The sequence below is a fragment of the Antechinus flavipes genome, chromosome 4 (genome assembly GCF_016432865.1).
Source record: "Antechinus flavipes isolate AdamAnt ecotype Samford, QLD, Australia chromosome 4, AdamAnt_v2, whole genome shotgun sequence".
Taxonomy (NCBI): Eukaryota; Metazoa; Chordata; class Mammalia; order Dasyuromorphia; family Dasyuridae; genus Antechinus; species Antechinus flavipes.
In genome coordinates this window covers 258286580-258416736 of record NC_067401.1, presented here as the reverse complement: position 1 = coordinate 258416736, position 130157 = coordinate 258286580, and the positions used below count along the sequence as shown (strand labels likewise).

The window sequence follows — 130157 nt, the reverse complement described above, 5'->3', positions numbered from 1 at the left end:
GAAGGCACAGGACAGCTACAATCAGAAGATATAAACTGAAGGTGTAAATTTCAATTCACAAAAGAGACAGAGAAGGATTATCAGATAGGTAGGAGGTTTTAAAAAAAAAAAGATCATTAGTGATTTTAGAAAGTGTAGTTTCAATGAAGGTGGGAAACCAAATTGTAAAGGGTTAAGAAGAGAGTAAAGAGAGAAAGTGGAGGCAACTATTGTATTGCCTTTTCAAAAAGTTTTGCTACAAAGGCAGGTAGATGACAGTGGATGGAGCACCAGCCCTGAAGTTAGGAGGACCTGAATTCAAATGTGACCTCAAATACTTAGCACTTCCTAGCTGTGGGATCCTGGGCAAGTCACTTAACCCCAATGGCCTCAGCAAAAAAGAAAAGAAAAGTTTTGCTATAAAGAGCAGAAAAGACATTAGAGTAATAGTGAGATGAAAGGATCAAGCACATATTATTATTATTATTATTATTACATTAGAGTCCAAACCCCTCATTTTACAGATGAGTAAATAGAAGCCCCAAAACATGAACTAACTAATTTAAGACTAAATAAAAAGTAAGTGGCAGTTAGGATCAAAATCCAGCTTCTTTAACTCCAAAATCAATATAAATTCTTCTGGATCTGTCTCCAAAAAAGAAAAGCAAACAAATGAATAAAGAGAAAGTAAATCCCACAAAGAAAAATCAAAGAAGTTGGAATTCTTATAGCCAAGGATAACAAAGCTAAGAGATGACTTTGTCTATGAACACATGAATAGCTATTTAAATATCTGACCAACTCTTCTCTGTCCTCACAGGAAGAAAACTGGTTGAAAAGCACTAAAATTGAAACTAGAGGTTTAGCTTAGGGGAAAAAATTGATTCAGGTAGGAAAAGTGATTTATTACTGTGATAGTCTGTAGAATGAGGGAAGCCACTGACAGTCTCTGAAGATCTTTAAAAGAGGACAGACAACTATTAGTTTTTGATGGCTTAGTTGATTCTGACTCACATGCCTTCATCAGTGTCTTCTATTTGGTTTAAAAAAAAAAGCATTTATCAATTATCTATTATGATATTAGTACTGTGATATATGCTAGGTGAGATATAACATTTTGCTAAAATATGGTTCTTGCCCTCATTGAATTCACAATCTGTTAGGGGAATATAACACATTCTTAAACTTTAATGTCAATGGATTTTTGATGTCACTCTTCCAGTGGTACAAATTACAGCCTATTTGTGGCAGTTCTCCTATTGTTGTTCATGTAGAGAGATAATAGAAAGTCTAATCAATACACTGTTTCAAGTCTACATAGGCATACTTCTTGAAGGACATATTGAAATTCATTATAATTTAATTCCACAAACATTTATTGAGATTTTTCTCAAGGAGTTTAATTTCTTTTTTGGGGGCTGGGGGAATAAAACATATACAGATGAAAATATATAAGCAATATATCAAATAAAGAGAAAATAATTTCAGGCTAAGGTAGAATAATTGAGGAGAATTAGCAAATATCTTTTGTAGGAGGCAGTAATTGATGAGAGATTTGAAGGAAACTAATAGTTCCCAGAGCTGGAGATGAAGAGGGGAGTGGAGGTAGATAACTTGTGCAGAGTAAAGGGAATGGGATATAAAACTCCAAATACAAGAAACTGAAGATATGAATTAGCATAGAGGTTTTCTGTATGAACACAGGTAAGAAAGCAGACATGAAAGGTGAAACAAAAGTAGAATCTATAAAACTTGGCAACTGTTTAGATATGGGGGTCATGAGTAAGAACATAACCTGAAAATAACTTTTGAGATTGTGAACTTGGTGATTTTCAGAATGGAGGCCACTAGCAAAAATAAGATAGTTGTGTTCACAGAGAAAGTAACAATGTTGAATAAGACAGAATGAGTGTTTCCAAATATACCATACTAGGTCTGAACAGGCCCTTATTAACTGGAGTAATCAAAAAAGGATTAATGGAAGCAGTATTTAGTTGTACATTAAAGAATAAGTAGGAATTCAGCAGAATTCAACAGGAAGAAATAACAAGAATACCATGCATTCCAGGCATAGACAACATTTTGAGCAAAAGTACAGAAGGGAAGAATTCTAGGCATGTTTGAGGGACAGTTATTTGTGCATATTGGTTTGAATGGAGTACATGGAATGGAACACAATAAGGCCAGAAAGTCAGTCATAAAAGATTGTGTAGGGCTTCGATGCTAGGCTAAGGTAATAAACAGAAAGCTGTTTGTGGACCAAGGAGATCTGATTTCAAATTCTAGCTTTTATCAGCCATATGGTAATGGACAAGTCTCTTAATATCTCTTTGGCCACAGGTTCTTCATTTATAAAATGGGAGTTATACTTGCATGAACAACATTATAGATTTGTTGGAAGGAATGTACTTATATACCTTAAAAGGTCATCTATATGTTAGTTAAAATTAAAATGTCCTTGCTAGGCAATAGGGATTCATTGAAAGATTTTGATCAGAAGAGGGGTATAACTAGATGAAAGCATAATCTGGCAGTGGAGAATAGGTTGGAGGAGGCAAAATAGAAAAAGTCTATTAGGCAGCTATTTTAATAGGTTTTTCTAGTCCTATGATTCAACCCTATTCAATAGATACTGCTTCCCTGGAGGGTTGGAAGGTTGAGAGGTAAACAGTGGATATAATTCCTCTTTTCTCTTCCCTAAAAGGCCTGATAAGATTCTTTCTATTGTTTTGTAATATGATAGATTTCCTCTTATATTAACATGAACACAAGCCAAATGCCATATGTCATGGTGAAACATAATACTTGGTTTTTTTTTTCTTTTTTGAAATTCATTTAAATTATTTATACAGATATTAACCTTTCTATGAGACTTAAGATGCTTTTTTATTTTAAGGTATTTTGCTTGTATGTTCTGATACCAAGAGCAATGAAGTGTTTACTCTTCTTTGAAAGGAACGTTGTACATAATCTTCTTTATTCTCTGTGAAAATATACATTCTCCTTTGTATATTTGTCCTGGACTTTAGGATCTAGGCTTATTACATTTTATCTCTCATAAAAGAAAAGCTATTTTGTGTTATTTGTGATGTTTAATGACAGGTGCCTTTTAGTTTAGGAGCCCAATTTTCTTAACCTTATATTGTCAGAAAGTCACTCTCTTTGAACAAAGTCCTACATACTCTTATTGATTGAAAGGCTAAGGGAAAACTAAGTGTGATCACAAATTACTCTATTCATGTTCTGACATCATAGTGAGATTGATGGCCTTTGTCATGAGTTTCCCCCTTCATTTCCTATATTCTTCATGTCAAAATTTCTCTATATTCTCAATCACCCTTTTTTTTTTTTTCCTGCTCTGGTCTCAAAAAAGAATGTGGCTAACTTCTGCTATTGACTCCATCCCTCCCACAAAGACTTTGCTCCATGGATCATTTTCTTGCATCTACAAACTTTTCCTTTCTAGTGGTTCTTTTGAAAATACCTATAATAATGCTCAGGTCTCCCCTTTTCTAAAAAAACAAAAGAAAAACAAAAAACTTTCCCTTGAACCTTTTCATCCTTTCAAACTATTGTATTTTTTTCTATTATTCATTGCTAAACTTATAAAAAAAATTTTTTATAAGTACTTCATTTCCACCTACTTAGTCCTCTTCAGTCCCCTCCTATCTAGCTTTCAAGCTTAGAGCTCTACTGAAACATCTCTCTCCAAAGCATCACTTTTCAAATCCCATTTTTTTTACATTTGTATTGTTAATTTAATAAACATTAACTATATGAACATTTCTATATATAAAGAACAGTTAAGAGGTTTGCTTACAAAATCATGAAATTGTTTCAGTTTTTAAAAAACATTAAATTTAACAGTAGTAACAAAACTGATTTTATGTTGCTTGTATGTCTTCTCTCGCATTAAAATGAAACCCAAGAATAGGGAGTATATTTTTATCTTTCATTGTAAAACTAAGCATAGTGCATAGCACATAGTAGATGTTTAATACATGTGGGTTGACTTTATATTGTATGTGATGTATATTACAGATCTATCATATATATCTATATAGATTTATCACAAATCATCATAATTTTGTCATTTGTAACTCTATACCAACTCTTAAATCTGACTATTTCTCTACTCACATTGTCATCATTTTAGTTCAGATCTTTATCTCATCTTGTCTAGATTATCAGGTAATACAGTGACTAGAGCACTGAAGCTAGAATCAAGAAGACCTGAGTTCATATTTGGTCTCAGACACTAGCTGTGTGACCCTGGACAAATCATTTAGTCTCAGCTTCTGTAACTCTATGTAAAATGCATGTAAAGGGGGCATTATAACAGCACCAACTTCCTAGGATTACTGTGAATATCAAGTGGAATAATATTTGCAGAGCATTTAGCATAGTGCTAGATACATAGTATAGTAGGCACTGAATAAAAAATTTTCCTTTCTTCCTTTCTTCTGTGGCCTCTTACTTGATCTCCTTGACTTATTTCTTCTTGCACCAATTCATTCCAAAATGAAATTATTTTGAAATCCTTAAGTGTAAATCTGAACATATCACTTCCCCAATCAATAAACCAGCAACTCTCAATTATTTCTAGGAATAAACATAAACTCCTCTTTATGCTTTACACTTTCAAAGTCCTTTATAACTTGCCTCTTGTCTTTCTAGTCTTATTTTACCTTATTCTCCTTACTGAAATCTATGGTCCAGTCAAAGTGGTTTTCTTATTTGTTTCTCAATACGATACTCCATCATTTGTATGACTTTACGCTGATAATTTCCCATGCCTAAAATGCACTTTCTTTTCATCTTTGCCTCAAAGAATCCTTCACTTCCTTCAAGATATAATTCAAGCATCATTACCTTTCTGGTCTTTCCAATGGCCAGGGGCTCACTTTCCTAACTACCTTATATTTACCTACCTATTCACCACTTGATGGAAATCATACACAGAGTTCCAGTTAAGAAAAATGGATGGCATTGTGTTAATTGCATCAAGAGCTAAAATACCATAGAGTCTCTTGAAATAGATCTGAATTCACTCAAAGTAGTTTGACTTCTCCATTAATTCAGGAAAGATTAAATGGATAAACAAATGTCTACCATTCAGATTTCAAAATGCAAATGAATGGCTATCTTACAGAACTTGTTTAGAAAGCTCTCTATATTATTATTATTATGTATATTATGTCTGGGATAGACAATACACATGGACAATGGTGATCCAAATGGAAAATAATTTAAAAAGAGAGAGAGAACAGAGTTATAACTTTCTGGAAGTTGTGAAGCATTGTTATTAATCCTGAGCAAAGATCCAGCTTTTCAGTACAAATATTTTACTGGTACTAATAATGTGTAGTAGCTCTTGGAATATCACTGTCTCCAAAGAACCAAAAGCAAGCATCACGCAGAGAATAATGGAAAAATAAAAGATTATAGTGTAAACAAATTGCAATATACAACTGAGGAACTCATCACACATACACATAGAGACACACATATGTATACGTCTAGATATACATATTGTCTCACTGTGTCATCTCCAGTACAAAATAAGCTCCTTGAGAATGAAGATCATTTCATTTTTTTGTCTTGGTCTCTTTAGCATCTATCACACTCCCTGGCATATAGTATTTGCTTTATAATTATTTGTTGATTGATAGAAATTCTCCTTAGCAGTAAATTAATTAATTAGTAAATAAATTAATTAGTATTAAATTAAATTAGTATTAAAACAAAAACAAATCAATGCTATATCTGAAAATGTACATTTAATTATTTATCTCTAATCAATTATCTTTCAAGAGCTGTGAAGCATGCCTCATTGATTCCCTTTCATTCGTTGCTGGTCACTACAGAGATTAGAATTCTGAAGTCTTTCAAAGTTGTTCTACATTATTGTGGGCATTGTGTAAATTGCTCTACTCCATATTCTACTGATTTTCCTCAGTCCTTAGCTTCTTGACCATTTTGGAGCACCGACACTCTTGGCCACTCTCTTCTTAATGCATTGTTCTGATTCTAACTAAGGTTTCTTTTTATTTTTTACTGTCTCAATATCTTTCTCCTCTGATGGATATTTCTCAGTCTCCTTCAATAGATTTTTATCCTGCCCCCTAAGCACGAATATTCTTTAAAGAAGGAAAAGGGTCTCACACATGCAAAAAACATTTGTGGCAACCCTTTTTATAGTGGCTAGAAAGTGGAAATTGAATGGATGCCCATCAATTGGAGAATGGCTAAATAAATTGTGATATACGAATGTTATGGAATATTATTGTTCTGTAAGAAACAATCAGCAGGATGATTTCAGGGAGGTTTGGAGAGCCTTACATGAACTGATGCTAAGTGAAATAAGCAGAACCAGGAGATCATTATACATGGCAACAGCAAGATTATACAATTATACATCCATCTACTCTGATGAACATGGCTCTCTTCAACAATGACATGTTTCAAAACAGTTCCAATTGTTCAATAAAGAAGAGAATCAGCTACACCCAGAGAGAGAACTATGGGAAATGAGTGTAGACCACAACAGAGCATTTCCATTCTTTCTGTTATTGTTTCCTTGCATTTTTGTTCTTCTCAGGTTTTTTTTTTTTCTTTCTTTCTAGATCCGATTTTCCTTGTGCAGTAAGATAACTGTATAAATATGTATACATATATTGGATTTAACATATACTTTAACATATTTAACATTTAAATTAAATTTAACAATTTAACATATTGGACTACCTGCCATCTAGGGGAGAGGGTGGGAGGAAGGAGGGGAAAAATTGGAACAGAAGGTTTTGCAAGAGTCAAAGTTGAAAAATTACCCATGTATATGTTTTGTAAATAAAAAGCTATGATAATAATAATAAAAATAAAAAGAATCCCTCTTTAACACTTTTCTTCTAGGTGATTGCATTCATTTCCATTGTTGTAATCATCCTCTGCATGCCAATGGTGACTGACATATCTATTATTTAGCCTGAATTTTAACCTGGAGCTATACGCCCTTATTTCCACTGCCTTCTGGACATCTTTATTTGGATGTCCTCCCAGCATCTCATCAGCATGTCCAAAATTCAAATATCTTCTCTCTCTACTCATTCCATTCCTGTTATGGTAACACCATCTTCCTTAGCATATGGGCTCAAAAACTTGGAGTCAAATTTGATTACTCCCTTTCTAAATCCAATAAATTGTCAAGACCTGTTAATTCTACCTTCACAATTTTTTTTCAACACATCAGTTTTCTCCATAGTTTAGACTACCATACTTATCTGTATTTTAAAAACAATCTTTTAACAATTCTTTCTGATTCTGTTATCGCCTATCCCCAATATTTGTTTCACAGAACTACCAATATAATGTTCCTGATACTGACATTTGACCATAGTACTTCACATTCAAAACCTATCGAGGATCTCCATGGTGTACAGAATAAAACATATATGGCATGGTCAGGTATTAAAAACCCTATATAATCTCTTTCCAACCAATCTTTCTAGCTTTATTTTACATTCCTCTATCATACACTCTTATGTTTCACTCAAAATGTACTATTAGATGTCTTCTAAATTTATCATGTCTTATTTCCATGTCTTCCCATAGAGAGTGTCTCCATACTTCTCCTCATTTATATCTTTTGAATCCTTACCTTTCTTCAAATCCTTTTCTATGAGAATATGCCTAAGAGAAAATTGGTAAAGTTCTTTCAAATCCCTTTGTGTCAAAAAGAAGGTTGTAGGGCAAAAGATGGAATTGGATCAAAAATAAAATGTAGCACAAAAAGATGTTGTATGTAGATTATATAGTTAACTGAAGAGAAATACTATATAGCCAGGAAGAGAATTACATATGGTCTCAGAGGTGGCAGTGGTAAAATAGGCCAATTTAGTAGTTATAGGGATGTAAATCAGCCATAGTGGAGTACTAGTAGAAGAATGAAAGAGGAGTTCTGGATCAAACAAAAATTGAAGCCAAGGAACAGCAAGAGATTAAGGTGTGATATAAAAGAATAAAGCTGAACCCTGCTTGTGACTAGTCATATAAGTAGTGTCAACTCAATAGGTCCATAGAAAAGGGGCCAATTTTCTAGTGACTTTGGCTACTCTTCTTTTGAAAGGGCCTTAAAAGTAATACTAATTTATGAGAACCATATATAATTCCCTGAAGAAGGTGGGAATCAAAGAAAAAAAAAAAAGAATCTTCAATTTTTTCCTTTTATGGGTCAAGAGTTCTACAGTCAATCTAGCACTTTGATGACAAGTCACAGATTATATACCAATGTAAAACTTATTCCATAAATACTTTCTTGATAACCCTTAGCTTAAAGTGGTCTTTTCCTCATCAAATTCTTCCACAACAGTTCATCTTAGTTTTTACTTTGTCCACTACATTCTTCTTAGCCTAATTATGTATCTACATTTATGCTTTATATCTATGTAAGATTATAAATTATTTGAGGGGGAGGGAAGGAATACTGTCTTTTTTTTTTTTTTTCACCTCTATCCATAGTGGGTGCTGAATAAAATTTTTTGAATTATTAATTTATGGAATTTAGTTGTTCTAAATAGTGTTAGAGAAGACAAAAGCATGACATCAATGCCTACAGAAATTTGTTATCTTTCACAGCTATAAATTGTACTCCTAGTTCTAACTAAATGTCTTATGCATATAATGTTTTTGATTATAGTTGTACAGTAAGGGGAATAATAATGAGATTGGAATAGAATACCAGGTGAAAGTGTGGGAATGAATCTAGGTAATTCTATCAACATCAAGTAGGAAAAAATTACCAAAAATATATGTGTATAACCTTATTATTTTGTATTTTCCAGCTGCTAAAAATATTCACAACAAATTTATGATACAATTTACTATATTGATAAATGTGAAAATTCATGTAAGTACATTTAAAAATGTAAGATACCATGCCAATTTCTAAGTAATAACTGTTTTAAATACTCAAAATGATTTAAAAAATAACTCTAGAATTCTTAATACTGTTGAGCCTCTTTATGGCTTCTGAGCAACCAGATCAATAAAGTACATACAAATCTGAGGTTAATAATCTGCAAATATCAGGTAATTAGCATCACCTTAATGTCTATTAAATTCCTTTCTTTAGGCAGTAAATAGGTAGGATTTTTGCTTATTGTTGGTACAAGGGTAAAAATGAACTTTGAAATAAACCAATCAACCAAATTCAAATGAATAAGTAAGGTTATATACTGGCACTAATATTGGCTCATCTGCCATATTCTTGGATGCAAGATAGGACATCAATTATTACTTTCTAAAAGTTTGATAATAATTGCTCCATTTCTGAAGGATAATAACTGAAAGAATTTTCTTCCTCATATTTGTCCTTTATAAAAGGGGAGAAAAAATGTATCTTAATGAATTTGTTTTCTTTCACAGAAATCTTGCCTTTCTTGATCAAACACCATGAGTTGGATGTTCCTCAGAGACCTCCTAAGTGGAGTAAATAAATATTCAACTGGAATTGGTCGAATTTGGCTAGCTGTTGTATTCATATTTCGCTTGCTGGTCTACATGGTAGCTGCAGAACATGTTTGGAAAGATGAAGAGAAGGAGTTTCAATGCAACATTAGGCAGCCTGGTTGTGAAAATGTCTGTTTTGACTACTTCTTCCCTATCTCCCAGGTTAGACTTTGGGCACTGCAGCTGATCATGGTCTCTACTCCTTCTCTTCTTGTTGCTTTGCATGTGGCCTACCGTGAGGCCCGAGAAAAAAGGCACAAGAAAAAATTTTATATTAGTCCAGATAGTATGGATGGGGGCCTGTGGTGTACTTATGTCATCAGTCTTGTTTTCAAAACTGGATTTGAAATTGGCTTTTTGGTTTTGTTTTACAAGTTGTATAATGGATTTAGAATACCTCATCTTGTGAAATGTGATGTAAGGCCTTGTCCCAATATTGTGGACTGCTTCATCTCCAAGCCCACTGAGAAGAAAATCTTCCTTTATTTCTTGTTAGTCACATCATGTCTATGCATTGTGTTGAATATTGTTGAACTAGGCTACTTAGTATTTAAGAGTTTTGTGAAATGCTGTCTTCAACGATATGCTCAAAATTTTAAATCCTCAGATTGTAAATGTCATAACTTTGACTATGTTACATGCAATGAGATTGATGTCCCTAATCTGCTCCAGAAACACAATTCTCATTGTTCCAGAAGCATTCCTCAAAAACTTGAAAGAAGTGGTTTGCAAGAGAAGTAAAAAAAAAATTGCAGAATGCTTTTATAAGCAGGATTTAAATTGGCAACCCAGAGTATCTTACATTAGATGCTTTTATTTTGTGACATGAGAAAAAAAGGATATGCAAAGTATATCTTCAATTGTAAATATGGTAATTGGATTGCTGTTTTTGTTTATTCTTATTTATCTGTACATAAGTAATGCTTGATTTTTTTCCCTAAGTAATCTGAAGGAATTGAAGGCAAATGTGATATGTTCTTAGTTTCAAATTTTGGTGTTTTAAGGATAGTTATCATATGTCTTACAATGCTTTATATATTAGTTGGTAATTAAAAATTGTGAAGCATTATTTTCTGCAGGCCTTTTTTTTGGGGGGGAGGTAGGGTTATGTCCTTTCTTCTCTCTTCCCCTAGTGCTATCCCTTTGAGATTACTTCCGATTATGGTGAATACACACATACACACACACACACACACACACACACACACACACACACACAGCCTTTGTGTGTATCTAGTTATTTGTGTCCTCTCTTTTATTAGAATGTGAGCTCTTTCAGAGCAGGAACTTTCCTCTCCGTCCTCCTTCTGTATATGCCTGTAATATCTGGCACATAGTAAATGCTTACTACTTGTTGATGGACATTCTCCCTGGGCTTTAGTTTTCTCCTCCTTTATACGGGGAAGGATGTGAATTGTATTAGATGACCTTTAATACACTCCTAGCTTTAAATCTGAGGACATTAAAAGTATTAGGGTCAAGCCTGTGCAAAAATGGAGAAGGGTGATGAATACTATTTCAATGGTCTTAAGTGAGGGGTGATGATGATTTGAACTAGTGTGGGAGATATAAGGAGACAGAGAGAAGAGATGTTGGAGTAGAAATAACAAGGCCTGGAAATTGATTAGATATAGAGAGAAAGAGAGAGGGGAAGAAGACCCAGGTCCAGTCCTTGAGGGGACAACCACAATAATATAGGAAACTTGAAATTGATGATTCAGCTAAGGAGATCAGGGAAAGTACAAGTGAGACATGTAGGAAGAGAATTAAAAGATAAGAACCAGGAGATAAAAGCCATGGAAACTGAGGGAAGACAGAGTATCTAGATGAGCAGGCTGGCCAACAGTTTCAAGGATGAAAAGAAATCAAGAAAAACATTTTCCTTGGTCTCATCTGTTCTGAGTACAATGAAGCTATTTAGCTTTCTCACTAATCCACAAAAACACAATGTCTTTATCACTCTTATTACTATGCTGATATCACTTACTTAATGCAAGTATTTCATTTGGTTCAAATTTTCTATTTCTTTATGTCTTGTATAACTTATGCAACCATCAAACAGAACTGACACTTAACGGTGTCTTTTAATTACCAAGCAAAAAAGATGTGTGTGTGTGTGTATGAATGTATGTATGTATGTATATGTATATGTATATGTATGTGTATATTTACACTGGGAGCAATTGCCCAAACCCATTTTGGTATTTAGTTCTGCATGTGGCAGGTCCCTGGAACATAAAACATGAAATGATCACTCACTGGTCTTTACATGAGCCATTTCTCAGTGTAATTCTCTTCTTCAATATGCTTCAAGATGATCAGGGTAGCAGCACCTTTCGTTCCCCCAAGTTGGTCCTAGCCATGAAACTTTTATAGCGAGTGTGGCCCTAAAATTAAGACAATACTAAAAGCACTGTATATCCTAAAAGTCATGCAGTGTTAGTGCTCATAAGACCTCAGGTTTGCTTCCTTTGCATTTCCCACCCTAGGTGGAACAAACTGAGGTAGGGGTTATGTTCTGCCTCAAGGACCCTGTATATGAGAACCTCTAGACTTTAACTACATACTAGCCTTGGAGAAATGATAACAGTAACCTAAGTAGACAAATATTCAGAGATTGGAGGAAATAGTTGTGTAGTACTGAAAATCACTGGACTCAGCCTTGGCGTAGCATGGGAGCACATGTTTTTAGCCAGAAAGCCAAGGACAAGAGTACCATATAATCTATGTAGTGAAAATCATCCCCTTTTTTGAAGGGGAATTCATCAGCAATGCCATATTTTTGGAACAGAAGATTTTGCTTATGGTCCCAAGCAGCAAAAGACTAAAATCTGAACATGGGATGCAAGAGACCTGGATTTTTTTTTACTGTTATTGTGTTATTTTGAAAGTTTGATGAGGTCATGGATATATTAGAAACTGAGTATTTATTGTCCATTGGGCAGAGGATTGAATGAATTAGATGACTTCTGAAGCAGTTTCCAGAAGGAACTGACTATGGGTAATAGGCTAAATCATAATTCTAATGGATTTTGTTTTGCCAAATTAGCTATAACCTGATATGCTAATTAATTAATCACCAAATATTTTCAAGGTATCTCCTATGTTGCATGCATTGTGCTAGCCATGGAGATATAAAGATGAAAATGAAAACAATTTCTGCTCTCAAAGAGAAATTCTTTGTTATATGTGAATATTATATTTATTTTTTTAAAATATCATGCAATAAACATGTACCCTATTAGGAAATAGCTTTCAAGAGAAAATGATGTGAGAACACTGAAACTGAAGGCGGGGACCCTAAAACTCTCTCTGAAACTTCAAGGAGATAGTCTCCTTGAATTCTTGCCTCTGTAAAAGACCTGCCTGAGGGAAACAGGATAAGTAGCTTCATTCTTTATCCTGAGAGACCAGCACCACCCTTATTGATAACATTCACTACTGATTACCACTTTCTATTGAGTTGAAAATTAGACTAGGACATCATTTAATCCCAAGATTCTCTATTCTGATTTCTAGCTCAAACTGCTCCCAGCCCCCACCAAGAGCTGTCCATAAAACAAGCTTCCCTCAGCTCAATCTTTTGCAGCTTTTTGCAATCAAAGCAGGAATCATGCCAGGCCAAGGGACCTCCTTTGGCATAGCTTCCTGTGAGGGACTCTCTGCCCACTGAAAGACATTCTCTTTCAGCGATACTACTTTATCTTTCTCACCTGTTTTCCTAACAAGACCTTATTCACCTCTCTGTCAGGATTTCTCTGCTAGAAACCTTTTCTGCTAGAGGATTTCTCTGCTACATCTTTAATAATAAACTTCCTTAATAATAAAATATGAGTTCATAGTTTATGAAGGACCTGCATCGTCAGAAGCGGGTTCTCATAACTCCCTGCCCTGCACTGAACCTCATCATTTGGCTCCCTGACTGGGAATCAAGGGGAGCCAAAACTCATCAGGACTGTGTTCTTAATACTGTTCCATTTGATCCTCTTATAACTTTACCAAAGTATCTTAAAAAAACAAAAAACAAACCCTAAACACATTTACATTTGTTTCAAAAGAGAGTTTTAAAGAATTACTTTTTGAATGAAAAAACCGTGCCCTAGACTGATTCCTGTGCTGGCAGTACCATTCAGTTGGGTTGCTTTAGTACAATTGGTGGTGGTGTTGGGTTTCTCTAAATGATCATCTGAAGCATAAAATTAACAAGTCTTTCTAAGAGATGAATGGATAAGAAATTCAAAGAGCCAATCACCAGGGCTTTACAAAAGCTAAAACAACATGGTGGAAGAAGCAGCCTTATGATAATTAAAACTTAAAATCCAACCTATAGTTCCATTTGATCTTAAGCCAAAGGAATGATAAAACCATTTGGCTAAGTGGAGAGAGTTGTCAGAAGCTTGTATTAAATATCCTTTTTTTAAGGATCCCTTTTGAACATTTTTTAAAATCACAGCTATTGATTTGCTATTTATATGACAAAAATTAATGCACAAAATTGATTCTACTAAATCATAGTAAATAAGCATTTATCAGCATGGGGAAAATGGAAAATTATGGAAAACTATTGAAAAGACTTGTATAGTATAATTTCTGGGGTTTAATCAATTTTTTTTTCTTGCTACAATAATCTGTATCAAGAACCACAGTTTTGTTGACAATTTCAGATCTGATATTTATATTTTAATACCTTTTATGTATAATATCACTTAAGGATTGCACTAATTTCTCACAATTACTCTCATAATTTGCAGGGTTTTTAAGACTGATCAGAGTCATAAAAATTAGTAAGAATGATTAAACTGTTTAGTAACTGAGAAATTATTGCTTTTGAATAGGTATTTTATAATATGGAATACCTGGTAAAAACATCCAAAATATTTCAAAATATGAATTTTTCAACAGTGTAAAATTCTGTCGTAACATATAAATTATTATTTTACTATAACTTGCTAAAATTATACATGAGTTTAGGTATTGTGTAATTAATATGTAAGTCAATGTTATGTTATTTTTTTTATATTTTCTCACCTAAAAGAAATATGACTTGTAAATTGGGATATTTAAGAATTCAACTCATGAAATTCTAAATTGTATTCACAAGATTTTTAGTATTAATCTGTTAACCTTTTCCCACTTAAAAATACTTAATATATAGTAGTTCTCATTCTCTCTCTGCCTTTATCTCATATACACTGAATGAGGCAATAGTTTCTTCTTTAGCTATGGAGATGGAACTTTCAGTATTAAGAAAGATAACTTAACAATGAAACTAGTAATAGAAAAAGAAAAACTTCAACTACAGAAAAAAATTAATACCACATTTCCTAACAGTCTTTATCTTTCTGAATTTCATCAGGTTATCAAATTGTCGCTGGGGAAATGGCAGTAAGTGAATATAGTAAGATTTTGGGATTCCAACTACTAAGTTGACCTGTTCATTGTTAAAAGGATGAAGTTATAGTATATTGCCTAAGGAAAGGTCATCATTAAGTTTCACTCATCAGGAAAGAGGCTAGGGAAAAGTCAAAAGAACCAGAATACTGGCTATATCAACAATGCAATTTCCATAACCTTAAATGTCATTAACTAAATTGATAAACATCAATCTCCTCTGACCAAACAAACAAACCAAAAAACCCCTACTAAATCCCTGAACTATCAAGGTTGCTTTCATCAAATTGGCGTTTGTTTGATTTTTTTTTTTAAACTGTGTAAATACAGTAACTTGAGATTTGCCTTTTTGTGGAAAATTAAAGACAGATCCAAATAAACTAAGCTTTTGGCTAGAACAGATTGTTCCCAATTAAATTAATTTTGTTTAAAGATTAAAAGCTGTATTAAGGAAGAAAAAGGAGATGGAGAACAAAATCAACTCAGTACAGACTGCTGTATAAACATGGTATTTCAAGTGATTTCCACATTGATGGTTAAATCCACAAAAAATTTAATTCATCATGTATAAAGTCAATGAAAGTGTATGCAAAATAACTGGTTGCCTGAAATGTTATTTTTTAATATAGTTAGGTGGATGTTTAAAAGTAGGTAGACTTAGTCTTCCACTATATAGAACCAAAAATATCTTCTTTTGCACCAATGAGGAAAAAAAAAACTTCTTTCCCCTTTCCTCTAATTAATAATGCTTTCAAGGCACGAACTTCATACACACACTCTTTCCAACAATTTTGTAAACTTGTGGCCTTTTAGCTTTGCTAGTAGTGAATCTCAACAGATTGTACGCAACAGCTGACACATCTTACTTGAAAACAGGAATGTATATGAATTAAATTTTCAGAATTGAATTGTACATTGGTTATATTTGAGAAACTTTAGCTCAAAATTAGGCAAACTGTTCATCAAAAACAGAATTAGCTCAGATGACTAATTTTCACTATTAATTCTGAAAACTTATAATAGTAAATCACATATATTTACACACTATAATCAAGTAAAGATAACATACAAAAGGGAGATTAAAAAGGCTAAATGGAAGGGGAGGAGAACAGTAGCTAATAGCAAGCAGATCTCAAAAGGCTCAGCACTGAACCATAACATGAGAAATGCAGCTGGGTGCCTCAATGGATAGATTCCTGGGCGGAGCACTAGGCTTGGTATGAGGAAAACTTGCAACCAAACTCAATCTCAGACACTTACAAGCTGTGTGATCCTGGACAAGTCACTTAATCTATTTGTATTAATCCACTGGAGAAGGAAATGACAAACTCCTTCAGTATTGTTTTAAGAAAGCCCCATGGACGATATTGTGCTATGGTGTAGGTCATGAAGAGTTGGATATGACTGAATATAATATGGGAGATTTGAATTTATCCTTTTTCCTGATAACATGAATCTTACAGATTAAGCAAGTCACAAGGGAAGATAGTGCCTACCAAAGTAAAGAGGAGCTAGGCTCTTTAATAATTCTCATTTAAAAAAAAAAAATCTTTGCAGTGGAGCTTCAACTCAGTAATATAAATCTAGTGGATTTTTTTAGTTCTTAAGAAAGACAGTACTTAAATCTTTCATCCATTTATGAAAATTCCCAAATATTTGAAATTCAATGCTGAAGAAGTAGAAATAAACCACTCTATTGAGCCACTTCCATAAATAATTTGCCCGAATCTGTCTGACATGGGTACTTCTCTACTCTTCCATCCCAGTTCCACATTGCTGCCTAATATCATGAGAAGACTCCATCCTGAACATGAACTTCATACTTAAGTGCATTCTCTACCGATTAACAAACTCTTTATCATGCCCTCTCTATTCCTTCCATTATCACCTGCTTTCTCCATTTTCAGTTATCTGTTCCCTTATTATCATTTCCTTCAATCTAGCATCCACTTTCCCACCAATGTCTTAGCTACTTCCCCCTTCCCACTTCTAATGTGCTCTCAGTAATCTCTGAGATCCAGTTCCCTCCTGATATTATAGCCTCTCTTGGCTAATCTTTCTAACACCAGCTACACTTTCGCTTACATCCCCAGACTGCAGTGTGAAAGTTCAAATACCTGCTGCCATTGTCACTTTCAGGCTCTTTTTCTCCACCACTAATACTCAGTAACCTCTACTCTTTTGAGGTTCACTCACTTCATACTTATTACCCAATCACAACTCCAGAGACTATCAACTTCCAGAACATTCCCCTTCTGTGAGGCAGCTAATGACACAGTGAATAGAGCAGTCAGAAAGACCTGAATTTAAATTTGGTCTGAGCTTGGGATAAGTTACTTACTGTGTTAGCCTCAATATTCTAACTGAGAAATGAGAAAATAGCCCCTCTCCTGATTATTAGTATCAAATGAAATACTTGTAAGGCACTGGAGCACAGTGCCTGGCATTTTCTTTCATTTCTGCTCTGTTCATTGAGTTCAGGCTCAGGCCTTTCAACTTCTACAGCTTCTGCTGCTCAACAAAGTCCCAGTTCCTCAATTTACTCATTTCCTATGCCCTCAAATCAGTGACAAGACATGGTCATATATTTGTGGTCTTGTCACTGCCTTTAAATGTCCCCTTCTATGTTCATGAACTCTCAAATCCTTTTACCTGATCACAGAGTTGTGATTTCACTTCTCCCTCTGCTTTACAACTGTAACTATTATCTGTCCTCACTGTTAACCTTTAATCCTTCCATTCCTCAGGACTTTCTTGGGCTCAACTTCAATTAACTCCACACTGTTCTCTTCTCTCTTGACCTCTGCCCCTTTATTCTATTGCCAATCCTCAACCTTGAATTATTTCTACCTCTTACTGCCTTCTCTTATGTGCTTTTGAATGGAGCTGAAGAAAATCATAAAAGCATGTGGATAATCCTTTTATGATAACTAAATAACCATCTCATTCACCATAGTGACTTTTCCCAAATTATTAAAAATCCTTTCTCATACTTTCTATGGCTCTCTTCTCAGATGAATCCCCTCACTTTTAACTAAAAAAAGAAAAAACTCATCTTCTCATCTTATCTTGTATCGTTCAGGTATCTTTTAGCATTATCTTCTTCATTTGAAAAGGTATTCCTTTTGCCACATCAAGTCCAATTTTTACACCCACAAGTGATCCTGTTCCATTCCATTATCTCCAAACTACTCCCTTATTCCCACTCATTTCAATCTATATCTTCTTTATCTACCAAATGCTTATTGTTCCCCATATTAAAATAAGTCACTTGATCTGTCCATTTCTGCTTAGGAATCGCCCCATAACTCTTGTGTATGTGTGGAGAGGGTTGAGTGGGGGAAAGGGTAATTCCTTGAATAGGCTAGCCACAATGCATCTTTTCAACTCTATTATAATCCATTTTCTGACCTTGTTATTCAACTGAAAGTGCATTCTCCATACTTATTTGTAAATTGTCAAATCAAATGGACTTCATCCTTCTTAACTTTTCTGGATGATCACCTTTTTCTTCTTGATATTATTTTCTTTCTAGGTTTCCAAGATACTCCTTTCTTCCAGTTCACCCTCCTTGCTGGTTGCTTTCTCTATTTCCTTTGCTGAATCTTCATTCAAGTTGTAACTGCTGACTAAGGATATATTTAGGTCCCTTTCTCTTCTTTCTTTACATCATTGTTGATTTCTTCAGCTTCCAAGGATGTCATTATAGTTTCAATGGATGGTTTTCAGATCTACTTGTCTAGTCCTGACAGCTTTCCTAACCTCCTTACTTTTCCAACCACACGGACATCTTGAACTGGATGTCCCATATATATCTTAAAATCAACATGTTCATAAATATGTCTTTTCCCATTCCCAAATATTACCATTTTTTATTTCTGAAGATACCATTATATTCCCAGTCACCCAACCCCGCAACCTATGAGTCATCCTCATCTCCTCTCACCTCTACATATTTTCAATTGCCAAGCCCCGCCAATTTTATTTTCAAAATATCTGACACTGATACCACTCTTATACAGGCCCTCAAAGTAATGTATTGAAATAACTGTCTCTGACTTTCCTGTCTTAAGTTTCTTTCTACCTCAGGCCATCCTCCCACCTAGCTGTCTCAACTAAGATTCCTAAAATACAAGTCTGACTTGCATAACCCATTTCCTATTCAATTAATTCGTGTTTCCCTGTGGCCTCCTGGATCAAATATAAAATTACCTAGCATGGAAAAAGCTTCATTATCTAGCATGGAAAAGGCTTATCTGGCCTTCTTCTATCTTTCCAATATTCTTACACCTTGTTGGCTTCTTTTATCACTCTTCAAGATTATTCCTTTAACTTTCCGTTTCCAGAATTCTTTCCCTCTTCTCTAAGCTCTCTTGCTTTAAGTCTCTAAGCTTTCTTGGCATCAATTCCCAGCTAAAATTCTACCCACTAAGAAGTCTTAATTCTAGTTTTTTCTCTTATCACCAATTTATCCTGGATGTATCTTATCTGTTCTTAGTTGTCTATATTTTATTCCCCCATTACAATGAGTTCCTTCAAAGTATGGGCTATCTTTTGCCTTTTTTGCATCGTTAATGTTTAGCATAGTGTCTGGAACACACTATGTGCTTAATAAATACTTGACTCAATTGACAAATTATATGAAATGGTTTCTTCTTTCTCTCCTGAATATCTATGTTACAGAATACTTAAGACAACATAATTATGTATTGCTACTATTTGAAGGGTTATCATGTAGATTTATTCTGCATGGTTCCAAAGGGCAGAAATTAATACTGGGTCAAATCTATGGGGAGGCAACATGGCAAAGTAGTAAGATGACTGAATTTGGAGAAGTTCAAATTCCAACTCTTTACTACCTATGTGGCTTTACATTATGAGTGTAAAGTCTATATTTGCATTTTCAGAATACAAGACTAGATTCTGTTCAGCTTTCCATCCTGTTTAGGTAAGTAAGCGATCTACCTTACTCAGTAGGATAAGATACAAACTGACTACTATATACCCTATACAAAATGCCACTCTATTCTATGTACTCATTACTGGCTTTTTACATCCTTAAAACAGACCAAAAACTGGACTTCAATTTTCTTGGGGTAATACTTTTGAAACTAAACATGTGTTCAAATTTATTACAAAAAGAACAGACTGGGCCTATGATCTCACTCATTTAGGTAAGTCCAGGTGAGGAAAAAAACCAAATCAAGTTGGTACCTTTGTTGCAATTTATAATCTGAGAGCTGCTTCGGGTACTGAGTTTAACACTGGCCTAGGGTCACAAAGCTAATATTTCAATTGCTGATGTTACTATGTCTTCTTGCCTCTTATGTTATTCTAACAAGCCAGTGCTTTAAAAATGAATTGTGCATATCCCTTGAACTTGTGAAAATCTCTGTAATTAAATAAACTCAGTTCAATTTAGATAAGTGTTATTTTCAATATTATTTTGCCACCTAGTGGCCACATCCCAGTATGCACCACCACACAAAAAAATTATCAAATCAATTCAGCATACAGGTTGGATCCCCCTCCCCCACGCCAAAAAAAACCTGATTCTTCATCAATAAAATCCAATCAATAGAAAACGAAAGAGCTACAATTCTAACAAGAAATCATGAAAGTCCTGAGTTCAGTTCTACTTGGCCCCCTTTTTTTTTTTTTTTTTTTTTTACTTTGATCACTTTTGGCCTTTTTCCTTAATTATGAAAGGGGGAATCAGATTAGATAATCTTAAGGTTCATTCCATTTCTAATATTCCGTATTATATGCTAAGACCATAATGCTTCTCTCCTCTGCTCTGACTTCTCTGGCATCCTTTAAGTTCCAACTAAAATCTCACCTTTTATAGGAAGGCTTCCCTAACCCCTCTTAATTCTAGTGCCTTCCCACTGTTACATAGTTTAAATCTGCATATAGTTTCCTTTATTTAATTGGATGTCATCTCTTCCATTAGACTGTAAACTCCTTGAGGGCAAAGAGTTTTTTTTTGTATTCCTATTGGCTTTCGTATCTCCAGTTATTTTATTTTTTTTTGGGGGGTAGGGACAAAGTAGGTATTTAATGTTTAGTGATTGCAGTTTTAAAAGGAACTTTATTTCCTTTTTGGGGAGGAAGGGGGACAAATCACGTATAAGTCTCATAAAAATATGACTGCAGGCAAAAAAAAAATAAAAATAAAAACTTGGGACTTGGTTTTGTTCCAAATTCAGATTTGGTTTTAGCTTCCCAGGTGTCCTCGTGCAGCTCTTTCCAGGCTTCACTGTGCTCTTTATCTATCTATCTAGTCTACCATTGTTCTAAATATTGTATCAAAGTATGGAAGTATCTTGACTAAGAATTAGAAGAGATTTTAGAAGTCATCAGCTTATTAGCTTTTCATTTTATAAAGAAATGAAGTATAAAGTGGTTAAGTGACCCGGTCATCACACATCTAATAAATAGCAAAGTTGTATTCAAACTACAGAGACAGTTCTCTTTCTACCTCATCATGTTAAAATTCTTAAAATATTTTATCGATAATTTTTATTTGCAAATCACCATTTCTGAAGATTCTTCTGCTCTCTTACCAAATGAGTCACTCTTTATGCTAAAGAAAACAGCAGTTCAGCAAAATCAACTGGCAGATCATTCGGGTCTGATTATAATGCAAATATTTTTTAAACAGTATTTTGGACTTGTTACCTGAATCCAGCAAGCACTCAAGTTGGTACTCTGAATGTACACTGGCCAAGTTATAAACCTGAAAGCAAATATACGTCCAGACTAGGACAAGAAATGTTGACTCTAATCTAGCTTCCTAATCCTTTCCTAGGAATCCAATTCCTCTTCTTTGCCTTCCGGTTACAGTGAATTCCTGAACCATGCAAAACAAAGATTTAAGGATAATTGATGAAGTACTTGCCTTAACCCATTAAGAATAAAAATTAAACAGGATAATACAGTATTCACATCATCACCTCAACAGATAAACAGGATTAGGATCAGGACAGATTTTAATAGATAATATTAACATATCAGTTAAAAAGGGAGGGTGGCAATAATTTGACCTGAAGAACCAGGTAGTTCATGGACTTTACAAATCCTAACAAATTATCTGCTTCCAATAACCCCCCCTTTCTTTCAATGGCAGTGGGTTACGCTGACATTGTACAAGAAAAATACAGAAAAAAACCACATTAACAAAAAACTCCAAAGACCCATAATCACACACACACAGTAGTCTATCAAAACTATACATTTTTTATTTGAAATTCTTACACAACAGCCATTCAAAACACAGTGATGGCTGTTACTGGTGCTTTGCTTCACTTCAGGTTGGGAAGTAGCTTTGTCCTCCCTTACTTTGGGCTTGTCTGTTTTCACTAATGGGAAATTGGGCTCAGGTCACCTGTACTTTTATTTTGTGGGGGCAGTAGGAAGGTACCAGAATTGGCAGTTTTCTCATTTTACTCTGAGAAATTAATCCTATTATTAAAAAACCCACTCTATAATTATACATACTGCTTTGTTGTCTTTGATCCAGAACTGCATATGGGTTTATTTTGCTAATTCAGTATTATTTCACGTTAAGAATTTAGGTCATACGAGGTATATTGCATTTATGCATGCATTTAGTGGCTTCCCACCCTCCCATTCCCATGGTTATACCTGAGATGAAAAATGTAGAAATTTTTTCTACATAGTTTATACTTTTCTGCTGTCAACAATTCATATTACAGAACAGCAGGATATATGAAAATACTGTTAAGAGATATGGTTTTATTTTCCTATTTCACTGGCTTGCCACATGCCTGGTAAGTCATCTGATCAATCAATATCCATCATCTTTGAAACGGATGTAACATCTGTTCAACTAACCTACTTTTCGAGTTCTGTTGTGAGTCTCTATATGTAATGTTATAAATCTGGTCTGGAAAATATAAGTTGCTATAAAAACACAAGGTCAGAGGAGCATTCATTTGCTTGTCATAGACTGTGGAGAGGGAATAAAGAAATAATTCTTAATCATTCCTGTTTCTCATGTTTCCTTCCTACCTTTCTGTGGCTGTGGATGTTGTTAAGATTCCCCAAATCCATTTCCAGTTCTGTGAAGAACCAGGCATTGAGTTGGGTTACAATACCTGCCTGGTGCTTTCTCCCTTAGAATTCGGGTAATAAAATTCTAAGTCTGAAACTTAAAAGTAAAGCAAATCTTAAACATATACATTAAATTACAAGCATTTGTAAACCAATTCCTTCCTGAACTTTCTTCGTAACTAACACATGTAGCCAGCAAATATTACAGCATCCTTGAAGAATTTTTTTGTCCTTTGTAGGACTTTCAGGAATGCTAAGAATGAGTTGGGGAGGAAAAAAATTTTTTTTAAAAAGCAAATCCACTTAGGCTTGTCACTCTTCTTTAATAATAATGGAGTGAAGCCCTTAAAGATTAATGAAGGTTGTCAAGGGCAAAACTGGACAAGGGTATGAAGGTTTACTTAATATCAATTTGTACCTCCCTCCTCCACTCTCTCCCTCACCCCCCCCTTTTTTTTTTTTACAGTGAAAGCATCAGTAAAAATATGTGACTATGTTGTGTTCAGAACTAATCATTACAGAGAAAGTATAAAGAAATTTATACCCTTCTGTGTAGTTTCTAAAGAGCCTTTGTTGTTTCCATATCTATCTTTAAATTAACTGAGAATTCACAAATTCTCAGTGGGTGGGTGGGGTAGAAGTACAATCCACAGAAAGCAAAAAAATCTATATATAGAATTTTAATATTTCATAACCTCTATATTTTCTCCCTAAAAAGTTTTACAAATAATTTCTTTATAGTAAATTCTACAGTACCTACATATTTAAAAATCCTGTCATTCTGAATCCCTCCTTCTCCTGCTTTCTTGATCTTGGTGGTGGTAATTCAAATGTTGTTAAAGGGATTATTAAATCAGAAATTTCTTAGGGTTTTAGCCTAGTAAGACATTAGTAAATAAAAATATAATGTCTTCCCTGACAGAGAGAAAGAACAATCCTTAAAGCAAGTACACAAGTGAGGTAAAACATGCATCTAGAGAAACTGCAATCCTTTAGTTGTTCCTTTTTAAAGATCCTTTCCTATTTTATAATATTACTTATAAATGTCAAAATGTATTCACAATTATTAAATTAAAATTTTTACTGAGTTGATTTTTAAAAGGAAAAAAATTGAAAGGCTTAGGCTACAATGTAAGAGTTGGTAAAAACTAACATAACTCAAAAGACACAATTCAAATCCTAGGAAACTATGAGTTGACCCGACAACTAATGATATAATTTTTAAGTGCTTTTCTCTAATAGATATAATGAGCAATTCAATATGGCACTGAAAGTTAAATGAGAATATTCTGCTTAGAAAAAGTTTGATATTCCGTGCAAAAAACTAGCTCATCAATCACATTTCACTTTTCTCAACTAAATTCTTTTCCTTTTTATATAAACAGTGCTTATTTTTAAAACTGTCCATAAACTGGGAGAGTAAACCTCTATGCAAATGGCATAACTGAAATCTGTTGCTATTTCCCCAATGAGATTGGATATCCTACTCCTCTAATAAAAATATAGGATAATCCAAGTGTTGTTTATTCCAAGTCTATTTTATTCTGTCCCTTATATTTTAAAATAACAAGGTTTAATGCTATGAAAATATTGCTTAAAATTACTAAAACTTATGACAATGCATACTGGTGATGAATGGCATGATTTCCCATTTATATATTTCCAAGATCATTATATTTGGAAAAACTAAGATGTAGTAAAATAACATTTAGAATATGCATGAGGAAATGTCTTTTACTAAGAAACAGATTTTGATCCCCCAATTATATTTTAGAATATTGTCTCATTTTATTACATTTAGTAACTGGCATTAAACTCTTACATGTATGTAGCATATATAGCTTTATAGTTAGTTAACAGCAATTTTAGTCAATTTTCCTAACCTAATTTTATGGCGGGGGGAGGGGGAGAAGAACTTAGGTACCTTAATCGTATAATTTAGGGCCATCACCATGATATATTTATAAAAAATAATTTATTAAGCACTTACTTGCACATGATGCTGTGCTAGGCACTATATAGAGCCATTTAGACAGAATTTCCTGTTGTCAAAGACTTGGCAAACTTCTAAGAAAACTGTATGAAAAAATCCAGTTAACAAAATTTTAATATTAAAATTATTCAAAGCTACCTAAAACTATTGCTAATCTAAAACACACCATGTTTTAATCATTCATAAAAGAAAAATTATGATTTAATAAATAACTTTACCAACATGTAAGAATTTTAATTTGTCACATTTATGCATTCCAGAAATGAACTTAAAGGAGACAAATGAACTGTTCAATATGTCCCAGTTTCATAAAAATAAAACAGTACTTTAAAGATAAAATGTCCTTTAAAAGTTTTAAAAAGAAAACTATTCACTGGTTGATCATGATTGCTCAGAATACTATCTAGTTGATGTTTAATGTGCTTTTTGTTTGTGAATGTTATGATACAAAGAGGATGATACCTTCATATCATCAGAATATCCTAGCTAATGATATGACTATTAAGTTAATCTGTCATAAGACAGTCTAACAGAAATCAATCTTATTTATGACAAAGAGAAGTGCAATTTCAAATAATGGAAACTGGCTTTACAAGAAAATAAAGTTTTTTTTTTTTTAAATCCCAATTGACTTTAGAGCAAAAGTGAAATCAATAAAATATTTTAAAATCATTTTTATCTTGTACCTGTGGGTACAAATTATTTTAAAACAATACCATGAACATAATGCAAAGCTAAGTTAAATGGTAAATGAATACTGTTATTCATTAAAACCAAAAGTTATAATTAATACTGCTTTTGAGGCCTACTCTAAAAGGAGAAAAAAAAACCCAACAAAACCCTGTGAATATGGTAGAAAAATAGACAGATCATAGAATGTAAGAATTTAAATTGTAAAATCACAGCATTCTATTTCTGTTACAGGAAATTTTTTTAAACATTATTTTAAATGTTAAGGACTCTTACATTTTACAGATTCAAGATGGATTTATTTTTATTTTACCTATTTTAAGGTATATAAAAATGTCTGAAAAATATCTTCCCATAGGAGATTATAAATTTTAAAGCTATACACCAATTTGTAAATTCAGAAAATTAAAAAAAACCTTTTATAAGATAACATGTATAAAACAAGAAATGAAATGTGATTTTATTTAAGGCAATACTGGGCTACTTCACAATTTACCACCTCATAAATATATACACTGCTCCACACTACTAAATTTTCTATCACATTCACAATGGATCTTTTAATACCAATTGTTTAAAAATCTCTGATGTAAATTCTTTATTCACATTTCCATTGTATTTAACTCTAACGTCCAAATAGAAGCACTGAGGAAAAAAAAGTGTAGCTTTAAGAAATTGTTAAAAGAATTTGAATTAATTACACATGAATGTCATCCATCCAATAAGATACTGGATGGCAAATTTACAAATATGAGTGTTGTCAATATAATGTGTTTACCCAATGAAATGTGATTTCATCAAATTCCTCTGGTGAATAAATGCTATATGCAAAATAAACTGGATATGGCAGATTTTCTAGCTTTTGTTCAAAAAGTTCTTAATTTAAAACAATCAGACAATTTTAAAAACTTGATCACTTAGTTACAAATTAAAATTCCGAATATAAATGTGTCATTTAATAGTTTAGACTTACAGACTGCTGGTGGCAGCAAATGATTTACAATAATAAATATATACAAAAAAGGTATCTACAAATAAAGAGTACTGTTATACATGAGCAGTGACCTGGTGAAAGATACCAATCACAGACAATTCACAAAGATTTAATTCATGGAAAGGACAGCCTTGTTTTGTTTTGATAGAAATTTGAGGTTTAGCTCAACTATTTACAAAAACTGAAGCAATGATTATGTTCCTCAAGTCCCATAGGGATAAAACCAAAGAATTTTACATGACTAATGTCATGATTTTTTTTTTTTCCAGGTTAATTCACATCAACAACAACGACGACGACGACAACAACAACAAACAACAAAAAAACAACTAAAAAAATTTCACAATTACTAGCATGCTTGATGGCTTCCTATTCAAAATAAAATTATGTATGTTGTATTCAGCACATAGTAGTTATCACTACTGCAATTCTCCATTGTCATTACCCCTACTTATTTCTTTTGTGACTGAAACATCTGTATCATTTGAATGTACTTCAAGTTTTTTCAGACTGACAGTGGGTTTCATTTCCTGAAGCTGCTTTAACACAAGCTCAGTGCAATCTTTAAGAGTCTTGTCTAAAACAATTTTTACATTTTCACTGCACTGAAGTTGTGATGGATTGGCAAACTGGACAAAAGTCTCACTTTCAGAACATGTCCATATGTGATCACCACTTGCCAAAGAAGTCTTGTCAGTGGATTTTTTTGTGTTTGAGTGAGAGCTGCCTTTTTTAGCTCCATTATGGTTTTGATGATCCTTGTCAGCATTTTTCTTTTGCTTCACTGCAGATTCCTCAAGAAACTTGAGAAATGATACTTCAAATCCCATTGGTTTAAATGAACTCCAGTCAAAAGTTGTAGGCTGTTCTTCTGTGGTCTGAATTGCAACTGCTGTTTCTTCTTCTTTATGCATGCTACTTACTTCAACTGCCAAAAGTTCTTCAGATTTTTCAATTTTTTTCTTTTTGTTTTGTGAGACGGTTTTTTCTTTATTTGCTCTCTTTAAATTATTTGACTGTTGTTTTTCAGATTGGCAGGTGGTATTTTCCTGAACCTCATTATTTACACATGAAGCTGAGTTATCTTCTTGGTTCTCTACAGTTGTGCTGTCTTCATTAATCAGTTTCGTAATAAACAATTCTGTTAGTTCATCCATTTCATCTTTTTCAACCTCACTTTGTGGTACTGTTGTTGTACTTGAGTCATTACTGCTCTCTGATATACACGCATCAGATTCTTTCATATCACTTTTTTTATCAACTTCTTGTTCAGAAGAAGTATCTTTTACTTGGGAGGGACAACATTGTTTGAAGACAATGAGAAGATCACGGTGTTGTGAAGTAAATGATTTTGATAACTTGTGGCATTTATAATGTCTAATTATATTGTTCTCACTTGTCACAACTGATGTACATCCTTTTATCATACATGGATATTGTGTGACAAATCTGCTTGTACACTCTGATAAAGCATCATTCCTAGATTTTATAGAATACACATGCTTTCCACGTTTCAAAGAATAAGGTTTATTTTCTTCCACCTGCTCAGTTTTTGAATTTTTATTTTCTGAAATAACATTTTTCTTTCGTTTGCTTTTAGATTTGCTTCCCTCTTTCCCAGACCTGTTATGCTTTACTCCCCGATGTTTAGGTCTTGACTTCTCCTGATTTGCTTTACTTGATATGTTTTCCTGACCAGGTGTAAGTCTTCTTGGCCTAATTAAGTGAGCTTTATGTTTGTCATTATGCTTATTAAAAATATGTCGTAGCAGGTTAGATCTAGTTGCATAAATGCGGTCACAACCTTCACAGTCACATTTGTATATACCATCATCCTCCATTTTTTTGGGTCTGAACTTGATTCCATGGTCCATCTCAAGATGAAGAACATAGTTCAAACATGTAGTAAATAAAGATTTACAATGGGACTGATCACAAGGAAATCTTCCACAATCTACAGAGGAAGGCATACTTCCAATTTCTTCAGCAGTCATCTCATGAAGTTTCATGTAGTGCTGTATCAAACTAGTAATCTCTTGAAAAATTCGAGAGCAGTCACTCACCTGACATCGAAACTCTTTCACAGTGTGTTTAGTTTCAGTTTCTTCACTTTCTTTACAAGCCTCACTTTCTTCTTCAATCTCCACAGGGAATACTGGTAGATCTGATTTATGCACAGCCTGGTAATGAAGAATCAAGTTTTGCTGTATTGTAAAAGCTGCAAAACAACCCTGATGCACACATCTATATGGTCTATAGGGACTGTATCTTGTTGGCACCTCAGGGGACTGTGTTTCTGGTTTCTTGCGCTTTATCTCCTCCTTTTCTTTTTTATGCCTCCTATTTTTTCGTCCTTTTGTTTGTATGTTATTGCAAGATTGTGAGTCACACTGCTCTGGAGCAGCTGCACTTGTTGGCAGAGAAATTTCTGTTTTTTCAGGAATTTTTTTTTCTAGAAGATGTGCTTCTGCAGTCACTGCCACATTATTTATGGCAATTTCTTTCTGTGTCTCAACTTCTATGGGAGGCTGTACTTCACTTTTACTTTCTACTGTTGAAGTTGTTTGTTTTTTTATTTCCACAACTTGTGGGGCTGCTGCTACATTTTCATTTTGAGATTTTTTTCCATAAGGTCTTTTAATTTTTAATTTGACCATTTCTTCTGTTGTGAAGTGATGTACCAATTGACAATGTGCCCGGAGATTGGAATTTCTTGTAAATGTTTTTGGACAGGTAGTTACTACACATTTGAATGGAGCATACTTGAGTTGGTGCTTCTTTATTTCCATAACCATTTCTGCAGTATAGTGATGAATTTTACCATAGTGTTTAAATAAGGCATCCTTTGTCATAGCACTGTAGCTACAGCCTGGGTCTTGGCATACAAAAGGTTTATTAACTTTATCACTAAATTGAATGTTGTTTCCCATTTCAGAAGTTTGCTGAATGACTACAGTATTGGAGGTTGTTTTAACAGGTGTGGAAGTCAAAGCAGCAGATGTATTTACTGGTAGACATGGGGGAACCTTATCAGAAAGAGGAATAGATAGATCATTTTCTAATTTTAATTTCTGTAAGCCTTCCAAAATCTCTAATACTTGAAAATCATCCTTAAGAGGCATTTCAGGTTTAGGAGAGTTGTCATTTGTAGTAGTCACATCTCTGTGCAATGAAAATTGAGACATATCAGGCATTTTAGAATTCTGCATTACATTTACTGAAGAAGAGATCTGAGTGCTATAAGTGATCTGTGAATTTTGTGATGCTCCAATAACATCTTGAATTTCACTTTTAACTTCTAGTATTTGAGAACTCATAGCAGTTTTAATAATTTCAAGAGTCTTTTCAAAGTTCTGTATGACACTGTCTTCAGAAATTTGCAAGTCGGAATTTACTGAGGCAGTGCACGAATTCATAGCCATCATTTGGGAATCTCCATTTTCAGTTTTTATTGTTAAAGGAGTTAATGCAGCATGGTTCTCAAGATTTGTTTTGAAGTTTTCTTTGATACTGGCCATAAACAACTGATTGTCAACGTTATTTAACTTTTGTGTGAGATTTTCCACTAATGCCTGAGGCTGGAGATTATCAGTTGGCATCTGTGCATTTTCTTCAATGCTCTTTGCTAATAGTCCCATTGCTGTTAGATCATTTGTTACTAAGTTTTGAGGACTATTCTCAAGTAATGTTGGAGCAGCTTTCCTCTTTCTCTTAGAAGCACAGTTTCCCTTTTTATTTAAATGACTAGCTCTTGCATTCTGGGGACTACTTATCACTGAAGCACGAGAAGTATTAGTGGTAAAATTTTGTGAAGATCCAACAGAACTGGGAAATGAACCAGAGCATAACCCATTTTCAACTGTCTTCAGTAGTAATTCATCTGGTGGAAATACTGGTAAGTTGTTGCAGTCATCTATAGAAGGAGTTTTAGTGCTTAGTGTCCTGTTTTGGTCTGTTAGCAGAGTATTTGGGTGACAGACAGTCTGCAATAAAGGAGAAACATCAGGATTGGGTATAACTGCTGCATTTACTTGAGTAGTATCAGTGACACAAGTTGCTGGAACCATATGTGAAAGAATCTCTGAATTCTCAAAGGTACTGGTAATGCCAGCAGTCTCCAAGGCTTGTTTAATAATTTCACTTCCTTCCTCATTCACAGTAGTATTAAAATTAGGTACACCAGAACGAGGAAATGTATTTTGTAAAAATGTTGATGATCTATTTTCAGATGTAAGCAGCTGAAGAAATGATGGATCTTTAAAACATGTTTCTGAATTGAAGGTAGGTTGTTGTGGTTGTTGGACATTTATTGCATTTGTAGAGAGTATCATGTTGGCGAGAAGAGAGGGCTGCTGACTGTTACTCTGCAAAGCTTCTTGCGAAATTTCTGATCCTTCTAATGGCTTACAATAGGACCGTTTAGATAAATGTCCACCCAAAGATCTGGGATTAGTAAAAACCCTATAACACCTGCTACAGATAAATTTACCATCTCTAATTATTGCTGGCCATTTAGCCCTTTTATTATGTTTTGGTTTTCTTTCTTTACCATTTGGACCTCGTGCACGATCTTTTTTATTTTTTTCTGGTGCTGCTTGTTGAGGGGTCACAGTGGCATTGAAGCTATTTGTAGTGTTTACTTCTGAAGAAAAAACTCTATTTTGAGCATTTTCTTCCTTTATATAGGCAGAATTAGTATTTCCTTCAATTTGTGAGAAATGATTTGTATTGTTTTCCAGTTGAGAAAAGACTGAATTAGTTCCATTATCTGCTGGTGAAGGAAAAAGAGATATTGAACTACTTTCTGCAGGTAAAGGAAGGAAAGGATCTGAACCACTGTCAATATTCAATGGCAAAACTGTTTTTGCTATATCTTCCAATTGTGATGGCAATGCTGCATTTGACAAATTTTCCATTGGGGAACATAACACAACACCTGGCTCACTTTTAACAAGAGAAGGCATATTTGCATTCATGACACTTTCCATTGAGGGCAACATTGGGTTTGATAAATTTTCTAAATGAGTTGGAAAAAGAGAAGTTGAAACATGTGGCAACTGGGTTGAACAAGCAGGTTTCACACTGGTTTTGTTCTGGGGTGTAAAAACAGTATTGCTGGAACTGTTCACCTGTGACGGCAAAAAATATACACACTTCCCATCATTTGGCATATTTACATTGGTGGATCTCTGTCTTCCTTTGCTTTTACGCTGCATTTTAAAGGCAGCATATTGGTCAGGATGTGCTGTTTTCATGTGTTTCCCAATACTTTGTGAAGAATTGTAAGATCGAGTACATCCTTCAACCTGACAGCAGAATTTCTGAACTGGAACTGGTGGAGGGACAGGTTGGGGAACAGGTGGGGGAACAGATGGGGCAACAGGTGGAGGAAGAGGTGGAGGAACAGGTGGGGGAACAGATGGGGGAACAGGTGGGGGACCAGGTGGAGGACCAGGTGGAGGAACAGGTGGAGTCACTAAAGGGCTACTCAGATTCGGTTGCTGTGGAACAAATGTGATACCTTCTAATGTCTTAAGTGGTAAATTATAAAGATTAGATGTAGTTTTAGCATTTCCTTCAAATTCAAGTTTGGAAATTGGTAAATTGTTTTGAAATACTGCCTGATTTTGCAAGGTAAAGGACATCAGATTGTTAACTTGTCTTTCTAAATTTTGAGGTGCAAGATCACCTATTTTAAGGGTATCTGAAGTTGTTGAAATATTCTGAACATGCTGACCCTGACTCAAGCAATTATTACTCTCTTTTTTTTCCTGCAAACCTGGAAGACAAGAATCATTACAAGCATCTTTAATATTTGTACATAATTGTGTACCCACAGATTTATTAACGTTCATCATACAGCCTGTCGCAGCCAACTTTTCTTGCTTCACAGTATTATCCTGGAGTCCTTGGCTGAGGGATACTTTAATGCTGTGGGTTAATGTAGTTGCTTCATTTGTTGAAAGAAAAGGGATGGTGGGGTTTTCTGAACCATCAGACAGCAGTGTTTCAGCCTGCCCAAACTCAGTGGTAGAAATTTTGGCTTGCTCAGTCACAACTGATTCGGTTTTGTTCTGATCCCAAGCCCTGTTTCCATCTATTGCTAAGTTGTTACTAGTGTTACTTTCTAAAGGAAGCACAGATTTCTCATTTTTTATATTTTCATCTGTATTTTCATTCACTTTTGAAAGCTGAACTGACTCATCAGCTGTATTATTTTGGCTTTCAGGAGGCAGCACTTTTTCAGTATTGTGATCATCCAAATGCTTTTCTAGCTCAGTCTGAGAACGATAAACTTTCCCACAACTTGTGAATTTGCAGGTATAGGTATTATAGTGCTGTGCTTCATGATCATAAAGTAGATAAGCTTCTGAAAATATTCTGCCACACTTAGGAAACATACATTTTGCTCTAAAGACTTGGTGCTCTTTTCTGTGTGTCAAAAGCTCTGCATAACTGTTAAAACCTGCCTTACATTTTATTTGTATACATATATAAGGTTTACTGCCACAGTGCATTTGTAAATGATCATTGAGGTGAGTAACACTCACAAAATGCCTCCGACAATACTGGCAAATAACTTTTTTGCTTTGCATTTCAAGGAAACGTTTAGCTTCTTCATTATCTTTATGAGCCTTGACATGAGCAATTAAATTTTTGAAGTATTTAAAACCCTTCTTACAGAAAGCTACAGGGCAAGTGAATTCATTGACAGGTATTGGCTTTTGAATGGGAATTGCATCAGGTTCATAAGATTTATCTTTGTCATCATTTTCATCATCTGAGCCATCATTGTCATTGAACAGAATAAAATCAGCAGAATAAAGGCTGTTCTTCTTTATGGGTCGCTGCTCTTGTTTGGTTATAGTAACAGTCTTTTGATTCTGATTGGTGGCTGGTACTTTAGGTGGTCTTCCTAATCTCCTCAATGGTTTCATAGCAGCCAATCTCTCTTTACTAGACTGTTTGACATGCAAAGTAACATGAGGAACAAAAGTTTCTTTAGAATTAAAGTTTTTTGCACAGATAGGGCAACTGTAAACCCCATCTTTATAATGCTTCTGTGCATGTCTTACTATTCTATGACCAAGGAATTCTTTGTCACATAGAACACAATACTGCATATAGGCTTGCCAATTTCTAAACCTAGCTGATATAAATCCTCTTTCTCTTAATTTTTTAATTTCCTTCTTCTTTTCTTTCTCATCATGTATGCCTTTAAGAAGGCTTGTAGCTTCATCAAAACAACCAGAAAGTCCATTCATGGAAGTTTCTTTCCTCTCTCCTTGGTAGTCTTCTACCTTTTCATACACTTCACTGTCATTTAGTTCATCTATTGAAGAAACAATAGATGCCTCCTCTCCCATTAAAGCAAGACACTGTCGTTTTAAAGTTTTCCAGTCCCAAAACTCTGGATCAAAGGGCCACTGTGTTTTTAACACAAGTAAAAGCTCACAGCGCAGTGAATTTGGTATTGGAAGATTCTCTTCATCATATTTCTGGTCAGGTTGGTTATACAACATTTCAACAGCATAGTATGCATCCACTGTAGGTTCTAGAAGAAATTCACTCAATTGACAAGCACGCTTGACCTCCAGATCTTCAGGCAACAAGCATGAAATGGTTTTGCAAATAGATATTTTTACTTCAGTGTTTTCAGCAGAATCCAATCGAAGAGCTTTCACACAGAGTTCAATGCAGGTAGCAAGTCCAGCTCCCTCAGTCTATAAAAACAAAGAAATAAATATAAACACTTAATGACTTACATAATAGAAATTTACAAACTAAAAGCTATGTTATAATTACTATATCTGAAACCAGAGATAATGGGGGAGAAGATGGGGAGAAAAGAGAGAACCATCTTTTGCAGAAGTCATGAATTCAAACTCTTAGATTTGGTTTGAGGAAACTGAAGTCAACTTAATCCAAGGGCAAATGGAAAGTAGAAACATTCATAAAAGGAGCAAGTTTTAAAAGCTGGATGGGAGGTAAGATGAGGAAAGAATATATGGGAGAATCATGGAATTAATTATAACAGGGCAAAAAGATATCGGCATACCAACAGGAAAAAAAAAAGCAGACAGTGGGGAAAAAAAGACAGTATGGCACAGAAACAAAAGAAAGATAGAGAAGCTATAAGCAAAGTTTGAAAAAGAAAATGCAGATTTTGGTAGCTGAAGAAATGGAAGACTGGACAGTGAAAATTAGGCTATTTTCCAATCAAGAAGATGTAGGATCTCTGGCTATAAGACAGTTGGGAAAAGATTCTTTGGGACTCATTAGGATCCGGCTAGTACTTTTTTTCTGCATGATTTATGTCCTGACACTTCTCTTTTTTGTCTCTTCTGCTACTTCTATTGTTCCTTACATTTTTCTACATTTAATTATCTCTAAGATATTCTCTACATATATTTTTTAAATAAATTATCTAAGATAACTGAATTCCTTTATTTCAAATTTCCAATCTCCTATTGCATATTTTCCCCTCAACCATACCAGAAGAATGAAAGCTGTTAAAGGAGAGGTATGATTTTTTTTTTTTTTTTTGGTCTTTGTAAAACTTGAACCTATCACATGTTTGGCACAAAGCAGGTATTCAACAAAAATTTGTTGAATTAAATTACATCAAAGTGTTTATTAAGTGCTTATATAAATGATACTATACTAAATGTTGGGTATACAAATCTATACAAATTCTCATCTATTTTCCTATACATTTTTCACACTAGCTCCTTTTGTGATTGTAAATGCAGTCCTTCTCCTACTATCCAAACTAAGATATTGATCATGAAACATGGTTTATGCTACTTCATCCCCTAAATTTCGAAACTATAAAATCATCATAGAAAAGCAAAGACCTGCCCTTCAGGAAGTTACATCCTAACAGAGAAGACAACACATTAAAGAGAGTGGTGGACAGGGAGACATATATTTGGTCCAGAAAATTACAGAATGGAAGAATAGGGAAATTCCTTGCCTCCTCATAAATAGTCCATCAAGGAACAGTAGAAAAGTTGATCTAATAAATGTTTATCTTTGAGGCAATGACAATTCTTGCAAATCTAACTGATCTTTGGGCATTGCTGGACATGTAGGGACTTTTTCCCAACTCTCCTGCTCTGTTGAAAGAATATACATATCCAGTGATATACCAAATGGCTCAGTGGGTAGAACAAAACATTGGACCTCTAGAGTCAGGGAGTCTAGAATTTAAATGTGGTCTCAGAAACTTACTATGTGACCTTAGGTAAATCGACCACACTGTGCCTGTTTCCTCAACTACAAAATAAGGATGATAATAATAGTACCTACCTCACAGGATTGTGGAGATAAATGAGATAACTGTAAAATGATTAGTATAGTGCCTAGCACATAGTAGGTACTATATGACCTCAAATGGGCCTATAATCTTGTTTCAGTAAATTTATCTTGGAATATAGATATGATTGCCTGCCACTGATCTCAGCAGAGTGACAAAATTGTATATATTTACAAAGTTGAATGCTAAATATCCACTATTAGCGCAAAAGCAATTTGACAAAGTTGTTTCTTAAAGATGTCACAAAAATAAGTCTATTTAGAGTTTTTCAAATAAAAAACAAATTAACAATAAAAAACAACAATGTCCAGATGATACGTGATATTGATAAATCATGTAACTGGATTTCTTTCTCAGCTATTTTAATTCTCTTGGACATTTTTTGATCTGTCTGTCTTTTTTCCTTCCTTTTGCTGATCTTAAATGATATTGATACATTTCTTTAGATTCATTATCAGTATCATTGTCCAGTTATACTGTTTTCATTTTTTTTTTTTTTGTAGAAGAAGAAAAGGAAAAGAATGAAAATGAAAGGGCATATAAAATTAAGAGCTGTTTTTATATGTGGATCACTTGTAAATTATGGCTAAGAGAGTATCAGAGTAGAAGGGAACTCAGGTATCACTCTTCCAACAGTTATCATATGAGTGAAGAAATTTAAGGGTCAAGGAAGTTAAATGACTTGAGTGGCTGAATCAGTGCTCTTCCCCTATTTTTACTACATATGCTGCTTCTAAGTTGGGTCTTTTGTAAGCTAGGAATGGATAATAAATTAAGAGAGCATGTTAAATGGTTTAAAAATTAGGTTTACTTTGGTTACTGCACCAACTAAAAGAAAGTATATATTATAAATCTTATGGAGGAAAAATTGGGAATAAGTTAAAGAATAATATAGGATGTTCCACATATTAAAAATCTCTACTTTGTATAATAATGATTTAAAGGAAACAGAAATATTAATTCTCCCTCTCTTAATTTCTTAAAAAGGAATGTAAATGACATTAGAATTGAAAAATGAAGGTCTCTTCTCCTCATTTATGGTGTTTAAGAATAAGAATTATGATTTTTTTTTGGGTGGTGGTGGTGATGGTAGAGAAGTTGAATGGTTTGAGATTGATTTTGTTATTTTCCCCTATCAGGTAAATTACAAACAGCATATACAATTTACAAACATCAATCTTCCTGTAATCTGATCATTGATTCTATGAAATGTCAGCATCTCTAGAAGATAGTTTCCTTATATTGGGGAGGGGGGAATGACAGCAACTGCATTCCTAACTAAAATAGTATTCTACAAAATAATCTAAATTAAGCTGGTTTTATAATAGCCGTACACTGGGTAATCTTTTAAACAAACTTCAAATTATTTAATTACTTTTAGTTAGAAAATTTCCACCCTGAGTATTCTCAAATGAAAAGAACAAGAATAATCTTTCTTATACCTTCTGTTTTATTTTTAAAAGCCCAGGATCATCCAATGAGAAAATAACCAAAATATGGCTTTCATATGATCTTCTTGTTAAAGCATAGTATTTCTCCTTTGTGTTCCCAAGTTTCAAGTGTCAAACAGCCTTATCAGGATGCTTAGAACACAAGAATCAAAGTACCTTAAAAGTATTAACAGGAAAAACAGGTGCCAATAATAAAAAAGTCATCCATTAAATATAATTTATATAATTTTAAAGACAGTTAATTATTCTTACCTCTGAATTAATAACTTTAATCAGGAAGAAAATGTGATAGACAGTCTTGGTTAACAAAGAAAGTTGACGACACCTCTCTAGATACACTTGCACAGATGGTTCTACTCTTTGTTGTAATTTACTCCAAAAAAGAGTCAGCTCCCTAAAAGGAAGTTTAAAAAAACAACAAAACACCAAGATGATGCAAGAATGTAGCAATCAGGAGCCATAATAATTGAGTCTGTGAAATCAAATATAAAATTAGTTTTATCTTTCACTTTCTCTATTTGAATAGCCACTATTTTTTCAAAGATATATCCTTAAGAATTTGTAAACAGCCTGTGTTTAACATTCTTTCAATTCAGACAAAAAGATACTATTTTCTACAAAGAAATATTTGCTATTAAAAAAAAACCCAGTGTATTCATAATCCATATTTCAACTGGCAATATGTTTAAAAATGCTGATAATCACCAATGTTATGTTGTTTCTTACATTTTAAAGTACAAATAGACTACTCCATTAGATCTATTATTATGAGGTACCTTTATTAGAAGAACCAGTAATAATGTAGTACACAAAGAAAAACAGAATAATTTTACATAGAAATATGCCACAAAATGAGAAAATTAAATCTCATTCTAAAAACAAAACTGAACTAGAGTTCTGGTTTTACTTAATTTCATCTTGAATGAAATAGTTACATTTGTCAGAAGCAAATAGATTCTTCTGAAGGTAGGGCTTATACTTATTCTTTTAAACTACTGTCCCATTTTATTCTCTGTAAGAGCAATGACCTACAGTAGGAAAGCCTGCAATAGCTAAATTAAGGTAAATATATCTGTCTTCTGTAACTAGTCAATTGATAAGTGCTTTAGTTCATTCTTTCTCTTTAATTGTTAGTGCAGCTGTCTTTGCAACTCAACTTTTATCTTAGATGAAAGATAATGAAAGCTCTGTATTTGTGCCTGAAACTCTCTGGAAAAGCAAGAGTCCTCAGAAGTCCTTACAGTCCTGACAGTGGTAGAGAGGGGCAGCTATGCCAATGACTGTGCAGAGAAGGTTTATTTAGAGAAAGTCTGAGTAGTCTTGGGTAGGAGTTTGGTTCTGAGTGCTATTTTCTTTCCTGTCTGGGGCTAACTGCTTTATATTTTTTCCCTGCAGGACAAACTTCTGCAATGAATGGTCAATCTCTCTGTTTCCATTTCCTTGCCAGGTATTCTACCCACAATTATATATTATTTCTTGGTATTTTCACAAGAGTCAATTCTAGATTCTTTGCTCATTTTCCTCTAAATCAATTCCCTTAAGGATCCATTAATAGTTTCAATGTGTTAACAGATTAGTCTAAAATCTACATATCTGGTTCTGACTTCTCCTTAGTTCCCTAATTCTAATTTTTCTACTGTTTGCCTTTATTTGGGTATCCCTTTCCACCCGAAACTGAAAATGTTAAACTTAGCAAGTTAAAAACCTCGGTTAATATATTTAGTTCCTAATTAACTCACTGCACTGAATTATATTCTGTTCCTTCTTGGTTGAGAGACTCCTTTCCCTATATTTTCTCCAAATCCTATTCTCTTGTATATCTTAAACCAAAGACGTTAAACATTTGCCTTCCTCAATACTTCCAGGTATGGGAAGAACCACATTAAGATGTAACTGGAAAATATTTAACAAAACAAATAAAAGTCCAATAAAACATAGAATAAAGTTACATCTTAAGACAAGTTAATTTGAGACTGACACCCATTCTGAGTTTGATTTCACTAGCCTTTACACAATGTATTACATTAAGGCTGTCACTTTTGTTTCTGCAACATCTTTTTGATCTGTTCTTTCCAACAAGCACCAGAAGAGCTTGAAATCATCACAAACATACTTTTGGGTGGGAGCTTGAACTAGATTTCTAAAGCCTTTTCCAAATGCTAAGATTCTATAATTCAATTTTAGTTGTTTTATTTGTCACTTTCATATTCCTTCATCTAACTTCTCCATCCCTAATTTATTTTGCACTCCTACGACAATTTTCCTCAAACATCATTTGCATTATGTCATTCTCCCATCTATATGGTATCTCTTTGGATATTGAATTCAAAATCTGGTGTCAAGATCCTTTTTCAAGGTAAACACTATATCATCCATCTTAAAACTTTCCATCCAAAGTACTTTGCTTGTATGATAAATGCAGAAATATGTTTAGAGAAATTGCATGTTTAACATATATTGGATTATTTGCTGTCTAGGGGAAGAGGGAGGTGGGGAGGAAGGAAGAAAAACATGGAACTCAAAGTTTTGCAAGGGGGAATGTTGAAAATTATCTTTGCAAGTATTTTGAAAAATAAAAAGCTATTTTATATGTATGTATGTATATATATAAAAGTACTGTGCTTCAACACCAGCAAATCTTTTCATCTGTTCTAACAAAGGCTTACTTATTTTCCTTCTACTGACCTAGTAGAACCCATTCTCCCACATGTACTGTGTTTTCCTATCTTGTCAGACCATGCTTCCTTCGCAATTCTTAAAAATTTGGATTGAAATAATCCATCAGGGAAGATTATTTACTGGTTATTTGCTGTCTGATATTTAATATGTCTGAGGATTTTTTCCTTCCATTTGTATTGTATACATTTAAATCTACTTTATAAATATTATGAAGATTTTATTATATGCTATATTTTAAAGAAGGAAAACATATCTTCTAATTTTTTTTTCTATAGCAGCAAAGCCTTTAGAGGATGGAGAAAACCTGTTAAGGACCATGCCTAGGTGAAGGGGCAGATCAATTCTTCAAGAGCCTCCACAGCTGTGAATCATAAACTTGCAGGAGTTGCAAAGCAGCCTTTGCAGATGTTCTTTGTAGATTGGGAATGAAATAAACTGGAAGCAAGAGGGAAGAGGAGGGAGGTCAGAGAACATAACTGCCTCTTAGTAGAGAGGTCAGAGAACAGCAACTATCTCTCAGTTTCCTTGTATTATCATCATCATCCTCTCACATGAAGAGATCCATTCTACAGGTCTGGGTTAGACCTCCAGCAGCAACTGGAAGGTGGCTCTTGTATCACAACAAAAACTCAGGATGTAGAGGAAAGACAAGGATTACTGACAGGAAGAGAAAGAGGTCAACAACAAATCTGTGTATCTTTTTGGATGAAAATTCCTTTCCAGAAAACTATAAGCTTTGTGAAGCCAAGAACATCTCCTATTAACCTTTGCATTTACCTCAGCATCCTTGCACAATACTTTGAAATAGATAAGTAATAAATATTTGCTAAGATGAAACAAAATTTAAGCAATTTTAAAATGAAGGGCTTAATAATCAATGCCAAGAAAGCATGTAATAACTTTTAAGTCATCAGTACTGAAAAAAAAAACCCTAAAAACTTTTTTTTTAAAAATTTTATTTAATAATAACTTTGTATTGACAGAATCCATGCCAGGATAATTTTTATACAACATTATCCCTTGCAATCGCTTATGTTTCATTTTTTCCCCTCCCTCCCTCCACCCCCCCCCCAAGATGGCAAGCAGTCCTATATATGTTAAATATGTTGCAGTATATCCTAGATACAATACATATTTGCAGAACCGAACAGTTCTCCCACTGCACAGAAACCCTAAAAACTTAAAAAAAAATTAATATATCTTCTAAATCACTGCTGCTATTCTTTTTTCTTTCTTTCTTTCTTTTTTTTTTAAACTAATGAAATCAGTCTTTAAAAAATAATTAACTCACCAGGCACAATACATATCTCCTTGTTGTAATTGGCGGGATAAAAATGCAGTACATAAAACAAGAGCACTTTTTTCATCTCCATCAGATTCTAAGTTACATATCATTTCTAGAGCATCTTTGCAATCAACTGCTGAGATCTAAAGAAAAAAAATACACATATGATTGATTTTATATTTGGATACATGTTGACCTAATCTACCGTTACAGAATTTCTATTAGAAATGTATTGCTTAGCATCCAAAAGTAAAATTTCAGATGCTACTAATTAGAATTGGTTCTCAAGGGAAAGGGGCATTGAATTTTATTTACTGATCTTGAGGCCAATATTAACAATACTTAATAAAAGTCAATTGTTTTCAAGGCCTTTAAAAGTAAACAAACAACATTCTAATCATATACTTATAAACTCATTAAAACAGGTACATCAAAGTCCTCTAATAGGTAATAATTTGAAAGGAAATATATACATTTAAAAGTTACAATATTTTCTTTGATATGCCAAAGGATTTTAAGTCATTAAGTTCCCAATTATTTATTAGGTGCAAAGTACAGCATCAAAACCTCAATAAATATTTTAATAAGTTGTCTGCTTTTTGATGGAAAGGACAAAGAGTGACTTAAAAACTTTTCTGAGGTTGTGTTGACAGCTTCTCAGAGATCTTCACAGGTATTTACCTACCTCCATTTCAAAATCATAATATTCATGAATACATACCCTGAGGGTTAAGGCATAATAGAAAATCAGATTCAAATTTAAATAATGATGTTGGCAGTTATATAGTTTTTAAAGTTTGCAAATGACTTAATCCACAAATCTTTCTCATCTTGGCCATATTTGGTACTATGGTGGCCACAAACAAAATCAGGTAAGTACATATAATCCTACTTGTAACAAGTTTATGAAGACTGATGACACAGGACCACATAATTATATTATCACAGACAATAAGAGAATTCTAACATATTGCCACTGAGTTTGTGGTCACTGTAAATGATCCGTGGAGAAAATATTTCTCCCCATGGTAGACCCAGAAATTTTAGGTTTCTGAAATAACCGTTCCCCTAGATTCTGTTTCCTCTTATTGTCAGTTAGATCTTTTCTTTTCTAACTTCTGCTACCTCTGGAGAGAAAAAAGCAAGCACAAGAGTGATAGCGATTTATATTTCCTCCTGCCTCCCTAAAAGGGAGCAGTGTTGAATACCTTAGCAATTAAGCCGGTAAAAGAAGAAAACAAGAACTACTACTAGATACTACTCTGGTTCTAGGTGGCTGCAGTAGCTGTAGTGGACAGAGAAGGGATACCAAAGAAAGAGAGAGCTAACTATAGAAGGAAGAAATGAAGGCCTTGTTATAACTGTTAAAGCATTGACTACCCTGCTGTTGTCTTCCCCTACTTCCCCCTGCCCTCCTGTTTATGCTGTAAGGTAGACAAAGATTTTCATATATTCTATAATACATAAGCTAAACATTTCTTTATATCCTTCATCATTTATTAATAGATTTCTCCTATATTAGCAGTTGAAAATAATATGTGAGATCTAAGTAGTTGTACTTAGTATAGAAGTTGAGGCAAGTTCATGAAAAAGACAAATTCAAGATCTGTCTGAATTCTGAAGGGAGAAGTGACTAGTAAACAGATGAGGAAAAGAGCCAGAAGTAGTAATGAACAGGGATAACTAAAACATTAGAAGGGAAAGGCTAGAAGCAGATGAACAAAAATATAATTAGGTAAGGTAAAGAAAAGCAACAATGTACCTATACACAACTATACGAACCTGAAGGTATAAATTAAGGATTTGAGGGATAAGAATTTCATTTTTATATAAGAAATCAGAGCCTCACACAAGATATGGTAGTGACTTAATCAAAGTGAAGGATAGAAAAGAACAATTTTGCATTATTCCTGAAATTCTATAGAAAATATACTATTAAAATCCAACAGCTAAACTACTGTCACCCTGAATTATCACCAAAATGTCCCTGCTGTATAATGACATCTTTTTCATTTTGTTTCTGTCTTTTTTTAAAAATACAGCATGAAAAAGTTTTGATTCTATAGGGAAGCTACAATGCATTAGAATCTAAGAAATAAGGGACACACTGGAATGTCAAACTATGGATATTTTGGTTGAGAGGTCAAAGCAGACTGGGCTACCTCCTCTGTGTGTTCTCTATTAGCCTTTGTACTTAGATTTTGTTTGTCTTTTAGGTGTATACACATATATTAACAAATATAGGCACAGGACAGAGACTGAACACATGGGGCAACTGAGAATGACAAAGTTCTGTAACAAATGTAGCAGAGATAGAAAGTCCTTTACCCACCTCAATAACTCCAAGACTAATCATTAGGTTATCTTTTTTTAAAGGTCTAAGAACTCATAAACTACTGTGTTAATGCTCTTCCCAGTATAAATCTGGTGACTGTTGGATTAAATATTCATTTAGTGCAAAACTAGAGTCTAGCATGTGGTTGGGGTAAGGGCTTCCATTCAGAATGACAATCACAACAAAAACAGTTACAGAATTAGGTCCTATATAATACACCAATGGTAGAATCATGCAAGTCCCAGAATAATGGGCACTGGAAAATCTGGGAATTTTTTTCTTTCCTTCTCACATGGATGACTTTATCCTGGAGGTCATCCCATGGAGTGACCTGTTCCCATTAGGACAACAATTCAGACCATGATTTATCTTTATGGTTAACTAGGATGGGAGGGAGATGGCTAAGTATGCTAGATGGAATACTGTAATATATAGCTAAATTAACAAGGTATATTTTATGAAATGACACAGGCTGGGGAATACACTAAAGCTGAGGGATGATTTGTAATAAAGCTAATCACTTTCATGGCCTTTACAAATTAAGAATTAAGATTATCTCAAACTTCTCTTTGTCCCTGCTGTATTAAGCTGTGTATATAGTTAAAAGACTTAGAGGATACTGTAATTGGTTATTTGTTGGATACTGTGCATTGTAATAGACTTGAAGAAAAAAGGGCATATAATATTTGTGAAGTTAAGAGCACATATAATACTAATTAGGGTACATATTAATAGATGATAAGCATATCAGAAAGATGTCACAAATTTCATAAAGATTTATGTGTTTTTCTACCTCAACATATATATATTTAAGGAATTTTTGAAAAAAGTATATTTGAATTAGGCTTTAAGAGATTGGGATTTAAAAGGCAAAGAGAAAGAGAGGGATATTTCAGGTAAAAGGAAAAAAAAAAAAACACATGATAAGCACTGAACAAATCTTTATTATGTGTCTATACTATAAGCTAAGTACCATGCAAGGAATTGGGGAAGTGAAACAATCCCTACCCTGAAGGAGCTTAAATTCTATCAGAAAATACATTATATGAGGGAAGCTAGATAGGGCAGTAGATAGAGCACCAGCCCAGCAGTCAAGAGGACCTGAGTTCAAATGTGACAACACTTCCTGGCTGTGTGACCCTGGGCAAGTCACTTATCTCCAATGGCCTCAGCAAAAAAAAAAAAAAAAAAAAAAAAAAAAAAGAGCAGCAGAAAAACATGTTATATGCAAAATAGATATAAGGTGATTTTTTTCAAGGCACTGTACCAGCAGCGGAAGAGGAAAGAAGGAAGAGAGTAGAGGGAGAAAGACTGAGATTAAAATTAACTTTTCTGAAGTTAAAGATAAACAGTACTAAATGGTTGCTGGGGAAAGGATTTTAAGAGCTGTCAACTCAAAAAGGTTCACAATTACCTTTCATAAAGGAAGAACTATTAGACAAAAATTCATTTCTAAGAATGAGTAAGAAAGAATGCTATTTAGGAATCTAGAGGTGTTTAAGAAACTTATTCAAACAAATCAAAGTGCAGAATCTGGTCAGAATGGTACAATTCAAATTATTTTTGGATCCTTTAAAAGGCATAAATTGGACCTGTGATTTCAATACTTTAGAGAATTTCAGTAGCAGGAAATTCTGTAATTTAGTCTTAAGAGAGTTGCTTGTGTTACTGAGAAGTTAAATGGTTTGCCTAGGATCACAGAATAAGTCAGAAAGCATCTATTTAAGTGTCTATTATAGACTAGGTACCAGGGATAAGGATAAAAATGAAACAATCCCTACTCCCAAGAAGTTCACATTCTAATGAGAGGGACAAAAACATACATTGATTTATTACAGTATAAATATTAAGTATACACAAAGTAATTAAATACAAGGTGGAACACACTGGCAGTGTGAGGGAATCCAGAAAGCCTTTATGCAGGAGATGGTACCAGAGCAATAACTTCAAAGGAAACAGGGAATCTTTGAGGCATTTCAGGCATGTGGGATAGGATGGGGCATGGAAGTGTCATGTATGCAAAATGGAGAAAAGGCCAGTTTGGTTGAATAACAGAATGCAGCAGGAGGGATGTCTAGTGAGACTGGATAGGATAGGCATAGGAAAAAGTTAAATGGAATGAGTTATATTTTATCCTAGAAGTGACAAGAGGGGGTCACATATAAGGTCAGATATGTACTTAAAGAAAGATGGAATCAATAAGGAAACTGCTGCAATTAACAAAGCAAGTGGTAATAATGGCTTGGTATTTGTGGGAATGGAAAGAAGGGGTCAGATGGAAGAGATGCAGAGATAGAAATGACAAGATTTAGGAATTGATTAAATATACTATACTATAAGCTAAGTACCAGGAAGGGAGAGCAGGGAATCTAGGATAATGCCAAGATTATGAACTTTAAACTTAAGATACAGAAAGAATAGTTGGGCCTTCAATGGAAACACAGAAATTATAAAAGGGAAGAAATTTAAGGAAAAAGCCGTGAATTCAGTTCTGGAAATACTGAATTTAAGATATCTAAAGAACATTCAATTTGGAATAGCCATAAAATTGGAATATCCAATCCAGTAGCAATTTGTGATGTGGAGGCTCAAAATGGCTCAGGGCTGAGAAAGCCAATGAGGTTACCAAGAGAGCGGAGCCTAAGAAAATCTCGGAGAACACCCATAAGTGGGGAAAGTGTGTGATAAGGATGATGAGCTAGAAAAAAAAAGCATTTAAACCAAGTCTTTTTGATTCTGAGACAGGCTTTCTATTCACTATGCCACAAATACTTGTCATTACCATTTAATAACTGCTTTAATATGCTTTCCCTGTTGTTTAAATAATTATTCAAGTATTGGAATCCAAGGAATTCAAGAATTGGAAATTTTTACTTCCCTCAACTTTACCTAAGAATTGGGTACATTATCTGATGACTGAAAAAAAAAATCCACTTCAAACAGAGATCCTAATTATTTTGCAAAATAACTCCCCTCCTCACCCTTAAGCACTTGTCATTGGATTATAGGATTTAAAGCTTGAAAGGAATAGAAATTATTTAGTCCAACCCTTTCATTCTACAGAGGAAAGAGCTGAAGAGAATTAAAATGACTTAAAGTAATTTTTGTACCAATGATAATAATTTACATCAGAGTGATAAAACTCACAAAATATTCAGAATAGGTACAAATAATTATGTTTTTGATTTAAAAAGAAGAAAAATGTCTTTCATGGGAGAAATGACTTTTAAGTTCTACATAATGACTTTGAAAATGTTAAAGAATGGACAGAGATGTAAAAAATTAAATAAATTGCATATTACTTACCTCTTCATTCTCCTCAGTACTAGTAGATTGCTCTGTATATAGCAGACACTTAATAAATGTTTTTGAATTTTAAATTCATGATAAATGGCTTATTGCTGAAGATAACTTTAAAGTCTGACACAAAATGATGATTTTTAACCATTACATATTTTCTATAATTTAACTGCATTTTTTTTTTTTTTTTTTGGCTGAGGCAATTGGGGTTAAGTGACTTGCCCAGGATTACACAGTTAGGAAGTGTTAAGTGTCTGAGTCCACTTTAAAAAAGGACTGGAGCTAAAATTCTATCAGGTCCTCCTGACTTTAGGGCTGGTACTCTAACCACTGTACCACCTAGCTGCCTTTTAACTGCTTCTTTAAGATAACACTACTAGCTAAAATAGCAGGTCAGAGAAATTTACTTAAAGTAGAAAGAACAAAGAGAATTCCATCTATAATTTGACTAATTTGAAGGATAAGAAACAAAAACATTATGATCTTTCTTCCCTTGAATTAACAAGACAGCTAAAAATTCATACTTATAGAATTTTTAGCTATATACTTATAAATTTTATAAGCAATCTCAGTAAAGAAAATATACTTACCTCTTCAATTAACTTGTCATTTGGTGATGCTGTACTGAGACAGACAAGGTAGGTTTGCTTAAAACTGCCCTTTGTACCAAGCTCTGGATGGTCAGAACACAGCTTTGCTAAGGCAGTAGCTTGGGTTAACTGATTTGTTTTGATTAGATGTTTAATTCTCATATCCAACAAGATGGGACCCTCAAAGGCTAAAAATTCATTCACTTCGAAAGATAAAAATAACACATTATTAACAGAAAATTCTAATTCAACAATACTATAATTTGAAATACAAATATTCCCAAGAAATTTAAAAGCCAAAAGGGCAGACAGCACCAAATTTTTTTGTAATTGCTATTGTATTGTTAGGCTGTTTTGTCTCCCCCCCCTCCCAAAAAAAAAAAAAAAAAAAAAAAAAAAAAGTTCCTGACCTGATGAAGCAGCTATATTTTCAAAAACTCAGTAGTAATTTCTGGCCACTAAAGTTACAAAATATCAGAAGAGGCATCATAATAAATTCTGAAATACTTAATTTAACAGCGGTAGAAATAATACTGCTTTAATTGGTAATATTCAAAGTTGTCCAAAAACATACTACTAAGTTCTTTTTATTTGCATAATTATTAACTTCATAGCATTATGGGTTGGAATCTTTGGAGATTCCCAATGGTCAGCCATATAAATGTGGATATGGTATTTCAGAAGCTTTTAACTTACATGGATGAAGCGTTTTTCTTCCTAAGAACTTATTTTATATTTCCTGAAGAGTAGTGTCTATATACCATTAATCTTTGTATATTTTATTTTTCAGTTGACAAACTATTTGAAGTCCCTTTCTAACATTCTGGTTTCACAATAGTGTGTTCCATCATCTACAAAGAGGAACTCTTTCCCTTAATATTTAAAATTTTATATGGTAATAACATGAAAGGTTTTTTTTAATCTAATGACAATATCCCTTAAATCATAGTTTTTCCTATTTGCAAATGGAGTATAATACTTACCTAGTATTAATTTTATTTTTCCCTTTTAGATATTTACTCTTTACTTTTCTTATTATTTTGTTAAGTACTTGTAACACTCTGCTAGAATGATTAGGTTCCAAATGTTTTATTTAATATTTCAAAGCTAAAGTGAATCACAGAAATCTCAGATTTGGAAGGTACCATTGAGGCTCTCTAGTCCAATCTGTGTATAAAAGTACCAGAATGAGAATTCCCTCTACAACATACCCGGCAACACTAGGCAGCTCTCCAATGTCCTTTGGGCAACCTGCAACTTTGATTCTTTAAAGATTGTGGTGTTCCAAGATTTGTCACCTACAGCATATCACCTGGAGAACATTTGTGTTTAAAAAAAAGATGTGGTTTTGTACTTGGGCACACCTTGGGATTGTTGAAAGCATCGTGCAATTTACCAAATGCCAACTATTGTTTTCTTTTATTCAATTCTGAGCCTAACTCATTGGCTTATCTGCAGTGCTCTTCCCAGGTGTATGTAATGTGATAACTTAGAAGACTGACCATTCAATTCTCTCATTTTGATCTGGACAATGGACATTTTTCATGTGTTTGATTTTTCCTGTATGAATTGTTAGTAATCACAAAGAATAAAAGAATCTTCACCTAAGGAAGTATTGTAATGTCTATCAGCTCAACTATATCTTAATAAGAAGTTCTTCTAAAATAAATCTCATTTTACATTTTTTTTGTTTAATTTAGTATTATTATAAATAAATCCCATTGCTCTGGTCTATTCAGATATTTCTGTAACCTAACTCCATGACACAATATGTAAACTATTCTAGCTTTGTGTCAATTTAAAATTTGATAACAATTCCACTGAGGATTTTATTCATAACACTGATAAAAATATTAAGTTGCACAAGTCAAAGTCCCATCTATTAATCACTGATTATCTTGGATCCAAATATTTAAGTAGTTTTTAGTAAACAATGTCAACATATAAAAACAAATTATACAGGTGTCACTTTTTTCCTGATCTTTTTTCTTTTATTTTTTAAAGTTTTTTGACCCTATTTCTCTTCTACATATCAAACTAATTCAAGAAATTAAAACATCAAAACACAGATAAAACAAATGCTAATATATCTGACTTGATCAAAAAATAGGTATACAGGGCAAGATTTTTTTCAAATGTCTGTAAGAAGAAAACTCATTAATTTCGGCACTGTGTTTAGTTTAGTGTCACATGGAAAAAAACTACACGCGATTTTAAATCACATGTAAAATATGCAAGAAAATATGAAATAAAAATATGGCTATTCCGATTATAAACAAGTCAAAAGTATTAAATTAGCTTCTTTGCCTCGGAAAGGCAAACTAGAAAGATACCAAAAACAGGAATTATATCAAAATAATCTTTCAAAGGCTCAAGATGATATTGCTATAAAGAAATAATTTTGAGATATGGCAAACATGTTAATCAAACAGATGGCTTGACTTCCTAAGTCAGAAAAAAAAAAAAAAAGGAAACTAGAATGGGAAAGTGAGCAAAGAGGAATTGTTACAATGAAAAATTAATATCAGAAAAGCAGATTTAAATATAAAGGCAAAATTAAAGTTATTAATGAAAGGTTTTGAAGAAAAGAAGAAAAAGAACCTCAGGGTTATAGGACAAATCTAACTTTCAGAGAAATGGCAAAGTTCATCCTGGCAATAAACTGGCAAAAAATACCATGCAAATGGGTATTTCTAAAGATGAAGCAGTTAAGGAGCTACTAAGCTATTAATTAGCAAGTAATCAGCTCTCAAAAAAGAGAGAGAAAAAGTGATAACCTAATTAGAAATCTAAGTAAAATATAAGAATGTGTGTGATAAAGCTATTAGAACTTAACCTATGCCTCTCTATTCTCTGTTCCATTACTTCCTTGTCCAGGAGTTCTCTCCTTACTTTATGTACTCCATTACTTTTTTCCTTAACTGCTATAAAACAGGACAAATATATTTTATAGTTTTTTCTGTTTTCAACAAGGTTTTGTGCTCCCTGTTCCTATTTTTAAAGTAAGCTGAACTATACTAAATACAAATGTATTATTTAAAGTCCTTTTCTTTTGTGTACATGAAAATGATCTGTTTAATGACATTTGTCAAAGGAAAATAAAAAAAAAATTTAAGTAGTAAATGAATGTATCATGTTTCATGATAAAATATCCTAAAATTAAGGTAAGGAAACTGAATATGTGATATATTATAAAAGAAGGTTCCCTAAAAAATTAAGTTAACTTCTACTTAAGTGAGACCCCTTAGTCTTTTTCTCTGAATCAAATGACAACAGAATATTTAGAATTTTTGTTTTCAGAGTATTTTACAAGCATAAAATAGTTTTGAACTTCACATAAACCTTGTTGAAGTCCTACCAGAATCACCCCCATTTTTCAGATGAAGAAACTGAGGCTGAAAGTTAAGTAATGATGTTTCTAAGCACACAATTACAAAATATTAAATGTGAGGTTTGAGCTTAAAAGTCTCCTAACTCTTAAGTTCAACAGTCTAACTATTATGCTGAGGGAAGAAACTTTTCTGACCCATTAGAACCACAAAGTTTGATTATCATAAAGTGTATCTTATAGCTTTAAAACTATTATTTGAATTAATGGAAAGAAATGTTTTTATTTTAGTCATGTCTAATAATGCATAAAACTTAAATGACACCATTTTAACACTTCAATATGTAAAGGTTTTTTTTTTTTTTTTTAAACACATTTCAAGAAAATCGTTTTTGATCATACTCCTTTTTTACTATAGGGAGTTATGACTTGTTTTGGTTAAATCTGAGGAAAGAAGAATTCAGAGTTTGGGGAATAAGATAGTTGGCTACAAAAGTGATGATAATTAGTATTTACAACTTTTTATATCAGATTCTAATGATATTTGTCCATTGTAGAACAATGAACTTGGAATCAAGAGACCTAGTTTCTAATTCTGGTTTTGAAATGACTACAAGAAAGTAAGCAGATTACTTCTCATTTTTGTGCTCTGTAACCTCAATGTTAAAATGTCTGTTGAATTAAATTAGTTGTGTATGACTTTAGAGAAGTTATCACAAATTAGCTTAGTTTCCTCATTTCTAAAATGGAAATAATAATGCTCATACTAGAAATTTTTATAAGGATTGTTGATAAGCCATATGGGCTTGTTGTAAGAAAAATACTTTAATAACAAACTTTCAAGTGCTGTATAAATGAGAGTTGTTATCATTACAATATTTGATGATCATATGAGGGGTAGAGGGAAGTTAGCTGACAATAATATCTATAAGACCTACTTCATAAAGCTTTTGTGAAGCTCAAAATACAATGTATTATAAAAGTATTTGGAAAAACTTTAAATGCTATATAAATAACAGCTATTATAAAGAAGAGTAACTATGAAACTTAAGAAATACAACAAAAAATACTCAATTCTATATCATGGTCCACAGGCAAAAAGAAGGCAAGAAACAAGGAAAGAGAAGAGAAACCAACATTTGAATGACGATAACTATTGATTCTAATGACAATAACTAATGATTCTTTCAATGTTACCATACAGTTAAAATAATTACAAGGTTCCAAAATATGCTTCTCCACTTATAATCATGTGCCATTTACATATGAAATTTGAAAAATTTAAGAATTAGGAGGAGATAATGCAGTAGGTGTTCTCTGGAGTGATTACTCCAGGAAAAATATTTCCCCAAGTAGGTTGAATGAATACCTGACGTTCCCAAAAAAACACCCTGACTTAACATTTAAGAAAAGCAAATATACACACAAAGTTAAAATACAGAGCAAAAGACAGAGAAATAGAAAGATCTTCAAATTAAGGTAAATTTATAAACTAAATTGCTTTGGTTCAGATTTAGAACTAGAAGGGACTTCACAAATCATATGAGATCATTCGTTTTTCAAACGAAGAAAATAAAACTCTCAGAGGGAGTAAATCACTTGTCCAAAATCACACATATTAAGTGAAAGAACCAGGATTTCAGCCCATGACCTTTAACTACAAGTTAGGGCTCATTCCACTACATCACCCTTATGTCCTATTTCTGACCATTTCTGAATTTGGGAAAATGAAGCAGATTTTATAATGAGACTGCAAAAGGAAGATAACTTTTTCTGTCAGATCAGTGACTGGCTTTTAGGGAATAAGAGTACCCTATTTAGGAGTGTCACAATCAATTATAATTTGTCCTTTGAACCCTGCTCCAATTACCTTTCTTTAAGTGGAAAAAAGTGTTTCTATTTTACTCTTAAACTTCACAAATGTTCTGTTTTTAAAAAGTAAAGGCTTTAGAATTTTGAAGATTTTTTATATCAATTTCATAACTAGTACTTTATTTACCTTTGATAATCAAAAGACACATTTTTTTGTTAACAGAATAGGGCCTGTCATTCAAATATTTGAATATAGCACCAAAATCAACATTTATTATACTGAATCCTAAAAGAAGGGGAAAAAAAATCCCAGCCCTCAGAAAACAAAAACAGAAAAGCCTAAATTCTTCATAGTTCCACTACTCTGAGAGAAATCTAGATACTTTTCCTCCTACCCACCCCCAACCTTTGATAAAAGTCCTACTAAACTCATTAAAATGCAAAATCCTTAAGGACACAAAAATGAAAAGCTGTTTTTTTCTACAATGCTTTATATGGTCTGCATATAAACATGACTATTGTGTGTTCACATTCATATTGTTCTGACAAAACTAATTTCATGCATATAGGGAACTTTCAGGGAAAATTTTATCCAAGATCATCAGTATCTTCTTTGCAATTGTGAGATGGCTAAATCATTCATATTAACAGAGTAGTGCTGTAGTCTACTTCAGCATGATGCCAATCAATTTCCTTGCAAATAGGTTCATTATTAATTAAATCTAGCTGGGACATCTTTAAAGTTAGTAACATTAAAGACGAAGGCAGCGGAGTACAGATTTGAAGTCAGTGGGTCTCTGTACAATTCCTAAGTATGTCATTTACTGCATGTACAACCTTGGTAAAGTCATTTCCCCTCTGAGTCTCAGTTTTCTCATCTGTAAAATAAGAGGATTAGACTGCAAGACTTGTAAAGTTCCTTTCTAACTCTGTATCTACAAAATACTATGATTATAAATTATCCAGAAAATCTAGAAAGGGGCAATGAGTTCTAGCAGTAAGAGTACTGAAATGTAAATTGAGACCTATGTTTTTATTATCTTTATTAATGACATTGTCAAAGTCTGGAGAAATAATTTTCCACTTGGTTTAAGCTTCCCAGTCTGTAAAATGAGCCGTCTATCCCTCAAAATATTCAAGAAAAACTGACCACTGAAACCACTTACTCCTGTAAAAGATGATTTTACCACTGAAAGGTTCTCTGAATGCGCCCTCTCCTAACCTTCTTGACAGATAAGAAAGAGCCTTGAGGATGAATGAGATTAAACACAAATGCTTTGAGAACTTCAAAGGAAAGATTATTTTAAAAGGTCTTTAAAAAATAAAATTATAAAATAAGATTTCACAAAATAGTCTATATTTATTTTTGTATATTAACAGATGTATTTTCTCTTTCTAAAATTTTTACCTTTTTCCTTATCCAATGATTCTTGGGAAAGAATCGCATGTAATACTGGGTTTTTCCACACTCCAGTCTCTTGGGCAAGAGTAGCTAAAAAATGCAATTCACAGCTTCCATTCTCCATCAGCTTTTGATGAGCTACCTATAAACATCAGAAACCACAAGAGTTAGGATTATATTTTTAAAAGCAACACTAAAGCATTTTGAAATAAATAAATAAATAAATATAAATAATAAATATATATATAATTTTATAATTTTAAAATAAAAAACACCTAAGTGGCTTAGTGGATAAAGCACCAGGCCTGAAGTCAGTAAGACTTCAGTTCAAATCTGGACTCAGAAGCTTATTAAGTAAGTTTTGTGACCAAGTAAAATCATTTAATACCTATTTGCTTTAATCCACTAGAGAAGAAAATTACACACTACTCCAAAAATTTGCAAAGAAAACCCCAAAATAGGGTCGTGAAGAGTTGAACCTGACTGAATGATTAAACAACACATCAACTTTTGAAATAGCTTATCAAGTTTTATCTGAAAAAACAAACACAAAACCTTATATTACTGATGCTTAATGCTTTCATTTCTGATTTTAAATAATCAATCCAAAAGAGCAATAAAGCAAATATAAAACTTAATTTCTATATTTACAGAGAGAATTGCTATTATAAAACAAATATAAACATTTGAATACAGTTCATCAAATCAGTATTTCATGGAAGTGATCAGAATTGCCACTCTACAAAACTGACTTTAAATTCATTCTAGATTGTGTGTGTGTTGTATGTATCTCTCCCTCCCTCGTCTCCTTTTCTCTCCCTCTCTTCCTCCTTCCCCCTTTGTAATACACACACACACACACACACACAACCAATATATGTTGATGGCACCAATAGGTATATTTAAAAATTTTTTTCTGTGGGGGTAGTTAGGCAATTGAGGTTAAATGACTTCTTTAGGATAACATAACTGGTATTCATTAAATCTCTGAGACGGGATTTGAACCCAAGTCTTCCTGACTTCAGGGTCAGCATTCCATTCACTGTACCACTTGAATGAATAATATGGTTTTGAATAAAATCCCCAAAGGGAAAAACTAATCTTTTGTATTTTTACTTCAAATTTTATTCTGAAACACACACACACACACAAATGTTTTCAAATGTTGCTCATTTAATTTTACGCACAAATTATAAATTAAATTCTGAAGTATATGTGTACGTCTTTTTTTTTTCTTTTTAAATAAGAAATATAAATAAGTCTGATTAATAACTCTCCATTAAAGATTAAATAAAGTATCTGGAGTTTTAGAAAAATAACAAAACAAATCTCTCTCTCTCTCTCTTTCTCTCTCTCTCTCTCTCTCTCACACACACACACACACACACACACACAAATATTTTTATTATTTCACCCTTGTACAAAAGATAATACTTATGAAGTCAGGAGGACTTGAGGTCAAATGTGGCTGCAGACACTTAACACTTCCTATCTATGTGACCCTGGGCAAGTCACTTGTAATTCCAATTGCTTCATCAAAACAAAAACAAAAAACAAAAAACAAAGGTAATAACAAAATGTGCAAAGTAGCTCAATATTACATTTGCATATAAAAATCTACAAACTGTCTTTTGTTAGTAAGTATATTTGAAAAAACATAATATTCATCACAATCTGAGCTCCATGATGAATAGGAAATGGGGAAAAAACAAATGAATAAATATGTATTTTACTATCAAATACTGTAACATCTTATTTTACTTTAGGCAAAAATAGACTTATAAACAAAATAATTATTTTTCAGGCTAACTAATATTCTTTTACTTCATCACTATTTTTATTTGTCATTCCCTAATAAGGATTATACAATTATAAAAACTGATAAAACTAAAAAGGTATTTTTACAACTCTTCATAGACACACTTTGACAGCTTGTAGGAAGGACTTTGCCCAGCCATTAGAAAAATATGTTATTAATTCAATTAACTAAATTATACAATCAACATATTTTAAAAATCACCTACAATGTACCATGCTCTGTGTTTGGTTCTGAGGAATATATAAGAGAATATAAGCTGTTCTTTTATATTCTTGTTCCTAAATCAAAGCTATCAAATAATACAAAAATTAGAGAAAAGTAAGTGCTGCCTTAACAATATGATGACTGTAAGTGCAATAAGAAAACTAAATGACTTTTAAAAAAAATTTCATAGCTTTTTATTTACAAGTTATATGTATGGGTAATTTTACAACATTGACAATTGCCAAACCTTTTGTTCCAATTTTTCCCCTCCTTCCCTCCACCTCCTCCCCTAGATTGCAGGATGACCAATAGATAAGACTTTCTAGCTTTCTTCAAGCATCAGCTGAAGTATCCCTTCCTATAGACCTATCCTGAAATCTCCATTTCCACTAGTTGCTAATGTTATTTTTTTATCCTTAAAACCACTCTGCATTTTCTCCAAATAGTTTGTATATTTTTTTCAAATATATTTTGGTAACAGGAAACACTTACATAGCTTTTCTGGTACATGTGTACTTTCATCTCCAAAGAATATAGACTTCTTAAGAAGATACTATTTTTTGTTTTGTCTTTAATCCCCACTGTCTAGAGTAGTTTTTGAAAATAATGAACACTTAATACATGCCTGTTGAATGAATTAAATATAATATCATCTTTAGAAAAGTGTAAATTAATTGGCTTAACAAAGCCAAGTTAGTAAACTGGTCATTTCTAAATTCAAACATGGGTAGTTGCCTTCCTTTGAAAAACCCAAGCTGGTTGGACTGTCAAGGAATAGTGCAAGAGCTAATGAGCCTACTGAAATGTATGTGCTTATTTTGCTACCTAATACAAATTGAAATTTTGTATTTTAAAATATGAAGCAAAGCCATTTGGAACATAAATATTACAAATTCTTACCTGCACCAACACTTGAAACTCTTTCCACTGATTATCTGATAATTCAAAGGGCAGACATAATAATAGCTCTACACAGCTTCTGAAAAGCAAAAGGTTGGTAAGGATATACCAATGAGTCAAATAAAATTGAGTGGTTTTTGTATTGACAGATTTAACAAATCTATTTAACATCAAGCTTTCTTAAGATAGCATCTAAAAGATCATGAAAATTTAAATCCATGATTTGATTTCCAGAAAAATATACTTACAGTGCCAATCGTTCCAGCACCAATGCTACATTTTCACACTCAGAGGTAAGATAAGGTCGTGCTTTAGCATAGCTTTGAATAGCCACTGTGTAAACCTCCAACAAAGGTAAAGGATCTTCTGAGGCTTTCCATTTCTCAGCATATTCAAGGAGTGTCTATTCAGAAGAAATAATAAGCAATGCTAAAAACAAAACAAATCTTAAAAGCCAATTCTTAGTTTTATAATTTGTTTCCTAAAAGAGAAATTTCATTCATCATAGAGAAATCTTAGTTTTTAAAAATTCAGGTAATTCACAAAGTCTCAGGAGAAAAAAAGAAAACTAAAAGTTCAACTTGTACCAGAGTTGGAATGTCTTTGATAACATTCCAACTCATAATGACTACTCAATGTCTGTTTGAAGATTTCTATTATGAATCCTCTATCTTCAGAGGCAGCTTATCTCACTACTGGACAGCTGCTGCTAGTTCTGTTATTTTTCTGAGACTAATAGAAGTAGAACTTTCTGAAAAATGCAAGAAATGGGTTCTCCTAAATGATTATCTTTAATTTTGTACTCTAATTAAACAAAAGCCTTATTTTTAGTTCAATCAAAAGTAAATTGTCATCAAGATATGTATGTGAATAACGATGGTTTTACCTTCCTCTCGTTTAAAAAAGATGAAATGATGTCTCAGCTAATTTAAGGGAAGTTTCAAATCATAAGATGCTTAAATAGTTAATGTTTAGCCTAAATGGAATAATTCTAAGATAAATAGCACTTTTGATCTTATAATCTCAAGTTAAGGATATAGATTGGTCTTGTGATTTCATTTGTGCAGAGAATTCTTTCTACCAATGCAAGCCAGTAGCATCTTCTCTGTAACCTAGAGAGAAGTCTTTGAGCATTGAGAATGTAAGTGTCTTACCCAGGGTCACATAGCCAGGAGATATTTAGAGATAGGACCAAAATATAAGTCTTTCCTGGTTTTGAAGCTGGTTCTTCCACTCGATAAATTCAAATATTATTATTGCAAAAGGTAGAAAATGGAATCATCCTAGTGCTCTCCTTGGCCATGCTACTTTAAAATTCTGAGAGATTAATTTATTATTTGTTATCAGATAAATGGAAAAATTTTAAGATTTAGTACAACTGGAAAAGCCCTGTAAGGTCATACAATTAAATCTTATTACACAGATGAGTAAAATAAAGTCCCTAAGGGGTCAAGGGTTACACAGGTAGAAAACAGAAGAACCAGGATCTGAACTTGTCTTCTGTTTATTATGCTCCTAAGTTCAGTTCAAAAAAAAATGAAAGAGATTGTGCAAGGGGGTGGGGGAGGAAGGAGTGGTTAGGGAGGGCAGTCTTGGACTTGGAGTCAGGAAGACCAGGGATCAAATCCTGCTTTTGTAGCTGTGTAACCTTCCCAAATCACTTTCATTCTCAGTTTCAATTTCTTTATCTAATAAAAAAGGTTGGACAAGATATCCTCTGTGGTATCTAAATCTATCATTAATTTGATCTTATGATTAAAATTAAATCTATGATCTTCAGTTACATAACAAGTTTTTATTATATAAAAATGAGTCAAAAATTTTAAACCCTTTATAGGATGATCAAGTCATTTCTTAAAAACTTTCAAGCTTTTTAAACATTCAAACTAACCCTTAAAAAAATTAAGTATAAATGTGTTACAAATCCATAAATAAGTTATATCAGGCCAATAAAAATTTACTATACTTTAAAGAAACTGAACAAATGAAGGAACTGGTAATGGTGGATATAGACTTCCAGATGTAAGTAATTCTCCCACAATTACTATTTTAAGTTTTCATAGTTTATTCTGAATGTATTGGGGCTTTAGATAGATATTCTTACATAGTAATAATAAATATCCCTAAAAGCACTCATAAATATGCTTGGCAGACTACTGGACTCATCATGGTCAGGTCTAAACTGCAGCCTCCCAAGAAAGGTGATGTATTGGTGCTAAATATGAAATTACATTTTCCCTGTCACCTTGTCCTATTATCAGATATGTTGTTCTTGTCTCCTCAATAAAAATAGGCTCACTACATCTAAAGACATCATTTTTGTCGTTGTATCCCTCATACCTACTGGATAATTAATAAATGTCTGCTGAGTGGATGATCATATAGTAATGATGGAGCCAGGTACTAGAAAAACAGTTCTGATATCCAGTCCCATACTTTTACCAGGACATCTTATAAAAAGAACTGTGTAATAGAAGAAATCAAAGAACAAACAGAAAGTAAAAGGTATCTGACAAACATCCTCATGGAAATCCATAATAAATTTACTCTGTATTTGGCTTTTACTAATCAAACCAGAGAATTGAATATATATTCTGTAGCAAGAAAATAGGAATAATATTAGGCTAAATTACACTTTTAATACAAGTAATAGTTAAGTCAATAGAATAAATTTGCATTGATCTATCAATTTTGTCTAAAATTATAGTTTCATTCTATAGAGATTACCAATCAACTATATTTAATTAGATACTTAAGGAAAATATTATTAAGTTTTCATGAAGCCATGGTAAGAAAAATACACATAAAACCTTAACAAGTTTTAGATTGGTTTACAAAGTACAGTTTGGCAATGAGATTGAAAGATTACAGCTAATTGTAGCAGCATTAAGTTATAAGTTTGAATTTTAAAGTGAGAAAAGTACATAAGACTATAAATATCCAAAGTTAGGTATAAAAGTGTAATTAATTTTATTATACTCTATGGCACAGAAAAGCAACAAAAATAAAACCCTTCAAAATAAACTCCACACTGGAAATAAAGGCTGTATTATAGTTATTAACATACAACTTGCCTCAACAAAGGTAAATGAAGATACCAACTCTCAATTTTGATTTAAATCCTCTTTTAAGTATGAATAAAGAACATAAAGTTAGGTAGAATACTCTTTTGTTCTGTCAAATCTAAAATCCCTAAGAGCAGGGACTAATTAATTGTCTTTATACTCCTAGATCCTAACACAGTAACTAGACCATAATATACAAGATCCTTAAGATCTCTGATATAAAACTGGACCCCTGGAGGCTTAATAAATGCTTGTTGAATTGAAATAAATTGTTTATATCTAAACTTTAAAAAAAATTCTCTTCAGTTTTAAGATAGCAGCCTTTTATTACCTAAGAAAACAGGAAAAGACAACTATCAAATTGTGTACTCAATGTTAAAAATGACTACAATGTTAAAAAAGTCATTCCCAAATAGATAAATGGGCAAAAGATAGGAAGAAACAGTCCTCAAAAGAATTATAAGCTGTTAATAATATGAAATAATATTCCAGATTACTAAAAATGAAGAAATTAAAAATCAAAACAACTTTGAGGTTTCATTTCATAGCCAACAAATTGGCAGAGACTTATAAGAACATGAAGTGAACATGAAGTAAGAAAGTCAAGTAACCAGGGCCAGGAAAAGAATACATGCAAAAACATCATTGTGTAAATGAAGGAACCACTACAAATCATATGAAAGTGAATATTGTAAAATTACAAAGAACAAGCATGCCTCCAAAGAATAAGTATAAAAAGACACCTTCTCCAAATCTTTGCTGAGGTTGGAGGGCCACACATTTTGGAAACCATGGAAGTAATTTGCAATCACCCCCCCCCCCCCCAGTATTTTGATAAGTTTTACTGATTGTTTTTTCTCTTTTTTCTTTTAAAAATATTGTTTCTGGGAGAAAGAATGATAAAGAGGGAAATTTGGATAACGTAAAAATAGTACCAAGAGAAAATTTTAATTAACAGTTTTTAAACTAAAAGAAACTGTCAACAGTATCAGATCTTAAAATTATAAAAAAGTAATTATCAAAACTATCTTAAGAAAAAGGAAGGTATATTAGTGAAACAGAGTGGACATACAATATGCAGCAGGAAATGATTATAGTTAATTGTTATCTGTCCTTGTTTGAGCTTGGCTTTTTTAAGCCAAGGTCTTTAACAAATCTCAGTTTGAACATATGGTGATAAGAAACACACACATGTGACAGTAAACAAACAAATGCCATGTGTACATGTGTATATGTGTAAGTTTAAAAAAGGCAATGACATGGCGTTAAACTACGTAGTCTATATAGACAGTGTAAGTTAGAAAAATGAAGGACTACTTGTTATTAAAGCATTTATTGTATAACACATTTAACAGGTGAAAAAATGATAGAAAAGTAGGAATTCAATATATACTGACAACAGCAGGAAAGATAATTTTTTTGTGTGTGCAAAGAATAGCTCTATTCATGAAGACTAGGGCAGAAACTCCTGACAGACTCCTATTATCTGTTCTGCCCTTCTATATAAGTGTCCTTGTAAACAGTATTTAGCCAGTTTGCTGACTAAAACACAAAAGGTAGTTATTGAATGGAAATAAAGGCTTCTTCCACCACTATCTCTTGCATTAAAAGGAGTTAAAAGGGATCTGGACAACTGGTTGGACAACATAGAGCTATTTCCTCAGTATCCCAATCCAAATGCTGTCTTCTGAATAAAAAATTATTATATGGTAAACATTGCTGGGAAAGCTGGAAAGCAGCCTGATAGAAACTGGGCATAGATCAATTTCTTAAATTATTTACCATGATAAAACCAAAATGGATAATTGACCTAGAATTAAAAAGAAATATCACAAGAAAATTAAAAGAACATGGAACATATTACCTATCAGATGTATGGTAAGAGAACAATTTATGAATAAAAAACAGAGGCGTAAGATACAAGTGAAGTGTAAAAATAGATAATTTCTATTACAAAGAATAAAAAAGATTTTGTACAAATAAAACCAATGTAGCCAAGATTAAAAGGAAAATAGAAAAGTGGGGGGGAAATTTAATAGACAGTTTCTCAGAATAAGATCTCATTTCAATTAAAGAACTTTTTCAAATTATGAAAAATATGATTAATTCCCCAATTGATAAATAAATGGTCAAAGGATATGAAGCAGTCATTTTTTTTTTTTGATGAAGAAATCAAAACTATGTATAGTCATTTGAAAAAACGCTCTAAATCACCACTGACTAGAGAAATATAAATTAGAACAATTCAGGTATCATCTAACATCTATTAGATTGGTTAAAATGATAGAAGGGGAAAGTGACAAATATTGGAGGAGACATTAAAAAAAAAACTGGGACACTAATAACACTGTTGGTGAAATTGATCCAACTATTTTGGAAAGCAATCTGGAATTACACCCAGTATGTATGACACCGTAATAGCACTATTAGACCTGTTTTCCAAAACGATTAGGGGAAAAGGAAAAGAACTTATATGTTCTAAAATATTTAGAGCAGCTCTATGTGGTGGCAAAAAAGATGGAAATTGAGAAGATGCCCATTAACTGAGGCATGGCTAAACAAAGTGTGATATATGATTCTGATTGACTACTATTGTGTTATTAGAAATGATGATCTGGTGAAGTTTAGAAAAACATGGAAATTGTTGCATGAAATAATACAGTGAAATGAGCAGAACCAAGAGAACATGGTACACAATAAAAGCAATATTATTCTGAGAATATTCTCTACACACCCAAACACACCCACACATATTTGTGTCTAAGGGTAGCTTTTTCGAGGGTGGGATGGGGGACAAGAGAAAAAAAAATAGACAGAAAACAAAAACAAACAGAAGGAACCATAGAAAAGCAGGCCAGCTTTGAAAACAATGTGTAATATTTGTTACATAGTTTTTAAAAAGTAAATTGCATGTAATGGAAACCCATCATTTTATACTGAATCCTCTTTTTATGTCATGTGTATACATGGAAATGTTTTTGATCTTTTTAAGTTCAAAATGAATACAAAATTTTAAAAAGTGTCTAAAATGTCTCCATCTTTTGATCCAAAGATTCTACTGATAGATATATACTCCAGGAAAATTACTGACAAAAAAGAATGGTCCTATATGTCAGTTGTATTCCATATAGGTTGGTTTTTGCTGATTTTTTGCTTATATTTTCCCTCTTACTCGTTCTTTAAAGAAAGGCAAAATACAGGAAAATCTAGATAATGTAAAAACAGAAGATAGCAATAAAAATATATTTCAAAAATTAGGCCTAAGGGCAGCTAGATAAGGTAACTGGCCCTGAAGAAGTTGTCAAATCCAACCTCTAACACTTAGTAGCTAAGTGACCTTGGGCGAGTCATTTAACCACAATTGTCTTAAAAAAAAAAAAAAAAGTCTGACTCTGCTACTCACTTCTTCTTTATCCACTAGTTGCCCTACATTCAGAGAACTAAATATAAAGCACTCTGGCTTTTAAGACAACTTAGCCCCTTCCTCATGGACCTACAGTTTTGACAATACAAGCATACTTGCTATTCTCTGAATATGACACTCCTTCCATCTGCATATTTTTTCACTGGCTGTTCCCCATGGTTGCAATACTTTCCCTCTTCACCTCCATCTCTTGACATTCTTAATTTCTTTCAAGAGAGTTCATACATCACTTCTGTAGGAGGCCTCTCTAGACCAAGTAACTCAAGTTTTCCTCTTCCCCTTTTACCTTCCTTCTCTAATCATAATCTATATACTTTCTTATTTGTTTGTTCTGAATTGTAACTAAACTCAGTGAGGGCAAGAACTGTTTCCCTACCACCACCTCACTCCCTTTTTTTGTATTTCCAGAGTTCATCTTAAGTGTTTGGCAATTAAACTGCTAAACTATGGCAGGTCTATATCTTTCTTAATTTTGCATAACACAACCTAAAATCTAGTCCTTGATTCACATCATCATATATTATTTAGCACTTATTACATTCAATACCTACAAATAAATAGAGAAAAAAGTAAGCAGTTCATCTGTATAAGGGAAGGTGGGAAAAATGATAGCACTGACAGAAGAGGGATGGAAAAGGTAAATTTCTTTAGTGACAACTGAGTTGATGATGATTTTGAGACCTGGGGATATCCCCTTTCTTATAGAGACCATCAGGATGTTAATATATATGAAATATAATGCAAGTTACTAATTTCTAATGTTTCTAAATGAAGCAGTGTGGCATGTTGTTATGATAGAAAACCAGTTTCAATATCAGCAAAACCTGGGTACAAGTTCTGACATATCCTGGCTATATGTCCCAGAGAACATTTTGCTCTATCAGTTTATCAGCTAAAACTATAAAAAGCACAACAGTGAGTGATCTCCACTAGTAGAAAGAATATACTCACTATGAATTTTCATAACAATAACATTACAGGTACAGTCCAAAAAAGTTATTTCAAATAACTGTGGAGCAAAGAAAGGTAAGATGGGCACCAGGTGAAAGAAAACTAAAGTTTTTTCCAAGAGACTGAATTAATCTAATAAATTACTTTGTCAAGCATTCAATAAATTATGCTTGCTTACTATCTTAAAGGAAGGGTTGGGAATGTTTATTTTTTTTGGAGGGTGCATTTGTGATTTTATGAGTGTTACTATACAACCTTGTTCCATCAAGAATACTGGTATTCTCTAACTTAAAGAAACTTCTGAGTCTTCAACAACACCTGACATTGTTGATCATTTCCTCACTTCTGGGTTTTCATGTTACTTTTGGAGGTTCTCTTTTTACCTGTGAAAAGATCTCTTTTGTAGGACCATTACCCATATGTCCTACATGTTAACATGAGTATACTCCAGAGCTTTACCCTAGGCATACTCTATATTCCCTTGGTCATCTTACCAATTCCCATCAATTTGACTATCCCTGGTACCTAAGAAGAATAAAATACTTGTTAATTGGTGACTAACTCTGTACAGATGACTTTTTACATTGCTAGTCTTCACTTCTCTCCTAAAGTCAAATCCTGAATCTCCAAATACCTGAAAAACACAGGATCTTAGACCCAACTCTCTTGCTTATAGGTGGGAAAATTGAACCCATGAGACTAAAAGTTTAAAATCCTATAGATAGGAGGTGGCAGAGCAGGAACTATAAATCCAGCACTTCACCTGGATGTCTCAAAAGCACCTGAAACTCAATATATACAAAATAATAACTTATCTTTCCCCCTAAATGCAACCTTCCCAATTTCCCCATTTTTACTGAGGGCCTACTCTGTTTCACATCCTTATTCCTCACATCCAATAGTTTCTAAGTCTCCTGATTGTTTTTAACACCTATCCCTTTTCTTGATTCATACTGTAGTTTGGTTATCTCAGCCTCCTATGTGGGCTCCTTGTATCCAATTTTTCCTTTCTCCAAACTATTGTCTTATATAGTTCCCAAATTGTTGTTTTAAAAATAAAAGTATGCCTAAGTTCACTTTTCTGCTTAAGAATATTCATTGATTGTTCAATGACTTCCAAGATAAAAATTCAAAACCCTACAAAATCTTTGTCTTTCCAAGTTGTACACTTCCCTTAAGCAGTCTAGACTTCATCCAAAGAGGCCATACAGATCTCCTGGTCCCATTCTGTACCTTTTTCCACAGACTTTTCCTTAAGCCCATGAAGCTTTCCTTTTCTTTTCTCTATTTCAATAAACCTCCAGCTTCCTTCATAGTTTTGTTAAAATAACACTTTCTTTCATGTTAACATTTTAAAATAACACTTTCCACTAAGCCTGATTTTTAAATCATGGCATATTTGTTTTATATTATCTTGCATTTACTTATCTATATCAATTAATCCCTGGAATGTAAGCTCCTTACAGGAAAAGGCTGTCTTACAAGATTATTCATACTGTTTTTAAATATATACCTGGCATCTGCTTTTTTTGGGGGTGGGGGTGCTAAATATTGTAGACAGCTGAATAACCAAACACCATCTAGTCCAACTCACTTATTTCATAAAGAAAGGCAGGATCCAACTCCCAGGGAAATAGGGCACTGAGAAGTTAAGTGGCCTGTAGTACTCAAACAGGAAAAATAGATTAGAGGAAGAACTTGAACTCAAGTTTATCTTTCTGACTCCAAGGCTGGCAAAGGTTGCTTTCCATGGCACTAAGTCATGCTATATCTCAAGTACTCCAGATATATCAAAAATGAAACTGTCCTGGTTTTTAAGGAGAAAATTTTCTACTGGATGACTATTAGTGTATCTACAAATGAATATAAGGTAATTAAATGAGAGAGACCTGGAAATGTGTCATGAAGAAAGATAAATAAATGAAGGGAAGTTGATGATATGTTCCAGGCACAGGAGGACTGGATGACTAAGTGTTAGGAAAGCAACTTAAGATAGTGAAAACATTTTGATATATGAAGACAATAGTAAAATTCTGTTGTAAGTTGTAAGTGACAAAACTACAAACAAAATTATAGACAAATAACATGGTTATATACAGGTGTGAAGAGGTAGACTTATCAATTAATTCTTAATGAAAAGAAATTTTTATTGTACTATTCACCACCAGAGTTGTGAAATTTGTGCAGAATTAGTCAAATTAGAAGCAAACTACTGGTCCTTCCATAAGGCTTGTCTGTTCCAAAGAGGGCTCAGTATCCTGAATGAGGATCCCCACTTAGGAGACTTCATCTGTCACTCATCAGTTGAAATGTAAAAACACTTTGCACAGGGATATAACAATAGGAATACCATGAATGGAAATGTCAAACAAAAGGCCCAGATATGGAAAGATTCTTGATGCTGGGAATGTGACAGGGACAAGAGAGAATAATCATGCTATGCTCTTTAGGATCTGTGGTTATCAATGCTGTTTGCTTATTTTTCTTTTCTCTAAAATATTAATAAACATATGTAGCCTGCAAGCTGGCAGAAATGAGATCAAAGCAACTTTAGGAGGACAGTGGAAATATTTCTCCCAGTTTCTGGGTAAAGGTTTAAGGGAAGCGTTACCCCACACCATTCTCACTATGCCACAAAGTGCCAGACATAAAGATTACACATAGAAGCATCACTGAATACTTGTTGCTCCAAAGTCTTTTAGAATAAATAAAAACAAGATAGCCTCAGGATTTATATTACTAATGTGGTCTTTCTGAAAACTGCAAAGACCAGCTAATCAGCTCAGATTGGATCTTTTCTTCATAAGGGTCTGGATACAAAAGGTTCATTAATAAAGGAAATGGGATTTAAAATTAGTAGCTCCATTGTGAAGAAGAGACAGACAGACAGAAAAGATAGAGTTGGAAAGAAACAAATGTTTCCATTTGAAAGACAAAAGGAAGGAAAATCAAATACCTAAATTTTTTAAAATCATAATTTCTGCAAATTCAATACTACTACCTACTAGTTGTGCCATATTTCCAGCCTCTTGCAGAAGAGAACGATATGGAAATATAGTTCCTGAACCCTAGTCTTTAGTTCTTAACAATTACTTTGCCTTTTCCAGACATTACAAATGCTCAAAACTTTTTCACTACTTAATTTCTTTACAAAAGTTGTTTTTAACTTGGGACCCAGGAAGCTGTTTTTGAAATATACTTTCAAAACTGTTATTTTAATATAGTTGATTTCCTTTATAACCCTGAATATATTTTATGTCTTTAAAAATATTTTGATTTAAGGGTCTACAGATTTTACCAGATTGACAAAAGGGATCTATCGCAAAAGAATGACTGCTTAAAAGAAAGATTTTGGCTTTTTTTTTTTTTTTAAAGCTACAGACACTATAGACACACATACACCAATTCTTTTTTTGAGAATCAGTGTTCAACTTTATCTGACAGTTCTTATCTCAGGCTACATGTTAAACCATACGTCAATTAGAAGAAAAAAAAAAAAGGATAAGCAGAAAAGACCTTAACAGTACTGGAGAAGCAAAAGGAATTAGTTGGCAAGCCAGAGTAACAAAATAAAAATAAATTGAAAAGTTTTCTTATTTTGTTTATTTTATATCAGGACGTATATAAATAAATAGGAACAGTACTTGGTATAATAACCACCTACAAAAGGGAGAGAGCAGACCTTTTGAGCTATATTTCCTTCATTTTTAAAACAAGGGACCTGCATTGAATAGTCCCTGATGTTTCTTCTAGCTTTGAATCTAGAATTCAATTCTTTGGTTTTGTTCTCTTTGTCAAGGAGGACAACAAGAGAAACAGTAAGCTGATATTCCCCCAAAGGGGTCCTTGTTCAGTGTCCTTGACACTTTAGTCCAGATGAAATGTTTCCAGGGGCACTGAAAAAAGTGGATATGGATATGATCATTGTGATAGGAAATGGAAGAGATGTTGCAGGACTCTAATGTCTCAATTTCTCCCCAAAGGAAGCAAATGTAGTCAGAAAATTATAAGCTGGTAAGCATGATTTCAATACCCAGGACAACTTTAGAATGGATTATTTAAAATAGGTAGAAGTGCTTTCAAAGAGCCAGTATTTGTTCTTTAAGAACATCATTCCAAACCAACCTTATTTTCCCTTTTAAAAATAATTACTAAACAAGATGAAAGGAGAATGCTGTAGATATAGTTTGCCTAGAGCAGGTATTTTTAAACTGGGATCCTGAACATTTTTTCTTTCAATTAAGAACATGGGCCTCTCAATTATTAGCAAACCATTTGATAACCGATCCCATACTAATTTTGTAGAAAAAAACAGATGTTGGCTAGATAGAGATAAAATTAAATGGTTTTAGCCAACTTCAAAGAGTAATCAATGGTCCTATGCTGTACAGAATTTTTTTCACTAGTATGAATAAAAGCAGAAATAATATGTACACTAGGTTTTAGACTTAATCTGTTAGGCCACTAAAGATAAAACCAAGAAGAATAAGAAGCTGCTTCAAAATAAACCAGGCTTGTTGTCAGGAAAAACTTCACAAGTAGCAGTGAGATGATTGTAAGGGAATTACTTCTGGGGTGTAGGTTGCATAGTCACTGAGGTACCTTCCAAGTCTAAATTCTGTGGGGATACCCGAGTAGGAAAAAGTTTCTTTTAATAACTGTCTTTCAGGATGTCAAATAATTCTTTATCTCTCCCCTTAAGTCTCCGGAGAGGCAACCTACTGTAGTGGATATAACACTAGACTTAAGAATTAGGAAGAGTCAAATCATATTTCAAACACACCAACTGTAAAGAGATAATGATAGCAATTGCCCCAAAGGAGACCTCTCTCTCTCTCTGTCTTTTTGGAGGAAAATATGAGTCAAAAGTAAAGAGAGAATGCATTCTAAATATGAGGACAACCAGAGCAGAAGCAGAGATGGGAAATGGAATATTGTTGAGTGAAGGTCTGTGAAGGCTGATTTAGCTCAAAATATTACCTAACAAGACTGGAAAGATATGTTCAGACAAGTCCCTGCTCTAGTCCACTCCCACTTCCATTTTCTGCTAATCATCAGAAATCCTAGGCCCCTTACTTTGGGTCCAGCATCTTTTAAAACTCCCAGGTTTGACACTATTGCTCTATGGAACTGCCAACTAAGTTACATAGTTCAAACTATATACCTTCCAATGACTTAAAATTTTAAACCTTCACACCAATCTCATGCAGTCCAATCCAAGTTCCCTAACATTATTATCCCAGATTCTTGTAAAGAATTAATTTTAAGATTCTGGTTAGTGATACTGATTGAATACAGACTAAAGCATGCTCTTTTTTTTTTTTTTAAACTTTATTTCTCTTTTACTCAAGTCTTCTTGTACAAAATGACTAATATGCAAATGTTTTAATTTAATATCTATGTACAGCCTGTATATAATTGCTTACCATCTCAAATAGGGAGGATGGGAGCAGAAAGATGGAATAAAATTTGGAACTCAAATTTTTAAAAGAAAAATAAGAAAAAGATGTCAGAATTGCAGCTGTCCACAAATACATCCCCCATTTATAAAATTGCTATGGTAATAATGACTCTTTGAATATCGCTCCTTTTCTAACTAGATAGGATATGCGCCTATATATTCAAAAACTATAGAATAAAAAAAAAAAAGACAATAAAGAATTCAACACTCATTTATTAAGAGCCTGAAACACAAAAGGCATCGTTCTACAAGCCATGGAGGATACAAATTTAAACAAGATAGTTCTTATACCTCACAGAGTTAGCTCAAATGACCTTATTTCCTCATAGTTTTTATGCAGAATTCTCTATCCAACACTGCCATCACTGCCTTCCCTCCCTTCAGAATTCCAATATCACTTTCTCTGTTCTTTTGCATGGAATTTATCATGTTATAATTTTATTTCCCTTCTTTGTAATCTTTGAAAGTACTTAGCAAATATCAACTGGGGCTTCACTTCAACAAAGTAACCGTTTTACTTCCTTCAAATTATTCTTTATACCACTCTCTGCAATGAATGTTCTAAACATTCTCTTCTCTCTGAAAGCTTCCAACATCCCCCAACTCCACCTTCTCAGCTGATATACATTACTATTAATATAAGACTTTCTAATCAAATCTATTAAAAAAATTCCCTTTCTTCCTTGACATCCTCTTTCAGTTTCTTCTTTACTCTTGTCTCTGATGAAAGAGTGGCCCTTCTATTAATCAATGGCAAGACTTCTCAATGCATCCTTGAATCCCATCTCCCATCTTCTCCAGAGGGTTGCCTCCACTATTAGCTCTCCCGACTCTATCTTAAATGTTTCCCTTATCCCTCCCTTGCCATGTACAAATATCTTCCCTTCTTCCCTTTTAGAAATTTCTCACCTAATCTTGTCATTTTCATTATAATCCTATAGTTTTACTCCTTTTCAGGCCAAATTCCTTGAAAACCTCAAATGCAATCAGTGCCTCTATTTCTCCCTTTTCTGTCCTCCCCACACACTTCATCACTCAATTGAAATTGTTCTCTCTAGTTACCAATGATCTCTTAATCCCTAAATTTAATTCTCAATCTTCATCCTCCATTTCTCTGGAGAATCTGACATTGCTGAATGCCTCTCCTCTCTGTGTTGTTCATATCATTTTGCTGTCCTGATTCTCCTTTACTGATTCACCATATGTGACATATGTGAGTACCCACCTGATGGGTACTCACTGTTTTGAGCCATTTTTTTCTTTTATCTCTACACTAGTTCAATGACTTCATGAGCTACTGTGCTTTCAGTGACCACCTCCATGACTCTAGAGCTGGACAAGCCTTGGTCTCTCCTGCGATCCAATCCATCATGACAAACTGTCTACTGGAACATTTCTAGCTGAATGTCCCACATATATTTCAAACTAAAGATATACAAAACTGAACTCAAACCCATCCCCCGCTCCAAACTTCTCCATTACTCTCTAGGACACCAATATCCTTCTAGCCACTCAATCTTTGCATCACTGGTATATCATCTTTCATTCCTTAACTTGGCAATCAACCACATCTTATTTTTCACATCTTTCATATGCATCTCCCTCCTTTCCACTCATATGGCCACCAAACTAATTCAAGACCATATCACTTTTTTTTTTGCCTGAACTTGTAACCATCTTTCTGATCTCCTTCCTTAAAATCTCTCTCCACACCAATCCATTGTGTATACAGCCACTAAATGAATTTCCCTGAAACTCAGGTATGAACATGTCAAACAATTTGCTCCCCCATCTCCCAGATCCTGATTATCCCCAGGATAAAATATAAACTTTCCTGGTTGTCATTTAAACTTTTCATTACGTGGCCTCTTTCTAGCTTCCTGCATACTAAGATTGTACTCACTGTTCTGCAAGCATAGTATTCTATTTCCACACCTTTGTATGGTTTGTTCCCTATGCCCAGAATGCACTCTCTCATCTATACCTCTCAGATCCCTGGTTTCCTTCAAGACTCGGCTTAATTCTGAAGTCAGGAGGACCTGAGTTCAAATCTGACCTCAGATACAACATTTCCTAGCTGTGTGACCCTGAGCAAATCACTTAAACCCAATTGCTTCAGCCAAAAAAAAAAAAAAAAAAAAAAAAAAAGACTCAGCTTTTAACTTCCCAACTTTTACATGAAGATTTCTTTACATGAAGACTAATTCTCCCAGATGCTAGCACATCCTCAAAAACTAGCTTTTATTTATTGGATATACATGTCCACATGTGTGTTATGTATATTCTCATTTTCCTACTACAATGTGAGCACCTTAAAAGGACCTTTTACTTTGTCTTTTTGTTTCCATTGCTTACAGTAATAGGATGCACAATACAAGCTCTCTCTCCCTCCCTCTCTCTCTCTCTCTCTCTCTTTTTTTTTTTGGCTGAGGCAATTGGGTTTAAATGACTTGCCCAAGGTCACACTGCTAGGAAGTATTGTGTCTGAGGTCATATTTGAACTCAGGTCCTCCTGACTTCAGGGCTGTTGCTCTATTCACTATGCCATCTCGTTGTTCCACTACAAGCTCTTTTAAAAGACTTTTACTTTTGTTTTTTTTGTTTCCATTGCTTACAGATTTATGATGCACAAGCTACATGTTTTAACATTTTCATTGACGAAATTTAAAAAAGAAAAAAAAAAAGATTACATATTACAAGAATTCAACGAAAACGTAATCATTGTGGCCCTGAGGAATCAGAGAGCTTTTATAACTGGAAATGAGGTATAGGTGGATAAGGATGGAACTGAGTTGAGGACTTTAAGTTTGATAATTCAGTGAAAATGACTTTATTCAATGAGAGCACATTCTATCAGTTTAGACTAAAAAAAAAAATCAGTTTTGTTATTAGTTACTACTAATGTTTTTCACTAGACTCTTCACAAAGAACATAGATAACATGATGGAGGCCTTTTTCTTAGTCTAAAATTTCACACATTTTAATGATTAGATTGTCTATATGTTCTATCACTAGTTTTCATTTCATTTCTAGCCCACCTCCTTTTCCAGTCATACATTTCTTCAATGGTTCCTCTTATGTAATTCCTTGCACATAAGTAATCACTAATTTATTACTAATCCCACATAAACCATTCTCACTTTAATGAAATCTTAACAAAAAAGATTAAAGAGAAATATGCTTATTAAAGGCATTCTCTAGGAAAATTAGAGAATAATACAAGTCTTTACAAATGATTCTCTATAGAAGACTACATCCACGCAGTTTTATAGTCAGGACAATTTAAAAAATAATCTTAGAGTATGATGGACACCAAAAGAAATTTGTGAATAGATTTCAAAGGATAATGAAATTGGTTGGGCAAAAATACAACTTTTTTTTTTTCTTTTTCTCTTTCTTTTCTTTCTTTCTTTTCTTTTTTCTTTTTTCTTTTTTTTTTTTTTTTACTAATAACTGATTGAAATATAGAATTTTCCTTATGAATATAGGTGATAAAATAGCATTCAGAGAAGCCATCCACAGTACAAAAAAAGGTTAAGAATCACTTACTTTCTTTAGAAGTTTCCTTCCAACAAGAGATCTTTTATGACTATGTTAAGATCCTATGCGATTTCTGAATAAATGCAAATAGAGGTGATTTTTCAAAATACTGTGGCTAAGAAGGCAAAATGGGAAAATGCTCAAAAATATTTGTAACAATCAGGGAAGACTTTTTGGGCTAGATTCAAATGGATTTGACATAACAGGAAAAAAATAATTATTATATAGGTTCTTAAGTACATAAAAGATCCATATAATCAATTTCATTAATGCTTACTTAGCATATTCAAATCTTACTTAAGACTCAAAACAACCATATGGGATATAAAACAACCATAGCATAGTTACAGATGATTCAAGATTTGGAAATGATTTGCCCATATTACTCAGATTACCTCTGAAAAAAGCAGTAATGGAAGTTTGTTTCTTTTTAAATGACATTTATTTATTTATTCTACAATAGAATCATCTATGATTTCTGAAATAAAGCCTCTTATTATCATAGTGATACATTTTATAAAAGTATACAAATTATTTTTATTCTGTGCTGGTCCAAACATAGGCCTTTTTCCTACATATGTGTAATCTATAATTAGTGCTGTATTTCAAATCGACATTTTTCTCCCCCAAATTTTCTTTGATGGGTGTAGTCTATATGTAAAACAGTATAAAAATCAATGAATTCAATGCTGACACGAGATAAAATAATATGGTCAATATCTAAATATTTCTAAAATAAATAAAAGTTACACTATAATTAGCACCCATTCAAATGGTATAGAAATTCTGGGAATTTTAGGTGTCTTGGATTGCATGATGTAGAACACCACAAGAAGTTATATAACATACCGTACAAAGATGGTGCTAAACAGAACTAGATAATGGGATCACTGTGATAGAATAGTGATGGCTCTGGAGAACAGAAATAGACAATTCAGAATATTCAGAATCAATATTTTAATTAGTTTGAGAAAAAAAGACTTTAATAACATTTTAAAAACAGGATGTCAATCTAGATTTTATGCCAAAGCATTTAAAAGGACACAAAATATTGAATTATATTTCTAAAGGTAGAAAAAGGCCATACAGTCCAATCTTGTAAAGGGCTGAAACTCTTACAAGGTATGCTTTTATCAACCGAGCACTTAAGGCTAATTACCTATTAGACAGTGACTCTATTAGCATTTGTTTGGAAAAAATGGCCCTTCTCAGTGTTCGGTGCAGGCTCAATGTTTGGTGTATACAAATAATTGTAGGAAGGATTAGAGGGTGGAGACAAGCCAGACTCACTTGGCAGCAGGAAGAGGAGGAGAAAGGTGTGATTCTGGACTCCACAATAGAGAAGAAATCTTTGGCAAAACTCCTGGCAGTTTGCCTGCTTCTTTCCCTTTTCCCCCTAAAGACCAAGGATTTTTGCTTATCCTGACTCTGGCTGATCCCGAGGCCTCCAGGGAGCTAGCCCGGACTTAACACAACCTCATTTTATAAAGAAACTCAGGCATTAATTGGCTAAATGACTTGTCTGAGGTCACATAGTTAAACAGTGGTATAAGCAAGATCAAAACAAAGATCTCTAAACTCCCAAGTCCAAATGTTCTTCCAATCTTACCACATGACTCCTCTACTCAAATAAATCTAATGGCCAATGGAGTCTTGGTTGCTTTTTATTCTACGGTTACAGATTCATAAGGTATTCCCTAAATTATATTTGGCAGAGAAATTTCCAAGTAAAAGTCATCACACAAAGTACATGTAACTCTATGACTTGCTGCTATGGCTGCAGAAGGAGATACTTCTATTGAGGAGAGACCATAGAAATAGTTCATATGATGTTAGTAAAATTATAGAAAGCCTTCCCACTAACACTGAAAATAGTTATTAAAAATATACTGTGTGTTAAGGCAATGTGTCTACAATGACAGAAAATAAGAATCCCTGTCTTTAGGGGACTTATATTTTTATTAACAAGACAGAACATATACACAGAGAAGTATAATACAAGAAGAGAAAATTAACAACAGGCAGATTTCCTAGGTGTGGTACTTGAGCGAACCTTTGAAAATAACACAAGGATTCTTAGAAGTGGAAAAGATGGAATTCATTCAAAGCACTGGGGAGAGAAAGGGAGAAAAAGTGTGGAAGTGTGAGGGAAGAGACCTCATGCAAATACTTGACAGGAGACTGCACATCAATTGGGGAACAGGTTTATAATCTAGTTAAGCTAGAACACTATGATAGGGAATGACATGAAATAAGGCTGGAAAGTAAGTTGGCAACAGATTATGAAAGGATTTAAATGATGGGGCTCAGGAATTCATATCTAATCAAATGAAGATATATAAAAGTACTAGGCAAATCTTAAAAGGACTCTCTCTCTCTCTCTCTCTCTCTCTCTAGATATATACGTAATTCACTCTTTTATTATAAAATCACAGAGACAAGAGGGAGCCACTGAAGGTTTTTGAGGAGAGGCAAGACAAAGTCAGATCTGCATCTCAAAACTATTTTGGCAGCTATGAACATGTGAATTATTGAAGTGAGGAAGAGGTGGCTAATACTAGTTCAGGAGAAAGGCAAAAAGAACATAAGATAGATTGTGGTCACTGAAAAGAAAGGGACAAATGCAAGAGATGTAGCACAAAATATAGCCTTTTAGGACTAGAAAGGATTCGAAAAACGATGCATCAAGTCCAACCCCCTAACTTGTGGAGGCAGAACAAACAGACCTTGGGAACAAACTTGTTCTGAAGAATAAGGGAATCAAGAGTGATGATAGTGGTGATGATAGCTGATATTTATATATTATTGAACTATATAGCCTAACAACCTGAGATATTATCATCCCCATTTTAAAGATGAGGAGACTGAGATTTAGAGAAATTAAATGACTAAATCAGGATCATATAGCCAGAATCAGAGGCAAGATTTGAATCCAGAGCTTCCAAAATCCAAGTCTAACACTCTATTCACTGAACTATAACTGCCTCCCAAGTATGACACCAACACTAAAACCAATCCCTCTGAAAAGTTTTGAGACATGCTGAACTTGAGATGCAAGTGGGACATCAGATGGAGCTGTTCAGATGTTGGAGGTATGGAAGTAGAGTTCAGGAGATTAGAAATGAACTTCAAGATTGTGAAGATAGAGAGATGAAAGATAAGATAAATTCACAAAAGCAGAATATATAAAGGGCTCAGGATGGAGGCTTGGGGGAACAACATCCCCCCCCTCCTGTAGGAGGAAAATGGATGCAGCAGCCAAGGTCTCTGGGAAGGGAGTCAGGTTGGTAGGAGAAGCAGTACAGTATAATGTGTAAAAGAGGAGGAAATAGTAGTGAACTATGGCAAAAGTTACAGGAGACCAATGATAATCAAGATTAAGAAAAGGCCACTGAATCTGAGAGCTGAAAGATTATTTTGTAATCTATGAAGTGTATCTGGTTTGGTTCTGTTTTTCTGATATCCCTCTCTGGTAGTAGCTAGTAAGCTATTTTATCCCAGGGTCTCCTCCCTGAAACCCAAGAAAACTTTGTGTCTTTTAAATACTTTATTCCTAAGCTGATTTGAAGACACATTTTGAGGTGCCTACTCAGGAGTCAGAGCTGCTAATTACATGAGTTTAGAAAGCTGTTTGAGCACAACAGTGAAATTGAAAGGCCAATTATGAGAGGCTGAATGAGTGGATGGTGGAAAAAGGTGGCAAGTAGTTTATTTAAATGTTAAATTTACCTTAAACCAGTGGTCCTCAAACTTTTGTTCTCAATATCTTTATCCTATTAAAAATGATTGAGGATCTCTCCAAAGAGTTTTTGTTTATGTGGGTTATAGTTACAGATATTGATCACATTAAAAATAAAAACCAATTATGAATTTGTAGACTCTCTGAAAAGACTTCAGAGATTCCTCAGGATGCTCTGGACCAGACTTTGAGAACCAAAGCCTCAGACCATTAGAGAACATTGCCTTCAGGTCCAGGCTCTTTTGTCTGTATTTTTTATTTCCCTGATGCTTGGCCCCCAATCTAAAGTATAAACCTACTGGACCTTTCTGAATTCTGGGCTGATGTGACACCCAAAGTTCAAAGACATGCAATACCAGAAACCAAACAATATATTTCCCCGGGACACATTTTCTGTCACTTTCACAGTCATTGTCATTTCCTAACTACTTTTTCTTTCTCCTTTTATATCATCTATATACAATATATTTCCAGGGTATATTTTACAAGGGAAAAAAGCATGCAATTCAGAAATAGAATAGCAGGGTAGGATTCTTTTAAGTCCCAGCACAACAAATCAACACATTTATTAAGGACCAATTTTGCACTAGACATCATGCTATATAGACTAGGGATATAAAGACAAAAACCAGTTATCTGTGCCCAAGAAGCTTAGATTCTATTAGAGGAAAAGATATAATATATACACACACAACATATACATGCATACATAGATACATGATCCATGGTATGGGGTGCTGGCAGCACTAGAGGAGAAGGAAAGAAAAGAAGGGTGGATTAGGGAAGGCCTAGTATAGGAAGAGGTCTTTAAGCCTAGCTTAAATATGACAGAAGTAAGAAGGAAGTAACTTTCAAAGCAAGGGGGACAAGTAGGGAGAAAAGAAAAAGCTATTTTGGTTCTAAATTAAGTTCTAAGCCTTTGCATCCAATATTCCAGCCATAATAACCCCAATGGGTCTTCTACTTCAAAGCTTCAGATAATAAGATTATCCCAGCAAAAGACACCCATTTCAAACTAAAATTTTCCCCTTTTGATGATTTTACATATATTAACATATGTGTACATGATCCCCTACCCTCCTTCAACAACAAAGCTAGCTCCCAAGAGGATAGGAATTATTTCATTTTTGTTTTTGCACCTCCAATGCTTGGCACATATTAGGGATTAAATAAATGCTTATTGACTTGATGCCAAATCGAATTTTCCTCTCAGCCAACCAGAAAGCCTCCTAATGGTATTATGACCTTAATGTTAGTGATCTACCTATAAATTCATAAACTCAATTAGTTCTGGAACTTCACTTTCTCCACCAAAGCAAAGATAAGAAAATACAACCAAATAAATAGGATCAGTCCTATAACACAAAGTCAATTTAACACAATATAGAGGCCATATCTCTAACCCCTTTCTTTAAAAAATATCATGTTTTTAAAGTGTTTTATAAAGGAAATGTTTCTTTTAATAAAATTCTTTTTTTCCATTTAAGTCCTTAAAATAACTCCTAATCCTTAAATAAAACTAGGACAACAGTTTTAAATTTTATTTGAAGATGCAATAATATTTAAATGGAAATACATGCTTTGAACGCCTAGTCTTTGCCAATTTTTTCATTTTTGTTTACAATTTCTGAATGAAGATGAGCAAGAACCACGGACTTATGTATGGAGTTTTTAAAGTATGAAGAATGGTAATGGTAATGAGTCAAGCACCATGGGAGAACTATGAGGTATCCAAAGCACCATAATCTCAGTAAAAAGGTATCCTTGAGGTCAAGTCCATTTGCTTATTTAATATGTGAATCACTTAACGTACATAAGACAAGCTTGCAGAACCTTTAAATGAACATTTCCAGTGACAGAACTCAATAACTTTCTTGAGGCAAAAAAAAGGAAAGACATTATATTTATATTCTACAGACCTGAGCCTCAAAAGAATATTAATCCCTAGTCCAAAAAGAATAGTGATTTTCACCCTTTGGGTAGGCATATATTTACATATATTAAAGATATTCACCATTTCTGTTTTCTTCTTTTCTATCATACAGATATACAGAAAAACTCACTGGGTTGGTAGCCATAAATCTTGGCTACTACAGTCTTATTTTATGACTGTGGGTAGGTCTCTTTACTCTTGGACCCCATTCTGTTTAAAAAAGGAAAGCTGAGGCTATATGATTTCCAAGATCTTTACCATCTCTAAGCTCTAAGAACTTCCCAAATATGTCAATACACACGTTACAAAAAACATTTAAAGATAAACTTGAACACAAAATTTAGTTATTTGTAAATTAACACTTTATTGAAAGACAAAATAAATGAGGCATGTATAAAAAAAAAAGTCTTTTATGGAATAGATGCCATTTCCCCAACATCACAAAAGCAGCTGTTTCTCAGCTAAGTAGGAGGATTTAACAAATAATATAATTCTCTCTCACTGAAGGTAATTCAATTGGTATGCTGCACAAACTTGATCTGAAGTGCTATTATCCTGGAGAGGCCTTAGAACTTCAAAATATTGTGACCATTATAATTAATTCTATAAAATTTTAGAGCAAGGAAAAAGGAAAATGATTTTAAATTGAATTCTTAACAATTCTAATTAACCTCCTTGTTCCTTTCATAATACTACAAAACAGCTATTTCTATCTTTTCTAATCATTATTATTTTACTATCAAAATTACATTGCTCTCTAAAAGTTGATCCTCCTTAATGATAACCTAAAGGTGATAATAGTCTTTTCTGATGGTGCTGCAGAAAGTTGATTCTGGAGTGTACACTGTTATTTATTAATGCTATGACTAGGAACTTAATGGATGAAGCCTCTCCTTTGGGTTGTGGATCACAATGAATCCTGCAAAGACAGAAAAAGAAAACCAAATTACTAGGATATCAATTATGTGTACTTATACTATTTAAATTTAAAATAAACATTATAATTATTAGAAGATGGAATAATAAATATTTCCTCTAGGGATTCTTCATCTCTGGGAAATAGTTGTGTAGCATTCCACAAACAACAGAAAATGAGGTCATCAATGAGAAACGGCAGGCAATTTATTTCAATATTAAGAATTTGGGGGGGAAAGAGAAAAGCAAGGAAGATTTAAAAATGTGAATTCTGAGATAAAACTCAGGAAGCACTCACCAAAAATAAAATCTCAACACATTCACATGAATTTTATTCTTTAAGATTCCCAGATGACTTGCTACAATATAAAAACATTATTATATGCTATTTCAAGGGACTGAGTAGCAAGGTTACTAGATCTGGAACTACATGTGGCCAGGTGAGTTCTTTGGTTAACAGACAGCACAGATGCCATAATTTACTAGATTGAAAACACTGGTAAACTGCTGGAAAACAACAAAAAACCCTTGCTTGATCAGGGACCATAGTTAATTGACCCTAAGGTTAAAAGTTAAGAAATCAAATGGAATTAGCAATATCTATTGTAACCTATTTAACATGTATAGGACTGCTTGCTATCTAGGGGAGGGGAAAAATCAAAACAGAAGTGAGTGCAAGAGATAATGTTGTAAAAAATTACCCTGGCATGGGTTCTGTCAATAAAAAGTTATTTAAAAAAAAAAAAAAAGGAATTAGCAATATCTGCTTTAAATGTTTAATGAGGCATGTTTGTTTGTTTTAATAATTTGGTCAAGTATACTTTTTACTGAGTGGATTAAAGATATTCACTGTAATAATCTATTCCTATTGCAACAGAAGCTTAAGTTAGATTACTAAGGTTAATATCTCTTTATATAGGGAAATAAAAGCAGCCCACCCACTCACACTCAATACATTCATTATGAATGCCTTGTTTTCCTTTGCTCCACCCCCCTCACTGCCAGAGTTTATGCTATGGGAATTATGATTAAAAAAACCTGAAGAATCTCTGAGTTTGGAAAAGGAAGAAACCAACCTATGAAAAGTACTTATAGCTCACAGTACATACAGTAGGGCAGGCCTACTGGCCTCATACCCAAAAAATAATTTCCCCCCCAAATGAAATGAAAATATAAGTAATTTTGTTATATTATTAGAAATTCTACCAGTTATTATTCATTTAGATTGATAAGTATCTTAAAAAACCAAAACCAAGTAATAACCCCCTGGCTAAGGGCATGTCATTCATTTTTTAAAGACTATTTCCCTCCTGAAAACTAAAAAACCTCACTAGAACTGGGGAGCGGGGAAGGGAGAAAATATATATCTATATATCTATATATATAGCCTAGAGGGATAAAATCTCAAATTGAGTCACAGGGACAGTTCATAAAAACCTTAATCTTATATTAAAAGTACTATAAATGTATACTTACAGAACAAAGGAAGTCTAAGTAAAATGCTACAGTGGGAGGAGAGGAAGTATGACGCAACTAGTAGTCCTACTGGACTTAATTGGTATCAGTTACTAGTGGTAATAGTAGTCCAGAAAGGGAAGTGGAAAAATGCTAAAAAGAAATGTTACCTACTAGTAACTTTTTCTAAATAAGAGTTGATCCTTCAACTAGGAATGAGATAGGAAAAAACCTCTTATTCTTATACTCCATGACTGTTCTAAGGGATTAACAATTTAAGTTAGTTCTGGTATATTATAGATTAGAGGTAAGATTTTTGAGGTCTGGCCAGGTTTCCTACCAATAATTTCAGTTATTTTTTCTACTGACAGAATAACACAAACTTTTGGAACACATTCTATAAGTTGAGGGCCATTTCTCTTAGCAAATTCATCTAGTTGTCTTTCTGTCGATTATAATCCTATTTCTTAGATATTTATATTATTATAAAACTACAAGAGGCAGCTAGAGGGACAGTAGATTGAGTGCCAGACCTGGCGTCAGGAAGAATTTTCTTCTTCAGTTCCAATCTGGCCTGACACTAGCTGTGTAACCCTGGGCAAGTCACTTAATCCTGGTTTGTCTCAGTTTCCTCATCTAAAAAATGAACCGGAAAAGGAAATGACAAAGCACTCCAATGTCTTTGCCAAGAAAATCCCAAATTAGTTCACTAAGAGTCGGACACAACTAAAATGACTGAACAATGAGAAATGGAAGACATTACCTAGTTCAACTTCTTCACCTTGCAACTGAGACTACAAAGGTTAAATGACTTGCTCAAGATCACGAGACTAACAAACTAGGATTTAAACCCAAGTTCTGAGAATCCCAGCTCAAAGCCTTTTCGCTACCAACTATCTCTAGTCTTTAGTTTATTAGACATCTCAGTAAGAGAATTTCTAAGAGGAGCAATCTCTGCTCTCTCCCTCCCCCCATAAAGGTTCTCAGTAAGGTACAAGTTTAAAAGCTACACATAACTTTAATTTCCACAACAAATCCCAATGAATTTATTGATGGCTGTTTTTTGGACCTTGACTAAAGTTCAGAAATATCATGAATTGTGTCACTGCTAATCTTTTATCAATGATTAACAAATAAATATATTATGTCTATCCCAATACTTCCATTAGGAACATGCGAGCTTCCTAACCAAGCAAGGATTAAATATAACTAATACATTTACAAAGATTGGCTTTGGGAAAAGGTAAGTAAACAGGCAAAATTTATCATCAAAATTTAATCATTTTGATAGACTAAAAGCATCATGAGGACAATTGTTACTTTAAAACAAACTATTCTTGCTAAGTTATCAATACAGATATATTCTATTCATTCACTAATTTTAGGGTTATCAGCCAGTTTAATAACATTAGCCTTTAGTTCAAAATGTCTCCATCATTTCTATAATCCTGCCAAAGCAAGTGTTGACACATAACATAGTGATACCAAATGGTATTCCCATTAAAAGAAAATCAAAATCAGAGATCTTTGCCCCCCAAAATGTTAAAGTAAATAGAGGATCTGTATTAAGTACAATACCTTCAAATAATGAATGGGCTTTCAGATGACTCTCTTCACTAGCCTCTGGTTCCAGGTTCCTCTCCTCTTCGACTAAAGCAAAACTTAGCAATGTTATATCTGAGCATCTAACAAAGTAAAGCAATATAGACTATTTTTGTCCCCCCAAAATAGTATGTAGAATTGTTTAAAAAATTAAGTAGGCAAATTTGCTTTACTCCTTCACAGACTTTTTATTGTCCCTGGAAGTCTAAGGATAGAGTACATGGGGAAAAAGTTAACTAAGATCAATCTACTATTGTTTTGAAGGAAATCTGTTCTCATCAGTTCAGCAAAACCTAAAATGTCAAAACAATTCTAGTGGTGAAATGATTCTTCTCTTGAATTCTAATTCTTCTTAAGACAACAAAGCTAGTTTTACGTCATGTAACTTTGTAGAAAAAGTTTAAAATAGGGAACACTAAAGTAAGTAAAAGTAGTAAACTCAGTAATTGCCCAATCTGAAAATTTTACCAGGGATTACCTGGGTATTAACAGAACACTGTAATGTTTCCTGTACAAAAATAACTACTTGGAGATTATACTCAAATTTGTTAAAGGAATCCTACAATAATTTCAACAGGTTATTAAGGATAATAATGTACTAACAGGAAACAATAGGAAAACCAAATATCAAAATGACAAAAATACAAGCAAATCAAGATGGCTAAGCAGACTTTGGTAAGTTAGTACTGTTGATTAATCATTCAAAATGTAATAAGCAACTTTTGTCTTTTTCAACCTTTTCCCCTCAAAAAAATGTCTTAAATCATAAAATTGTGTCATCTGCAAATTTACTCAAGCTAAAAGGGAAATTTTCAAAGCTATAGTTTTATTAATAAGTAAACAAAACAATAATACTGTTTCTGAGGAATTTACTGCTGTGTTTACTAAATACTAAAATTAAAATACAATAGAAAGCTATTTAAATTGTTGGACATTAAGTATTTCTTCAACTCCAATATATGTGTTTGGAATCTTACTAGTATTTCCTGATAAAAATCACCAGCTCCACAGATAAAATTTCATTAAAACAATGCATTTTTTGCATTAAAACTATTTCATGTGATACCAGCAAATCAGATATACTAGTAATGACTTTTGCATTAAAGTGACACTCTCTTACCTATAAAATGGAATCCAGGACATACTCTAAGTTATTTTAACATAATATTCAGGAAACTTAAAAACAATAAAGTAGCACCAAATCAAAGCCATGCTTTTTCTAAAGGAAATGCAAATTTAATTAAGAATGACTGATAGATATGAAAACAAAAGAAAGCAGAAACAGCAGTTGTGTCTAGAAAGAACAGATTATTGTCAATTCTCCTATGTACTCTGAGATTGAGAATTTAAGCTAAGAATAGCAATCTAACTGAACAAGCAACCTGAATTTTATTTAGGCATTTATCTTTAAGTACCTTGATGCATTGTCATTCCTGATTTTAGGTTAGATTTTCACATATGAAACTTCCTCCGGTGATTTAGCTATGCTCTTACCTGGAGTCTTTTGGGACCAACAGCACACACTTGGAAGGCTGACTGCTACATTAGATAGCAAAGTTGTGGCACCACGGGGAGAGAGAGAGAGAGAGAGCTGATCTATGTAGGAAATGAACCATAACCCGGACCTCATCAACACTTTGTGCTAATCAACTAAACTAAAATAATAATAGTACTTTGTTGATGTTACAACAAATTTACAAAAGATAATACTACCCCATACTTTCTTCAAAGACCCAAAAATATACTTGTCTTTTACTACTATTATTACAAAAATAAGAACTTTAGAGAACAATGAATAGGGTGGGAAAAACTCAATTAAATTTGTCATAAGCTTTTTTAAAAATTTACTTAAACTCTTGTTTTACTCACCAAAGCAAACATTCTAACCATATTTTTCTCACTAAACAAACAAATAAATAAATAAATAAATGAAAATTCCCCAACATAAAAATCCAGAAACTTAAAAAAAAAAATGGAGAAACATATTACCTGCTCCTTACCCCAGTAGGTTTAGGGGATCTACTTTCAGTTCCTAGCACAAAATATTCAATTAATAAATGACTGTTGAATGTGCATTTATTAATCACTACAGAAAAGCTAGCCATGGTGGATAATATATATTTCTTGGGGAAAAAAAAAAATCTATGCCAATGAAAAAGTCTTGCTATCGCTATTTCTTTTGAGATAGGAAATTAATCTTTGAACAAGGTGTCCTTGAAATAACTTTCAAATGTTCTTTTAGTATTTTATTTGAAATGTCTTACTAATTTTTTTGGATGAAACACTTTCCTATCTCCCACTTTTTGATGCCGTCTGAGAAAGCAATTTTTAGGTTTCCTTTGGAATTACTGTGTTCTACTATATCACAAAGTTTTTTTCTCAGATTATACTACTGTTATGGGCTATTAAGAGGATCTCCTGAACTTGTTAAGTTATTATTTTTCAGAAACACTGGATGTAGATCACGCAGAGGGCCCTGAATGTGTCAAGGATGAATTCGCCTACCAGCTGACATAATTTGTAGTTGTGTACCCCAAACTAGACTCCCTATGTGTCCTTGAAAAGGCAAGACAGGTGCTAACCAATTTGAGACTAGCTAGGATAATACTTGGGCAGTTTTAGGTCCTTTGCGGATAAACAGAGCCAACTATTTTCATAGTGTTAGCAGTTTCCAAGGGGGCTCCTCTCTCTCTGAGCCCGCTCCCCTCCCCAATAGTCTAGGCTTTCTCAAGTTTGTTGCTCTTCCCATATTATACCTCTTCCCGATATCCCCTCCTCCCTTTGTCCTATTATAAAAATGTAAACAAGTGTAAAAAAATAGGAACCCATTTCTCTAGTAATAAACTTGGTTTTCTTGAAAGTCTTATGACATTTGTTATTGCCCATTGACACCAATATATAAAAATAAGTTCATGAAAATAAGCTCCATCTTTGTTAAATTCTTCTTTTCTACTCCAAAATACACCAATATTTGTCATTTTTGGAAACAGCCTTGTTTTCCTTAAAGTAGGCATCCATGAAGTGGTCTGAGTTTTTACTTAAAATTAAACCCTGTTGGCTTTTTGTTAAGACTTAACAAAATGCATTCCTTTCCTATTATGTATCTATTTTTATATTTGATCATATATACCACACACAACTATCTTGTTACTGATCATCTTTATCACAATTCTCTCTACATACAGTAAATTCAAAATGCTACAGACCACATAACACCAACATTGGAACAAATGCATTCACTTACTTTTTTTTTTGGTTATTAAAGAGAGTCTTTGACTCCTGAGCCTACTAGACTATCACAACAAGAGGGTTTAATAAATATCCCCTGGCACCCTGAGTTTAGTATAAAATATAGTGAAATCACTTTATAAAGTTAGTGCCGGGGGCCAGGAGACCAATAATGCGACAGACTTAGTTGAAGTCATGATATGACTTGATAAGTGTTACATGGGAATCATTTCAAAGTGAGAGTATGCTGCTGGTATGGAGGTCAAATATAAAGATTTAAAATATGGATCAGAAATTAAGAGCACTGCAACAGGAGAACTGTTCGGTTCTGCAAATATGTATTGTATCTAGGATATACTGCAACATATTTGACATGTATAGGACTGCTTGCCATCTTGGGGGGAGGTGGAGGGAGGGAGGGGAAAAAATCGAAACATAAGCCAGTGCAAGGGATAATGTTGTAAAAAATTATCCTGGCATGGATCCTGTCAATACAAAGTTATTATTAAATAAAATAAAATTTAAATTTAAAAAAAAAAGAAAGAAATTAAGAGCACTGGAAAAACAAAACAAAATAAACAAAAACTTAAAAGGTTATCTTGTTTTATTTTAGAGATGGGGAAACAAGGAGAATTAAGAAAAAGATGGAGACACATTACATGTTATCTGTTCCCCACCACGCACCAGAGTTTAGGGAATTTACTTTCAGTTCCTAGCACAAAGTACATAATTAATAAATGAGAAAGAACATATGCAATGTATTATTAAACTTTCCACTCTAACATAATCTCTAAATTTTGCTTTAAAATAAGCAACAATTTCACAAGTATAAAATGTAACACCTACATAATATTAAACACACAAAGTCCAACATACTTCAGTTCATTATGGATAGTAGAATATTGCTGTGTGCTAATTTTACATATATAACTTTAACTTTTTTTTTTTATTTTTGGCTTCCTAGCAAAAATGTTTCTACAAATTAAAAAATCACTACTCTCAAGACCCTATGATGGTTCCACAATACCTTCAATAATTTCCAGGATAAGTACTTAACATGCTACTATGCTATTATATCCCTATATAGATGTTTATCATTCCAGGAACAGCAAGTAGATATTCTATGAAGACTTTATAGATTAAAAAGCCAAACAGAGCAAGTCCCAATGTAGAGAGATTGCTTCAAGTTTTTAAGCTTAAAATTGGAACAGATTATTCAATTTTGGACTAAATTTATTAGTTCTTTTTGAAACCTAAGAAAATTCATATAAGCACTTATCCAAACAACATTTTTTAACAGTGTGATATAAACCCTTAGCACTTTATTTGACCATTCAAACTAGAACATTAGTAACAGCACAAAAGCCAAATTCCTATATTTCTTTCCCTTATAGAAAAGTTCAAAGTCGCAGTTCCCAGTCTTTTGAAATTGAAAATTCCTACTAATGGGGGAAGTACATTACTAAAGAAAACAGCCTTCAAGAAGCTGAGAAAAAGGACATCAAAGAGATCTATGGCTAGAAAATGTAATGAATCACAGCCATGCACGAGGTATGATAGACAGCCTTTATTTTAATGTTCTCAATACAATTAAGAGTCTTAGCAGAAACTTCTTGGGTTTCCTTTGGAAGATTTACAAGGAGAATATGAGAAAGAGCTGTATATGATAAGAAGATCCAATGAGTTGCAATCTGGATCCATCACCTGGAGAGAGTACTTGTATATATTAATAAGATCACAGATTCATTGAAATGCTTTATTTATAGTACATAGTATATTTATAGTAGCAAAAACAGTCCAAAATAGTATTAAGAACACCTGTAGAATTTCTCCAGATTCCACTTCAAACCCTGTTGTCAGTTAATTCCTCAAATTTCCTTGCAATCTGAAGTTTTGCTTATTGAGCTATCACCCTTCCCCATTACCTGCAACTCAATTCAATCAATCTCATCTCCCTCCCATCTTCAACATTGTACTAGTTTCCTTAATTAAAGTCATCAAGTCTCATCATCTTAGATGTAACCTATTTATTCAGTGAGACAATGAACAAAAGTGGTCTCGGAATTAAAAAGATTTGAGCTAAAATCATGACTCACTTTACTAAATGTCTCAGCCAGTTTCACTGTAAAATGAGAATAGTAATAGCATTAGCTTCAAAAAGTTTTTGTTAGGATCAAATGAGATAATAGATTAAAGCACTCTACCAATCTTAAAATCCTACATAAATACTATCATCATTTTTAGCATCATTCTGCTGTTATTCATTCTTCTAAACAAGTCATTCATTAAAAAAATTGGTTTCAATATGTCCATATTTCTCCTGAGGATGCCAAATTTTCCATCGCTAATTCCAGATAATCCTCCATCTCAATGCACTAAGATAATCATTCCTCCTTTGAAGGCTATGCTATATGATATTTTCTCTGGGATCTTCAATATTCATGTTTTTTAACCCTCCAATATTGTAAACATACATTCTTCAATTTCCTTAATTCAACAGTTTTTCATAATCCACACCAACTACATACTAGTAAAGTCATACCTTAGGCTAGTGGCTATCAAACAATTAGAAAACAAGGCCACTAAAACAAAAACAAGAATGCCTACAAGCTACATATAGACTTAGAAAACCATTTATTACTATTACCTGTATTATTCCACTGTATTTTGTTATTGCTAAATACTTCCCAATTACATTTTAATCTAGTTCAGCTGAGACTTCTGTCTTAGACCACACTATAGAATATCTCAAGTGGTCTCTACCAATTGATTATCTTTCTAATGTACTGTTTAATTCTTCTCAGGAAGCATTGTCCTTAATAAAAAATAATAAAAAAAAATTCCCCTCCAACTAATAAATTGCACTTTTTCCCCTTCCACCTCTACTCCAACCTCTCAATGAAAAAGAAAAGCAAAATTCTTGTAATAAAAATGTAAAATCAAACTCCCACAGTAATCATGTCCAAAAATGTCTCAATCTGTACCGAGTCCATTAACTGTTTCTCGAATCATAGTTGATCATTGCTGTGATCAGAGATCTTAAGAACTTTGAAAGTGCTTGTTGTTTCACCATCAGTTTACAAAAATCTTCCCCCATTAGAATGTAAAGGTCTCATTCTCAATCTTAATTTTTTTATTTTCTCTGGACTCCAGTGTTTGAAAGTTTTTTTTCATTTAGCTTTAGTTTTTCCTATACAGAAGGAATCCTTAAAAGTTCTTTATTTCATTTTAAGTATATTTTTGTCCTATAGGATTATAATCTTGTTTTGCTAGCTAAGTTCCACACACTCCTAAATTTTGTGTGATCCTCAGCACTTGAATTCTTTCTGGCTTACAATATGTTTTTCTTTGATCTAAAGATTTGGAATTTTAGTTACAACATTCCTGGAAGTTTTCATTTTGGGGTTTCAGAAAGTGACTTATGGATTCTATTTCTACTTTGTTCTTTGGTTCTATAAGAAATGGGCAATCTTATGATTTCTGTGAAAATGATGTCAAAGCTCTTTTTTTTTTTTTTTTTTTTAGGGGAGTGGTGGTAGTCAGTCACAATTTACAAGAACACTCATGATAATTTATAGTGGTTATTGTGTGTCAGCCACTGTGCTAAGCATTTTACAAATATTATCCTTTCTGATTCTTTACAACCATCCTGGGAATTAGGTACCACTATTATCTCCATTTTACAGATGAGGAAACTGAGACAACCAGGTTAAGTGACTTGCATAAGATCACACTGACAAGAGTCTAAGGCAGGATTTAGATGAACTCCAAAGTACCTTGACCTTGTTCATTGCACCACCAGGTTATTTAATGATTCTTAAATTCTCTCTCATATTTTATTCCCCAGATGAATTTTTGTTTTTATTTTGTTTTTGGTGATAATTACTTCACCAGTTAGATGGGCGAAGTGGATAGAGCACTGGCCCTAAGGTCAGGAGGACCCGAGTTCAAATTTGACTCCAGACACTTAATACTTCCTACCTATGGGACTTCCAGCAAATCACTTAACCCCAACTGCCTCAGGGAGAAAAAAAAAAATAATAATTACTTCTACTCTTCCCTTTCCCCCCAACTTCTGGCTTTGTTTTAATATTTCTTGTTTTTTCATGAAGTCAATAAAAACTTAAAATACAAAATAACAGCAAAACTCTTGTTTCATTATTTCCAGGAGTTACAGTTGAGTACTGTGTACAAACTGTAATTTTTCTTCGTGACTTTGATATTGGATGTTTTGGAGCTATTATCTTCTTCTAAATTTATGTGTTGGATATAACTTTCACTATATAAAAATCACGATGAAATTGTCTGTTCATTCTTACAGTGTTACTTCCCAATTTCGAGCTTTGTGTTAGGGCAAGACTGAACATTTTTTTAGGAAATTTCTGGGCCCTGTTAAGATATTCGGATAATTCTTTTGGGTTTTGCTGCTATCTCTTGTTTAAGGTTGTATTACTTATGAATATCAGAGGACATATACAAGCTTTCAGAATGTCAAGTCAGCCCCACTTTACTAGGAGGTCTGTTTGCTTGGTTAGATACCATTTAGTCAAACAGATCTTACAGTGCAAGTCTGATCTTGATACATATCCCCTTCATATCCTGCCCCCCTCTTCTGAACTATCTTCCTAGTCTTCTTACAATCCCTCCCCAACATCCCTTTCTCCCCCCAAAAGGTTGGGTGATTTTCCTCATGAATTAACCTCAATATGTATCTTCTTTGCTGAAAAATATCGCAGAAAATATAAAGAACATCAATTTTATAATGGACCTCAGAGATCATTTAATTGCCACTATCTGCGGAATCCTTTGTGGAATCTGACATAAGCATTCATTAAACCTTCACTGGAAGATTTGGCAGCTCTTACTCCAATCACCTTTTCTAAGAAGCTGAAATATTCTTCTGCCTTTCACCAAATAATACTTATGCCAAAATTTGAAGTTAAAAAAAAAAATCAGTTTTGTGGAAACAAGACTGGATTTTAAGAAAAACAACTTCAAATACCAGCTCTTTTGCTTAACTCTGACATGATAGACATATTTAATCTCTTTGGGCCTTAGCTTCCTTATCTGTAAAACGAAAGAATTATATGTGATATATAATAATTATATACTATATATTATAATATATACTAATTATATTATATATTAGGCGATTTCTAGGGTTTAATGCAGGGTTTTAAATTCATGAACTTAAGCAAAATGTCATGAACCTCAATTCTTCTACAGATTTTATATATATATATATATATGTTTTAGCTTGTCAATGACCTTCCTAGTGTAAAGTACCCCAAACTGTACATAATACTCCAAATGTAGTATAATCTGGGAAAAAGTATAGATATCTCCTTCCTTCTGAATATTTTTTTTTAAATAAAGGTTTAAGTTGCACTAGCTTTTTTGATTAACATATCACACAAAAAGTTACTGATGCCTCATCTTCACAGATTCTTGAAGACTATGCTAGTGAAATGCATGCCAAGTCTTCTAGTAGGTCTTACAATACTAGGAATGGTCTAGACAACAGAAGGCCTGACTTCTGAGAAACAGTCTAAGCATAGAATGAATGAATGGGAAAAAAGCTTTTTTGAAGCATGCCCCCAGCTATGGTAGAAAATCAAGATCAGAGAACAACCAGAAGTACCATTTGACTTCAAAATACAGTGTATGAATGAGGTATAATAGGAAATAAAGTCTGAAAAGGTTAGTTGGATAATTGAATGGCACTATTACCTCATAAACTGAAAAGAAGTTGGGGGAGGAGAAATGTATAGAGTTATTAGCAAGAGATTCAGCTAACCCAAATCATCTTGAAACCCAAATCATCTTCTCTATGTAGATAGAGAAGAAATGAATGCAAAACAGAATAGCTCAAATGGCATTTTAAGGCCATCAATCTACAATAGAGATGGTAGATAAATTATCATATTCTCTACTATGTGAAAAAGAGACAACAGCACACACAAAAAATAAAATCAAGAGAAAGAGATGGAATCAATACAGCAAAGCAACAAAGAAAAATATAGCTATCTATCCCAGCTCCAGGCTTCCTACTTCTACCTCCTTGAAAAAGATACAGAAAATGTACTACACCAAATCTTGATAAAGAAATCCAAAAGAAAAAAAATTACTTCAAAATATCTAAAAGCAATGCCTCAAAGAAAAGTGTTGCTTGGGCACAAGTGCAAATATAAATCCTAAAAGAGATAAAACAAGAGGGTTTTTTTAATTGTTTGAAAATGATTTTTAAGACAAAATGGGTGGAGGAAAATGATTAAGCAAATGAAGCTATGAAATAAACATTAAAAGAGAATTCGTAGCTTGGAAATGGTACAAAACCTTACCTAATAAAATAAAATTACTTAACACCATGAACATTAGAATCAACCAAAGAGAAGCTAATGACGCAAAACATGAAAAAATATCAGAATAGAATTAAAAGAACAAAATAATAGTAACATAAGATATGTCATAGTGAACAACAGATAACTTGGAAAACAAATACTTCCCAGGAACACTAAAGTTACAATCTAGATTTCCCAAATCCAAGGAAAAACATTTCAAAACAGAAAGAAAGAATTCAAGTCACAATCAAAATCACAGAAGAATTAGGAGCTTCCACTATAAAGAAACAAAAAAATTGAAATGCAATACTTTACTGGGCTTACTACCAAGAAAAACTAAGTAAAACTGAACATAATCCCAAGGAGTAAAAAGGGGAACTTTAACAAAACAGAGAAATTCTATGCATTCCTAATGAAAACAAACAAAAATAGAATTGAACAGAAAATTTGATATACTAACCCATGAATTACAAGACACATAAAAATAAACTTGAGAGTGCAACCACAAGGGACTAAACAAAAGCTAAACTGCTTATATTCTTATATGGGGAAATACCACCTGTATCCCCTAAGAATTCTATTATAATCAGGGATAAGGGAGGAACTATAATTAGAAAGAAGGCCTTGGAATGAATGTGATGTTCTGACAATGTGAAGAGAATAAAACAAAACAGAAGAGGTCAGGGAAGACTGGATGGAAGAGGGGAAGAATGGGAAAACTATCTCATAAGCAAAAGTTTATGTAATAAGGAAAGGGAGGAGGGCTGTAGACCTTATTGTTAACACTGTCATCTAAACTAGTTGAAGGAGAAGGAGTTTACATATATACGTAAACACATCTGGGTACAGAAATATATTTCACCCAACAGAGAAATAGAAGATAAATTTATAGAGAAGAAGAGTGAGAGGCAAAAAGTAAACAGAAATGTATGTGGAACCTAATGAAGGGGTAGGAATAGATGAAAAAAAAAAGAAAAAGTATAAGAACAGAATGCAGGGAAATACATATTGATCTTAACTGTATATGTGAATGGGAAGAATTGACCTCATTAAACAACATCAAAAATAGACCTAATTTTAGAAATAAAAAGAGAAATTTACATTTTGCTTAAAGGTATCACAGAGAGCAACTAATGTCGATATCAAATATATAGGCATCAAAATGGCTTAGTGTCTAAATTCTTAAAGGAAAAGTTAAATGAGTTTCAAGAGAAAATAGTTAAACTTTAATTGTGGGGGGAGGGGAAGAAGGGCTTCAATTTATCTCTGACATAAAGATAACAGCAACAATAACAATCTGAGAAAGAACAATAACTATGAGAAAGAAATGAAGTACCTAAAGAAAAGTTTGGAAAAATTAGATATGATAAATCTTTGAAGAATAATGAATGGGAAAAGAATGGAATAAACCTAATGCTCAGTGCACATTGTTTCTTTACAAAAATATTCACTAATTAAAGCCTTCCTATATTATGAATATTTTATCAAACATAATGTAATAAAAAATATTGAAAACGGTCTTTGAAGCAAGAATTTCAAATTAATTGAAAACTAACTTAATCCCAGAGAAAGAATAGATCAAAGAATAAATTATAGAAGTAATTAATAATTTCATTAAAAATACAGCAAAATGTCTGGAATGCAGGTATGGCAGTATGTAGGGTGAAACATATTTATATCACTAAATCCCTTTATCAGTAAAAGAAAGAAGGAACAGATTAACAAATTAGGCATATAACTAAAAAACAACCTAAAAAAAATTAACAAATTTGAAATCCCCAAATAAATAATGAAGTGATTAACAAAACTGAAAGCAAGGGGGGGGGGGAATAAAAATACATCAAATAAATAAAACAAGTATCTTGTTTCTGAAAAATAATAAATAAGCCAATAACTAACTTTTGATTTTTTAAAAGAAAATCAAATTACTAGCATAAAAATGAAAAAGGGTAAATTCACAACAAAGAATTAATATAAGTAGGAGCTATTTCTCCCAAAATATGCCACCAAAATTGACAAACTAAATTAAATGGATGATTATTTACAACAAATTGCCTAGATGAATAGAACCAAAAAGAGTCCTGAAATAATCCCATTTTAGAAAAAAGAAATTGAACGAATCATAAATGAACTCCTAAAGAGGGGGTAGGGAGATGAGAACTAAACAAGCAAATGTATGAAACAGTTAAAAAAAAAAAAAACTAATTTGGGGGGAAAAAATAAAAAAGGAACCTTCCAAATTTCTTCTACAATGTAAATGTGGTCTTACTGGTTTAAAACAAGGAGAATCAAGACAGAGGGGAAAAAACTATTGGCAAGGAAATTTAAGAAAACATAAGGATGATACATTATGACCTGGCTGGATTTATAACAGGAATGCAAGACTAGTTCAATATTAGGAAAACTGACCATATTAAGAACAAAACCAATCAGATCCATATAATTACATCAATAGATAGGGAGGTGGGGAAAGCTTTTGACAAAATGAAAGACTGATTCCTGTTTAAAGAAACATAGGAATAAATAAATGGACCTTTCCTTAAAATGATTAATAGTACCTACCTAAAATCAAAAGCAAGCACCACTTGTAATGGAGGAAAGTTAAAGACCTTTCCAGCAAGATCAGGAATAAAGAAAAGATGTTCATTATCCCTATTACTATTCAATACAGTACTGGAAATAAATCCTAGCTATAGCAATAAGACAAGAAAAATAAACAAGAGGAAGGGAAAGCACAGACAAAAAGGAAAACATGATGATCATTTTTTGGAGATGATATAATGGTTAACTTAGAAAATCCAGAGTCAACTACAAACTATGTAAAAGAACTAATAAATCAGTCAAGCTGCAGAATATAAAATAAACCCACTCAAAACATGAACATGTTTATTTATTAACAAACATCACCCAGTAAAGAGACAGAAAAATCCCACTTAAAATAACTATTTATAAAATAAAAAATTTTGGAGACTATCTGCCAAAATACATACAGGAGCTAAATAAATATATCTATAAAATACTCTATACATAAAGGCAGATTTATTTAATTGGTGACATTAATTACCAAAATTAATTTGCTTATTCAGTGCCATACCAGTAAAATTACCAAGGGATTATTTTATATACAGAAAGAAAAAGAAATATTAACATTTACCCAGAGGAACAAAAAGTTAGCAATATCAAGAGAATCAGTGGAGGAGAAAAAAAGGGGAAAGAAAACTCTAGCAGTTTCAGATTTCTTTTTTCTTTTTTTAGTGTACTTAAAAACAATTTTTTATAACTGACAGTACCATTGCTTAAAATCCAGAGGTAAAAATTAATAAATGAAACATTTCAGTGTAATTCAGTTTATCAGGTTAAGAATTTCTGCAACCCAAGAAAAACTTCAAAACTTGTTCAGTCAACAATTCAGGAAAGTGGATTTCCAGGAGATCATGTTGGGGTATAGGAAGGAAAAGCTGCAGCAGCAGTTTCAGATTTCAACCTATACTATAAAACCATAATCCCAAAACAATTTGGTACTGAATAAGAAATAAAGAGGAAAATGGTATAAATTAGGCACAATAGGTAGACCATAAGAGTTAATGGTCCAGTATTTGACAGACTCAAATGAAAACTACTGGGGTTGAGAACTCACTATTTGACCAAACTGTTGGGAAAATTAAAAAGCAGTCCAGCTGAAACAAGATATAAACCAATGTCATATGTGTTACACCAAGAAAGTTCCAAATCATGAATCATGTACTCATTTGGAAACAAAGGATAACATCATTAACAAATTAGAGGACCATGGAAGAAATTAACTGTCAGATGGGGAAGGATTCACAATAAAATCAGAGCCAGACTTTCACAAAAGATAAAGCAGACAATTTTGGTTGTATATAATTAAAAAGTTTGTATATAAATAATATCAATTCTGCTAAATTATAAAAGAAACAGGAAACTGGGGAAATTTTTTTCATTTTGTTCATTCCCATTTTCACATTTCAACATTACTTTTTTATTTAAAAAAATCTCGGCAGGTATTTTCTTTGATAAAGGTCTTAATTCAAGAATATATATAGGTAACTGATTCAAATTTATGTGTCATTCCCTGATAGATAAAATTTCAAATGTTCAAACTATGAACAGTTTTTAAAGTAAGAAATCCAAGCTATCAATAGTCAAGTGAAAAATGCTTTAAATTATTGATGAAAACAACTACTGTGCCATCTCACATTCATTAGATTGGCTAAGTTGCTTGGGAGTATGTGGGAAAATAGGGACACTAATGTGCTGTTGAAATTGTAAACTAGTCCAACCATTCTGAAAAGCAATTTGAAACTATGCCCCAAAATTTGAACTGCATATACCCAGTGATATTGCTATTTTGGCTATATCTTAGAAAGATTAAAAATAAAAAGGAAAAGGATCTGTATATACAAAATTATTAATAGTAATATTTTTGTGATGGCAAAGAATTGGAAACTAAAGAGTACCCATCAATTGGGAAATACCTGAATAAGTTATGGGATATAAATATGATGGAATATCACTGTGTAATAAGAAATTACTTAAGGAGATAGTTTCATTGTAACCCAGGAAAACTTACAAGAACTTGCATGAAGTGATCTGAACAGAATGATTTATACAATCACAGCAAAACTACAAAGACAAACAACTTCGAAAGACTTAACAACTTTGATTAACATAATGACAAACCATAATCCCATCAAACTGATGATGAAATAAACTACCTATAATACAGATAGGTGATGGATTTGGAGTATATATTAAGGCTTAGGTTTTTTTGGTGGTTGTTTTTTATTTCTGAACATGGCCAATGTAGGAATTTGTTTTGCTTGACTATAATATTTGTAATGGGATTTTGGGAGGAAAGGGCAGTGTTTCAATGAGTAGGGAAGGAGATAATTTTAAGACAATTATAAGATAAGATGGGCCTGAAAATACAGTAAAATGAAATTAAAAAAATAAAATCAGGAGAAATGGCTAGATCTGATTAAAAAACCCCACCACAACAACATAGCTGAAATTTACATTATAGATAACATTATTTTATAGGAACTAAGGGTTTCATCTTGGGTTTGTGTAAAGGCAGGCATAGTTTCTAGAAGTGAGATGATTATACTCTGTCCTCATCTGACTTTATGACATATTTTATTTGGTACTTGACAACATTGTTTGTTTGTTTACTATTAAAGCTTTTTATTTTCAAAACATGCATGAGTAATTTTTCAACATTGATCCTTATATAGCCTTGTGTTCCAAATTTTTCCCTCCTTCCTGCAATCCCTGCCCCTAGATGGCAAGTAATCTAATATGTTATACTTGTTAAAATATATTTAGTTACAATATATGTAAACATATTTGTACAATTATCTTGCTGCACAAGAAAGATCAGATCAAAAAGGAAAGAAAATTAATAAGAAAACAAAATGCAAGCGAACAACAACAAAAAGAGTGAGAATGTTATGTTGTGATCCACATTCAGTTCCCTGCAGTCTTCTCTGTAGGTTTAGATGGCTTCCTTCATCACAAGATCACTGAAACTAGCCTTTATCATTTCATTGTTGGAAAGAGCCACATCCATCAGAATTTCAGCATATAATATTATTCTTGCCATATACAATGATCTCTTAGTTCTGCTCATTTCACTCAGTATCAGTTCATGTAAGTCTCTCCAGACCTCTCTAAAATCATCCTGCTGACCATTTCTTATAGAACAATTAATATCCCATAACATTCACATACCATAATTTATTCAGCCATTCTTCAATTGATGGGCATCCACTCAGTTTCCAGTTTCTTGCTACTACAAAAAGGGCTGCCACAAACATTGTTGCATGTGTGGGTCCCTTTCCCTCTTTTAAGATCTCTCTGGAATATAAGCCCAGTACAAATACTGCTGGATCAAAGAATATGCACAGGTTGATATTTTTTTAAGCATAGTTCCAAATTACTCTCCAGAATAGTAGGATCCATTCATAGGACAATATAGTTTTAACGGAGAACATTTGAGAAGACATTTGGAGAGTTGTCCAAAGTAAAGCAAAAGGGATAATAAAAGGACTTGACTCTGGAGGCTCTAAGAAGAGAATAAAGAACTAAGAAAAAAACATAAGAGGAAAAGGAGATGTCTTCAAGTATTGTCATGAGGGTTGTTATTTGGAAGAAGGATAAGCATGTGTTCTGACTACCTCTAGGACAGACAAGAACAAAGCAGAGACATCAAATCTAATTAAATGTGATGTCAAAAAAAGTTTGTTAATAATTTAAGTAGTCTTAAAATGAAATGGACTACTTAAAGAATTGAAGCATTGACCCCTCCCACCTTCCTGTAAGAAATGTTACTTTAGCTGAAAAGCTAATGACCTAAGGAGCCTAAGTACATATGCAATATTTTTCCTAATTAATGACAATTTAAGAGTATCTTATCTAACTAGATCCACAATATATAAAAACTGCTTTTCACACACACTGATGAAAGATCAACAAAATGATGTCTTTATTCAGTTTACCTTTACGGATTTTTAAGATAACTCTACAAAGGCTTAGAAATTACGATCAATAACCTTTTTCCTATGAAAGTTCTGAAAAATGTTACTCTATAATAATAGCAGAGGGTCCCAATCAATGTGCTACATATTCACGAGGAAACTGTGCAGTTATTTCAAGGAATTTGCAAATACATGTTCACATAAAGCACTGTTGTATAACTGTAATTTCAATAAAAATGAAACACTGGTGGTTTTAATCTTTTAAAAAAGTTTCCCTGATGTCTGATACTAAAAACAAACAAACAAGCAAACAACAACAACAACAAAAAAAACCCTGTGAAATTTCTAATTGACTTCTGGTTAAATATTTGTTTGGAGTACCTAAAACTTGGCCAATATAAATGAAAAAACTTCTTGTCTTTTTCCACTACATGTATTTGTGGGAAGTGGATTTTTTTTTTTTTTTGCATTTGTTGCATTGTCTAAATAATGAAGAAATTTAGAGGAGGAATCAAATCTAAAGTTGAAATTTTTATCTCCACAACCAAACTTCCATCCCTCCCCAAATGTATATGGATACAATTGTAGTTGATAAAATACACACTCACTTAAAAAGTGTCACTGAATACAAAGTAGCTTTCTATCAGCATGTATTTTCTCAATCAATGGATAGGAGCACAATTCCTGGAAAAGAACTGCTACCAAAACTATCTATAATAAACTGAAAAGGCAACTAAACTATCAGAAAGGATAGATGAGTATTAGAACTATTTTGGGGATGAGAAAATATAATTGGGTATGGGAGAGGGAGGAGAGAGAAAAAAGAATCATAGTGAATGTTCTAGATCTTAATGCATTATTTGACCTACTAACCAGATTTCCAGAATCACACAATGCCAGAGACGCAAGAAAAACTTCACATTTAGTTGAATATGAACATCATTTTATAGATGATGAGGAAACTGAGGCCCAGAGAGATTAAATGATCATGATCATAAAAACCACAAGCAGCCCTCTTAGTTTACACTAAATTGATCTATGTGTCCTGGGTTGAGAAATCAAATCATCCACTTTGGTTTTTGAGTTCAGAAATCTGATGGCCTTTCTCTGCTACTCCTACTATACTTTGAAGGCTTGCTATCAACAATTCACACCATCTTTCCAGGAGTTTCCATTTTTGACACACTACTGATACTCTGCATATTTCCAGGGAATTGATTCATGAGACAAATTAAATGCATATATACTAGGTTAAAGAAAACCTAATTATTTATCTAGTAAATTATGAGACGAACTCCAGTTTACTAATCTCTCTTATTTAGGACCCAGAAGTCCACACTCAAATTTGACCCTAAAACAAAATTTCTTACCCAAAATACTCCCTCTGCCAATTTGTTATTGGCCTACATGGTTATTCTCAACAAAATTCATTTGTCCACTTATAATTCTAGCCAATCATAAGTTTTCCTGTTCAGTGATGGGCATTTAGTGCTCGAATCAAATAAATTCATACAATAAGTGCTTACTATTGGGTAGGTATAACAATGGGACTATTCTTATTTATTCACTGAGTCATCATCTCATTTGGGAGGAAAGGGCAAAGGAAAGTGAATTTTTAAATAAGGTAATCAATTTTTTCCTTACCTCAAAAATTAAACTTAATAATCTGTTTATCTCTAAAATTCATAATACACTTTCTTCAGTCAGAGATCCACCACAACTAATTACAAATCCTATCACGCCCTGCTCCTTCACACTCTGTCCCATTTCCCTGTCATTTATTTCATGCAATGAAGTCCAATTCTCTAGGTGCCCTGACGTGTCATGCATGTCTGAGAAGAAAAAGCCTTTCTTTTTGAAAAAAAAGTTGTTTGGAGCTGAATTTCAATATTAGTGGAGACCTAATGAATCTCCCCTTTCTCTCACTTCTCAGTTACATTTATTAAGTACCAAGAAAAATGGACAGCTAAGGGGCATAGTATATTGAGTTCTAGACCTGAAGTTGAACAAATATGAGTTATTATTATTACATTTGGTCCAAAGTTCTAGCCTGACAATCTTTAAATGCTAAACCTAGGATAACCTAGGATATAAGCCATTTCTTTTATCTTTGGGTGATCTGCAGATGATAAGCATATCAGCTACAGTGATGGGCAAATTACTTGGAACAAAGTGAAATAATAAAAAATTATTAACATGCGATAAAGCTTATAACTTTCTGCTTTTTCAAAACATTTTTAAAAAAACGTTTATTATATTCTTCTTTTGCGGCAATCACTTTTTTATATAATTCTGCATTGGGCTCACAAGACTTTGATGCAGTCTTAATTAATGATGCAGCATACTGTATGTATGTATCTGCACACTGATTACAAGAGATATTTGATATACTTTAGAACAAAGAGTTCATTTTTGCGAATTTATTCTTGATTACACCCTGTAGTTTTCAATGGAATTGAAAAGTTAGGTGATTCACCAGGCTTTTGAAACATGTTATCTTCATCTTTTGGATGAAGTTCTTAAATTTTCATGTCCTCTGGGCATGATATATGGTCTTGTAATTATAGTAAAAGGTCATGTGGCATGGTACAAAGTGTTATTGCATTATTTTATTTTCATTTGGGAATTTCTATAATTCCAAAACAATTAGATGTTCCTCATTCTTTCAAAGGGGATAAGACTTCCTGGCCCACTAAATGTACAACCAACTTTTTTGGTTGATATTTCATAGTCTGATGAAGCGATGCAAATCTTAATAGGCTCATCTGGGATTCTGACAGCTTTGTACAACCTTATTTTTTAAAAAAAGTTCAATTAGAAAAAATTACTCCCCTCTCCTCCCCCCCCCAATTTTCAATATTCTGATCTTTGGAATGTCAAACATCTTTTCATCATAGCACTGGACTGTTTTTTAAACACCTACCTGTGCACTGCTTTTCCAACTTCAAGAAGTCTAAGCCACGCTATGGAACAATCAACACCAAATTCCTCCCATTTCCTGGAACTTAAGGGTCGTTGGCTTGTTTTCTAATGACATATTAGGCTATGCTGCAACAGTTCGTCTCTTTGATATTTTTTTTTTTGAATTCCTATTTTATAATGAGATTGAATGATCCTTGAGAAGTTTGACTTTCACATACTTCAATGAATTTTACAGTCACTGAAATTACAATTCACTGAAATTTAGTCAATGAAGTATTTAACTTTTATACATCTCTACAGAGAAATACTTATTTTTTATAAAAACACAACAAAAGAAATGATCCAACCATTTTGGAGAGCAATTTGGAATAATGCTCAAAGGGTTCTAAAATGATGTATATCTTTTGATCCAGCAGTCTTACTACTGGGTCTATACCCCAAAGAAATATAAAAAAGGGAAAAGGAGCCATATGTGCAAAAATATGTGCAGCAACTCTTTTTGTTGTGGTAAGGAAATGGATGCCTATCAGTTGGAGGCTGAATAAGTATGGTATGTGAACGTTATGGAATATTATTGTTCTATAAGAAATGATGAGTAAGCTGATTTCAGAAAAGCCTGGAAAGACCTATATGAGTTGATGCTGAGTGAGGTAAGCAGAACTAGGAAAACATCATACAGATGCAAAAAGATTATAAGATGATAAACTGTGATGTAGTTGGTTCTTTTCAACAATGCAATGATTCAAGGCATGTCCAATAGACATGGATGGAAAAATGCCAATCACATTCAGAGAGAACAATGGAGAATGAATGTGCATCAAAGCAAAGTATTTTCACCTTTTTTGTTTGTTTTTTCTTTCTCATGGTTTTTTTCCCCTTTTGTCTGATTTTCTTGCACATGACAAATAAAATGTTTTAAAAGCACTGCACATATTTAAGCTATATCAGATTGCTTGCCGTCTTGGGGAAGGGGGAAGTAAGAAAAGGAGGAAGAAAAATTTAGAATACAAAGTTTTACAAAAATTAATGTTGTATTTGTAAAAATAAAATACTACCAGGAAAAAAATAGAAACAAAACAAAAGAGGAGAGAAATGAACTACATGTATGGCATGTACATAATACATGATATGGCACTAAAAGGACAGAGAGCTAAGTGTGGGAAACTAGCTCAATCTAGTTTTATCTGGTTAAAGTAAAAAGTTCTAAATTAACCTAGTATTAGAAACACACATGTATTACCATTACTGTCACAAAATGCAACATATCAAATTATTTTCTGTCATAAGTAATTTGATCATTATTATTATTATTATTACATACCTTTATCCAAGTCATTGCTAAATACTGTAGTAAACAAAAAAGGATTCAGTATAGAACCCCTGCCATACTCCCTGGATAACTCCATGATAGTTTTATGTAGCAAAACACAAAACTGGATGTAGGAACCATCATATATACACAGCAGTCCAGGCTTCACCCTTAGCAAAGTAGTTTACCTTCTTTCAATTAAAACCAAAGTAGCCCTATGAATTTGGATGATCAAGTAGTATTAAGCTTCATTTTCAAAACAAGCAGAGAACCTGAAGTCCTTAGATCACACATGGCTTTAGGGCAGAGCACTTAATGTAAAGTCAAGAATTCCACTATAAAATTCCTTCCAATGCCTTCCTTTATAGAGAGCAAAAACTGGAGCCAGCACACTCCACTTTGCATCTGCTGCTCTGCCTGGCTCAGCTATATGAACAAGATAGCCACTACTGTCCAGTTCTCTGCCCTGACTCCCCAGTGTGTAGTCTCCTCCCCTTATATTGTAAGCCTGTCTTTCTTTTTTAGTAATTGTACCTCAGAGCTGAGCACTGTGGCTGGCACAAAGTAGACTCCTAATAAATGTTTACTGAATTGGAGTGGGTAGATAAAGCCACATCCAATTTTTCTTATCCAGTCATATTCTTATCAAGGTCTACCCTCAAATTTTCCATAAATAATCCATCAATCTGCTAATGACCTTCTTTTAGGTATTCTAACATTTAATATTCTCCCTGCTCTCCATTAACATTATTCCTTATTTTTGATTGTACCTAGGTGAAAAAGAAAAGTGAAAAATAGTATGCTCTAGGCTGTATTGAGAAACTTTTTTCTCTAGAAGTGGGTATCATGAGTCTTTTGGGATTGTCTTGGATTACTGTGTTGCTGAGAACAGCTATTATTCGCAGTTTTTCATCATATAATATTTCTGTTACTCGTTACAACTTTTATCCTGGTTCTGCTCACTTCACTTTGTATCAGTTCATGCCAGTCTTTGCAAGTTTTTCTGAAATTAATCCACTTGTCATTTATTTGAGCATCTTGTAATTACTTTAATTTCAAATGAATTTTCATGCTTCAATCTTTTAACTATAACATATTCCTTAAGGCATAGACTTGTCATTCTTCTTTTTATAAAATTTCATATAGTAATTTATATGTGGTGGATTTGCTATTTTTGTTTTAAAAATAAGATATGCAGCATTTTCATTCACAGGTCCAAAGCCTAGTTTAAATGTAATATGCTATGCATACTTATTATGTATCTAATTCATACTTTAATATATTTAACATCTACTGGTCATCCTGCCATCTAGGGGAGGGGGTGGGGGGAAGAAGGGGAAAAATTGTAACAAAAGGTTTGGCAATTGTCCAATGCTGTAAAATTACCTATACATATAACTTGTAAATAAAAAGCTATTAAAAAAAAAAGTTACTGAGAAAAATAAATAAATGTAACATGCTAAATTAGGCCTTTTTTTGGGGGGGGAGGAAGTGGGGAAGGCTACGGCAATTGGGGTTAAGTGATTTGTCCAGGGTTACACAGCTAGGAGTGTTAACTGTCTTGAGGCCAGATTTAAACTCAGGTCCTCCTGATTATTCTGTGTTGATTGTATCCTTTTCTTTTGCCTCAGTGTGTCTTTTAACCTACTAAAGTAAAAAATGAAATATTTAAAAATTTCTCTGAATGCTGTCACTTTCAGTGGAACTTTATTTGTATTAAGTCATATATTCCTTAGAATAGAATATATTTTAGAGCTCAGAATCACTATGATTTATTTTTAAACACAGCATCTACTTCCCTCCCCCACCCCCAGAAACATGAGAGTACTAGCTTTGGTAAAACAATGATAAAACTAAGTAAACTGTTCCAATTGAACACCATACCTTTCAAAATGCTCTAAACTTTAGCTTTAGAGAAGCTTTAGAGAAGTTCAATGACATTCATCACCTCAAGACTATGAAATTGAAAACTAATTCCACTTTGTTCTAAAACAATTATTGAGAGTTAGGAATTAATTTGCTTTAAAAGACAATGATAAGTTATCTTCCCCATTTCTCTAGGCTACAGCTTAGACTTATGGTCATTAAGATGCTGTATCTGCCTAAAAGGGCACCACTGTGGTATAAGAGGTTCCTGAGTGAGATAGGACTTTCCAGAAGATGCGATTTTCCCCTTACCTTGGGCTTGTATGCAAATCAGCATGATTACATCATATGTAAGTTCACCCTAAACCTTTATTCCACTTCTATTACATACCAATCACAATCTTAGTTTAGTATTGCTGACCCTTATATAAGCAACTACATAAAAGATTGCTCTGTCAGTTGTAAAATATTTCTGACCAGTGAGGGATCACAGATCTCTATTATTGGCAACTGCTAGCCTTGCTAATAAATAGATTATGCTTCTAACTTTTGCACCTCAGTTTCTCTTCATCTCAGATTTTTAGCAAGGCAATTAATTGGTGACCCAAATAGAACCTGAGCAAGGGCTTCCAGTCTCCAGGACTTGCTCCCAGAAGAAATCCAGTAGCAGGATTTTCCCAGAAGCTAGATAGATACCCCTTCCAGCTAAATTTTCTCTTGACAAAGATAAACCTCCATTAAGCTGAGATTAGATTAGTATCCACTTTTTAAGGGATATATTAATTCTCTTTTGCTTTTCTCAGTCAGGGATAAGAGAAGATCTTTTTTAGGCAAAAGGTACTTTAAATTTCAGTTTTTGTCAGTTGTTTTTTTTTTTTCCCCCCCTTTTCTATGTATATACATTAGCAAAAAATGGAATGGAGGGATGGCGTTTTAACTAGCTCTTCTATCTAGCAGTGACTCAGTTTTCATTCCTTTTTTGGAGGGTATAAATTAGAGAGGAAGACTTTGCTAAAGTATATCTGTTTCTATATGGGTCTTAAAACTGAATGCATTTACTAAGTTTTTGTTGTTTTTAACTTAGCAAAACTTTAAAAAAGAAAGCACTATTCAAGGGGTAAAGATTAGAATAATAGTAATTTCCTCTTTGTTGTAAAAGCAGGGCTGCTCATCAGCTGTTAATTTCTCCTTTCTTTTCGAATTAGAGAAATAAAGAATAGCCACTAAACAACCTTTTTTTGGGGGGGAGGAAGTGGGGAAGGCTACGGCAATTGGGGTTAAGTGATTTGTCCAGGGTTACACAGCTAGGAGTGTTAACTGTCTTGAGGCCAGATTTAAACTCAGGCCCTCCTGATTATTCTGTGTTGATTGTATCCTTTTCTTTTACACTTTCACCCTATTCCTCTAAGTCAATCTAAGAGATCTAACCTCTTTAGAACAAGAGGGACAGGCTGATGGTAGTTTTCCTGAGGGGATGGAAGTTTTCCGGTTTTATCTGTGCCATCTTATCAGTAATCCATGCTAGCAGGTATTTTCAAGAATTTAGATTGTCCTGATAATTTAAGCTAGCTTTTTCTTCAGTTTTGATCAATTAGATAAGGCTGTAAAAATCTGAATGTTTCAAGTCTTCAGAAAAATATAACTCTCTCTTTTCTCTCCATATTTCCAACATTGGCTGCACAGGAAGTTGCAGAGGTGAAACACAAATACAAAAACTAGAGTGGGAAAAAAAGTTAACTTCTCTACTGAAAATTTCTAAATTAGAATTTAGATGTTTGAGTATTGTGATAAGTTTTTGGAGAATCAATAAACTCTAATGTTAAATAATTCTATCAATCAGAGAAATAAAATTTCTAATTTAAAATTAAAGCAATATATTGCACAAATAAAGATTGAGGTTAGTTAGCTAATTGTTTGAGCCTCAACAATTTAGCAAGAGCAATCAATCACTTCCATTTTTTCAAAATAATTCCAAAGAAGTCTCAGTTTTTTAGTCTGAGTCTGGAGTTTTTGGATGTCAGTTTGTGGAAGTGGTTTTAACTTTAGAGTAAATTACAAAAATTTCAAAAGGTATACTTAAAAACCATACTTAAAGGGAATGTCAGTTTGTTTTTTTCTTCCCCTAGGCAGGATGGAAATGTGATTTTTTTTTTTTTTTAAAGTAGAAGAGAGAACAGGAAAAGTTTTAGACCATTTCTAGGCTCCAAAGGAATAAAATTAAATTTATTTACTCTTCGGTTTCTTACTGCTTTTAAACAACTTGAAGACCTCTAAGCAACCCCCTGATAACTGATAGGAACTGGTAGAAACTGATAACTTACAATGGGACTCCCAAATTGAGGGTGAATGCCAAAGTGTTCCCAGAGAGAGAACTCCTTGTATTAAAGTCAGGAAACAACTGAAAAATAAATAAAATTTGATGTTTTTCTGTGAAGGTTATAAAGGATTAGGATAAGGCAGAACAAACGGATTTAACTTGAGTGATTTTATCAGAAATAAAAAGCTATAGCTAGAAATCTTCTGAAAATTATACTCACATCAGACCATTTTTTTTCAGAAGTGCAATTCCTATTATAAATATTTCTGTGTTTTTAATAAAAGCAGAAAATTTATAAAGAAATTATTATGCTACAAAACAAAGGATATTCCTAATGTAAACCACTGTTGACCTTTGATAATGAGGCTCATTTTGTAACAGATTATGAAGGACAATAATTTATTATACTATCAAAGAGTTAGGGAAAGTGGTATAAAGTTTATTAGATAAGTCTATATTAGTTTTTTAAAAAATCACAGGATTTGTATACACATACTGTCAAAAGGTATTTTTGTTTAATTTACATGGAAATGAATCAATGGAATGCTCACTGTCTCACCATTACTTTTCAACATGAGCTGAATTTGAAAAATTAAAGCACAAAAATGAAAAAAGCTGGTTTTGAAACTTAAAATACTAGTAAGTAATGATCCTTGACATTTTATATTGTTAACACTAGTGATCACAGTTATATTTGATTTCACTGAATGAAAAAAAATCAAATGTCTTGATAAACCTATTATCGGATTGCTTTCTGTCTAGGGATCAGGGGAGAAAGGAAGAGAGAAAAATTTGGAAGACAAGATTTTGTCAAGGTGAATGTTGGAAATTATCTTTGCATGTATTTTAAAAAAAACTCTATTAATATAAATAAAATTTAAAATGCTAACAAAACAAAAATTAATTCTATGATGAAAAGTTCTGCTAATTTACAACCATTAGAAAATTCTTTAGATGAGAGACAAATTTGAAATTCATAATTTCTTAATTACATACAATAACAATCTATATTTAGATTAATTAGAAAATATTACAAACTTTATAAAAGGAGAGGTAATTAGGAATTAAGAACTTTCAAAGTCAAATTAAAGTCTTTACAAATTTCTTTATACATTTAAATACCATCATCAAAGAGAAAGTTGCTTTCATACAAAAAGACCAAAATTGAAAAACCAAAGTTGGACTCTGGCTGTTCCCTCTCTTCATTGCCAAGTAACCCCTTTGTAAAACGAGTGGATAAATGCTTTTCTAGAATAAAAGAGGTTAACTTCGAGAAGATGGATGCCTTCTTCTCTAGTCATCCTGCTTTATGAAATCTGTGACATTACAATTAGAAATCAGGAAAAATCTTAAACTTGAAGTTCTGCTGAGTGAGTGCTATTTGGGTGTATCTGATTATTGGTTACAAAAACTGTGATTGTAAAACAATTCTAATTGCCCAAAAATCTTGAAAGAAATTGGAATGAACTATGTATTTATAAGCCTTTAAGACCCGTCCCCCCCAAAAAGGGACAATATTGTGATAACTGGCTTTGTGTTATATTAACTGAGAAATCAAAATTTAAACATTACAAAATACTGCAGAAAATAACCCTCTGCAATTCCTTAGTATTTTTAAAGAATTAGAAAAAAGCCTATAAGGTACTAGGGTAAATGAACTGTCACTTCTTTAATTGACTTTACTCCATATTGTATAGTTCTATATACTGTTTTAAAGAAGTCATTGGATATGATTAGTAAAATTTCAAAGGAGCAGAGTTATTTTCTCTGTAAGATAATTTCAAAATGCATTACAGAATTATCATCACCTGACTAGTAATAAGTTTCATATTTTAAATATATGATATTGGGCACGAAAAATTTTCTTTTGTATTATGAAAATTGAAAAAAAATTGTAGAGACAAGTTACTTTTCTTTCCTTTTTTACCTGAATGCTATTAAGATTATAATTTTATTATACAATATTATTGTTTGAAAACTTCAAATTGTTTAATAGGGTATGTCTTGTTTTAAATTAGAAAATGTTATTAACGATTCATTGGTCAGAGAAGAGTAGCCACATCCTTTTAGATCTTTCTCTGGAAGGATAAGATTTCACCAATTCTGCTGACAGCATGTTGTAAGCTGCAGTTTAAGGAACTAGGATCTCTAATAGCCAAAGTCGAGAAATTTATAAGTTAAATTTTAAATTAGCAATTTTTATTTAAGATTATTTAAACTAGATCAAAGAAACTATTTTTTCTCTATCAGATGATTAATATGTATTTGGTAAACTTCCACTTAACCTTTCAAAGTCTTAGGAAATTTCTTTTGTAATCTTACATTGAGGAAGGGGATACATGCAGTACTTGTCTAAGAGATGTTTCTTTAAAAATTATTCAATTTTTAAAAAATTTCAATGGGATAAGAACCTTCTTACTTTCTTTAACTCACTTGATTCCTCTAGTCTTTATTTCCCAATCATATCCAAATGTCTTACTTTTATATAAAAGCTCAACAGAAGGTCCTGATATTTGTTAAGATATAAGAAAAATAACAATAAGCAAGCTCTAAACTATAATTAGTGAAATTTTGCTGTTTGAGAAGTTTCTTGAGATTTTAATCTGCTGCTATTCTAAATTTTGAGTTCAGATCTAGGTGTCTGATGAGGGCAGCCGGAGGATAGAGTGATGGGTCTAGAGTCAGAAAACACATCTTCCTGAGTTCAAATTTGGCCTCAGACCTTATCCAAGTTACTTACCCCTATTTGCCTCAGTTTCCTCATCTGTAAAATGGGCTGGAGAAGGAAATACCAAACCCTTCCAGTTTCTTTGCCAAGAAAACTCCAAATGGGGATATAAAGAGTCAGAAGTGACTAAAGCAATGAAACAAGTGTCTAGTATCTCTAAACAAGCCTAGTTCAAAATTCTCTAAACTTTTACTGAAGCTTCAGGGAAGTTCAATGACAGTCATCACCTCAAGATTATGAAACTGAAAACTAATCCCACTTTGTTCTAAACAGTTATTGAGATTTAGGAATTAATTTGCTCTAAAAGACAATCTGACTAAACAATAGGAGGTGCGACCTTTTAAGAGTTATCTTCCCCATTTCTCTGGGCTACAGCTTAGACTTATGGTCATAAGATGCTCTATCTACCTAAAAGGGCACCACTGTGGTATAAGAGGTTGCTGAATGAGATAGGACTTTCCAGAAGATACTGTTTTCCCCTTACTTTGGGCTTGTATGCAAATCAGCATGATTACATGATATGTAAGTTCACATTAAATCTTTATTCCACCTCTACTATATACCAATCACAATCTTAGTATTGCTGAAATTATGTAGGCAACTATATAAAAGATTGCTCTGTCAATTGTAAAATATTTCTGACCAGTGAGGGATCACAGATCTCTATTATTGGCAACTGCTAGCCTTGCTAATAGATTATGCTTCTAACTTTTGTACCTCAGTTTCTCTTCATCTCAGATTTTTAACAAGGCAATTAATTGGTGACCTAGATGGGACCTGATTATGAGATAACTTTGGAAACTCCCTTTTGCAAATCACCATAATAATGTTAAATGTAAGTCCATCCTACACCTTTATTCTACCTCTAATATAAATTAATCACAATGCTAGTTGTAACTAACTATATATAAGATGGCTCTGTCTACTATAATGTTTTTCTGGTCACTGATGGACCACAGATTTCTAATGCTGGCAATTGCTAGCTTTGCCAATAAATATTTTATGTTTGGAACTTTTGTACTTCAATTTCTCTTTGCTGAAAATTTTTATCCCGACAAGACAAATAAATACAATTAATTTTGATCATTCTTAGCTTCCCCATGATTCCATTTTTAATGGCATTAATAACATGGTCAGATCAATTTCAACAAATTCTTACTGAACACATGCAGTGTGGTAGGTCTCTTCCAGCTCTAAATTTTATATATTCAGACAAGTTACCTTTAAATAGAAATATAAACTGTTTTGGAGTACTTATGACCACTTCTTCCCTTCCCTCCCCCACATTCTCACCAAGTTTAAGGCATCATCTAAAACAAGAAAAAGTAGGACATGTTTTTAACGTTTAACTATAGGATTAGCTGTCAAATTATAATTGTGTAACAAAATTTTTTTAGTATCTGTGGGATTTCTATTATTTCAGAAATCAAAGAATCATCATTTGATTTGTTTACCATGATAAATGAGAAAATTTGAAGATTAGGGACTTCCCTGTGTTTTTTCTTCTTAAGATTCCCCAGAATCTTCCAAAACATTTCAGATAAAATGCAGAATTTATCAAGTGCAATGATTACAATTAAACAATAGCATTAAGCATCAATGTCAAGAAACAAAGTGTTAATCCAGCAGCCCATTGCATTTTGAAAACATTCATTTTAGACATTCACAAAGTGGCTCAGTTTAGCAAGGGAAAGCTCAACTAAAAAATTTAAACGAAACTCTCAAGATTTTTAGAAAGCTATACACCAGCTAGTGTCTCCTTAGTTTTGCTCTTCAATAAATTCTAGACCGGTTAACCACCACACTGCTTAATTTCATAGTCAAATAATCATTTAATAATGGCTAGAGGCAACTATGGAATTTATTGTATTGTTTTCATTCATTTAATGGAACCAATAAAGACCAAGCCAGAAATTTTTATTCTAGATTGAATCTTGAAAATATTTGAGATACAATCAAGAATCAGAAACACTTTCTGACTGTTCAAATAATGTAGATTACTATTTAAGTACACTGGGGGGGAAAAAAAAAAACATGGCATACAAGAGTCTTCTCTCCCCCCCTTTTTTAAACCCACAAACTGAAGGAACATCAAATATTTCATGACTGCTTAATGGAACTCTGGAGACCTCAGTTCTAGTTACAGTTGTGATCCTGGATACAGCACTTAACCTCCCTGGACAGGCAACTTTCTTTATCTTCAAAACAAGGATTACAATAAATAGCACAATCCAAACACTAATACTGAATGAATCAAATCTAAATAATTTAGTTGGGATACAATTCAGAGTTAGGGATTCAATTTTCTTCTGCTGAGGAAAAAGTTCCTCATAAAAGCAAGAATTTACTTTTTTTTTTTTTTTTAAATTTGGAAGGCAGAATTTAAAAAAATTCTCCTTTAATTTTCATGCTTACATTCTTTGTCCAGTTTTATAATAACTTACTTAATAAGTACACACAAAGAAGCAGCACAGTACTTGGTAAGAATACCGTCTAATATAGCTGTTCATCCTACACAAACAGTGATTCAGTGAGGAAAAAGACTGGATTTGAAGTCAGATCCTGTCTGTAGATCTTAAGTTATTTAACCTTTTTTTTTTTTTTTTTTTTTTGAGGGGGGAGGGCAGGGAGAATTGTCAACAGTTCCTCAGCTATGGGATGGATTACACCACCAGTTAAGGCCCATTTCAGCACTAAATCTACTATTAGACTCTTCTTTAGTAATTTTCTTCTAAATTTTAATGCTAAAATAAGTAATGCAGTTAAGTAAAAATGCCAAGTTCAGCAACAGGAATAATTTTTTTTTTTTTTAAATCCAGGTTTCAATCTCTGATTTTATCATTCATTTATATCAACATCTGGCATATAAGGCTAAATGTAGGGCAGAGGATAACGACTTTGGGTATCTAGGTACAAGTTAAGTTGAGCTCAGAATGCTTTAATAAAGATTTAGTCACCCAATTATTTTGTGACCTTATGTCTATCCAACAATCTGCAAGTTCCTCTTAATGCTGTGTCTAGTTTGAATCTAGTTGTTTAAATGCTGTCTTTATCCATGAAACTGAGCACTCTGAGGTCAGGGAATGTTTCCCGTTTTTGCCTTTCTTTTTATCCCCAGAACCTAGGACTTATCTAGCATATAGTAGGCTATTAGTAAACGTTTGTGGACATGGACATGTCTAGACCCTTCCATTTATAGCATGTAAAAAGAAAAATTGAAAACAACATCTATTTTAATGCTGAGTGCAAAGGCTTTCAATGACAGAAATGACTATTTCTTAAATTTAACGCAGACTTTCATTTATAAGGATTTCCCATCACATTATACAATCAGAAATTCTAAAAACATTTTCAAAGTCATCCATTTTACATGTGACTTGACTTCTAATTTTTTTTAACTTTAAAATTAAAAATCTTACTCTAGCAAACCATTACTTCCCCAAGGGAATATTTTAAATATTTCACCGAGATGGCAGAGAAGGTCTGTATTTGGAAACCCCGTCCTAAATCGAGAATTCTGTCCTTGCATTGATAACTAGCATAAACACACAATGCTGCTGCATTTCCAATCCTAGTTAGAAAGCAGTTACTGGAGAGCAGTTTTTCATTTGTAAGAGGAAGAGAAAAGCTTAAACGGTCCAAGATAAAAAAGTACACAACAACGGCCACTCTACCAAGAGTACAAACAGGATAAAGCATCTAGCAGAATCCATAAGGGAATGATCGGCAAAGCGGGCTATTTATTCCAAAGGGTAAAATCCGCTGGGGGATTTCCCGTTTTCTCCCCGGATAAAGCCCATTCTGGGACACCTCCATTCCCCTACGTGCCCCAGTCCAAGAAAGGGGATGCAGCAAGCAGCAGCAGCAGCAGTAGTACAGTCAGTCAGGGCGGGAGGGCCAACCCCCGCCCCTCTCACCGGCTCACCCAACAGGAGGCCGAGCTGAAAGGGGTCGGTGGGGACAGCTCCTCCGACCAGCAACAAAGGCCCCTTCAGTCCGCAGGCGAAACTCCCACAACAAAGGCCCCCGAGACGGCGGGCGAGGACTGGGCCGGGGGCGGGCCGGATTAGGGCCGGGGAGGGGAGTGGGGGGTGGAGGCGCCCATCAGACCGAGGGGGCGGAGGCCCGGGAGGGAGGGAAACCGAAACGGGGGGCGCCGTAATCCCTGGAGCACAATAAGAGCAGCGCTATAGTGGTCGCGGGAGAGGCGGCAGTGGCGGAGGCATCCCAGCCCGTACTCCCCGCCTCTTTATCCCTTTTCCGAGGCGAGGCGGGCAAAGCTTCTCAGTAGCGGTCCCAATACCTCCCGCCTAGTCCGCCGCGCACTCCCGAACTCTTGGGGGGAGGGAGCGGGAAACGTTTTCCGCCAGGACCTCAGCCCCCTTTCCCTCCACCCTCCCCCAGTCCCAGGCATCAGCACACGGCCGCGAGCCCTGGTCGCCACCGCCACCGCCACACAAAGGCGCTCTCCCCATAGCTTCACTCCCGCCTCACCTCCCCCTTAAACCGCGGCGGCAGCCACGGAGATGCCCGGGCAGTGCGGATCGCTCCGAGCCCGCCTCTCGCTCACCCACTTCCCCACCAGCCCGGGGGGTGGGCGGGGAGAAGGGGGAGGGGGCCCTCGGGGCACTCTCACCTGGCACAGCTGCTGGCAATACTCGGTGGCTGCCTCCACGGCTGTCCCGCAGCTCTCCCTCAGCTGCCGCTCCAGCTCCTGGAGCCGCTCGCCGAGGCGCTGCAGCTCCGCAGCGCAGCCCCCGCCGCCTCGGCTGAGGCTCTCCTGGTCGGCCTCCTCGTCCGCCATCTTCACACCCCGCTCCGTCGCGTACGCACCTGGGTCACGTGATAACACAATGCCACGTTCGGCGGGGTCACGTGCCGGGCGCGCTTGCACGCCGCCGAGCACGTACTCGGGCAGGAAGGAGGCGGGGGAGCCGCGGGGGAGCCGGGAGGTGAAGAGAAGGGGAAAGCGAAAGGGCGGGGGAGGAGGCTGAGGATGGCGGTTGATTTACCCCGCGCTCTTCTAGCTGACGGGGCCTGAAGGCCGGAATGGGGAGGAGCCGAGCTGGGCTTGGCGCGCGTCTCCACCACGTGATCGCCCCAAGGGGGAAAGAGCCTACCTCGCTAGGTCCACGAGCTAGGCTTCGCTTTCTTTTCCTCCCCGAAGGCCGAGCAGGCCACCGAGGTCCAAGAGGGTTTTGTGCGCAACCTCCAGGTTCTGTTTAATGATGTGCAAGCCAGAGGCAAAGAAGATTAAAAAAAGGGAAACAGCCCAAGGGCTAGCACCCAAAGGTGGGAGCCACGTAGTGCAGGAGTCAAAATCAGACCATTTAGCATCATAGGAGCACAGGTGTAGAGCTCGAAGGGTCCTTGGAGACTATCTAGTCCGGGCCTCCCATTTTAGAGAGTAGAAAATTGAGGCCCAGATCAAAGGAAGTAATGTCTGACAATGCCACCACACATTGCCCTGGGACAGGAGGGGGAAGGAATGAGCTGAGATAAAATTCCAGGTGTTGGTCTACTTCGTGGGTTGTGTAAATGTTTTAACAACTGGCCTTCCTTTTGCTGGAAACAAGAATAATCTGCAAAATTAATTTTCTATGTTACTTTTCTAAGTCTGGAGATAAAACAAATCGAACTCTAATTTGTAGTATTTGCATATCAGTGGTGTAAATGCTCCAACTGAAAACCTAACTTTCAGGAGCAGGTTAGACTTGGCTCAGGCTCCTTATCCCTGCTGCCTTCCCAAAACACATAAAAACACACATATATCCTCTTAAAAGCACATTGCCCACAACCCCAAAGGGCATAATCACAGCATGATCGCAATTCGATGTCAAAGCAAGGGAATAAGGAAACAAAGCTAAACACCATATTTAGAGTGAATATGGTATACTCAAGATCCCAAAAAAATGGATAAAAAATTCAAAAGACATTGTGAGATTCTGAATGCACTTAGAATTAATAGAGGTAGTAAATCTTTTCTTGGACATTTTAAGAAGCAATTATAACATTCTCTGCTTTGGCCCTTTAAATTTCATAAAATTGTACAAAGTTCATCTCTGACAATAGATATAAAGGAATTTCTTGAATGTAAAGAAAATTTAAGAAAACCTATCAATAAATGTACTATTGTAGAATAAAACAATGATGGGAATGGGATTATGGAGAAGATAAAGAAATACATTCTTGAAGGGAATATAAATAATAATAGCACCATTCCCAAAACTATCCAGTATTTTCACAAAGTAATATTCCAAAAATATTGCTTTATAATCTTCCTGTATAAATTAGGATAAATTAATTTGATTGTCATTGTATCATCAGATAATAAAAAAAGAAATGTCTTATCTACAAGCCAAGGCAACTACAGAAGAGTAGTAGAATATTGGATCCAACACAAATTTGATAAGATACTGAGTTCTAAAGTGACCTTGGTCAAGTCAATTCACCACTAGACTTCAATTTTATTTGTCAAGTGATTCATTAGCAAAATTTTGAGCAAGACATCTTAAAAAATGTCTTTTATGTTCATTTTCCAATTGTCAACCATTATTTCAACCCAAATATCTAAAAATAAAAATTAGTTCCATTGTTGCTTTGCCTGGATCTTAAGAAGTTTCTGGTTTCCCATGGCTGTCAGAACTGTTATTTCACATAACTTGGAAATTATAGGACAATAGAATTAAGTACAGAGGACTCACTAAGTTATGACAGCGAATCAGCATATATAGACTAGATGACACAAGTAAACCATTTCTGGGAATAGGATACCAATTTTTAGTACAGGCTAAGCATCAGTTAATCTGCAGAATAACAAAGAAGTACGATTAGCATATTATAAATAGATAATACTAATAAGACTGCAAATTCAAATATTGAGTCAAGCAAATGGCTTGGCAGGGGAAACAAATGTAGAGCAAAATTATGGTGTCCCTTTGGAAATTCAAGTTAGAAATATCTAATACAGCTAATGAAATTTGTTAGCAATTCAGTTTTCTAACTAAAACCAGTTCTTCCAAATTTGTTTCATCTGTCTAGAGATCTAGTAACAAATATAAGCATTGTCAAATACTATATGTATCAATAAACCAAAGACTTAAGAAAGCATTTTGGGTGATGACTTATATTTGCTTTAAATGAGTGATATGAAGAAAGAGTGTATGTAGTATTGGGTAGTGTAGTATGTAGTATATGTAGTACTGAGGATGTTGAACCAATATATAGATTAATGGATATCCAAAGGATTTCATGATAGCTTCCTTTCATAAAGAGTTTTACATAGAATATCTCATTTGATCCTCAAAACAACATTTAGGAAGAGAATACAAGTTATGTTGTTTCTATTTTTAAGATGAGACTGAGGCCCAAAGGGACAAAGTGATTTTTTTTTAAAGGTCATACAGCTAGCAAATGTTACAATCTGACCTAACCCAGTTTTCCTAACTACAAGTGGAGCAATCTTTCCACAACTTTGTGCTTCTTTAAGAACAACAAAAACGACATTGCCAGTCACATACTAATTTACCTGCCCTCCCATATAAAGAACACACTAGGGTGAGGGGGAAAGAGATAAAAGTTTTTAATCAAAACAACCAAATAAATCTCGATAAAGTGTGACTAAATATTCCAACCAGAGGTCTACAACATACAGAGAATTTCTGATTGGATGGGAACCCAATGAGAACAGTATAGTACACCTTAATCTACAGGGGAAAAAAATGTAGGAGGAAGTGGTGTAAAGTGAAGTGGAAAAAAGCACTGATTTTCAGAATGTTGAAGTGTCATTAAGACCCCCAAGCTTTAAATCTATGACAATCCTATGACCTTGTAATTGGGTTATCTAACCTTTTATTTGATAATAATATAAAACAGATTTCTATCCAAAATAAAGATGGATAATCAGGTTTGCTGGACCTCTCACACCTATTCCCCAATTGAGCCTGTTGTTTTTAATTTTAAATGATCAATAAACACAGGTACATACCTACCTATTGGTCATGTTCCTCAAGAATGTTAAGGCGCCTTTCCATAGATGGAATCCATCTCCGACACTACCAAGCAGAAGGAAACATTGAGCTTTCTCCTTCACCAATCCTAAAGTTATTCACTGCATTAAAGATGCATTTGGAGAGCTAAAGGTGTACTGGTAAGGGATAGTAATATGGTGAAGGGAAAAGGAGAAAGTTCTTGCACCTCGGACAGCGCCTGCTTTCTGAAATGCAAGAGGGGTTGATCCCAGGAATTTTCCTCTCGCTGGTTCTTTCCTACATAGGGAGAGGAACGGATCCAAATAAAGGGAGTAGCTCACTCTGAATGTTTGCTTGGCAAGGAAGGGCCTGTAGCTTGGTGGGGTGCCTTGAAAACACCAAGCACGAAGTTTCCATATACAATGCAGTGCAGAAAGATGATGATAATAATCAAACTGTGAAGATAATTCCAGCTTAAGCTAAAATACGGCCAGATAAATTCTTCCACATCCATTTACATGCTATAGAAAATGCCTCCTGCTCTCTGGAAATCAGGTGGGGTTAAGGGGTGGGATACGAATATTGTCCCGGACTGGGTGGAAGTAAGGGAAGTAGACAAATCTCCTTTGTCAACTGCTCGAGGGTGGGAGCTGGACAAATTCCTCTGGGCAACAGGTATCAGAGAGGCTTGGGCATATTATTCCAGAATTGGCTGGCCTTACCATTCCACTGCCTTTGGTATCCCTCCACCAGCGCGGAAAGCCGAATGCTTCAGGTCTGGGGGATGCCCAGATAGCTGTCTGCCTGTAGTTCTGCGGCTGTCTCGGAGTCGCCGCAGCGTCAGCAGCCCTAGACTGGCCCGAGTGGGCCTCACCCAGCATCTCACAGCATCCGCGGCTCTAGCAGGGGCCCACGTACCCAGGTTGCAGATGCCGGCACAAGGCATCGTCTGCAGAGCATTCTATACTTACTGCAGTCTCGTTCGAATATAGCGTCTTTCCTAAAACCTGGAATCGAACCTGAAAGCCGTAAGGAGGGGCTGGCTCTGGATTAAGAGAGGGCTTCCTCGGCCTCTAGATTCCGGATCCGGCTCGGCCCCAGGAAGAGTGGGAGCAGCTGGGGCAGATAGCATTCCAAAGTTGGCTCAGTTGCAAACTGGGGCCGAGGCACTCAGCTGCCTTATCTTTTGGGGCAGTCATGAACATCAAGCTTCCAAGGACAGGGAAAGACGATTTAAATCCTCGTGACTCCATCTTCCCCTTTCTGGTGACAGTAATGTTCTGGAGTCCGGGAGAAGGCCACCAAAGATATTAAGGAACCAGTATTTTGTCCACTTGATCAAAGAGGGAGGCACACGTTAAAGAAACTCTTGGAAAGAAACATTGCACTGTACTTTCTGAGAAAGATAAAGACAAAGAGGAAAAATAGGGTGATAAGTAAAATGTTAAATAGGTAAAAGTTATATGGCCACCTCCCTCTCACCAACAGAAATGTCTTGATTTGTATTGGAATAGCACTAGGGGATTTTGAAAAATTCTCAATTTCTAAAGGCTAAAAGGCCTTAACTTCTCTGAGCAGAATATAGGATGAGATGCTGTCATTCACTGCCACTTAGCCTCATGGAAAATAGGTTTCCTCAATTTCCATTTGAAAATCGTCATGCAAAAGCAAATAATACTGAGAACAATTAACAGCCAATTAGTACTTTCAGAGAAACTATATTAAATAGAACCTCAATTTCTTCCTTTCTTTTTTGGCTTTTTATTTTCAAAATATATGTAATTTTCAACATTCACCCTTGCAAAACTTTATGTTCCAAATTTTTTCTCCTTTCCTTGTCCCCACCTCTTCCCTTAGTAATCCAATATATGTTAAACATGTGCAATTTTTCTATACATATTTCCACAACTATCATGCTGCACAAGAAAAATCAGATCAAAAAGGGGAAAAAAATGAAAAAGAAAATAAAAAGCAAGCAAACAACAAAACAAGGTGAAAATATTGTGTTGTGAGCCATCACAAGTTTATTGGAACTGGCCTAAATTACCTCATTGTTGAAAAGAACCAAAGAACCATGTCCACCAGAATTGATCACCATATAATCTTTTTGTTGCTATGTACAATGTTCTCTTGATTCTACTCACTTCACTTAGCATCAGTTCATATATGGCTCTCCAGGCCTTTCTTAAATCAGTCTGCTGATCATTTCTTATAGAACAATAATATAATATTCTTGGAAATATAACATTCCACAACACAGATACTATAACTTATTCAGCCATTCTCCAACTAATGGGCATCTACTCAATTTCCAGTTCCTGCCACTACAAAAAGTGCTGCTACAACATTTTTTGCACATGTGGTTCCTTTTCCTTTTTTTTTTTTTTTTAATGATTTCTTTGGGATACAGGCCCACTACACATTGATGAATCAAAGGGTATGTAGTTTGATAGCTCTTTGAGTATAGTTCCATATTGCTCTCCAGAATGGTTGGATCAGTTCACAACTCCACCAACAATGCATTAGTATGCCAGTTTTCCCACATCCCCTCCAACATTTATCATTATCTTTTCCTATCATCTGAGCCAATCTGAGAGGTGTATAGTGACACCTCAGAGTTGTCTTAATTTGCACTTCTCTCATCAATAGTGATTTAGAGTATTTTTTCATATGTTCACTAGAAAGGATTTTAATTTCTTCATCTGAAAATTGTTCATATCCTTTGACCATTTTTTGACTGGAGAATGGCTTTTATTCTTATAAATTTGAGTCAATAGAACCTCAATTTCTTTTTTTTTATTATAGCTTTTTATTGACAAAACATATGCATGAGTAATTTTTCAACATTGACCCTTGCAAAAACTTCTGTTGCAACTTTTCCCTTCCTTTCCTCCACCTCCTTTCCTAGATGGCAGGTAGTCTCATACATGTTAAATATGTTAAAATATATGTTAAATACAATATATGTATACATATTTATACAGTTGTCTTGCTATACAAGAAAAATCGGATTTAGAAGGAAAGCAAAAATAACCTGGGAAGAAAAATAAAAATGCAAGCAAACAATAACAGAAAAAGTGTAAATTCTATGTTGTGGTCCATACTCATTTCCCAGTGTTCTTTCGCTGGGTGTAGCTGGTACTGTTCATTACTGATCAGTTGGAACTGATTTGGATCCTCTCGTTGTTGAAGAGGGCCACTTCCATCAGAATTGATCCTCATATAGTATTGATGTTGAAGTGTATAATGATCTCCTGGTTCTTCTCATTTCACTCAGCATCAGTTCTGAAATCATCCTGCTGGTCATTTCTTACAATTACTAAAAATAGTATTTAACAATACTATATGAGGATCAATTCTGATGGAAGTGGCCCTCTTACCAAAATTTACCCAACCATTCTCCAAATGAGGGACATCCATTCAATTTCCAGTTTCTAGCCACTACAAAAAGGGCTGCCACAAATATTTTTGCACATAGAGATCCCTTTCTCTTCTTTAATGTCTCTTTGGGATATAAGCCCAGTAGTAACACTGCTGGATCAAAGGGTATGCACATTTTGAGAACTTTTTGAGCATAGTTCCAAACTGCTCTCCAGAATGATGGATCCATTCATAACTCCACCAACAATGCATCAGTGTCCCAGTTTCCCCACATCCCCTCCAATATTCGTCACTATCTTTTCTTGTCATTTTAGCAAATCTGAGAGGTGTGTAGTAGTATCTCATAGTTGTCTTAATTTGCATTTTTCTGATCAATAATGATTTAGAGCACCTTTTCATATGAGTAGAAATAGTTTCAATTTCATCATCTGAAAATTGTCTTTAGAACCTCAATTTCTAAGCCTAATTATCTAAGCTTCTGAATTATTAGAGGTAAGAATAGTTCTAGGAAAAGAAAAATAGAAATATAGACACTGCATTATTCTCCAAGAATTAGAGAGTTGATTCTCTATTTATTATTTATTATTATTTTTCTCTTTTTCTTCTTCTCTTTTTTCCTCTTTCTTATAATAATACCATAATTGAAATCATATATCACTTCCATTTATATTTAACCTTATCAAATCACTGAACTGATAAACAGTTATTAATCAAGATCCATTTGCCAGTATCTTGCTAGGAGATTTAAGGGAAAAAATTTTTTTTAACATCTGTGTTCCTAATAATTCAAAGTAAAGTATGAATATGGCAATTGGAGGAGATAGAGGAAGAGAAAGGAAGAGGAACCCTGGCTTTAAAGTAGGTTATTTCTAACTTAATAATGTTTCTGTTTAAAATTCTTTCCAGTAATATTTTCTTCCTTTGATTTGGGAGGGGGGAGCCTGCAAAATGAATAGATTTATAGTATTTTAATGTATTTTTTTTTTTTTTTTGCTCAGTGAGGACACAGTGAGCCAAAGAAAGGAGATAGAAAAAGACTTTCTTCTTATTTGTAACAGGCAAACTCTCTATGTCTTTATGTCATTTCTATTCCATTGAAGGATTTCCTTCTTTATCACCCTTGCTCTGCTTCATGTACTAACAGTAACAATGTTTATAAGCACTTAACTGTCTGCAACCTTGGTGCATCATTTAGAAAGCAAGAATTCTATCTCTGGAAAACACTAAGTGGTAAAACTCAGCAGGAGAGAAATACTAAAAGAAAAACCATGAGATTTATTGTTTTTTTTTTTTCTGTCCAGTGCCTAAAGTCTTAGAACTTTTAAATGAATTGAATATTTTGAAATTAATTAAATATTGCTTAGAAAAGGATTAGTGAAACCTTAAGGATAGAAGAAAAGCAATTCACAAAAAGCCCCTGTAAATGATCCATGAAGTGTTAGCTGCTTTTCATAGAATTTAATACCAATGATTTATGAAATTATCTGTTTTAGTTAACAAGACTGATCCTGCCTATGAAGGTCAATTTCTGACATAGTCAATCTTGTAGAATATTTTGAATATTTTATGTTAACCATTATTTTTATGAAGATTTAATGGTTAAGCAAAAGGGTATAACCATTATGCACAGGAACACAGATTTAGAAGCAAAGGGGACCTTAGCAGCACTTTTTAACTGTAGGTCAGCAAATTTATTTAGAAAATTATTTCAATAACTAGTTCAGTATAATTGGTTTCTTTGTAGTTCTATGGATTTTATTTTATCCATTTAAAAACATTATTCTGAGAAGGAATCCACAGACTTCACCAGACTAAAGGAGTGGTACCCATGACATAAAAGGTGAAGAGATCCTATCCTGCCTTACATCAAAATAACTGATTGTACATATGAGGAAACTGTTGTCTAGTTATATAGTTGTCCAAGGTTGCTCAGGTATTATATAGTAGGACTGGCATTCCTTCCTTGGTTCTAGGAATGTGTTAACATATGTTTAACAACTGACTCTCTAGTAATTAAAATTGTATTCTGGACACACTTTTAAATTTAATGTGCATTATTAATTTTCCTCCATTTGTTAAGACTAGACAATCAACAAACAATAAATGAAGTCCTGATTTATAGCATTTGTCAATTTGGAGGCATTAAGACCACACTGAACAATTAGCAATCAGCTCTTGTGACACAGTTTGAATTGATTCCAGCATATCACTGCCTGGTCCCCATTTTCAGGATCTTTTCTATTTTAAAAAGTGTAAACTTGGACACTTTATACTGTTTCTTCCAAGACCAACCACAAAATCATAGTTAAACCTTTTTGTAAATTCATGCCTTATGGCACAATGGATTAGATTATACTGATAATAAAGCCATGTCCTCTGGGCTAAACAGAGCACCTCTTTTACTACTGTATTGTCAGAAAAATCTATAACATGGATATTATCATGCTTCATTCCTCTTCTGGCCAATCTAGCTAGAAGTGAAGTCTCCCTCTGCTAATCCCCTGTAGCAATTATTGTCTATACATGTCATTTGCCTATTAATCACATACTTATGCAATCTCCCTATTATTGTCTTGCTTAAATCTCATGTTGTCATTTTTAATGTACTTATTTCTTGTTTCTTTACTAAATTGTAAGCTTGCTAAGGATAAGGATTATATCATATTTTTTTCCCTTATAATGCCCATAAAAGATAATCATACTTTTTAAATTTTGATTTTTTAAATTGTCTTTTGTTTCCCTGAACACCAGAATTTCAGATCTACAAGATAATGGAAATTAGAGATAGTAAAATGATCTATATATTTTAAAATGGGAGATTGCTAGAAAACAAGCCTGATATCAACTGTGAAGGTTAATTTACAATCTCCTCAGTCTGCAGAGATCCAGACTTGACAAAAGCTAGACAAGCATTCACAATGTGATGGAGTGTTTTGCCAAAGAAAAAGCAATTCTTGAGAATTTTTCTAAACAAGGGAACTGAGAAAAAGAAATGACAAGGCATGTTACTGCAGCATTGGTAGTAAACCCTCTATGTCCTGTGGGACATGTGATGATTTGGAAAGAGTCCCAAATTGTCAGTGAAGAAGGTTTAAAAAAAAACCCAAACAAACAATTTAGATTATAAGCACTATGAACTGGTCTTTTTTTATTTTAGTTTTTTTATTTACAAAACATATGCATGGGTAATTTTTCAGCAATGATCCTTGCAAATCCTTCTGTTCCAACTTTTCCCCTCCTTCCTCCCACCTCCTCCCCTAGATGGCAGGTAATCCAATACATGTTAAATATGTTAAAATATATGTTAAACCCAATATATGTATACATATTTATACAGTTATATTGCTACACAAGAAAAATTGGATCTAGAAAGAAAGGGGAAAAAGCCTGAGCAGGAAAACAAAAATGCAAGCATACAATAACAGAAAGAGTGGAAATGCTATATTGTGGTCCACACTCATTTCCCATATGAACTGGTCTTAAAAAGCAAAACTTGATAAACAGATGAAAGAAAGAAAAGGGAGGGAGATAGTAAGTGACTATAATACTTGGTATTTACTTGGTAACATAATGAAAGGGGGAAAATAATTACTTCAGCTACTCAAAGATGGCATAGTAAGGAATATACCTTACTTTAAAAATGTTTAAGATTCATGTAGAAGAAAAAGTATCAATAAGGAGACATGGATAACATAAGAATTTATCAAAAATAGCTAAAGTGTCAATGTTAAAAGCATTTAAAGTTTTATTAAATTAAACAGAAAAGAAGTTACTGGTACAGAGGAAATTTTTGCACTAGGGCTTGGTATATGCTAGCAAATTCAATAAATCTTTTTAAAACCTATCATTTATGCTTCAGTTCCTTCTGTGAGTGCACATCTTACTAAAATTGTGTGAGCGTATGTGTGTCCATTAGCTTGTGTGGACTTCGATCGACACAGTTGCATACAGAATTCCAATTTCACTAGCAATATCAGAAATTTCGATGTGTAACCAGCTCCCCCTGGGGCACATTGTCTTCCTATGTAATTTGATTTCCATAGTTACATAAAATGAGAACCTGGTCTCTTGAAAACAAAGTATTGATCTAGGAAGAATCCATCTTATTTTTATTCACAAAAAGCTATATTCTTTTGCTAGCATTTAGAGCTCTACAAACTACCTCCCTCAAAGGGAATAATATGAAATAACTTATGGTGTGACTTTTTTCCCTCAAATTTTGCATTTAATGTCTCCTAAAGAATTATAAATATAGATAGTTTATATTTTGCACATAAAATATGTTGCACCAGAATGAGGGTCCAGTGTGGTCTTCAACATAGACCTTACTAGCACAGTCCTAGCCCTAGCTCCAACAAACCAGGAGCCAGTTTTAGAGCCTCTGAATTAGCAGCAGCACTGGCAGTTTCCAGACTTCAGTCCAGAGATACCAAAGACAACTTGGAAGATCAGAAGGAAAGGTTTGTCTCACTAGGATGAGTGGTAATAATTGTGGTAGCAGCTTCTGGAGGGCATCAAATTGGTTAGAAGAAGGTCTCTTTCCTAGCACTGAGGAAGGACTCTGTTGCTTTAGTGCACTAGAACTTACAGCCACAGTAGAGTGGGGACTCTCCTCACAGTTTCTGGGCAGAAAAGAATACTTATGCTCACTCACATACACTTCTCCTTGGATCATACCTTCAAAGAATTGAAATCTTACAGGTCCCTGAAAGGAGCTTTGAAAACAGCTGCACAAAATTTTTCTTTGTTTCCTTATATATATCCATGCAGTAGTTGTCATTTCAAATAATACTAAACCCAGATTGATTGTAAGTTACCATTGAGAGAAAAGACCTCTATAAGTTTATTTAGGGTGCAGAGAAGTTCTCCATCCCTGTGGAGTGCTGTTCTGGCAGAAGTAATTCTTCAGCACAAAGCAAGACATATAGTTCTACTTCACAGACAGATCTATTAAGGGCCATAGAACCCAAGAGAGAAGGACAGGATGACTTATATTGGAAGAAGAGGATGATAAGAATAAAGGACAGGTGCCTATTTATGTGCAAGAAAAGTGCCTCTGGGACATAGGAATGTACCTCAGTTACTCTGAAACTGATGAGGCTTCAAGAGTAGAGATTATATAGATTTGAATTTTTAAATTAAATAAATATTAAGCATTTTATAATATGCAAATTAACATCATGTATCTAGGAACTGGGGATACAAAGGATGAAAAATAAAAGACACAGACCCTGCCTTGATCATCATCATCATCATCATCAAATAAAAGCTTTTTGAGGGTAGACACTATTTGACCTTTGCCATTTTTGTCCCTATACAGCCTCACACATGGTAAACATTAACCAAGTATTTGTGAAATTGAATTGATTAAAAAATATTTGCAAACAGTCACATTATTCATTAGAATATAAATGCATAGGAATATCAAAGAATGTGGCAAAAGGAATTGGAAGAAAGAAGGATCATTTCTAGTTGTGTCAATTATGGGACAGACTTTGAGGACAAATTGGCATCTAAATTTGGCCTTGGAGGAAGAAAAGGATTTCAATGGAAATAAACAGGGTGGGGGCCATTCTAGCCATGAGAGACAGAATAAAAATTAATTCAGTCTATGAAAGGATAGGAAGTGAATGGAGACAATTGTATTACACAGACTGGTAGAATTATGGATGTAATGTCTGGATAGGTAGACACCACACTGTAGCACTTCCCATCTTTCACCTGAGTTTGTGGATACCTCTTACTCTCTAAACTGGTTTGCTCATTTCACTTTGTTCTCACACCAGCTGGTTGATTCTCATAGAAAGAATTATAAGCAATTATATTCAATTTATTTCAGTGTCTTAGGGATAATCTTGCCATGAGGAAATAAATTTCTTCTATGTCATTTTAGAGTTTTGAGCCCACACTGATGTTTCTATGTGCACCACCAGCCACTCACACAGAAAAAACCCAACAACATATTTATATCTTAAACATAATCATTTAATAATAAAGAAAAAGAAATTGTAAGTTAATGGAAAGTATATTAATAGTAAGTACATTTCAATTCACATATAAATCTGATTCCTCTCCTACCAACATACTCAGTATTTTTGGAGGAAAGTGGGTACACATGAATAGAAACTTGACTGGGGAGTACACAAGTGAGGAAAAGTCATGTTCAGGGTAAATCACAACTCTGGAATATAAGCTTCATTGTCCTCTATTTTTAGGAATTGTTTATAAAGATTCTATGAGTGTAGTTTATTCATTGAATAAACATTTCCACTGGTAAGATGAATTGATCTATGCTATACTTGAGTAATAACTCACTGATTATGATATCAAAGCTAGATTAGTTAATTCTCTGATCAGCTTCTCTGATTTTCTGCTCATCTAATTTACTCCTTAAAAGCAATTGTATCCATATTTCTAGTTTCAAGCTTAGGTGTTACAGTTCTGATATCTGTCCTTTCACCTCTCTTATATTTCTGTTTCTGGGTTTGAACTACAATCAGATAAAGTATGTTTGTCCTATAATCATAATTTTGGTGTCCATATTGCCTTAGTTTATAGCAGTTTATCACAAACTCAGAAGGAACTGATTCAGAAACGTGAGACAGAGTAACTGCTTCAAAAACTATTTTTCTTAGAACTCTGAACAGGTTTAAGTCATCAATAATCCTTAAAGATAGAGTACTTTATATAGACTATATTGTAGGGCATGATGTGATAAAAGGCTAGAAAAGCAGTTTAGAGACAGTTTGTCAGAAAAGATTTTAATCCCTGAGTTGAGAGTACATATTTTAAACAGTTGACATTTAGTAATAATTTAAGATTTTTGAGTAAATGACTGTTATGATTAAAGTGGTGAAATTAAGGTCATCTTGACAACAATGTATTAATTTTATTATAACGTATCTATTACAATATTTTAGCTAAGAGTCTTAATTTTTTTTTATCATAAACTCTTCTGACATAAAGTTTATGGACTCCTCAGAATGTTGCTTTTAATTACATAAAATAAGATAGAGAATTTAGAGGAATCTGATAATAATCTTTTTTGTTGTTGTTTTTTTAAACAAAATAAGTTCAAGGATTCCAGGTAAAGAAACCCTCCTCTAGGACAAGAGAGATAAGGTTCTGAACTAGGGTGATTTCATTGAAAGAAGAAAGGAAGGGGCTAATGAAAAATCTTTTATGGAGAAAGGATAATGAAGATTTTAAAATAGTGGCTATCTGTGGATAAGTTGAAAACTTCAAGATCAAAAGCCTAACTGCATGGAGAAATGGTGTCATCACCAGAAATTGGAAGATTAGCAATAAGGTCAGGGGTTAGAGGGAAGTTGAGTTCATTTTTTATAAGACATGTTTCAGGTATTGGCAAAACATCCAAATGGAGCTATTTCATAAATTTTTGGAATCTCAGAGATAGCAAAAATAGGATAGTAATAATAATTTACATTCAACTAGAGCCTTAAGTTTTATGAAGTACTTTCCCCACAGCAATTTTGTAGAGTAAGTAGTAATATTATTATTCACATTTTACAGATGAAGAAACTGAATCTCAGAATGATTAATGACTCGTTCATAGTCATAAAGCTATTAATGATCAGAACTGATTTCTCAAATTCTGGTATCCTGATTTCAACTATCCTTCTCTTTCTATTATATTATTGTATATAGAGATGATTATTGAAGTTGTAAATTAAAGCAGGAATAGAGCCAGGAGATTGGGGGCCATGATAAGATACTGGGAAAAGAGTCGTTTGTCCTTTGTTCTTGAAAAGGACCATAACATCAGGGAAGTGATGCCCTGACATGCAAGTGAATTGGATTTAAGTGAGAGAGGACTGTGCAAGGTCCCTTGCCTCACTTTTCCCTCCAGACCCATCTGGGTCCAGTGCAAAATATAGATTAAGATGACTGAAGATCAAAGGGAGACCTTGGCCTTTTTAAGTTAAGGGAAGAGAATCAGGAGGCAAGGAAAGGAATAAGGTGCTGAAAGTCAATCTATCAACGATCTAGGCAAAAGGGGCCAAAGCACCAGTGCCTTAGAAAGCAATGAGTAGATCTTTGCCTTTACCTTCTTTATCATATTCCACCTTTTTAGGTAACACCTGGAGATTTTGAGTCATTCGTTTCATTGGAAATAATTCCAGAGGCTTCCCAGTGCCCAGTTGAGATCTAGTTCTCTGAATTGAATTGGTTTATGAATAGCAAGCAGAACTACCTCTGTACCTTAATCTCCTCACACTTTCTGATTTAGTCTTTTTTTCTGGTGCTTCTTTCACTGTAGGGCCAAGATGAAGAACCTAGGCTCCCTGATGCTCACTTGAAATCAGAGAATGTTAAAGCTTGAAGGGACTTAAAAGATCAACTTATTTTATTTCCTTTATTTTATGAAGAAGCAAACTGAGGCCTAGGGAGACCTAATGCCACATGTTTAGCTTGTGACAGATTCCACTTTTCCCACT

The 130157-nt window shown here is 33.8% G+C and overlaps 2 protein-coding genes across 5 annotated transcripts; one reads left to right on the top strand and one right to left on the bottom strand.

Annotated features, from left to right (window-relative positions):
- Positions 1 to 9339: 9339 nt before the first annotated feature.
- Positions 9340 to 26991, top strand: GJB7 (gap junction protein beta 7). 2 transcript variants are annotated; one of them, XM_051997363.1, is made up of 2 exons: positions 9358 to 9648; positions 26900 to 26991. In XM_051997363.1, the coding sequence occupies exons 1-2, from the start codon at positions 9430 to 9432 to the stop codon at positions 26981 to 26983; spliced, it is 303 nt and encodes a 100-aa protein (XP_051853323.1). In that variant the 5' UTR covers positions 9358 to 9429; the 3' UTR covers positions 26984 to 26991. The 2 variants fall into 2 exon arrangements, with proteins under 2 accessions (XP_051853322.1, XP_051853323.1); XM_051997362.1 differs by lacking the exon at positions 26900 to 26991 and having other exon boundaries at positions 9340 to 10555.
- ZNF292 (zinc finger protein 292) lies at positions 22097 to 115186 on the bottom strand. 3 transcript variants are annotated; one of them, XM_051997361.1, is made up of 8 exons: positions 114984 to 115186; positions 57303 to 57457; positions 57055 to 57133; positions 54138 to 54273; positions 47590 to 47792; positions 41371 to 41507; positions 37653 to 37794; positions 22097 to 34354 (listed from the first exon to the last, which is right to left on the bottom strand). In XM_051997361.1, the coding sequence occupies exons 1-8, from the start codon at positions 115149 to 115151 to the stop codon at positions 27050 to 27052; spliced, it is 8325 nt and encodes a 2774-aa protein (XP_051853321.1). In that variant the 5' UTR covers positions 115152 to 115186; the 3' UTR covers positions 22097 to 27049. The 3 variants fall into 3 exon arrangements, 1 of the variants encoding a protein (XP_051853321.1); XR_007953583.1 differs by lacking the exons at positions 22097 to 34354; positions 37653 to 37794; positions 41371 to 41507; ... (3 more) ...; positions 57303 to 57457; positions 114984 to 115186 and adding exons at positions 79507 to 80086; positions 83116 to 83187; positions 84634 to 84678; positions 107624 to 108477; XR_007953584.1 differs by lacking the exons at positions 22097 to 34354; positions 37653 to 37794; positions 41371 to 41507; ... (2 more) ...; positions 57055 to 57133; positions 57303 to 57457 and adding exons at positions 79507 to 80086; positions 83116 to 83187 and having other exon boundaries at positions 114984 to 115081.
- Between the last annotated feature and the right edge of the window lie 14971 nt (positions 115187 to 130157).

What these genes read in the sequence shown, in the direction of transcription:
- GJB7 (XM_051997362.1), top strand. Translation starts at nt 9,430, where the DNA reads ATGAGTTGGATGTTCCTCAGAGACCTCCTAAGTGGAGTAAATAAATAT.
- ZNF292 (XM_051997361.1), bottom strand. Translation starts at nt 115,151, where the DNA reads ATGGCGGACGAGGAGGCCGACCAGGAGAGCCTCAGCCGAGGCGGCGGG. An exon ending in ATTGCCAGCAGCTGTGCCAG is followed by an intron (nt 57,458 to 114,983) that starts GTGAGAGTGCCC and finishes TCTTCTGAATAG; the next exon opens with ACACTCCTTGAATATGCTGA. An exon ending in GTGCTGGAACGATTGGCACT is followed by an intron (nt 57,134 to 57,302) that starts GTAAGTATATTT and finishes TTTGCTTTTCAG; the next exon opens with AAGCTGTGTAGAGCTATTAT.